This window comes from Bactrocera tryoni, chromosome 4 (assembly GCF_016617805.1).
Source record: "Bactrocera tryoni isolate S06 chromosome 4, CSIRO_BtryS06_freeze2, whole genome shotgun sequence".
NCBI classification, from domain to species: Eukaryota; Metazoa; Arthropoda; class Insecta; order Diptera; family Tephritidae; genus Bactrocera; species Bactrocera tryoni.
Window position 1 is genome coordinate 65,051,621 of NC_052502.1, and position 144,179 is coordinate 65,195,799.

General features: G+C 36.3%; 2 protein-coding genes and 1 long non-coding RNA gene across 6 annotated transcripts in view; 2 read left to right on the forward strand and 1 right to left on the reverse strand.

The window, feature by feature from the left end:
• Positions 1 to 2,866, forward strand: part of LOC120773544 (rho GTPase-activating protein 26) — a 204,115-nt gene extending 201,249 nt beyond the window's left edge. For all 4 annotated transcript variants that reach the window (XM_040102505.1, XM_040102504.1, XM_040102506.1 and 1 more), the window contains 2 exons: positions 1,815 to 1,894; positions 1,973 to 2,866. In XM_040102505.1, the coding sequence (XP_039958439.1) occupies positions 1,815 to 1,894; positions 1,973 to 2,073 (181 nt within the window). In that variant the 3' untranslated portion in view covers positions 2,074 to 2,866. The remainder of the gene's footprint in view (positions 1 to 1,814; positions 1,895 to 1,972) is intronic.
• A 6,874-nt stretch (positions 2,867 to 9,740) lies between these two features.
• Positions 9,741 to 63,193, forward strand: LOC120775400. The gene is made up of 3 exons (XR_005705329.1): positions 9,741 to 10,140; positions 36,180 to 36,296; positions 63,135 to 63,193. It is a non-coding gene; the product is annotated as an uncharacterized LOC120775400 (long non-coding RNA).
• On the reverse strand, positions 36,805 to 42,527 carry LOC120775399. Its single transcript, XM_040105561.1, has 3 exons — positions 42,271 to 42,527; positions 37,498 to 37,739; positions 36,805 to 37,421 (listed from the first exon to the last, which is right to left on the reverse strand). Exons 1-3 carry the CDS (start codon positions 42,525 to 42,527, stop codon positions 36,805 to 36,807), a joined length of 1,116 nt encoding a protein of 371 aa, XP_039961495.1.
• Positions 63,194 to 144,179: the final 80,986 nt, after the last annotated feature.

Below are 144,179 nucleotides of genomic sequence, written 5' to 3' on the forward strand. Positions count from 1 at the left end.
AACGTGCGAAAACTAGTTTTCTGGGAAACAGCAATAAACATCTAATCTTCCATCCGAATCAACTAAAAAGTGAAAATTGATTTTTTGACACCTTAGCCCCCTTTCCGTAGACCAGGTCACATATAATGGCATAAACGCGCTCCTCAACCACACGATACTAAAATTCAATAATCATCATGGGAATTATAAAACAGTATTTTCTCTAATCCACATTGGGCTATTGAAGCCTTAGTAATACGATGTACCCTAAAACAAGGCAACGATTGTTGTATAAGTGTGCTTGGTGAAGCCATAAAATTAGCTTATTATTGTCCTTTGGGGGCTTGTTATATGCAAAACACATGTTTAACATGCCTATAACTCGAGCTCGCCCTCTACAATAGATGCGCTTTGTCGGTTTGTGAGGGTTTTTGATCAATTATATAGGTGTTGTAAGTACCGCAGCGAATCGGGTTTTGAAGCTGACCAAGTGAGATCGCTTTTACGATTGAACTTTTAACCTAACATGAAAGTAGACAGCAACAAATTGATGGCCTTTCTGAGTCGAATGTAAAAGAAAAGACTTTCGACTTAAAAATCACAATTTAAACATCCTCTTGAGTGAAAGCAAGTGGACGAATAGTATACCTTCGTTTATATTAAACAAGCAAACCTTGCTCATGCTGAGTCCAAATGACGATGTTTGTAATACGCAAAAGGAAACAACGGAAACCCTATAAAGTATATATGTATACTTGTATAAGTGGTCAACATGACGACCTCAGTCCGTCCGTCTGTTCGTATAACACCTATTGGTTCTATCAGTTTTAGAGATATCGAACTCTCTTTTCTCCCCAAGAAGCTGCTCATTTAACGGAATCGCCAAAATCGGATAACTATCGTATATAGCTGCCATACAAACTGACTAATCCAAGGCAAGTATTATTGTCTAAGCAAAGTGATATTTCTGAAGAAATTATTCAGTCCGAATCTCTACAGCATATAACTGCCATAGAAACTGGCCGACCAAAATCATTTATTTTTATGGAACATTTTCGTATTCGATAAGATATCTTCACGTAATTTGGCATGGATTTTTGTTTAAGGAAACTATTCATTCTCCGTAAAAATTGTGCAGATCGAACCACTGCGTATATCTGCCATACAAACTGAACGATCAAAATCAAGTTTTTGAATGGAAGATTTTGATCTTGTGAATTTTTTCTTTTTATACCCTGAAAAGGGTATATTAAGTTTGTCACGAAGTTTGTAACACCCAGAAGGAAGCGTCGGAGCCCCTATAAAGTATGTACATATATAAATGATCATAGCCATATCCGTCTGTCTGTCTGTCCGTCTGTATATATACGAATTAGTCCCTCAGTTTTTAAGATATCGTTTTGAAATTTTGCAAACGTCATTTTCTCTTCAAGAAGCTGCTCATTTGTCGGAACTGCCGATATCGGACCACTATAACATATACATATGTAGCTGCCATATAAACCGAACGTTCGGTATCAATAGCTTGTATGGAAAACTTTCACATTTGACAAGATATATTCACGAAATTTGGTATATATTATTTTCTAAGGCAACAATGTAATCTCCGAAAAATTTTTTAGATCGGCCTACTATAGCATATAGCTGCCATACAAACTGAACACATAGTTAATAAAAGAAATGCACCTGTGAAGGGTATATTAGCTTCGGTGCAGCCGAAATTAACGTTTGTTCTTGTTTTTTTTTTTTGCTATTAGTGTTGTTGTTTTAGTTCATTATACCCTTAACTATTGCCAAATTTGTATGTTAATATTTTAATTTCCAATTGTTTACAGGCGCGTGCGCACATTGTACGCGTGTATGGGCGAAAGCGAGGGTGAACTGTCCTTCGAACCAAATCAGATCATCACTAACGGTAAATACTGAATTTGAAAATTTATTTTGAAAAATTTTATAAATAACTCTTTGCTCTCTCTCCCGCTTTGCTTTGCAGTACGTTACTCACATGAACCGGGTTGGCTGCAGGGCACGCTCAACGGTAAAACGGGACTTATACCACAGAACTACGTCGAACACTTGAAACCATACCACTAGAACTAGTTATGATCACCGTTAGATATATGTATATTTGATAACTATTGCAGATATATAGTAACCTATATATTTATCTATATATGGGTGTGTAAGCCGTTTTGTATGTGTATGTAAACTAATGAAGAATGCCGTTAGTTTAAGTGACGGCAAGCATTTGAAAATTGGTGTGATGTAACAGTAAAAGTACGTAAAGTGCTTGTAGTTAATTAGTTGCGTAAGTAGCATTAAAAAAAAAAAGAAAGCGAAGAATCGGCGAAAATAAAATTGAAAGAAAATAGAAAATAAAAGCAAATAGTAGTGAACCGCTATGTCAGCAAGCAAAAACGTAGATTAGCTTAGTGTAAAGCCACGAATTCCCGTAAAACTATTGCAAAGCAATAAAATTTATAAAACTATTACAACAACAACACAAGCAAAAGTCCATAACGCACGAAATTTCAGGAGCGTGTCACCACCAAGCAAACGCACAGTACCCAACAAAACCCCAAAAGAAATGCAACAACAACAAATTTACAATCGCATACACACATACACTTATGGAGCAACCGACAGACAGACACATGCCAACACACACATGCACAGTTTTACACATATAAATATATACATACACATTTAGCCACAGCTTACAACAAAAATAAATAAATAAAAGTAATTACATACATATATACAAATATACATACATACATGCATATATAAATATTTTCTCTACTTTTACAACAATACAAAACCACAAAAACCTAATTTTGTATGCAAATATGTAATTATTAAAATGAAATTGAAAAACAAACTAAAATTATAACGAAAAGAAAAACATTTTATTTAAAGAGCGCAAACGTGAATGCTAACAAAGAAATAAAACAACCAACAACAACAAAAAGAAACACATGTAAAAGCTTAGTATTAGTAATAATTACTCCACTGTGAGTATGTTTGTATGTATTAAATGATATCCATTGAAACGAAACTGAGAACTTAAAATTTCCCTTAAGCTAATTTATTATTTGTAAACGCTTTACTTTTGTTGCACTTTTGAAAGCAAGCGCAGCGCAAAAGCGTAAAAAAGAAAAAAACACAAGTTGAAAGTTGAAAATTGTACGAAAATGTGAGCAAAAACTATTAGTTTACTTTGTAAATATATACATAAATATATATATAAAAATATATTAAAAAAATTAACATTTTTAAGTGAATAATAAAAATAAAAACTATGCGAAAATTACAATGAAATGAAGTGGCTTTAAGTGTTTCAAGTATAAAAAACCAAAACGTTTTAATTGTGCATATAACCCTGTGGGCGAAAAATAGTAAGACTTAGTGCATAATTTTAAAATTCTTAATTTATTCTTCAAAATTTATGTCGTCCTCTTCTTTACTTTTCCAATCCCCGAGAAAGTTGTTAAAGTCAATTTTCGGAATAGAAGGCATATTCACTTTTTTAAGCGCAAATGATCTTTCAAAATGGCTTTCGCTGATGCTTCCGATATTCTAATGATCTCTGACTGTTAACCGTCGATTCTCAAGCACCAATTCCTTTATTTTATGGACGTTTTGATCGTCAGTTGATGCTTATGACCGTCATGAACTTAGTTTGTCACCAACGCGTTCTCGACCTCTTTGAATAATTGTTAATTAAGAGCTATTTCGGGCTATGGAATCGATGGCATGTCTACAAAAGTAAACGGCTATACGTCTGACCTTTCTCGTTTCCTGGCTGCATGGAGCCCAACACTCTCCCCGACTAAATCCACAGCGACCATATTCACAAACTCGACGAGGGATTACAGACTTGACCCTAAAATTGCCGTCGATAGTATCAAAATTCCGACTGTCAATAACCTAAAGATTTTAGGTGTCACACTAGAGGCCTGTGCTAGCTAGTCGCTAGCCGTCAGCACATGGAGAAAAGACAAAGGACGTTTTTAGCATGCCAGGCAATCGGCCGGTCGGCCTTTAACTACGCCGCACCAATTTGAATGGATGTAGTGAAACGCAGACAATGAAGCTTCAGAAATGCCAGAACACTACACTCCAGACTAAAACGGTATGACTCTTAATGTCTCCTACGGAACTTCTACACATAGAGGCCCTTATGCTTCCAGTTAAGGAGCTTTATGAACTCCTCTCCAAACAGTTCTTGTTAGGTTTTTTTGGAGAAACCAACTCTGCAATCGCCTGCTTGAAGGCCTCCACCTCCTAGGAAAATCAAGAGGTTCTTCCTTAACTACGTCGACGACAGTACAACGACTAGACTTTCGACGCAACAGACAAGCACTCGAGGCATAAACACCTTCACCGACTCCCTCTCAGTGAATGGTGCACTTGAAATCAAACCACCACCAATTACAGACGACGAGCTCGAGTGGCTGCGAGTATCTAGAGTAAACCTTGCGCAGCTCTGTTTTGGATAATGTAGCTGGTTACACTACTACCCATTTAGAATCGACCCCGACATAGCAAAAATATGTCCAGCTTGCAACGAGTTCCCGCTTGACTCTAACCACCTGTTTGTATACCCAGCTAACCCTACACATCTGATACCCTGCTCCCTTTAGTCCGACCACGTCAAAAGAGCACGTTTCCTGGGATGACCTCGAGGACAACTAGATAGCCGTTTCAACAACGGTCATGGCTAAATTTACTCACTTCGTTAAGGTAATCATATAATATGTACACACATACATAGTTAAAATAATAAGTACATCGCTAAACTCCGAGGCAATATTTGGTCCTTACGTTCTCTTTCGACATCTGCTTTTCGGTTCAATTTGGCGTTTAAATCCCATTAAGTCGCCAACAGATAGTTTATGTATTATGCCTCTTAAGGTTCAATCATGGTCATGATATAATCTAATCTTCAGATTAAACTTTCACTAATCCGTAGATTTTCGCTAGAGTAGCCTAAAAAATTCATCCGCGTCCTCAACGAAGGTTCGTAGAATTTTCAAACCTTTCATTAAATAAAATAATAAATAAAATAATTCGATTTCCTTGCTTTCGAAAGAGTACTAAAATAAGTATTTCTTTTTTATTTTGCTTGCCAGTGCCATCAGTGACTATTCCTAGCGAAGCAATGAACCGTGAATGCGACATCTGTTGTATAAAATTGTAAGCTGCACTACCAGTTTAACATGACAGGTGGCGCTATTGTTCGCTTCAAAACTGGACTTCATAACAACAAACTCTCTTGCCGTTTTATTAGTCAGAATTGAAAGAATTTCACTCTGTAGTTCTGCAATCATTTTCTGATCGGTGTATCATGGTGAATTTCGAATTCAGAAAATAGAAAAATAAATATTTCTGAAGAAACTTTCGAAAGGAGAAACTTTTAAACAAACAATAAAAAGTGAAGAGCCTAAAGAACAAGGAAATGAATAAGTGCTTGTGAATAAAGCGACGAGAACAGACGGTTTGAATTAGAAAATTTGCAACTGATACGACCTGGACCGGTTGTCGGCCGCAAAAAGCCACCCCGTTTCACTTCTGCTTTGACTTACAGGGGATCGTTTGTTTCGGGACCAGTGAACTGTTAGAAGCAGAGAAATTATGTCTGAACTCATCAAGATAATCGTCTTTTTCTTTACTAATCAACACATTAAATCGGGGACCTCTTCTCTAACTTCTAATACTGAGCACCCCTGGCTGCGTAAACATTTCAATTTTCATTCATTAAGGTTGGGCAGTAAATGGAGTGGCAGTTGTGTTCAACTAATTAAGCTAAGCCAGTTCGTTTAGAGAATGAGAACAACTTCAGTGTACCACGGAGTTACGCACGTACTTACACACACACACACACATAATAACAGACATGAAAAGTCAGATGGTATGCTTGTGAGGCGCACTATTGGTGGTTTAGTTGGGCGTGAGTGTGACGAAAATGCCAAGAGCGCAACGCATGGGTAGAACACAACAAAACTGATCGGTCGCGTGGCCGCACGAAGGTCGAAAAATTGTGCGTCGCGAATAAAGTACATATACTGGGCAATGTGCACGGCGGTGTCGCTGCAGGCAATTGCATTCTCTGGTGGAATTGAGCGAGAGACCGGCGGCGCAGCAGTGAAAATGCGAAGAAAACTTCAGTTGTTGGACAGTGTTCGCGGCGAAAGGAATTATTTGACGAACGATCAGTGCGCGACGCGCGTGTAAATAATTCAAATTGCAGCCAGCAAAGCTTTGCAAAAATAGTGCAGAAATCGGAGGTTATATTGTGTTCGAAATAATGAAATCGGAGTGCGCGACGCAGGTGAAATTTGATTTTGGCGCGTGGACTCGTAAAATGCGGTAATTAAAACGGTTATTTGCGGAACGGTACGATCGAAAGTGAATAGCGAAGCGCTGGAAATGTGCGAAATTGTGTGAGAATGAATTTGAAGCAAAAATTTTATGAATAAGCGCATGGGAGTGCGTGTACATACTTAGATATGTTGTATGTACATATGTATGAGAAGCGCATACAGATGTGGCTATGTTTATAGTTTGTTATACATACATACATATGTATATGTATACATATTGCAGGGAACAGAATATGCAAAAATAAAAATTGAATAACTAGATTAAAAAATACAAACAACAACAATTAACCCGTATTTCAAATCAATAATAATAATAATAAAAATATTAAAATTTATATGTTATTAATTAAACTTGAATTTAATTAAAAATCAGGACATATGTATGTATATTGTAATAACCAACGTGAGTTAAATAATTGAATAACAAAAAATAAAGCTCAAATACTAAATCCTTTTCAAGGGAGGATGAGAAAAATACTTTCCGGATTATCATTGTGTTTTCACAGCAACGGTATGTGTCACTTACGGGTCATAAAAAACTCTTCTTTAAGGAACCAATAAAAATTTAAAAATTACGTCAACGAAATATAACAAAATTAAGAAATAAAAATGATATGTGCATATACAAAATAATTAAATATACAATAAGTTTAAATAAATGAAATACACATACTTATAAACAAACACCAAAAACAAGATAAAATAAATTTAGAGTGTATGTACATACATATGTACATACATATACATATGTATGTACTATGTATGTAAAACAAAAGATTTAATAAAACAAGAAAAAACGTTAACTTCGGCTGCACTGAAGTCGATATACCCTTCACAGGTGCATTTCTTTTAGTAACTATAGTAACGTGTTCAGTTTATATGGAAGCTATATGCTATAGTAATGCGATCTGAACAATTTCTTCGGAGATTACATTGTTGCTTTAGAAAATAATCTTTACCAAATTTGGTGAAGATACATACATTGTCAAATGCAAAAGTTTTCCATACAAGAACTTTTTTCCGATCGTTCAGTTTGTATGGCAGCTATATGCTATAGTAAGCCGATCTGAACAATTTCTTCGGAGTTTGCATTTTTGCCCTAAAAAATTACCTGTGCCAACTTTTGTGAAGATACATTTTCAAATGTGAAAGCTTTCCATACAATAACTTGATTCCGATCGTTCAGTTTGTATGGCAGCTATATGTTATAGTGATCCGATATCGGCAGTTCCGACAAATGAGCAGCTTCTTGAAAAGAAAATGGCGTTTGTAAAATTTCAAAATGATATCTTAAAAACTGAGGAACTAGTTCGTATATATACAGACAGACGGACGGACAGACAGAGAAACGGACATGCCTAAATCGACTCAGCTCAACATATTGATCATTTCTATATACTTTATAGGGTCTCCGACGCTTCCTTCTGGGTTACAAACTTCGTGACAAACTTTATATATAAAAAAACAATTAAATAAATACTCCAAAAGCAAAGATAAATTGCAAATTTCAATAATTCTGAGGAGAAAAAATAGAATCATAACATCTTACTAAAAAGAATAATTAATTTTTAAGAGAACTAGTATATAATAAATATTGTTTGCGTACCCTTTATTTTCTAATTAAGATGCACATATTTTAGACATAGTCTGAATTGGACTACGGCAAGTGCGCTGTGGAACAGAATACCCGACCTTTGGAACATTCTTCAGAGTTTCGCCTTATTTTTCGGTTTACCAGGTCCCATTTTTCCTTAACGTTTTTCCATAAGTTTTTAATTGTATTCAGATCTGGTGGTTGTACTGACGAACTCACGATATCAACATCAAGTTCTGAAAACAATATTTTTTTTTGTGAGCTAAGAAGTACGTTTCGTATCACTGTCTTATCTAAAAAATAGTATACCACACCATGAGAAACAGCATCAAACCACTATATTACCACTATGAAGTTTGAAGGCCTTAGTCGTGTAGCGGACGCACATTTCTATATTTTTTGTGTTTCGTGTGTCGTTTTGCAAACTGAATTGTATCTATGCCGTTTGCTCAGTTTATTCTTGTTGAGATTTTAAGGCATTAAATACAAATTTTTGGAACCTATTCAATATGTTTGCAATTTCCTTTCGTATATTACGCTTTCCTTGGAAATTTTCGACACAACAATCTTTCTTCCTTTGAACAATGTTTGGCTTGACCCATATTTCTACATATGTACATACATATGTACATATGTATGTACATTATTAATACAACTATTTATTCCACAGATCGAATTATATTATTATACGCTGAACAGTGTATATTAAGTTTGCCACGAAGTTTGTGACACCCAGAAGTTGGCGTCGGAGACCCTATAAAGTATAAGTATATACTTAAAAAGCTGAATATCTCGAGAAGTATTTATGATAGCGATTTTGACCTTGTATCTTTTTTAGAGCAAATAAAATTTTCTACAAATTTGTCATTGAAATTTTTTCCATAGCTCTTGTCATTTACGAGATAAATACAAAAAAATGCGAATTTCATGGAAAAATCAGGTTTAGAGCCCCATACTACCTCGCCGGTGTGAGTTACGACTTTGTTGCACTGGACACTTTTGTAGAGTGAAGAACTCTGAGAAATATGCGTCTAAAGTCAAAGCGATGCCATAAAATACCTCTGATCTGTAGGAATTTAAAGATAAAAACTCACGATTGTTGAAAATTTTTACAGGCCTTGGTCAAGTTCTTAATGCTAATATTAAGGGCTTAAATTTTTAGGGATTTTTTTGAGGGTATTTCTGAGGAAATTTCGTGACGAGACTGAAAAAAATTTATAGTTAAAAAAAAACACCATAATATACATATGTATGTATATGTACATATGTATGTACATATGTACATAAACTAGTAATATGAAGAGTGCTTTCATTGCCAAATTGTGAACTTGTGCTTTGCCTTTGGTTTGCTTGCTGGTCCACCAGTGATTTGTGCCCATGTTGAGGCGTTCGTGTTGGTTTTCCTTCCGCCTTGTAGCCGCCCTGTTTGTATGTTTGTGTGACTTCTTTTGATGCTTCGCAATGAAAATGAAATTAAAGTGGAAATGTGCATATGTAATTATGGGTAGGTATGTTTACTTGCAGCTCGCTGAATTTGAAAAAGATCTTGAAATGTATGTATGTATGCACACGCACAAAACCAACCAAGTGCCTTAATAAAATATGAAAAGTAAAAGCGTTTGTGCAAAGCAAGTGTGTGTTATTTAATACGAATATGTTTGAAGCGAATCAAAAGCTGTGAATTAAATAGTGCAATAATAAAAAATAATAGCTACACAAAAACAACAATAATAACAGCAAACTGCAAGCAATCTTTTAAATAAAAATATGTGTATGCGAGTGTGTGTGTGTTGGTGTGTGCACTCTATTGTGCAAGAAGTGTCGTCCAGTCGCGTTAATTGAAAGACAAAACAAACAAAAACTCACAAAACAGAGCGCAAACAAACCAACTGTATATAAGCAAACATACAAAAGTACATGTATGCATGTTTGTATGTAAGTGCCAACACATATGTATGTATATGTATATAAGCAGCAACTTTGTATTAATCGTGCCATTAAGTTGACGCGTCGACCAACACCCGCTGACATATAGACTAAAAGAAATGTATATACATACATACATATATAAGTAAATATATAGAGTACACTTGTATGTACATACTTATGTATTTGCATCTGGAGATCCGCTGGCAGTGGGCAGTAATTGAGCGAAGGCTGCAAAGAAAAAGTGTTTATGGGGTGAGTAAGCGTTACGCTGCCTTCTTTTCACTTCTATTGCTGTCGTTGTCGACATTTGTTTGTTTACATGCAAACAAAGGCAACAACAACTAAATATTATAACTTTTATATGTGTGGTATGTGTGTATGTGTGCATGTGCGATTGAATGCTTGGCTTGCCACAAATTGTCTTTTCATGCTTTTTAAATAAAATAAAATATTCGTTTGAAAATTGTTCTAAACTCCTACATACAGTGTCTCACAGCCAAAATGATGCAGCACTGATATACATTAGCACTTGACAAAAAAAACAATTTCATCTTAAAAAAATGAAAAATTTAGCTATTTTGTTATTTGATATAAGCATGTATTTTCTTGTAAAACACAAAATCAACTCAAATTTAAATTTTTTCGGAAACGGTTGGCAAAAATTCACACACTTGCAGAAAATCAAGCTCACAGCGAAAGTGATGCACCGAAGTTTACAGTTAGTGGCGACGGTTTGGCGGGAATTTCCGAATGTCAGCTATTATGTAACATTAAAATAACTGAATTAGAAACAATATTTGATAGTTTTTGCTTTGAAGTGTCGACATTTACACAGTGCAGATCAAAATGGGTCGTCAAAGAACAGTTGAAGTGCGCGAATTAGTTTTAAAACATTAAAAAGATGGCAAAAGCCAACGAAAAATCGCAGAAGCAGTGAACGCTACATTCGTGAAAATCGTGTAGAAAATAAAACTAAAAAGGCCCATAATAAAATTTTTAATGAAGTTGATTCTCGTTGGATAGTTCGGAAAATACGGGAAAACCCTCATTTAAGTGCTCCAGCATTGACAAATGATGTGGAAAAATATCTCGGAAAGAAGTGCCACCCGGAAACCGTGCGAAGAATCCTTAGGGAAGCAGACTTCAATGGACGCACAGCTCGTAATAAGCCATATATCAGCGCAAAAAATCGAAGTGCACGACTAAAATTTGCTAAAGAGCATTTATGTAAGGATGAAAGGTTCTGGACTAGCGTAATTTTTGCAGATGAAAGTAAATTCAACCTTTTTCGATCAGATGGTAAGAGCTACGTATGGAGAAAGCCAAATACAGAGCTTCATCCACAGAATTTGCGGAGCACTGTAAAACACGGTGGAGGGCATGTAATGGTGTGGGGTTGCATGTCCTCTGCTGGTGTTGGAAATTTGGCTTTCATTGACAGTACTATGGATAAAAGTATGTATTTGAATATCTTGAAAGCAAATTTGTTACAAAGTGCCTCAAAATTAAATATTAGAGAAGGTTTTCGATTCTACCAGGACAACGATCCAAAGCATAAGTCGGGCGTTGTCCAAAGTTGGCTTATTTGGAACTGCCCACATGTGGTACAACCGCCAGCACAATCTCCAGATTTAAATGCTATTGAGAATCTGTGGTCAGTTTTGGAGCGAGAGATTCGAAAATATGAAATTCGAAATCAGGCTGATCTGAAAACTGCTTTGCAAGCTGAATGGAACAAAATATCCACAAACCACACAAACAAATTGGTAAAATCGATGCCTAGACGCATGAAAGCTGTCATAGATAACAAAGGTTATCCTACGAAGTATTGATCAACCGAAAATTTAAGTTTTGTTAAAACAAAATCTATTTATTTATTTATGTATTTGCTTATTTAGAGATTGCATCATTTTCGCTGTGAGGTAAAATTTAAGGCTGAATTCGTTTTTTTGTTTTTATTAAATGAAATAAGTGTAAAATGTGAGTTTTAAAAATAATATTTAAAAAAATACATCTGCCACTAATAATTGGCACTCATAAACAAACAAGTTTTGGCTTTTTATTTCTTATTAAGCATGCTTTAAAATTTCTCAGATGGCTGCATCATTTTGGCTGTGATCCACTGTACATATGTACATAGATAATCATGCGTTTATTTCGTTTTTTAATTAATGAATGCATTGTGTTTTGGAAAAAACGCAACAAAAATGCGTTCTAAGTGGGTGAGCCTCTGACTTTGATTTAATCTAAGCTTCACACAATCTACATAGATTATGTATATGTACATACATATGTATATATGATATGCATATACATACATATATACATATATATGTATGTATGTATTTATATGCTTCCTAGATAATTAAATTAATTTATTCCAAGTGAAATTCAAGGAACCGTTTTTTTTGAGACCGGTGGTTTAGTTTGGAAGCTACAGGGTTTGTCCAGAAAGTAATAAGACTGAATCGATTTAAAACAAGTAAGGAAGGGCTAAGTTCGGGTGTCACCGAACATTTTATACTCTCGCATGATAAAGTGATAATCGAGATTTCATTATACGTCATTTACATATTTTTCAAATACGGTATTTGTGTAAAGTTTTATTCCGCTATCCTCATTGGTTCCTAATGTATATACTCGTATTATACAGAAAAGGCATCAGATGGAATTCAAAATAGCGTTATATTGGAAGAAGTCGTGGTTGTGAACCGATTTCAACCATATTTCGTACATGTCATCAGGGTGTTAAGAATGTAATATTTTCTTCATTGAAATCGGTCTAGTAGTTCCTGAGATATGGTTTTTGGTCCATAAGTGGGCGAGGCCACGCCCATTTTCAATTAAAAAAAAAAGCCTGGGTGCAGCTTCCTTCTGCAATTTCTTCCGCAAAATTTAGTGTTTCTAACGTTTTTGGTTAGTCGGTTAACGCACTTTTAGTGATTTTCAACATAACCTTTGTATGGGAGGTGGGCGTGGTTATTATCCGATTTCATCCATTTTTAAACTGTATATGGAAATGCCTGAAGGAAACGACTCTGTAGAGTTTGGTTGACATAGCTATAGTAGTTTCCGAGATATGTATAAAAAACTTAGTAGGGGGCGGGGCCACGCCCACTTCTCCAAAAAAATTACGTTCAAATATGCCTCTCCCTAATGCAATCCTTTGTGCCAAATTTCACTTTAATATCTTTATTTATGGCTCAGTTATGACACTTTATAGGTTTTCGGTTTTCGCCATTTTGTGGGCGTGGCAGTAGGCCGATTTTGCCCATCTTCGAACTTAACCTTCTTATGGAGCCAAGAAATACGTGTGCCAAGTTGATATCATAATATCTCAATTTTTACTCAAGTTACAGCTTGCACGGACGGACACACGGATGGACAGACGGACGGACGGACAGACAGACATCCGGATTTCAACTCTACTCGTCATCCTGATCACTTTGGTATATATAACCCTATATCTGACTCTTTTAGTTTTAGGACTTACAAACAACCGTTATGTGAACAAAGCTACATATAGTACTCTCCTTAGCAACTTTGTTGCGAGAGTATAAAAATGGTATCGCAACGTTAGAAGTTCGCTATAATAATCAGTGTATCGCCCTTGAAGGGAACTACGTATGTATAAAAAAATATAACGAATTTTGCCACAGAATTGTGTTTTACTATGGCAAAAGCCTGGGACTTTTCAACTGACATGTTATATATATGTACATACATGTGAATTAATATAGAGAGATTGGTATTTTGTTGATTAACTCATGCTTTAAGTGTCAAAGTTCAATGAGTTTATTATGTTTGTATTTAAGTATTTAATTAGAAGAGAAAGAGCGGTCGTTAAAATTATTTAAGAAAGTACTCGCTAATACTGAATGAGTCACATTAGAAGTATGTATATTTGTATGTATATTTATATGTATGTATGTACATATATATCTACTATGTAAATTTTAATGTACGTATGTATTTTTCTGCATATACATACTTATATCGTTTTATATGCCTGTGCAGCCATGAGTAGGTCAAACAGAGTCAGTGTGGCAGCCGGCTCATTGAACTCTTCTATTATGCTTTAGATACACATATGTACATACCTACATACGTGCATACATACATAAGTATATTTGTATATATGTATGTATTATAACTGAAATTACGCTAATTATAATAATGACTCTTTAAATGTAAGTCTGTATAGACAAATCGGAAGCATTACACATTATACATCTCTCTACTACCAGCTACCCACCTGTACCAACAATAACTCTATTTTACAAGAAAAAAAATTCTTCGGCCTCTTCAATGGCTGCAGAATCAACTAGAAAATGCTTGGTGCAAATGAATTTCCAACGCGTTAATTCGCTTTTTAATGGGTTCATGCCAGTACAGGTATGTGGCTAACTGTTGCACAAGCTTTTGTGTGATTATACGTTAGGAACCGCCAGCTAATATCTACAAATATACTTAGATACATATGCACGTACCAGTCAGCAACAATTGCGGCGCACTTAAGTAAATACTGAAGTAATTTTAATTAATTTGTGAGTAATTAGGCTATGTGGGTTAGGCGCTCATTTTTGATGACTGTTCTCAACATGCCTTGTAGGAATTCATAGTTTTGTATTTTGGGTCCGGCACTCGAAGTGTAACCAATTAAAAAAGCCATACATTCGGTTTGGAAAACTATTTTTATTTATTTTAAAGTACAAAATGTGTGAAAATTATCACAAATTCAGGACCAATTCACTTTTGCTCGATATGACCACCTTTTGCCTTAACTATGGCCTTGAGACGGTCAAAAAACGAATCGCAAGCTGTCCGAATGTGACTTGCCGGTATTTTGGCCCACTCACGGACAATGGCTTTCTTCAGCATCTCGAGACTGGTGTATTTTTTACTTGAGACCTTGCCCTCCAAAATGGCTCAGAGAGAATAATCCATTGGATTCGCATCTGGTGAATTCGAGAGCCTTTGTGTGGTCGTAAAGAAGTTCGGAACGTTGTTTTTCAGCCATTCTTGGTTCACTCGCGCTTTGTGCAAAACATTATTTGTGGCGGGTGCTGCCTCCTGGTGGCCAACCGATGACTTAGATTCTCGTATGAACGGTCGTTCAAGTAAACCCTATCGTTTTGAGAGTTTACGAATTGCTCAATTGGAAAAATTTTTTCGTCAGAAAACACAATGTTCGGAATATGACCGCTTTCGGCCAAGCGAAGCAACTGCTGCGCTCTCTTAAGTCTTACTTGTTGCTGCTTCGGTGTGTGATCATGGGCCTTTTGGAACTTATAAGGCTTGACCTTGTGCTCATTTTTCAATATGCGTCGAATGCTACGGTCGGATATTTTCAGTTCTTTAGCCGTTTGATTGGCACTTCGTCGTGGATTTCGCTCAAGTCGCTCAACGATGAGCTGTACGAGATATACGACGACATTGACATAGTTCAGCGAAAAAAAAAATATTATTGTATTTTTGATTAGTAGAACTAGTTTTAAGCTGATAGCGAAAGGCTGGCGTATCTTCGAGAAGATACAAGATCAAAGAACAATTCAGAGGTTCTGTATTGTCAAATGAAGTGTGACCAAAAATTGTTGATAGTTGTCAATTTGGACTGTATTTGACTCAAGAATTGTTTAATGAAAGACCATCTAAAAAGTATATGTGACCTGGTCTACGAAAAGGGAGCTAACGTGCGAAAACTTTTTGGATTCTATCACGAGAAAAAGCATCTCATCTTCCATCCGAATAAACTACTGGTATATTTTTAAGTTGGTCTCTTATTCTGGTATTTTACGTGATACCTTCAAGAATTTTAGCATGAATTATTATGCACAACAACGGTACAATGTTACGCAGTTATAGCGGAGTTTACAACAGCGCGCCAGTCGTTCTTCTTGTTCGCTATTTGGCACCAATCGGAGATTTCAAATATAGCCAGGTCTTTCTCCTCCTAGTCTTTCCAACGGATAGATCTTTCTCTGCATTCACTGGCGGATACTTAATCAGAAACCTTCAAAGCTGGAGTGTTATCTTCCATCCGGACAACATGCCCTAGCGAGTGTAGCCACTGTCTCCTAATCCGCTAAACTATGCCAATATCGTCGTATATCTCGCACAGCTCATCCTTCCATCGATTGTGAAATCCGCCTTTGCTAATTCGCAAAGGACAATATATCTTCCGTAGAACCTTTCTCTCGAACACTTCTAAGGTCGACCCATAAGATAATGTCATTGTTCATGCCTCTGCACCATACAACAGGACGTAGATGATGAGTGACTTGTACAGTTTGGTGCTTGTTCGTCGAGAGAGGACTTACTTCTCAATTGCTTACTCAGTTCGAAGTAGCATCTGTTGGCAAGAGTTTTTCTGCGTTGGATTTCGAGGCTGATATTGTTGTTAGTGTTAATACTGGTTCCAAGATAGACAAAATTATCTACGACTTCAAATTATGGCTGTCAACTGTGACGTGGAAGTCAAGTCGCGAGTGCGACGACTGTTTGTTTGATGACAGGAGATATTTCGTCTTGCCCTCGCACAATAGGGAACCGCCTTTTCTGAAACCTCGTTTGGTATCGAACGGAGGGGTCTTTTTCGATGCTGACGGAGCTTTTGGAATTGCTCAACGTGAGTTTACATAGCTGTATTAGTTTTGCGGGGATATCAAATTCAGACATAGCGGCATAAAGGCTACTCCTTTATGTGTTGTTAAAAGAAACTTTAAAATCGACGAAGAGGTGGTGTGTCTCGATCCTCTTTTCACGGGTCTTCTTGATTTTTGATTTTCTAGGTCTAAAGCCGCACTGATAAGGTCTAATCAGTATGTTGACGGTGGCCTTTAATCTTTCACGCAGTACGCTCGATAGAACCTTGCATGCGATGTTGAGAAGGGTTATCCCACGGTAGTTGGCGCAGATTGTGGGATCTCCCTTTTTGTGGACAGAGCAGAGCGCACATAAATTCCAATCGTCGAGCATGCTAGCAGCCTGCTATAGGATATAGCTGCCATGCAAACTGACCGATCAAAATCAATATAAAAATATTTTTATACCCTTTTATTCTATAATAAGTATATGTGTAAAGGTATTATAGCTTCGGTACAGCCGTAGTTCACGTGTCTTCTCTTTTTGTGCCACCATGTGGTTTTTCCTACAGGGAGTCAACTCACATCGATAGCAGTGCTGTCGACAATCGCGATAGAAGATCATATAAGTGGCTACAAACCGGAAAACAAGGCATACAAGCGTACGAACGCTAAGTATATATGTATATAAAGTATATACTTTTACATAAGTGTCTTGAGAAAATCTAGTTTTCTCTCATGGCAGAATACACCTGACCCCACTGCTAGAGGTGGTATGGTGCTGTTGATGATGACGAGACAACTATTTCGGTAAAAGTTTATTGGCCTGCGGAAAATCGTGTCGCGAGAATGTCAGCGAAGTGGCACGAATAGCGGCGGGAGTGCATAGAAAAGCTGTAGCAGGAATTAATAAGTAGTTGCTAAGCGCCAGGAAAGCCAGACAGCATAGAATGCTAACCCAACGCCTGATCGAGCTTGGCCTTGAAAGCGTGCATCGTGTTGATCGTGCTTCAAAGCGCCTATATTTTCAATTACAACAATAGCTGAGGAGACAGTGTAAACAATTATTTTTCAATACACATTTTCTCACATATTCGCTTTGTTGCTTTACCGCTTTGGGAATGCGTCGAGGTAAGAATTCCTACTAATTGGGCGCTCACAATACGAGTACAACACGCTCCACAAATATATTTTGTGTGTTTAAGAAAGCCGACACATTTAATGCAGTAATTTGTTTATTTATTTATGGTCATTAAATGCTTTTCACAATACACATGTTCTTCACACCTCAGTCAATCGTATTTGGTCAAGTGGTTCATCGATCTTGTTTACTTTTTATTCTCTTGTAGTTTCATTATTCTTGAATTTCCTCATTCTCCATTTTCATACATTTTAATTGCAAAGCGTTGCATATTATTCCATTTCTGTTACTGATGTATTTCTATATAATTTATGCGAGTCACATACGGGTTTCTGAAATTATGTAAGCGTCTGGAACATGCAGCAAATCTCTTTGAAACAAGAAAAGGAAAAGGCAAATAGTGAATAAGAGAGGTTCTTAAAGTAGGCAGAGTAAGTACAGTGGTTTCTTTATAGAAGTTCCAGCAAAGTTCAGTGGCTTTTTCGAAGTCCATTTCAGAAGTTTACAGCAAGCAATTTTAGGTGAGACCACTTTATGCTCGTAGCATGTTAGTTCCTGATTCGTTCCCACAAATTTCAACATCATTTTATTTGCAAAAATGAAAGAAAGAAAAGAAATCGCGAATTTTTAGAATATTAGATATTTTCACAATTTATTACTCAAGATTTCAGATAGACAGCAGAAGTCTACGCTTTGACCATAGTTTTCCCAAGACCTTAGTGATGCTTTCTGACACTTTTTAACGTAGAGCTCATTTACTTTTGTAGAATCATTCTATATTTTATAACATTAGACCTGCATAATAAACCTTAAACAAATTCAAAACGTCGCCCTGAGTGGCTAATTGACATCCTGAGTTGGTAAATAAAACGCCTACTGAAACTCCGTCTGAAAAAATTTCTTGTGGTCATTTGTTGATAGATAGTTGAAGATCTTTCAAGTCCATTTTTACGATCACCTCTCAAATATGCTATACTTTGATGCGTAAATTTTGAAAATTTATATAACTTTACCGGAACTTTGGTTTAAAAAATTGTTCGTGGCATGTTTTCTGTAACTAAGTCCATATTTCTCTACGATCAGTTGCCAGATTTGCTCTGCTTTGATGCGTAAATTTCGATAGCTGATCTAATTACGAAGAATTATTACTTTATAGCATAAAGTCGAGGCATAGTGAAACGAAAGATCAAGCGTCTTCAGCTGCTGAGAAACTTGTCCACTTTTAAGCAAACTAGGCCGAGGTTTTAAGGTAAGATTTATATCAGCCTCTTGTATGAAATATTAATTTCTTGATCTCAATCGCGAAATGATGCTTCAGAACGGAGTCAGATTAATGTTGAGTTTCATTCTTTAAGTATTCGTCATACATAACATCAAAGCTGTATATCTAAATTTGATACTTCATCTAGACGCTTGAACTGCGAAGCTCCTAGTTTTTTTGGACGAGTTCTAGGCAAGGCTAAATAGAAGTATAAGAGGTGTTCCAGTGTCTCTCTAATACGCATCCGGCTTTCATCTGATTTCTAGTAAGTTGTGACCTGATCATTTTAGCCGCTTTCCGGCAGCCAATATACAGGGTTTGTCCGAAAATAATAGGACTGAGTCGATTTAAAAAAATTTATTGAACCAATCGTTACAATTCTTTAAAAACTTTCAAAATACGTATTGCTCGTATGCTCCTTTTGTGTCGTTGCAGCGTTGCCAGCGCGATTTCCAAGCATTGAACGCGTCAAGGAAAGCATGGCATTCTCCGGAACAGCTTTGAGAGCCGAGGTCCATTCTGTTTGGATCCTCCCTGTCGTCTCAAAATGTTCGGAAGAGTGCCCCTTTTTCTAAGGATGACACTCAAAGATCCATGACTCATCACCTGTGATTATGTTATTCAAAAATTGGAGGTCACTTTCACATATGTTCAAATTTTCTTGGCACACTTCCACTCGCCGCAATTTCTGGTCATCAGTGAGCACGTCGGTGTTTGTCGAAGTCGATGGTCTTCCAGCATGGTCTTCATCAGCGACCTCTTCACGGGCCTCCAAAAAGGCCTGGTGCCACTGAAACACTCCACTTCTTGCTAAAGCAACATCTGGGTAATCCTGCTTGATCATATAAAACGTGTCTGTCGCAGATTTACCGAGTTTCACACAAAATTTAATCGCGTACCTCTGCTCTAACGAACGTTGTAGCGTTTATCCTGACTCTCCAGGTGCATGGAGACAACTGACCACCCGCTCGTTCGTTAGCTAGAAACGCCCACTACCGAATCCAGTCGGTAAATAAATAGCCTCATATCATACTTACTTTCTGCCAATATTTCTAGTGTTACGAACAGTCAAAATAAAATATGACCTCTTTAGATACTCAAAAAAACAAAAGAGAAATAACAGAGGTGTTCATAGAACTTGTTCTGGCGAGGTAGTTCTTATCTACCGTAGAAACCTTTTTTATTTTAACACTGAGAGGAGTGACTTGTAAAATTTGATCTTTGTTCGACGAGAGAGGACTTTACTGCTCAATTGCCTAGTCAGTCCGAAACAGCACTTGTTGGCAAGAGTTGTTCTGCGTTGGATTCCGAGGCTGACGTTGTTGTTGGTAAGCGACTCTTGTGTTGTTCGAAATAAAGATTATTTCAATCGAATTAAAGGTTCTTTCAAACTTTTATTAAATTGATGATGTCGACTAGTTTGAAATATGCCGTGATGTGATGATCCTACAATAAGAAAAAATAGTGCGATGGCAGTATTATAGACAATACTAGATACACTTTCTCTATTGGAGCGGCCAAGTGAAGAAGTATAATAGTTGGTTACTTCAATTTAGACAAAAAGAAAACTTGCACTGTACTATTGTAGACTCTTTCAAACCACTTTTTATTGCTTATAACAACAAACTGTACTTACCCTAAAGAAATACCTTCGAGTTATATATGAAAAGAGAAAATAAAAGTAGACTAATTCCAATTCAAATTCGTAAACTTGTTGCTACTGTTGCACGTTGCTGTCCGCCGTGTCTTCTTCTCCTGCTGGGCGCAAATCGCTCTTTCAAAGTGCCTTCATTCGTTCGTCGGTGGATTGCTTTGCTACGGATTGTTGTTATTATTGTAGTTATTGCTGTGTATTATTGCTTTTATGAGCAATTTACAAGTTGAGGTGCAATGACTTTTACTTACACACATACATATGTATATACATACGCCTCGTGCATAGTTCGCAAGCAATAAATTTATGGCACTTAATTAGATGTGTAGACTGGCGTCGTGACTGCATGCATGTGTGTGTTGTTGCTGTAGTTTGTTGTAAACGAATTGAATTTGTATGCAAACGCATAACTGCTAAATAATTTCAATTTACATGCACAATAAAATAGTAGCAATGAGAAAGAAGAAATTATTGTATTACATAACACACAAGCATACATATACATGAATGAAAATGCAATTTCCTCTTGTAAGAAAGCATTTTATGGGGTTATTTTTATTCCTTTGATCTATGCTGTTATTGATGGATTGAATTGCTACCGACAAAAAATGCGATATGTAGATAGTGACCTACAGAAAGGGGGAGTTCGAGGACGATTCCTCCAGGGCTCGGAATTCTGCTCTGCAACAATTTTGCGTAGAGTTTTTCTCTAACAATTCACTACAATCATTATCAGGCCTTGTGTTTATATCTAGGCCCTTGGGGAGTAGGCTTGAAGATCTTGGCATACTTTCTTTATTACCGTAAAAATATTATTAGTAATCATGTTATCATTATCATTACCATAATCATTATCATTACTATAATCATTATCATTATCATTATCATTACTATAATCATTATCATTATCATTACCATTATCATTATCATTATCATTATCATTATTATCAATATCATTATCATTATCATTATCATTATCATTATCATTATCATTATCATTATCATTATCATTATCATTATCATTATCATTATCATTATCATTATCATTATCATTATCATTATCATTATCATTATCATTATCATTATCATTATCATTATTATTATCATTATCATTATCATTATCATTATCATTATCATTATCATTATCATTATCATTATCATTATCATTATCATTATCATTATCATTATCATTATCATTATCATTATCATTATCATTATCATTATCATTATCATTATCATTATCATTATCATTATCATTATCATTATCATTATCATTACCATTATCATTATCATTATCATTATCATTACTCTAATCATTATCATTATCATTATCATTCTCATCATCATTATTATTATCATTATCATTACCACAATCATTATCATTATCATTACCATAATCATTATCATTACCATATCATTATCATCAAAATCAATGCAGTATGCGACGGTGCAATATCGTGGTGCAAAACCAAGAGTTGTCGGCTCATAGTTCCGGCCTCTTTTAACGAATAGCTTTGTGCAAACGATGCATAATACTCAAATAGTATTCCTTGTTGACAGTTTGGTCACGATATTCGACCGATTGATCGTCCGTTTCTGGGTCGTAAGTACAGATCCAAGACTTATCGCCACGATATTCGACCGATTGATCGTCCGTTTCTGGGTCGTAAGTATAGATCCAACACTCATCGCCAGTAATAATACGTTTCATGTCATTCTGGTAGTCGGAAAGCGTTGTTTCAGAGACGTTAACGAGACGCTGACTTTCGAAAAAATTTAGTGATTTTGGAAGCAATCTAGCACTTTCTTTTACTTTTCCTAGGCCAAAAGGATCTTTCAAAATTGTTTTCTCTGATGCTTCCGATATTCCTGCGATGGCAGTAAGATCTCTGGCTGTTAATCGGCGATTCTCAAATATCAATGCCTTTATTTTATTGACGTGTTGAACATCAGTCGATGTTCATGGCCATTATAGACGTGGTTCGTCTTTAACGCGTTCTCGACCCTCTTTGAATACTACATATGACCACTCAAACACGCTTGCTCGCGACAAACAATTATCACCGAAGGCCTTTTCACCACAAATTTGATTTGACCTGGAGAGCCAATACAGCTTCGCAAATCATAATATGGCGCTGTGGATATTCACTTGGTCTTTATATGTACCCCTCTTATCAAAAACAATCCGCAGATGTTTTGCGCTTGTGCTTTCTGGTAGCAACTGGTCATGTAAGGCCATATTTCTTGCGTGAGCGTATGCATCACTTGTATGGACTTTTCAGTATTAACGCTAATGCTCAATTAGGTAGCCACGGTTCTAGAGCGGCCAATTACGTTAGCAGTTTCCTGTGGACTGTAGAATTGCTATTCGAAGCCAGCAGTGCACTGTCATCCGCACAGGTCCCCATAATTGTGGAGTCAGATCTAATGGATGCGAGTTGCGTGAAGAATGTAGAGTACAGGCGCAAGAGCGCTGTCTTTAAGTAGGCGTATAGGTCTCAGATCCGACAACACCTGACTTAGCACGTCCGATTATCGAAGTATGACAATGGTAGTAAAACATGGACAGCTTTTCATGTACCTTGTATAATGACGGATATCGAGAAAAACTGAAGAACAGTATTTACAATTTTCCAAAGCATCAGTTATAGTATTCTACTCTTCTGTGACTTTGCTTAATTGTGCTATAAAGTTTTTTGAGGGAAAACCGATGATCCGAATGATGATGTTTGTCCTACAACAGAGGCGAAAGGCTGCGAAAAAATATTGATTCGAATATTTTCAAAACAATTACCAGTAGGTTAATCGGCCGATATGAATTGACCATATGCTCTGCTTTACCAGGCTTCGGAATCAAAATTATCTTAGCTCATTGCTGTTAAGAAGGAAAATAGCAGAGTATGAGCGTACCTTTAAATATTTAAACGATCATGCTGATTCGGTTTCCTGGTAGTGCTTTAAGGGCTACTGCATGTCATAAACTGGTGTTTGCCAACGCTTTGATCTCTTGCTGTACTTCAACAGCATCTATTTCAGCGTTTGGTAGCTCCATCTGAAAAGCAATGTCTAAAAATTTATTGACTTCTGGAGTAAAGGTGTTTTGGAGATGTATAGTAATTAGTTCGAAGTTTGCATTAGTTCAGCAGCAGAGACCTCTGTCGTTGATATATTATTTTTCATGCCTGGCAAGTCTTTGCAAGGAGTAGATTAGTCTAGTTTAGATAACAAAAGTTTTTCTTAGAATATGCTTCTTACAACACTATATTGGAAAACATCAATAAAATATCAATAAAATATTATTAGCAATCAGTGATGGTCGCGTGCCAGTCATTAATGGTTGTATTTATATATATCTGGGGACAACAAATACATACATACATGTGTATGTATGTAACTCTGCATTAATTTCAATTAAAAATCATTGATCTCTCGCTTACCGGCATGCCGTCTCTTTGGTGATGAGCACCCTCTATAAATAATTCATTAATATTTCTCCGAATGAGTCAATGCTCTTGGAGCCATTGTTCAATATCTTCATATCATTCTATATACAAAGAATTTTGCTATTTTTATAAAATTTCCAGCACATTGTGTAAAAGTAATTAATTAAAAAATTCTTTAAGTAATTCAATTACCAGTAATGCATGTGGTTTCACATTGTTTGGTTTATTATTGTTTATTAGAAAACCTAAATTAGACAAAAGCTTTAAAATATCTTTAGATTATTGGTTTCCACTGCATTCTTCTTCCACTGCATTACAAATAGTAAATCTTTCAATATTCTTTTAAGAAATCTTAAGTTTTAATGTCAGATATATTTCCACAGATTTATTACTGATTGTCACTTGTTTCACACAAAATCCCAGCTTGACGCTATATTGATAGATCTGATACAAAACCTTATCCTCGATGGTAATATAGGTGAATTCTCTTCGAAGCATACATTTTGGCTTAGCCAAATGTTACCTTTTGTGTGGAAATATTTATGACCTGGTTGAGGATGCCGAGAAATTCAGTAAAGAGGTTACAAGAATCCAGGTTTCAAGTAATTGATTTTTTATTACCTTATTAAATTTTAAGACATCTCTCTAATATGTTTTTAAATGATCACGTTGATTCGAGTAATAGTTTTGAAGAAACAGCATTGAAAAGTTGCGCGCTCGAGTTACATAAAATTTTAAATGTGTTTTTCTCAAAACTGTATTTTCAAAGTCGGTTGTCAAGATGGCGAACCCGATTCCCCTCAATAGATATTTCATTGCTCGACTATGATGAAGTTCGAATAGCAATTTCAGCTGTTTTGCAAGATATGGTCGGATAAAAGCAAGCCGACGATTGGAACCTCAATCCGAAAAAGGGGGACTCCACGTATCTGGACTAATTAAGGTGAGAGGCTTCTTTAATATCACATATTTATAAGGTCTTATCGAGCGTAGTGTGTCAACATACTGATTAGAGATTATCACTGTGGCTTTAAACTTGAAAAATCTACTATCAACCCAATTTTCACCATTCGCCAAGTCTTGGAAAAGACCCAGTGAAAGGAAGATCGACACACACCACCTCTTCGTCGATTTTAAAGCCGCCTTTGGTAGCACGAAGAGCAGTTGCCTCTATGCCACTATGAACTTGGTATCGTCGCAAATCTAATATGGCTGTATAAGCTGACGTTAAACAATACCAAAAGTTCCATCACGATCGGGAAGGACCTCTCCCAGCCGTTCGGTACCAAACGAGGGTTCAGACAGGAGGACTCCCTATCATGCGACTTCTTTAATCTAGTCCTGGAGAAAACTTCGAGCTGCAGAGCTAAATAGATTAGGTACAATCTTCTATAAGAATTTTCAGATTATGGACACTCTAGCTTTGAAGTTTTCCGATTCATTACGCGCCGGTGGAAGCAGAGAAACAATAAGACCGCCACTCCGTTGAAAAGATTAGGTGGAGAACGACCTAGCTGCACTTGGTATCACGAATTGACGCCAAATTACGAAAAGAAGAAACGACTGGCGCGCTGTTGTTAACTCGGCTATAAACGCATAAGCGGTTTCTACGTCAGTAAAGAAGAAGCAGGAAGTTACACTTTCAAACTGTTCTCTGTTTTCGTTAAATCAAGAAAACATCTCCACAGAGTATACCGCAAAATCTAATTTTAATTTCTGTTATTTACATTGAATTCTTCAATGGAATCTACACATGCATATATGTATGTATGTTATTTATTAGTATATTATTCTAGCAAATTCAAACTCACCTTCGGCCACTCAGCCGTTACACGGTGGTGATCTCCAGCAGGGCAACGCTATTTGCACTCTCTGCTGGATTTTGAAAAGTGGCTGGAACTTGGAGTATGCCTGCTTTTATTACACACTGGCAGCAAGTGCATACACTACATACGTTGCAACAAATTGTTGCATGTTAGCAGATTGTAAATTTGCTTATTGGCAAATGCCACAATCGATTTATTTTCGCGCAAGCCATGTTGAATGCGAAATGCCACTGTCTGGGAGAAAACAAAGGCGCAGAATTACTTATGTACGTGCGTATTTATTTGTATGTCTGCATGTGGTAAGCAGAACTCAATAAGATGCGTGGCTCAATTTGCGTTCTAATGGTTTATGGGCAATATGCAGGCGAGGCACAGTGATGTCTATTAGAAAATAAATTAAAAAGGCAACTAAATTATTTAAATGCTCAATTTTCATCTTCTAAATATTATTCTCTTAGATCCGTAATGGCTTTTCTTACCGAATATCATGTTTATTGCTTTCAAAGACTGACGAGAGCTTTTTGAGAGTTTCGGGCATATGAGGAATTCAAGGAAACCAAGTCTGTCCATTAGTGAGATCTAACGGCCCTTTCTTCTATGGCCTTTATTTTGACAATTGACAATTTTTTATCGCTTAATAATTGTCATATCTCGCTCACATATCGTAAGAATGCTAGATAAGCTTCCACCATTTAAAAAAAGGAATAATTATTAAAGCTTAAAAGCACCTGCCGGAGTCAGATAGTTATTATTAATATACTGTAATTGCTTGCATCATAACTATACAAGTTTAAAAAGTTTCCAATCCAAAATTCAATAAATATCCAGACGTAGAGCTCAAGTTGCGAACTAAGGTACTTCTCGAATCTCCAACATTGTTTCTTAACACTATTAATAGGAAAAAATTTGGTTTTCAATAAAAGCAACTTACGAAAACTACCTTTTTGTGATTTAGGAAAGACTCAAGAAAAAAATTGGCTAATGTTGGTGGTTATCAATATAAGCTTTATGACAATCGGATACATATTCTTCATAGTTTGCTGAATAAATGGAGAATAATAAGAAAACTACCGGCCTGAACTTGAATTTTGAAGATTAGAGAAAAATTGGGAATGATTATAGATGCTAACAAGAAAAATATTATGACTTGAAATATAAGTATGTAGATACATAACATATTACATCTATGTACAAGGACTGTCGCAAAAGAAACAGGACTGTTAAAAAAAACAACAAAAATTAATATGCTTCAAAAGTTATATTTTTTTATTCAAAGTAGTTTCCTTGTGCTTCGATACAGCGTTTAGCCCGGTCAATTACCATTTCAAATGAGTGTTTAAGATATTTTTTCGGAATGATCTTGAGAATATCGGTCGTCGCCTTTTGGATAGCTGAAATGTCCTGAAACCAGTGTCCTTTCATGGGCAAATGAAGTTTTCCAAAAGGGTAAACATCACAGGGTGCCAGATCAGGTGAGTAGGGTGAGTGATTAATGGTTAATTTGGAGTTTTTTTGTCAAAAAATCAGTGACAAGCTTCGACCGATGACACGGCCCATTATCGTGCAACAGGCGCCAGGCGCCAGGACCCAGCCTCACGGTATTGTGGTCGAGCACGACGAATGCGTTACAAAAGACGCTTCATAACACCAAAGAAAAACTCAGCATTAATCGTTTGGCTAGTTGGGACGAACTCTCGGTGTACAATACCCTCGCAATCGTAAAAACAAATCAACACTGTCTTTATTTTTGACCTCTGAAGACGACCGACTTCTGATCGTCACAGAGGTCCTCACGACCTTCTTGGAATCGCTTAAACCACTCATGCACATTACTACGGGATAGGCACTGATCACCATAACCTTTTTTCATCATTTGAAATGTTTCAGTAAACGTTTTCCCAAGTTTAAAACAAAATTTAATATTTGCTCTTTGCATTTTACGACCGATGACCAAAAGCTGCTGTCACTTTTTGATCGATAACATGGGTTGTAGTTATCCAATTGTCTTAAAATTTTTACGAAATGTCAACAGGAGATAAAACTTTTTATTTCATATACCCACCAATAGGTGGCGCTACTAGAAACAGTTATATTTAAAAAGTTTTGTTTCTTTTGCGACAGACCTTGTATAGTGCCTAGAGTCGGATGAATAAGTAAGGAATATGGCTTGATTGTTTGAAGATTTTTTCGACCCTAGTGAATATAGTGCTGATTAATGTTTCCCGGGATTCGCAATATAACTTCGAAACAATTTTATATATCTAATTTTTTCTGATCACATTTGATCCGGACTGATCCAAATAAAATGCGCGAGCAAACCAAATGATTACGGTGAAATTACTACGAAGCTTGGATGTCGATTTTTACCATGAAAAATTGTACAACGATTTCTTACAACTTTGTGTTTTCAATTGAAATTAAATTTTCCAGAATTGTTTAATGGAGTTTCCTATTTCGCAAACACAAGGCGTTCATTGAAGGTTGTGAAGTCATCGAAAACTTGCCTCGTACGCGTCGTTTATTCACTTTTCTTATTGAAAAACTCAAGTAAATAGTGCCTAAAAATCGTCGTGTTGGGTCCGTAGCGTGACAATCCAAGACTCGTATCAGAAACCTGAATCTTTCGCCTTCTTGACAACGTAGCTGAAAACCCTACATGCATCAAACGCATCAATACTGGTGTCGAGATGTGTGTATACGATCAATAGTTTAGCGAAAAGCGCCGCAAAAAAGAGTCGAACCGAAAGAAGCACGCCAAAGTTAGTCAAAAATTAAGGTGCTGCTCATCGCTTTCCTTGATTGCCCTAGTGCGGTTCAACATGATATTGTTTTGCATTGACCGTAACAAATGCTAGTCCGATGGTGCAGGGTCAGGGCTATTTGGTGGTTGCATCAAAACTTCCCAGCCAAGCCCTCCCAGTTTTTGCCGAGTCATCAAAGATGTGTGTGGTCTAGCGTTGTCCTGATGGAAGACACAGAACTTGCTGTTGATAAGTTTTGGCCGTTTTTATTTCGATTGCTTGCTTCAATCTCATCAGTTATTACAGTAAAAAATAGAATCAATCGTTAAATCAGGTGAGAGCAGCTCATAGTGGATGATTCCTTTCCAATCCCACCAAACACTCAGCATAGCCTTTCGAGGCGTCAATCCTGGCTTTGTGACCATTTGTTGAGCTTCACATTAGTGTCGTATTTGATCCACTTTTATCTCCTGTTACCATTAGCTTCAGAAATGGTTCAATTTCATTTCATTTCAGCAAAAAATCGCAGATGTTAATTCGGTCCATTAAATTTTTTACAGACAATTCATGTGGTACCTAAGCATCGAGTTTTTTTTTGTAGCCAGCCTTTTTCAATTGGTTCAAAATCGTTTGATAATGAATAATAATATAATGAAAGGTCAACCAGAGCGAGGTGCATTTTTCACATTGAAATTTCCAGAACGGAAGCGAACGAACCTTTTTTTGTACTACACGACCTAATACGGATACAGCATCGTCTCCGTAAACTCACGAATTTCATTGGTGGCTTGCGTGGCATTTTTCCCTTTTTTAACGGGTCCGGTAAAAGGCCCATGATTTTACACCGAAGCAGGAACAAGTAAGACTTCAGAGAGCGAAGCAGATGCTTCGCTTGGCCGAAAGCGGTCAAATTCTGAACATTGTGTTTTCTGACGAAAAAATTTTTCCAATTGAGCAATTCGTAAACTCTCAAAACGATAGGGTTTACTTGACCGACCGTTCATGCGAGAATCTAAGTTATCGGTTGGCCACCAGAAGGCAGCACCCGCCACAAATAATTGTTTGGGCCACTGTCACCGCAGATGGGCGCACTACAATTGTTTTCATCGAGCCTAACGTCAAAGTAAATGTGACATATTATCGGGAAAGTGTTCTGGAGGTTGCTTTGAAGCCGTGGGCAAACAAAAATTTCGGTCGCAAACCATGGACGTTTCAACAAGACTCAGCACCGTCTCACAAAGCGCGAGTGAACCAAGAATGGCTGAAAAACAACGTTCCGCACTTCATTACGACCACACAATGGCTCTCGAATTCACGAGATGCGAATCCAATGGATTATTCTCTCTGGGCCATTTTGGAGAGCAAGGTCCGAAGTGAAAAATACACCAGTCTCGAGCCAAAATACCGGCAAGTCACATTCGGGCAGCTTGCGATTCGTTTTTTGACGGTCTCAAGGCCATAATTAAGGCAAAAGGTGGTCATATCAAGCAAAAGGGAATTGGTCCTGAATTTATGATTATTTTCACACATTTTGTACTTTAAAATAAATAAAAATAATTTTCCAAACCGAATTTATGGTTTTTTTTTAATAGGTTACACTTCGAATTCCGGACCTTGTATAGTGATTCGATTTGAACAATATGTTCGGATATTGTAGCGATAACTAAGAAAATATTCTGCACTTAACTTCTTGACGATAGCTTTACAAATAAAAAATTTGCCATACAAGGACTTGTGTTGGATCGGTCAGTTAGCATGACAGGCATACGCTATAGTAGTCCGAATCAGACTCAACACACTTGGAGACGTATATAGTCAAATCGACTGAGCTCGTTACATGTACATACATACATATCGTCATCTAAAATGCAAAACAACGTATATTATAATCAAAAAATCGAAATTGAGTGTTTTATTGCTTACGATTCACTACTTCATATTGTGGTATAAATATTTGAGGTTAAGTTTTAAAGAATTTTAGAAGTTCCCTGCTAAAAATCCAGAGCCCAGCTCTGTCCAATTTATGCAAAAATTGTATGAAACTGTACCACTGTGCGCATGCTTACCCTCAACGGTGCTTGGCTCGCGCAAAGGTGAAAAGTTGTTGGCATTTGCACTTATAGATTCACAAATCCCTAAAAAATGTATTGAACAGATTGGCATTGCTGATTTTGTAGCAACTTGCACTACTTGAAAATGCATAAATATATTTGTTTGTATGCATGTATGTACGTATGTATGGTCGTGTCCATATGTAAATATGTTACTAAATATTTATTGCTGCAGTCGCATGCAAATAAGCTTAGATGTGTGGGTATGATAACTAATTTATTGTCACTCGTCGTTCTTGCAACATCTGCAGCACAGCGGCGAACGCCCTCGCTTGCAACAGCAATGACTTTTGCTACAATTGTTGATTGTTTTCAATTTCCATTTCATTTTTATACGGCTGTATATACATATGTACATATGCTTATAAGCAGTTAAGTACTAAATTACTTATGTAAGTACGCATGTGAGTCTTGTTGTATGTACATACGTATATGCAAGTGAACTTACCGCATGCATACGAAATTAATGCGCATGCAACACAGCCTGTTGCATGATTCATCGCAATTGTACGACCATGAAATGTTGCATATAAATAAATGAGTACACCATGGTTTAGATTCATACATATTTATATACGTATGTAGATATGCTTAACGCATGCATATATGCATTGAAATATATATGCACATATATGTATGTGTATGTAAGTCTCAAAAACCGACATACGAACATTTGTATCCGATCGCATGTTGCCCGATGCGCCTCCCTGCTTGCGATTTATGGTACAATGCGTTGTAGGATATGCTGATTTTGATCTTTGTTGCAGATACTGTTTACATTCATGGGTGGGTGAACTCTACAAATCGAATACAGTGTCTTTGAGAGCAAGATTTTATTTAAAGCAAGAAAAAGCGTTAAGCTTTAAGACCTTTCACAGGTGGAACCTTGTATGGTATATAGTTTAATATAGTTATAATATCTAGCTTGTGTGGCAGCTATATGCTATAGTGGTCCAATCTAAACAATTTCTGCGGAAATTATACCATTGCTTTGTACGACAATCCGTGCCGAATTTGGTTAAAATATAAGCATTTTCAGTACCAATTGGCAGTGTGGAATGGACACACTAACCACCTTGATCGGGTTCGAGGCCCATCTAAAACCTCTGCCGTGCTTTGGGTCCGGCACCCGGTTGCAAGGCAACTCCATATTCAACTAACAAAGTCAGTTCTTCCCGCATTTGGGTTTTAACTACAACCACCACCATACTCCCCGAGGGACCAGTCCGCATGAGCAGGTTGGAGTAAACTCCAAAGGCTCCTGCTAACCGTGGTACCAGAGTTAAGTCTCCGGTCAGACCTCGTTGCAGAAGCTACTACCAGTTGAGCTTCCATACGGCTCTGGACTGGTGGCCAGGGGTTGGACTCCATACACACGTCACATACACGCACCACTCATACAAAATCTAACCGTAATTCCCAGCTAATCGCCTTCGCCGCTTAAACAATTCACGCGCAAACGACCCTTACTGTTTGGTATTCCGACTAGTGGAGATCACACCACTAACATCTAATCGTCCATCAGTCCAGCTAATCCCAATACCACCCAGATCCCTAATGTCAGAGTACATCGGCCGATCTGCAATTAAATGCGCCCAATTTTCTATGCAAGGATGCATTCAGAAGAATTCATTCAGAGGCCCATGCCCCGTAAGCAGAAAACCCAGACTCAGACAAAATCTGAAGTCTGGGTTATTCTCAACGAACTCAGCGTCCCGAATGTACTCGTAGGTCACACGGCCGTTAGGACTATTGTCCCAACGTTCTTGCCACCTACACCTATCTCTCTTTCTATCATCTAGAAGCCTCTTGCTCCCTAGATATCTCTCCCTCTCCACATCATCGTCGGAAATCCAGTCATTCATTCAATGTTCATTTCATGTTTGGTCGTGAGGACATACAAAAATGACGATCAACATGTGGGCCAATCAAAATCCGTGATCACCGGAAATTCCATCGAAACTGTGCGTGAATTCATCAAAAATCAGCCGAAATCATCAAATTCATGGAAATGGAATTGAACATCTCCAAAACATCGATTTATCGCATTTGGACCAAACATTTGGGCTTACGAAAGGTGTGTGCACGGTTTGTTGCACAGAAATTGACTTTCGACCAAAAATTGCTCAGAATCCAACATTCGAAGGACGATTATTTGACCAAAAATTACATTTTAACCATTAACCACTCCCAGTATTCACCTGTTATGACACCGTGCGACCTCTTCATTTTCGGAAAAATGCATTTGCCCATGAAAGAGAAGCTTTATGCAGACGTAGAGGCCATTCAAAAGGCTTGCACTGGCCAACAAGCTAAAACCCTCGTTCGACATGCTTTTGAACCGTGCAAAAAGCTGTTTTGAAGCAGATGGAGACTATTTTGAAAAACTATTTGTTTTGTTTTTTTTAAAGTCCTGTACATATGTATATACCTCAGAGGGTTTCCGACGTTTCTTCCTGTTCACCCAATTATTCAATCTGGAATCTAATTGTGGCCTTTAGTTTTAGTGGCGGACCCTGACTTCCAACCAACAAAAAACTCAATTCAGTAGATTTCATCTAATTCGATAGCCCGATAAGGGGTATACCTTGTTCAGGATTCAAATAGCTTTATAAAGGGTGGTTAAGACTTGTCTTTGGAATGTACTGTAGAAGTGAGATATTTATTTAAGTAATGAACCAAGTAGTCCAAAACTGATACTTTTTACAAGAAGACATTTAGCTTTAAAGGATTTTATTCAATCTGTGACGTTTCTTGCGCTATTTAGAAGTCATAAGAAGAGGTTCAGTTCGCGATTTTTTAGCGATTCTTTTGCTCACTGGTTTCGGGTTCAACTCAATTTTCAAAAATAATGTCTGTAAATGCAACGGCAAAGGTCTCCAGTTAATTCAATATAAGATAATGAGTAAGTATTTGCGAATCCAAGGAAGTTAGTGCGTAACAGCAATGAAGTTCCTTTAGCATAGTTCAAGCGATCCGATATATGTAGGTTAAATATAAAGCATTTTGTTCAATAACTTGTTAAGGTTTTTAAGATAATTTCATAATGTACATTAATGAAACCCCCGACCTTATTGGAAAACTCGAACATTCGATTACACATGTATCTCTTGTGGTGAATTTTCCATAAGATTCTCATAACAAAGCTTTCAGAACTTCTATGGTGTCCACTTTTGTTGACTAAAGGCCTTGAATTGTTGAAAGTATAGGTCCGCATTAAGTGTTTGGTTATAAGGGAACAGCTTACAGTAGATGATTCCATGCTAATGCCGCAAAACAATTAGCAAAACTAATCAGACTTCTGTAAAACATTTTCGATTTCCTGGTGTTTACCATATCTTTGACATGTTATCAAACAAAGCTGAGTCAATGAAGCAGAAAACTGCCTGAGATGATGATTAAATATTACTTTTTGAACGGAAAAAATACAGTTCGCTTGATGCCGAGTTTCCGGAGCCTTGCCAGGTAAATCAACCATCAAAGATGCTTAGACGTGATGAAATGAGCACCGAAAACGGTAAACGCAATGGATATCCAAAAGAGCTTGTTACCGACGAAAACATCAAAAAAGTTCACAAAATAATTTATGATGACCTTAAAGTGAAGTTGTTTGAACTAGTAGGCACTCTAAGGATATCAAGCGCTGTGCCAAGTGAGTGCCACGCCTACTCACTTTAGACCAAAAACTACGCTGGAGATGTTAAATCGCAATAAACACAAGTTCTTGCGTCAATATGAGACAATAGATGAAGCGTGACTCCATCATTTCACTCCGAAGTCTAATCAAAAGTCATACGAGTTGAGGGCATGCGATGAACCTACTGCAAAGCATGGAAAAACGCAAGAGACGACTGGCGAGGTTATGGCGTCTGTATTTTGTGATGTGCATGGAATAAGTTTCATTGCTTAACTTGAAAAAGGAAGGACCATCGTCAGCGACTCTTACACACCATTATTGGAACTTTTGAAGATCGAAGTCGCCGGAATCACATTTGAAGAAGAAGAAATTGTTGTTTTACCAAGACAACGCACTGTGTCATAATTTAGTAAAAACGATGGCAAAAATCCATGAATTGAGCTTCGAATTGCTTTCGCAACCACCGTCTTCTCCAGATCTGACCCACGGCGACTATGTCATGTTCTCAGATCTCAAAATAGTGCTGGCTGAAAAAATTTTCGTCGAATGAAGAAGTGATCGTTGAAACTGAGAGATATTTTGGAAAACGTATTTTGCCAAAAAAATGTGTTTTACTATGGTCGGCAAGAATGGCTTGTAGAAACACTAGAATAACATAGAGTGGGGCAGAAAGTGACAGCTGAATTCAACAATATATACTAAGGAATCATTAACTAATATTAAAGCCTAGTTTCATTCGAAAACAAGACAGGGATCACAATTTGTTGTCTAACTCATAACAATTCAGAAAGAAATATACACCACTCGAACGATCACTGGTAAAATAATAATTTTAAAACAACGGCTAAACAAACAAGGTCTGTCGCAAAAGAAACAGAACTTTTTAAATATAACTGTTTCTGGTGGCGCCACCTATTGGTGGGTACATGAAATAAAAAGTTTTATCTCTTGTTGACATTTCGTAAAAATTTTAAGACAATTGGATAACTACAACCCATGTTATCGATCAAAAAGTGACAGCAGCTTTTGGTCATCGGTCGTAAAATGCAAAGAGCAAATATTAAATTTTGTTTTAAACTTGGGAAAACGTTTACTGAAACATTTCAAATGATGAAAAAAGCTTATGGTGATCAGTGCCTATCCTGTAGTAATGTGCATGAGTGGTTTAAGCGATTCCAAGAAGGTCGTGAGGACCTCTGTGACGATCAGAAGTCGGTCGTCTCCAGAAGTCAAAAATAAAGACAATGCTGTTTTATTTTTACTATTCCGAGGGTATTGTGCACCGAGAGTTCGTCCCACCTGGCCAAACGATTAATGCTGTGTTTTACCTTGGTGTTATGAAGCGGCTTTTGTCACGCATTCGTCGTGCTCGACTACAATACCGTGAGGCAGGGTCCTGGCGCCTGTTGCACGATAATGCGCCGTGTCATCGGGCGACGCTTGTCATTGATTTTTTGACAAAAAACTCCATATTAACCATTAATCACTCACCCTACTCACCTGATATGGCACCTTGTGATTTTTACCTATTTGGAAAACTTTATTTGCCCATGAAAGGACACTGGTTTCAGGACATTTCAGCTATCCAAAGGGTGACGACCGATATTCTCAAGAGCATTCCGTAAAATGACCTTAAACACTCATTTGAAATGCTAATTGACCGGTATCGAAGCACAAGGAAACTACTTTGAATAAAAAAATATAACTTTTGAAAAATATTAATTTTTTGTTGTTTTTTTAACAGTCCTGTTTCTTCTGCGACAGACCTTGTATTATTACATATAAATTATTTAGTTATACATATATTCTATACCTTTATGTTTAATACTCATTATAATTTGGCTCAATTAAACGTGAAATATTTTTACATTTTGACTTTTCTTCCATTTCCAGTTGAATTGCTGCCTAATTTAATGACCTTCACTGTACACTAATGCAAATAGCAATACAAGCAGCCTGAAAGCACGCTACAGTAATTGTTGACATGACGACCGACGAAGTGATTTTGCGGTAAGTTTATACACATACGAGTGGCTCAGTGAGCAAGTCAAGCCCTAAGGCTAAACTTCCATACGATTATGCTTGGAAGTAAGTTTTAAGATTTGCAAACGCTTAAGAAGAAATGAAATCGAGAGAAAAGTGGTTTATAGTTATTACTATTTCAGAGATAAAGGTAAAGAGTTTGCTTAATGCGCTTACCTTGAACAAAATCAAATAAATACAAGCGGATCCAATAAATATGTGCGTATGTGTGACATATGATTATATTATATTTTTTCTTCCTTTTTTCATTTTGTTTTATTTTCACTTTTTCTTATGGTTTATCAAGATTTGGTCTGTCTTTATTTGAGTATTTTACTATCTAAGCGCAATCGCTTCCTTTTCTACTACACAATTCAATCACAATGCCGCGCGCAATTGTGCCGCCTTACCATAGAGAGGGGCAAGAGAACGAAAATTGAATTACCGTCTCTTCCAACTTCCTTTCTACTGGTTGCTGCTGCACTCAAGCCTTCAACTATACGCGTGACTTGGCCCGCAGATGTTGTGCGCGATAAGCCATGTCTGCACCCGTCGCAGCTTTCCTTTCAGACTTCGGCAGCTCACTCGCCACTAATCCTGCTTTCGCTGCACTCAAAGTTCGCAAATCTCGACGTCGTCTTTTGCCCACCACGCCCACAGGCACACCAGACACTGTGCCCAATTGCAGTAGCAGCGGATTGCTGACCAACGCCGCGGCGATGCCCAAAACTGCGGCGCTTGCGAGCGGTATAAGAAAGCTTTTAGCCAACAAAGCCTTCTGCGATAGCTCGTGCTGGCCCTTGTGCGCTGCCGTTTCATGCGGCACTTCGGGGTAAGTGTATGAGTACTCACCACCGGCGCCCGCATAGTGACCGCTGCCTTTGCCGCCGTATACGTCGAAGGGTATAGCGCCGGCCTCGCCACTGTGCGCTCCGCCATAGTAGCCGCTATGACCGCTGGCGCCGTAGTGTCCACCGGCATGTGTAGGACCGTATTCGATGTAGTGTCCACCGGTTGTGTAGGGTCGTATGTCGTGGTAACTTAAGTGGTCACCGCCTCCGCCAGGTGCATAACCCGAACTTAGTCCATGCACCTCGTTGCTGCCATAAGGTTCTGGTAGTGATATAAAAGAAAAAGTGTTAAAATAGTATATTGCAGTATTGAGGTTTGAGGGAACTGGATTACTTACTCACACTGATCCGATCCTGAGCGCTTTGTCCGCGTTGTTGTTGCCAGCTGTTGAAAGAGCTCGCAAGTTGTTGACTGGGAGCGTTGTTGTGGAATTTTTTGTGGCTGCTTAGGTCTGGAAACTTGATAGGTTTGGAGATAAAGCTTGCTGTGGCGCTGTCGCGATTATGATATGGTGTATTGATTGTTGCTGAAGACGAGCCTGTTGTCGGAGATGATGTTTGGCTGGTGGAACCTGGACCTCTATAAAGAGAAAGCGCACAGTCAGTGAAAACTTTAGATTTGTAGTAGAAAATTTGTTTAGAATGATACTTTATGCTTCCCTAACTATTTTTATTTGACAAATCTGGAACCATGCCCTTCGCTATCGCTTACCGATTTCTGATCACCCATAAATTATTGTTCCTGTAATTTTTGGTTATTTTCTCTTTTTTTTCCAATAGGTTTCGCCCTCCTATTATTTTTACCATTTTCAAAAGCATTGGTTTAGTAATGCAATGCTTTAAAGATATCTAATGATTGCGGTTCTGGTTAAGTGTGAGCTTTCAAATTTCATCACTTAGAAAGCTTTTTGGGCGTTAAGCACTCATGAACTCACCTTTAAGGTTATCTTAATGTTGCGATTTTGGTTAAGTTGAAGCTTTCACATTTGTTAACATGTACAAAGCTTTTCTGGATCTAAAATCTTATGAAAGCTGCTAGAGTGTGGTAAAAGCTCAAAAGAGTAAGATATAGTATTTTTTAAAGAAGCGACGCATCTTATGCAACTATGAGAACTGCATGAGTTAACCGCTTGCTAACAGTTCAAGTGGTGACCTATAGAGAGCATACTACTTACGCTCTCTCACCTTCAGATTTTTTCAATTCCAACCAAGCCGTACAAAACTTCCTGCCATCTCTTCAAGTTTATTTTTCACTTCAATTCCATTGAGAACTTATGCTATTAAAGAAATTCGATTTCACGTCCCGTGGTCAAATGTGATAATGGCAAAGGATGTCTGGGAGGAGGGCATATAAATAAATTGATTAAAAGAATTTGTGAATGAGCATATTTTCTACATTTTATTGCGTTATCATTGTGTTTACTGTTACAAAAGACACCATTGAAAGACCATTGAAAGAACGTGACAAGGGCAAATGTGATAACAGTGTGAAGAGAGACACGGTTGGGGGACCAACACAGCAACGATGCAAGTAAGGGGTTATCAAAGCGCCACGTCTGTGGTCTCCTGTGTGCCATATTTTATCGCTGGGTCGGCTGGACTGGACATGACGCTGCACGTCTCGGCGCGGCTTTGCTTTGAGTATGTGACTCGCAGTTTTAAAATGCTGCCGGGCACGAGGAGACATGTGGAATTGTGTGTGTGTGTGTGTGTGTGTGTGTGTCTCAGAAAGGACATTTGCTAACACCGGTCCGCTGGAATCTGCGCCCACAAATTTTGCAACGTTCACGGTGACTTTTTTGCTGTAACATACTAGATGCCTCTGTGTGTGTTTGCCCACATGTTTTGTCACGCGTGTTCATAATTTGTCGCATTGTTGCTTTAGCCTTTGGCTTTTTTGTCGTGCATAGGGGATTATAAATAGCAACAACAACGACTAGTCGTGGAAAATAAAAGTGAAAGCGACAAATTGCTGGATTTCAGGCAAACTCCTACCGCAAATGTGGCTAGATATGCAACATATGCTTGGCGTGCACAACAACAAAAACAACTAAAAGGATATTTTTGATGTTTTTTACATCGTGGCGCCTCTAATGGGCATTAAGGTGTTAGCTTTCATTGCTGCTCACTATTTCGTTACCTGTGTTGTTTTTGTTGTTATTTTGTTTTTAGCATTTTGTCCTGCATTTTTCATAAAATGTGGCTTGTCGCATTTTTAGTTGAATGTAAATGTTCTTCTGCTTTATTTCGCATGACATTTTTAAATGTTTCGCCAACGCAGCGTTGCCACCTAATCCACTTTGCCATTCCAAAGCTACTCTTTTGTACCGTTATAAATAGCAATGAATGCAAGCAGTGTTTGTAAGTGTTATGAGGTATAGTTTACCGTTAAAAAACATCAAAAAAACAACAACAAAAATAATAAAAAATGTGGGATCAGTAAATATTTTCATTTTTGAATGTCTGCCAACTTTTACTTTTATCTGAAAAAGCCTACATTTTTTGCAAAAATTAAAAATTGCTGTGAAAACATAAATATTAGACAAGTTGCTTACATTCGTCGCTGATTTGGTTATATTTTTGAGTTTTCAACTTTTTTTTTACTAGTTTTCCTAAAATGCTCACCCGAGCTCCAATTTGCGGTGTCTTTTGGTCTTGTTATTCACTATTCAACCTCTCTAAGGGCATTTCACGTTCTCATATACAACCAAGTAGCGAGAAACTGAAGCAGTTTTACAAAAATATAAAAAAACCGAATATTTTGGTTCAGCTGTTTTTCGAACCCATGATTCGGCATACTACTGGTCTACGAAAAGGGAACTAACGTGCGACAACTAGTTTTCTGGGAAACAGCAGTTTGCTCTCTCATCTTATCCGAATCTATTAAAAAGTGAAAATTGATTTTTTGACACCTAAGCCCCCTTTCCGTAGACCAGGTCACATATATTAATTATCCAGTGTTCTATATATTTTGGAGAGATGCACAATTTTTTAGTCATTATTCCAGGAAGCGCCTTCAGGTGAGCCTATTTTTCTGCGAGATGGTAATTCCAGCTACCCGATCTGTACCCTGACCAAATGTCATATTTAACTAACTCGTTCCTTATTTCATTTTCTCTGGCTATCAGACAGTTCTCATAACCAGAGGTCAACTAAAAATGGTTTCGTACATTAATCAACAAGTTTCTAGGTTCCTTTCTGTACTACATTCGGGCCTAAAATACTCAAATTAATATGCTACTAAGCATTCAGCGACGTTTCCAATTACCATTTAGAAAGTGTGTAAATTGCTACAACAATAAGTACCTTTGAGATATACAAGTATGGATCTATATCCATCAGAAGCGTTAAATAATTTAAGACTTCTTATGCCATATTCTCGCCTTTGACTTCATCAAATAAATACAGACCGACTTTTATCCAATACAAACCACTGTGCTTTCTACTACGCTTCAATAAGAAACAGCTACATATATCTGGTCTTGAATTCCAAAGGCGTCATCAGCTGGTACAAAAGAGTCCATTGCATTTCACTTCCACAAAGTCCCTGACTTTCTTCGACGAACTTGACCTCACCTTAATAATGCCGATGGCAATCGAAAGAAATTTTGAGAGAACTAGAAAAGCACAGGTTTACATTGAACTGTCAGTCGTATTATGGCGACTTTGAAGTAGGTTTTGCAATGAGATCTGATTGTGGAATAATCTGGGAAGAATGATCATTACTTTAGCTGGCACAGATATACTATCTTAAAGGAAGTGGGAAGATTGAGAGATGCTTGGCATTCTCACAAATGCAACGGAATATTGTCTTTGACATTTCTTCTAGTACATAACTTTGGAGATCTTGAATTTTCTAAACTCTCTTCTTTCCGATAACAGCTAAGTTATTGTAAAATCTTGTTCTTAGAGATTCCATTCATATATTGTATAAATAGAGCAGTCCTTCTCTCTACAGTGAAATTTATTTCTAGTGACCAAGAGCGTAGAGCGTTGCTACTATCCATAGCTTATATGAACTTAAATTAATATGAAAGTTTATAGTGTTAAAAAGGGGTTTCCAAATTTTTCGAATATAGAATCTTAACCGCACTTAGGAAAGTAAGAGTAGTACCTTATTCACACTCTACTCTCATTTAATAGTTTATATTGGATTTAACGCTTAAAGAGTGACAGTGAGAGACATTCCGAAATCTGCTCTCACCGCCGAGAGGTATGTGTATGGAACGGAGTCGGTGGACACAAGACGTAGCGAGATTTTTCAGGATGCACCCAAGTTCAAGTTAAAGGTTGAACTGTCCTAGTCTTCTATTCGGAGCTCTCAATCAGACTCTCAGACCACTGTAGGGTTTTTGAAGCAGAAGTAGCAGCTATCAAGGTAGCAGCAGATGTACTTCTCCGAGATGTAGCTTCTCTTAGGGAGGTATACATCCATTTCGATAGTTTATCTCCTATACAGGACTTGAACTCGCTGATAGTGAAATTTAAACTGATGAACTTGCAAGAAAGGGTACCCTTACACAAGATCCATCAGGATGTGCACCTGCATGTTCTTTATCTTTACGCGAGGTGTATTTTGAAAGCTTCATTGACCTTTCTTAGCAAGGTTGACATGGACACTGTGCTATTGGCACTCCCGCGGTTATGCTAAAGATATTTAAGGACGTAACTTGTTGCAATTGCAAGGAGGAAGATTAGGTGGAAACAACTAGAAATTTTTGTTTTCCCTTGGTCAGCTTTCGCCAGATTATAGTTAAAGCATCTTGCATCGAACCCTACGAATTAGCCGGAATTGATATCGATCAATTTGTGGCAGGCTCTAGGCGCATTGCTGACGTGCGACGGTCTTTTTGATCTATACCTAGGAGTTATGGATATCACAACGCATAGACGTCTGTAGTTGTCTAAGTAGGATTATTCGTATCCTCACGAAAAATCAGCCTATTTACCTCACCTAACCAAATGATCTTGTAGGTTGTAGTTTTTAAACACTTCTTAGCGCAGTCGCTTTAAGAAATTGTATATACGGAACTATGACTTTCTTAGTTTTAGACTATTTAAAATCTTTAAACCGCTTTACTGATCCAAATTGCTCCAAAAGCATAACCCACCTATAAAATTCTGGCGGTGTATCATAACTTTTGGCCGAACTTGATGTTGATAAATCCTTCAAATTTGCATTCCGTTTAACATAACCATCTATTTGCCTCGTAGAACCCGAACCAAGAGATGTTGATTGGTTCGAGTTGGTTGTAACGGAAGCTGCCGACGTAGCGCGATCTTCAGCACGAGTTAATGAACCGAGAAACAACACAAAAACTATTACTCTAGTCTTGGCAGTTGTTGTAAAGTTTAGATAACGAAACATTGTGAAAAGTTAGACCACTAGCACGAAACCACAAGAGATTTTATCCTTAAAGGGTTATTTTTTTTTACCGAATAAGACCCAAGTACAACAGCAGCGCACTTCAACTCGTTAACTAAAGGCTTCGCTGTTGCGTGCAGTGTCTTTTATAAGAAAGTCATTGACTTTGTGGTTTTACTTTTAGTTTATTATGTTACGTGTTGTTGTTGTGTTAATGTGTTTTTTTGTTTTTTTGCTTTGGTTTAATGATTTCATTATATTGTAGTTGTCATCACTGTTGTTTAGGACAATTTAAGCTGCAAATTGTTGGGTTGTGAAGGAAAAACTGTTGAAGAAGATGGCTTAAGCGCTCTCAGTGGAGCGCATAGTGTGCTGCAGGTGAGTGTTTCGCGCATAAAACCAGCTTCAAATAATTGTGTTTTCTATTCACAATATAAGGAGGAAATTTAGAAGACGTATCCAGATATTGACTTAGTCGCAGTTAGTTTTCTCATTAGTAAAACTTACAGAAAATATTCCGTTTACTTTTTATAGCAGAGTCTCTTAGTGAAACTGTCCTAGTTTTGGATGCAATTACGGTTCTTTCTATCATTATCATTTATATGACTACACTGTTGTATTTAATTAACAAAGTCTTTGCTAAATCTCTTCTTTCGTTATTTTATTTGTATTCGTGCTTGTTTCATTTCTCTTCGCGGCGTTTTTTTCAGACTCCATGTGAAGCTTACGTCCTCTCTATTAACTACTTTTATGGAAAGGAAGATCTTTTGCATATTCTATCCTCTGTTTTCTAACCACTGTCTGCGATCAAGCGGTTGAGTTTCGGAATTCTTCCAACGAACTACTTTTGGTGCTAATAGAATCGCTTTTAAACCCAAATGAAACGTCATTTCTGTATATTTGGTCGATGAATCAATATTTCATTTAATGGGTTTCGATTTTCTATATAAAATGGCTATTAGAACGCCATACACAACACGAGGAAGACTGGAAACCTTCATATACTCATACTCATATTATAGTATGTATATGAAGCTATCTTTCATTATTCAATGGACTAAATATGTTTAGCTCACTCGGAACCGAATAGCTTGTAGGCGTTTTAGTATTCTCTGGCCCAGCAAGTATTATTTAAACTTTCTTCTCTGGCTCATATTATGTTTATTCAATAGTATTTAGTTATTTACCGGTCCTTAGACGGTTACTTAGACACGAGTGTTGTTAGAACTGTCATCCAAATTTCGACCACATTGGTTACCATGTTATCAATTTTCATAGCGACGTGAATTGATCGGCTGAGGCTGCGACTCCGCGCTAGTTTTTGGGTGCTATTATGAAAGAGCGTTGCAATATGAACAATTAACTAAATTCAGGGACTTAAGGGAAAGCTAAACGAAAACTGTTTGTTTCTAAAAGGTTCATTTGCAAAATAGTTGCCAAGTGGTTAAGCCTTTGCTTTATTATGTGGGGAAACTTTTTATAGGAAACCTAATACTGTCAATAACTATTTCTTCAGAACCTTCATACATATATTTTCTCGAAATTTTTAGGTTGGTTTCGAACTACTGTGCATCAAAGCTCGGTCACTCTTTTGCCTTTCTTTCTCTCTTCGCAATTGTTAGATTACATGGCAAGGCAAATTTTAGTGGCAGCGCCTACGCATTTGTCGTCATCGCCTGCAATTAGTGACGCTAACTCAATTGACTAACCACCAACAAGCGCAACCGCAAACAAAACAAGAAAAATTATTTAATAAAAATAAGTGAGTGCGCCGTCATTTCAAATTGTAGGTGCATTTTCATAATTCAATCATTTCACTTTTCATTCAAAATCAAAAAATTCAAATCTCTCGGCTTAGTACACATGTGCTATAAATGCCAGTCACTTTTGGTTGGTGGCAAAATAAATATTTTAGTTATTTGGCTGCAAATAAAATGCTTAAAGCATAGTGTTGCATGAAGTAGAAGAAATATTTGCTTGCAACATTGCGTTGGTGTCGCCACCGAAGCGTGAAATGTCACTTAATTTGAGGTGCTAGCAACATAGTCCATTTTAGCTGGTTTTTGGATTTCAGTTGTTATAAATGTTAGGCCATGCTTCTAAAAATTTCCCAGTTAACAGTAATGCTAAGGGTTCTTAAGAATGCACGTAGCATTTTGTTATGCTAACTGAACGCTACAGGAAACATATTCAAAATTTCATAGTGAACTAAGCTTCAGTACGAGTAAGAGCATTCCGGATTCGAGAAGATTGGGGAGCTTTATCATATGCACACCTGTCATATATGACGTGTTTTGTTATAACAGGAGATCCCAGACGCATGAATCGTGTCAAGCTGTCATTTTATTTTTTTTTTTTGACATTTCATCATGGAAAGACTTACGCCTGAACTATGTTTACAAATCGTTCAACTTTATTACGATAATTCACGTTCGGCCTACTGAGGCCTACTGAGCGAACTACTCGCAACACCATCACCCATCTTGAGACCCATAATTCATTATTGCATAATATTCGACCGAATATACCACGTCTAGCACGCAGTGAAGAAAATATAGCCGCTTCGCCTTATGGGCTCTTGAAAAGTTCCAAGAAAAACCAACATTTTCGAGCCAGATTTCGCTCGGCGGTGTATATAAACAAGCAAAATTTCCGAATTTGTGTCGAAGAGCAACCTTAAGACATTTAAGAGCTGCCATTTTATCCAAAAAGCACAACGGTTTGGTGTGGTTTTGGCCGGTGGAACCATCGGAATTCAAAAAAATGCCGGTGAGAACGTAACCGTCATTGGCGAATGTTATCGAAATCGATCGGCCGCATTTGGTTTCTACAAGACGACGCCAATTTCCGCACATAGCATCAATCAATAGATTTATTGAGAGAACACTTCGGTAAGCAGATAATTTCACGTTTTGGGCCGGTCGTTGGCCACTAAGACCGTGTGATATCAAACTGTTATACTTTTTCGTGTGGGGATATGTAAAGTCTAAAGCCTATGCGGACAATCCCGTTTCGATTCAGGTAAAATATCACGCGTGTCAGGTACCAGTTATTAGTCGATATGTTCGAAAGAGTCATCGAAAATTAGACTCAACGGATGGACTATCTGAGGCGCAGCTGCGGCCAGCATTTGAAGAAGATAATCTTCCAAAAATGAATGCCAAAGAATGTTCTTTCGAATTCCCAATAAATTTGGAGTTTCTGTGTTTTTTCTTTAAAAAAGTTGGGAATCTTGAAATAGATCACCTTTTAGATTAATCTTCTTTATGAAGATTAACATACAAAAATTCGCGGATTGAAATTGATAACTCAAATCATATAAATTTTGAGTTATAGCCTTCTTTTAAACTAAGATTTTCAAAATTGCTTGACCCGAAGTCTAAAAATTCGATTGTTTTCAAAATTTTCTGCATGCTCTTTACATATTTCATACAATGGCTTACCAGTTTTTTAGTCTTTATATATACAAATCTTCTAACCGTGTGTTTGTAATTGAACTGCTCCTAAACGGCTGGACCGATTTTGATGAAAGTTTTAGTGTGTGTTCAAGGAGATTCGAGAATGGTTTAGATTCACAATTTGGTTCACTGGAAAATGTTTTTTTAAATTAATTTTTCATTTGTAATCAATTGCTAATTTTGGAATGTTTGACCGATAGATTGTGCTACCATCGCAGTATCCAATATTCAAACCTTAAATTGGCGTAAGCGTGCAATAAACAAAACGATGCCAAAGTAAACGGCGACATCTGTAGACAAGTTTTCATAACGTGGACAGAGTTGTTCGTTCTTAAGTAATAAATTGGGTGATTCAATACATCTATGGGTAGCTATAACATTTCTTTCATACCTGCTAACTATTGGAGGGGGTATCTTGACAGGCAATTTAAAATTGCAAAAGATCTGGCATAAAAAATTGCGGCATAACTGAACTGTTGATAAAAAGGTCTATTAAAATTTGAGATATACAGAAATTTTTTCGGAGCATTGCAAGACTGATGCCATAACCTTGCCAGCCGATTTTTTTTGTCTTTCCACGCTTGACAACCGTTTCTTAATATGCAGTCCACCAGGCTGACAATCGATTGGACTCGATTGATTTCACTGATGCATAGCCCGAACTCAATAGTATTTTTACCCCAAAAACTAATTCTTTCTTAACGCACGAAATGCTTTTTGATTCATTTTTGTTGCTTCATCAAAAATGCGATTATTCCTTAATTAATACTTATAATCTAACTAATAGAAATCATATAGATGGTATTAGTAGTACTACCTAAGTATGTATCAGCCACAGTAAAACATGGGCGGGTCCTCTAGTCCCCTATAAGTTGATATATCGGGGTAGTATTTTTTTCAGGAAAACATTGAGCGTTTACAAGTATGATCTCCGGATCGAAGTTGTAGGAAGAGTGATAAGGTAAATCTGAAGAGGTAAGGCACAAGAGTTCGGTTTAGTGTCAAAGCTGCCGGTAGGCAATATACGGTGACGTTCGTTAGTTAGGGGACTTGATGAAATATTGTAGAGGTACATTATGATATAAGATTATTGTTAGCAGTAAAGAAAAACGACTGCTAAGTACGAGAGTCGAAACTGCTGACAGACGAAAAAGAGATAGCGACATTATTGTAACGGTTTATAAGACGTGGTATCAACGGCATTTAACGTTAGGGTTGGAATTTTGTATTGTTATCATTTTGAGTTTTGTATTCGAGGCTGCATAATGAAGGTTTTTAAAAATATTTACTGATGGCAGCATTTCATAGCTTCTTAGTTAACTTTGGTTTGCTGGGTAATCATTGTTATATGTACTTCCAAGTACAAATATCTTGGTTGATAATGTAATTTTTATGTGTGCGAATTATGTATTTATGTTGTTGTTAAGTGTGGCAATCATTTTATGCCGTCGCTAATTAAATAGTTATACAGCAAAAAGCTTGTTGCAACATTGAAATGCTTTGACAGTTGAAAAGGTTAGAAACCGAACATCACAATATTATATTTTTGAAAAAAATTTAACCAATTTAAATAATTTCCTAAATATGTATATAAGTTTACACATTTGTAGTATAAGAAAATACTTCTTGTGCGCGCAAATTTCTCTCTTTGACAATTGTTTTTTGGAAAGGTGTTAAATGAGTAAATCACGTGAATACCTTAATGAGTGTATTTAAGTTTGAAATAGTTTAAGACTACAAAGTGTCACGAAACGATATACGCTACTTAGAATTGATTAAGTAGTTTTCTTTTTTTAAAATTACTAAATTACGTAAATTTAAAAGGTCGCTCAAAGTAATGAAAAATTGCTTACCAGTGTTTATCAAACTCATATATGTGTGTATATATACAACTTTAACAAAAGCTGAAAAGCTGGACAATTACAAGAACTTCATGCATAATATTCCTGATTTAATACCTTGAAACACACTTTTGGAATATATTAATAACATTGTGACGAGAGAGTTGTTTAGTACTCAGTAAAGAAAATGAGTTTTTATCGAGGGTCTCGCTAGTTCGCATAGTCATTAAGGGCTTATATGCAGTTAGAAGGTCGAAAAAAGCGAATTTTCTAGAAATTTGTCTAAAAAAACATTTTAATTCATTCATCTAAAAATTTTTACACATATTACGGTATCTTTTAGCTGTGTTTTAAAACTTAGTAAAAATATTTATTTGGAAAGTAACTATCTCCGAGAGTTCCTCTCAAAAAAGACGTTTTGCGGTGACCACTATGTCTCTGAACCAGACACAATGAAATTATAAAGACCAAACAGATTTCGTTGATGTAATGTTAAATCTAGTAGTTAAACGAAGGAATAAGTGAAAGAAATGTTTTTGACAAAAAGGTGATTTCTCAAATTAAAAAGTCGAAAATTTCGGACTTAAATTATTTGTAAAAAAATATATATCGCTGAGAAAAAATCTTCTCTCTTCTTAAAATTTTAAACAAATCGGATTATCCGTTTTCGGGTAATGTTGGTCACCAACTTTGAAAACACCATTTTGAGAAAAACGCTTTAAAAGTTTGGTCTTGTACGTTGAAGCACTCTGAAATTCTTTTTCAAATTTACGTGTAACTTCGAAAATATTAACTGAACAATATGCAATTTTTGAATTTGAAAATTCTAACTGTATATAACCTCTTAACTCGATTTACTCCTGCAAAAATATTCTCAAGAAACAAGCACTAAGGTTGCTATCACGGCGAACTATCCGTTAAATATTAACACAATCCTACTCAAACTCAAACGTACAGCCTGGACATAATTTCATTGTTATTTAGGTAGTGAAAGGAAGCCTTAAGTGATCGGGTTTGCTATACTAAAACTACAAACGAACCCGTTCTTGAAACAGTAACAACCTCGGATGTTTTACATATTAGAAATCATCTACAGAGAGTTATTCATTCTTAACTCTCTTCACTGAAATGTAGTTGTGGAAATCAAGCGAATATCAAATGTAGTCGTAAAGCTCAAGTTGTCTTATTTGTAAACCTGCCTGGTATCTGGCATCCTCGTTGTACTTTCCCTTACTCAAAAAAAAAAATTAGTTTGGGCGACAAATTGTCCTCGTGTGAACGCAGTCTTAGAGAGCATCACTGTTTCCTTAAACTAAAGAGTTCCCAACTTTGGGTTCTCTAAAATTATAAAAATTTTTCACCCCCTTTCGGTTTTGATTAGACTCTCAAATTATAGTTTTAAAGATGTAATGTGGATTTGAATAAGGTAAATTATCTCTAGAGAATTGTTTAGTTTAACGGTTAAAATATAAAAATTCACACTTCTTTGCCATAAGTAAAATAAAAATATCAAACTTTAGCGGGACGAGGTAATAAATTGCTTCAGTAGTTATAATTTTATTATGTTGCTAAAAGTTCTCGCTAAATATTTACTCCCACCCTGGCTTAAGTATTTGAGAACTTTATTAATTTCGCTTGTTTCACTGCAGCTTCTTCTAAGCAGAAGTAGCTACCCTAAGGTAGTAGTGGATCTACTGCGCCGGAGCGCTGTCTCTTTCAGGGTGATGACTATCCAACCATAGATTAATAAAATCTTAGACTTCTTACCTCTAGCATCGAGTTACTATATGATTAGACTGGATTGGCCGCTGCGGTATTGCAGAGAACTGCAGCGCTGATGAGCTTACTAGAGCAGGCACTCAATAACTGCGAAGTGAAAACGGTTAAGAACTCCGTCGGCTTCACTACTGGGTTGTTGGGCTTCAGGCTAGCGCAGCAAGCGTTAGTTAGCTACTAGCAGCTGCGCAGCCGCAAGGTCCTTTTGGCCCAGAATAAATCGTTAGAGGTGTAGTGCAATCAGCGGTCTCGGCAAAGTCAACCTTTCAATAGTTGTAGGAGTTGTAAATGGACACTGTTCCAACGGCATTCAAGCGACAAAATTGAACATTTTACCAGGTGTCAGTTGCATCAGCTGTTTGGACAAATATAATATAATCATCTCAAAATTTGAACCTCGAATGTTTCGTCTTTACCAATTAGTAAAAACACCTCCAGGATCCAAACAAATTTGGTGATAGATTAATTGGCTTTGCCGATAGGTGATATCCTACAACATGAGTTTTTCACCTCTTTTCACAAAAGGCTGTACAAAACAGTCTAAATGTGATCTGCCCGCTCTATAATGTGCTAGTCATCTAACCTAACTTAACCTAAAACTATTGTGGCTGAATAATCATGTCTGCGAATAATCTAGTACAAGTTCAATCCAAGCAATAACTCTTGAAAACCCATGCTGCGGTGGCAGTTATATAAAATGGAAGTACCTTGCTCTGACAGATTTTAATAGACTTAGTTTTATTCTAATAAAGATCTAATAAAATCAGTGCAGAATGATCTTTCTAGTGTTACAAATAATTATGTTGCAATGTTAAGGGTGATGATGTTTTTCAATTTCCATTTTTCCGTTTTTGAAATTGCCTACGAAAAGGAATCAAAATATCGTTGTGGCTTGTAATAAAGTTAATACAATCCCCATGAATCTTAAATATATACCATTATGAAGTCTTATTGAACGTTTTAGTCGACTTGATGAAAAGTAATTAAATATACCAACAACAAGTAATTAATTTTATCACACTTAGATCAAAATGGACCATATTATATTAAGATCATTCGAATGTTTTGAAACTAAGTTATAAAATTGACTTTGAAATAAGCACATTTTACTGTTTACATGGTGAACATCTGGCCAGTTGTTGATTTTCCAGACTTAAAACCACACTGATAAGGTCCGATCAGTTTGTTGACGGTGGGCTTTAATCTTTCACACGATGTTGAGGAGGCTTATCTGGTAGTTGGCGCAGATTGTGCGGTCTCCCTTTTTGTGGATTGGCAGATCACACTTAAATTCCAATAATCGGCATGCTTTCGTCAGACCATATTCTACAAAAAAGCTGATGCTTGCTCCTTATCAGTTCTTCGCCTCCGTGTTTGAATAGCTCGAGTAGTGTTCCCTCCATAATTTCAGTATGCTCGGGGCAATAGTTACTAGATCACCTCTGGGGGTTTTACAAGAGTATGCTCCGGTTTAGAAAACTTCTGTTATTCACCGCATTTTTTCATAAAATTTTCGAGCTTACCCCAGTCGACCTTCTAGTCAGGCTCTTCGTACTCACGTATTTTGGCTTCTATCTTTTTTTGTCTGCAAATGTGCTCGCTTTAGTCTTCAACTTTCGGTACCTATCTCATTTCGCACGTGTTGTTATCGATTGTAACATTGCGAGGTAGGAAGTCTATTTACTCTCCACTGGACGCCGCACTCCTGATCTCAACAGCTATTCTTTTGCCATTTCCGAGAACCAATGGTTTTGTTTGCAGCTGTACGTAAGGAGGTTGAAATGCCGTCCCACAGTTGCCTTATATCGTGTTGCTGGTGATTGCTATCAGAGAGTAGTAGTGCAAGTCGAGTAAAAAATCGTTTGGCTGTCTGTTGTGATTGCAGTTTCTGGACGTCGAACCTTCCTTGTGTTTTTTGACGCGCGTTTTTCGCTGCACAGAGCTGACAGCGTATTTTCACTGCAATAAGCTAGGACCTCGAAGCGTACGCACGTCTAAGACACTGTAGACGTGTCTTCCGTCTATCACAACATGATCGACCTGGTTGGACGCTTTGCGATCCGGAGACAACCAGGTAGCTTGATCAATTTTCCTAAGCTGGAATCTAGTGCCACAGATAACCATTTCACGTCAATCAAGCTTCTAGAATTCGATAACCTAGAAAAAATATAATACTGTTCACACCATGCAAGACATAATAATAACAACGTGCTGTTCTAGACACTCACGAGAGACAACATACTACTTTTTAAGATCACAAAAATTGGGTTTACATAACAGGAACGACTACGAATAAGTTTCCGGCTGAGGATTTCAGCCGCAACAACAGTAACTTCAACATTATAGAAGACTTAATCGGCTGGTGTTATGTTTAGGCTTCAATGTTATTTTTATACCCAGAACAGTGTATGCTAAGTTTGCCATTTTGTTAGTGACACTAGAAGGAAACGTCGGAGACTTTATAGTCTATAAATAAATTATCAGAGTGACGGATTGAGTCGATTTAGCCCTTCTATCTGCATATATGCCAAATAGCCCCTCAGTTTTGGAGATATGGATCTGAATTTTTTTCACCTCGAGTTTTCTTAAGAAGTTGCAGTCACCGATATTCTACCACTATAGGCTATCGTACTAACTGATCGTTAAAAATTATGCTCTTGTAGGAATTTTTATTTATTGGAAAAGTTATCTTATTGTCCAAGGTAACGCTACAATATCTGAATAAATTTTCCATATCGTGCAGAGATCAAAATCAAGTTTTTGTGTAAAAGTATATTTATATGTGTAGGGTATTCGAACTTTTTTGGTCTTGCAAGTATGCCAAATTTTTTTCTCAAAAAAATTTAAAAATTCTATTAGACTAATTTTGGAAGGGTTGCACCGCGTATCTTTAAAGGCAATGATTAGTATGCAAGGCATAAATCTTCAGTTGTGTATCTACAATTAATTTCCACCGCGAATGTTCATTTTGAGGCGACTTTTTACACTTGAGTGATGCCAAAAAACGAAAAAAAATACTAAAAAGGCAACAAAAAAAATTCGAATACAAAGAAAATGCAGTGTGGGCACCGCAAATAAGCCGCATATTTTTTTCTACTTCTCCAAATTTCCATTTTCTTCTGCAACAATCAAAGTGTCTGCGTGACTTTTGTTGCGCTACACGCACGAGTGTGAGTGCGACTATTGAAATAATGCAACAGTATTGTTCGCAGCCGGGTCTTTCATACCACGCCGCACGCGGTAACAACGCAAGCTCAGCTCGCAGCTGTCATTGTCTGCTTGCAACAACTTAAATAAGCACCGTTAGTTGCTGCGCGCAGCTGATTATATTCCTACAGAATTACCCTAGTGCGTCCGGGATGAGGTGGCATGCTCACCCTCTTTGCATACCGCACACAATTGTGGCTTGCAAATCCTTTCTGCTGCACGCCTGGAATGCTGCTAAACATTTTTAGTTGCCCTTGTACGCTGAAGCTTGTGCATTTTTCTGCTTCTTCCCGGTCTTAACGCTCAACGCCTGCCTTTTGTTGCTGGTTTTTTGTTAAATTGCAACGATTTGTTAACCTGACATTGGCATTGAAAGCTGCGGCTGCGGCTGTGGCTGCCTCCAGCTCCACTAAATTCCTTTTCCCAAAATTAGAGTTGAACTTTCGGTTGGAGTTGCGTTTTGACTTTTCGTTATTTGCCCCCAGCACTCCCCTTCTGCTTTCTAGCTTTTACTTTTCTAATGCGGCGCTTTCATTGCTGCACATTTTTGTTGTTGCCTTTTGTGGGCATTGTTTTTTTTTTTTCTTTTTTTTGCCTGTGCTTGTGCGCTTTCGCCGCAAGTGGGCCGTAATGCATATAAATGCGTTTAATTCGCTGACATTAAACTGACAGCGGTGAAAGGATGAAGTATTTAGCGATTCTATTTAAGTTTGTCTGTGGAAATAATCAATGCTTTCGAGGAAAAATGAGCGAAACATTTCTTCCAATAGCAAAAGAGAAAATCTGTATTCAAAATCAGCTACTTAGAAGACAGGCTTTGTTCTTGGCGAAACGAAATTAAAGGAAACATTAATATTTCCACACGATTTCACAAAACTCTGCGGGCTAGACTTTTCCAATCTACAAAAGTGAATTCTTCATATTTTAACTCATTTCATAATAAATCAGTTCCATTTCTCATATTTATATAATGTGAATTTGAAAAAGCGTAGCAAATGGGTCTGGTAGTGCACGAGGCCAAGACGAAATATCTCTTGCCATCAAACAAACAGTTGTCGCAATCGCGACTTGCTCCCACGTCACTGTTGACATTCATAACTTCGAAGTTGTAAATAATTTCGTCTATCTTGGCAGCAGAGTCAACACCATTAACAATATCAGCCTTGAAATCCAAAGCTGAATCATCTTGTCAACATTTGCATTTTCGGACTCAGTGGCCAATTAAAAAGTAAAGTCCTCTCTCGACGAACAAAGACCAAACTCTATAAGTCACTCATTCTTCAGAATATTTATGGTCCTTTCCGCATTGACCACGGTGAATTTCGCAGTCGATGGAACGATGAACTGTTCGAGATATATGGCGACATTGACATAGACCATCAATACAAGAGACAGCAAACCTCTTCAGCTTTGAAGGTTTTCGACCTTCACTCCGTTGAAAAGACCAGGTGAAGGAGGACTTGGCTACACTTGGAATCTCCAATTGGCGCCAAACAGGAAAGGAAGAACGCATAAGCGGTGGCTTCGCCAATAAAGAAGTGCAAAAATTGTTTAATAACGGATACTGCTTTCATAAAAAGCAAGAAAAAATGTTAACTTCGGCTGCAGTAAAGCTATAATACCTTGAACAGGTGCATTTTTATAGCATAATAAAATATAAAAATATGCTTAAATATGCTCTATATATATTTTATAGAGCCTTTGACGTTTCCTTGTGGGCAAACTTCATGGCAAGCTAGTAAGTCTGCTCAGAATATAATTCTCACATTGGGACTATTGTCTTTCGTTTCCTAAATCGTCAAATTAGGAATCGGTGTTATCTTAACAGAACCTTATTATTAGGGTAATACTGTCAGTTTGTTTTCCATCAGAGTTCTTCGATTTTTTATTTAACCACGATCTTATCTTATCATAGCTTTTGGAAGATGAGGATTTGTTCCCAATACTCTCAGTTGCACCTTTTAAGTTTTCCCAGATATTATTTAACCAGGATATGCGTTCCTGTAGTTCTGATGGAAAAGATGTACCATGCTTTAGATGGGCAATTGTGAAAAATACCGATAAAATAATAAGAATCGTGGAGTCCGACCGTTTGGAATCATTTTAAGAAGGTTGTGTATAAATGAAGCTCGAGAGCTGCCACAAGAGTTAAAGCGAAAAAACCTCATTACCGAATATTTGTCTGTTAATCCCTGCTGGACCGCAACAAAATCGATCTTTTATAGTTTTAAAACATTTGGTTTCTGGTGATCGAAAGTGTGTTACTTATAACAACGTCAAACGAAAACCATCAAGGCCAAATCGCGCTGAGCCGGCGCAAACGTTGACCAAGCAATGATGGATGGTCAGAGAGGTTTTTCTATGTGTTCGTTGAGATTGACAGGGAATATTCGAACGTGTATTGTCAACAATTAGACCGTCTGAACGACGTCCATAAGTGGCCAGTAGGAGAGATATGGTGTTCCATCCGAACAACGGCAGGCTGCACACATTGATAATGGACGCCAGAAACGCTGGGAGCTTGGTTGGTTGGATTTTATGCAATTCAATAAAACCTTTCACGGTGCAGAGCAAGTTCGTGACTCAATAAATATACATTGGTAGCTTTATCCTTAGCTAGTTTTTAGGGTAAGCTACTACTTAATAGTTTGTAGAAGACAAATATTTGTACGCTCAGATGATATTTGTTCAGATTTTGAAAGCGACGCTTTGAAGAAAGCCGCTTATTGTATAGTGATGTGATAAGCTGAAAGCCGTCATCAGCCATTGTTGTCATAACAGTCGCCTTAACTACTTTGTTAAGGCACTTAGCGAGAAGTTAGAGATCCATGACTGATGTCTTGGTATGATATTTTATATTTGCCAGAATACTTTGCATTCTAAACCGCGAGTTTTTGAAAGGTTGTATATTTCGAAGAGTTTTGAAAATAAATTTTTGTATCAATTGGTTACTGTTCCCATCCCAATAGTGCAGCATTGGACTCTAATCATGAGGACAGTTTGGATTAGTCTAGAAAAATTGTGCATTGTTTTGTTTTTCGAAAGTTATTTGTTTGTTCCTTTAGCTCCAACTCCGATTTATTTTGTACTTCTGGATGTTATCCTAATGGTTCCTACGTGCATTTGAAAGGCTTTTTGATTTTTTCGGAAATATTTTTATCTCAGAGATATGCTTAAATAATTACATTCTTTACTGAAAATCGTAAACTTTATTTTAGAATTATAAAGGTTTGACCATAGATTGTTGTTGGAAAAAATGTCCTAGTTGTAAGCCTAACAACATTCAAACCTCGATGTTTAGAAGTGTGATTTTCGGTACATGTCACTCATGTCTCAAAACACTGTAAAACTGTGTGCTTAAGGCTTGTATCTAACGGGTGATCCAAGTATAGGTACATTTTTCAAAAATCTTTTTTTTTTGACAGATCACGCGTAAGCCGTGCAAGCTGTCATGTTAGATTTGTTCGGTATTGTTTTGAGTCTCATCATGGAAAGGATTATGTCTAAACAACGTTTCCAAATCGTTCAACTTTATTACGAAAATGCACGTTCTGTAAAGTATGTGTTTCGTGCGGCTCGCTCAAGTTATGATCAACATAATCGGTCTATTGAGCGCACTTTTCGCAACACCATCACCCATTTTGAAATTGAAGCTCGTGAGCTCGGTGACATCTGGTTTCAACATGACGGCGCCGCTTCCCGACATCGCTCAATCAATGGATTTATTGAGAGAATATTTCGGTGAGCACGTTTTGGGCTGATCGATTGGTCAACAAATCGATGATATCACACCGTTAGGCTTTTCTTGTCGGGATATGTAAAATCTAAAGTCCATGTGACAATGCCGCTTCGATTCAGGTTTGCTGCAAAACATCACGCGTGTTATTCGCCATCTGCGACGTAGCCGCGGCCAACATTTTAAAGAGTACTATCGATTGATAATGAACATTCCCCATTCAACTTGAAGTTTCTTTGTTTTTTCTTTAAAAAGCAGGGAACCTGGAAATGGATCACACTTTGTAATGAAAATCACTGTCAAAAATGCGTCTTTTTTTTAAATGATAACAACTTTTCAACCTTTCTCGAAAATTTAAGATGTTCTTGTAATAAACGCGACCATTAAAATTAAATATCCATGTGATTTATAACAGTAATATTAATGTATGAATATACACACACACCCACACTACCCGGAATCGCATTTCATTTTGAAGATTTCTCACACCATTCGAAGTCTAACCTCACATATTGGACCAAACTTTGCGCTATGGTGACAAGCGCCTTGTTTCGACAAAGTTTAACCTCCGGCCAACCCACCGACTAAGCGTCGCACAGCAGTTTGTTTAATTAACTTTTGTTTGAACTTGTCGCATAAATCTCTTTCCAAAACGTTTTGACCTGCGTTGAAAGCATTGAGTACGCTGGAAGACAAGTTGAAAGTAATGAAGGGCGACGAAAATCGACAAACATTTGCCATTTGAAGTCAAAACATGACAACAGCAAGCCAAACAAACACATACGGACATATTTATAGTGACAGAAACAGTTGTAGCAAATAATAGCGAATGTATTTAAGGGATGTGGCACGACGTGTGGGCGGAGGGTTGGGAGGGTGGTAGGAGTAAAAGTTCCTGCCAAATAACTAGCAACGTAAAGAATTTTAACGAGTGCTGCGGTCAAATACAAACATTACCCATATAAAATACTATGCGCGGGGTGCTGAGTGCAGTAGCCCAAGGTTGAGAAAGAAGTGGCGTTGAGTCTGACAACCAAAGCGCTCAGTGGCGAGCAGTGTAGCGCACATTTGGTCAGCTGGCAGTAGTGGCTCACTCATGTCTAAATTGTTAGGCATTTGGCATTTCGTATCAAGCTGCCGCCCACACTTTCTTATGTGCTGCTGCCACCCACAGCGCGCTTCTCATCTTTGCGTAATCGCCAAACCGCAAAAACTCATTATGTGCACATTTTTCCAACATCCCGTCTTCACACAACAAACAAAACAGCGAAAAGGTTCTGTGGCAGTAAATATTTGCAGGACATGACTGAAGGTTGTCGCACAAGCGGCAGACAGCGTTGGTGGGAGCTAGCTCTGAGGTGTGGGCGCAGGTTTGTTGGGTTGCGTAGCGGTGATGGCAACAGGAAACCGGAAATAATGTACGAATTGTGCTAAACTATATTTTTATATGATTCTTGACATGCTTATGTCATGAAGTGGGGGCGTGAAGCAAGTGTGCTAATGCACATGAAATTAGTGAAGGTTCGCAATCAGTAAGTAAGCAATTTTGTCGCAATTTAACATAAGAGGGTAGGGATTTACAGCGATGTGGATATACACCGGTGCTTTCTATGAGAGTTAGGGGTTTAATAAAATACTAAATAATGGAGGTTTACTTTTATCGTTCCGTCAGTGCGTCGAACTAATAATCCTTTTCGCCAGATTGGTCAAGTAGGTCTTCTCAAAGAGAACAGTTTAATTTTAATTTGCACAAAGCTTACGGTACTTGAATCGTTCTACACTGCTTTTGAGCTTTCAAAACTCACAGAAGCTTAGCTGAAGTGCGAATACACAACTTCAAATATCCGTCTGATTTATTTACAGGCCTGAAATGTGTTATTACTACTTTAGAGGCTTCAAAAGTACCCCTAATACTTTAGGAAAGTGTGGTCAAGCTTCTTTAAATAATTTGAATTAAACTGTTTAACCGCTTAAGCTTACCTTGATTGGCTTCGTGTTGCTTTTGTGGTACCAAAATACCTTAAATACTCAGCGGGAGCGCAGTCAAATATCTTGAATTACCTTCTTAAGCGTTTATAAGACCACAGTTTTGTTCAAATATCCACAATCCTAACAAAGAAAATGAATAATTACAGTTTAGCTTCTTCCAAAGACTTAATTAAGAATGGCTTACTAGGATTCCTAAACGTACTATATACTATCTCAGCAACATAAAATTCTCATTTTTTTATTGAACACTGAGATTTCATTACGACATTCGATTTGCAAATACATATGTTCTGGATATAAGTTTAGAGGCGTGTGGAAAATGTATTTTAGCGAGTATAGATTAGGGGGATGTTCGAGTCTCAATCGTTGAGGCAGTATAGCAGGATATTATACGAGTATTCGACGCAAAAATGTTACAATATAAATATCAGTTGAGTAAATAACTGCATCGAACATCCTTAACTTTCTTCATTTGTGGCGTCAATTTGTGCAGAAAAGCTTGCCGAAACCAAAATCCGAATATTGGAAAAAAATTATTGAAAAAAGACCTGGAAAAGCTGAACTTGCATACATTTTTTGACGAAGTTCTTGTAATTAGTTTAGAAAACTGAGCTTCCACAAGTCTCAGAGAAAACTTTTGGAGTCAGTTTATAGTTTGGTTATGCTTGGGTTGAGAGAAAAAGGAGATTATCAGACTAAACTCAGTTATCATGTTGATACCCATAACCGCTACCCATATCTCATAACTAGCTACCTAACTGAAACATCATGCAAAGAGAACTTGTGAATAACTAGCTTTCATTCACTTACGTAACGCTTTGCGATTAACCCACATTAATTCATTTACGACCTGAAAAAACTTGAGAACGCTGAGTTTTAATAGATTTTAGTGACAATTCTTGGGGTGATTTTGATAAAATCGCGATCATTTAGCTCTGGTAGTCTTGAGAATAGTTTACATTGGGGCTTAATTCCTTTGACCCCGGTAGATTTCCAAGGACGGGTACATAGGCTTCATATTACAATAGCAAACTATCGGATCAACTTCTCTCTAAAACACGAGTTTATATGCTTGATAATGAGCAGATTTTAAATAGGATTGAAACATTCTCTAGGAACCCAACATTCGTATATATTACCTGATATTTTGTAATACCTTTTCCTTAGTTATTGGATCCAATGTGATACCAACATCTTTGAGTTTACATAGAAAGTTTTGCTTGAAACCGAAAGCTTTAGCATATGCTGTAGATACTTTATGTCATGTGTTATGGCCATCCATAATACATAATTGAACTGCAATGTATCGTATAGAGACCAAACCGTTCGAATTTAGTCTACACCAAAGGAGAAGAAATTTTCTGGAAGGCTGCTGGAAGGGTTGGATTTCTTATGAAATGAAGATTCATACAATTTCTAGTAATAGTGTGGCATTATATAATTTCTGTTTCATGTTTTATATTTCTACCAGCTGAAAATACTATGAATTTGCCGGCAAACAGGCAGAAACCCTCAATATGATTCAAAACAACTGCAGCTCTTTAAATAAAATGTCTGCATACAAATCCTTACTACAAGTACAATGTGCATTTCCTAGTATATTCTTAGCTAAAGAGGACCGTAGGCTATTTTCTATTTGATTGACGCTGATTGTCTCGATGTGATTTTTTTATTAAAAACAGTATTTTCTTTTATTATATTATTTCACGAGGTTAGGTTTAGTAGTTGTTCCGCTCTGAAATGCCTATGAAGTAGGCTGTAGACACAAATTCAAGTTTATTTGAATGTGTCTGCCGACATTCCTCAGCATCTTGTAGTTTTATTATCTTCAATGCTTCTTTTACAAACTTCGTTTGCTTGCTTAAGGGTTGCCAGCTTACTAAGGGATAAGTCTTTGGCGGTTAGTTTGTATTTAATTTTTAGTTATGAGCTAGGTTTTTTGTGGTTTGAAACTGTTTATTCTAGCAAAAATAATAACCTATCAATGTATATGATAATCTTAAGTGGATATAACGTTTTCTTAGAGCTAATACAATCTCAAGTATTTCTACTCGTAGTTTGAAAAAAAACTGCACATTCCACATCTTCTCCTATCTATACATCAGTCCAAAAGCATACATACTCTTATATCTTTACTTGAAACGGTCATCAAGAGTAGCATGTAATACACATTCTCCAAAACGAACTTTAGCGAGGAGAGAGTGCGTAATCCAAGCAAGTGCTTGAACGTAAATCAATATCCAATGGAGCTGATAGCTCTCTCTGTCCAAAATCTGTTCCTCAAACGTTTGTTTATGACAATCCTGTGTTGGATATTTTATGGAATCAGATCTTGAGTTTTAGTGGGTTTAGTTAATAATACAATTACTCTTTCGTTGTATAGTAATTTCGATTTTGAGATCTTGTTATTAAGTCAAAAGTAATGTCAAAAGCGACACATGATACAACTTTAATTTATGACGGGATTTCATTTCTTCTTTGCAAGCTACTACAAGTATATAATTGCTTTATCATGTTTCTAAAGACCAGTTCCGTCATATAAGCGGTAGATTAGATTAGATTAGATTAATGAATGAGGAATGCACCGCGACTTTGGGTCTATTGTGCCCTCTCCTAAATCACAAGGACTCACCTAGCCCCAGCACATTGTTAAAGTCCAATATTCTACTGGATGCTGAGGCGATGCGATCCCTATTCGGAAACATGGCTCCACGGGCCTTAATCCTGCATCTACAGACTGCTGTGCTGTCGATTAGCAGGTATCCAAGCGATAAATAAAAATCAATAGATAAATGAAAATCCCAATCCCATTTTGAGTTGCAGCTGCTTAGCGAAGTAATGAGTCATCAGTGGATGCACTGTTCTTTGAATTCTCTAAAGTCTTTCTGTTTATAAAACTTAATAGAAGGTGATACCTATTTCTTAACAAAAGTTCGAACGTATTTTGGGATTTACCTTTCAAGAAGCTGAAGATTTTAGATATTTTCATAAGATTTTGCTTATCAGAAAACATTCTGCTCGGTTGAAAAAACCCTTTATATACCGATCGCTTTTTTAGGTATTCGAATCTTGACGGTCTGTTATTGTTGTAGGGAGGGAGTTGTTAGATGAGTGGGATTCACTAGACATGCAAATAGATGGCTGGAGTCATACGAAAACCATTTGCACACTGGACACATATGTACATGGTAGGTCACATACGATTCTGGATAAATAGAAATTTAACCTGGTAAAGTATTCAGAACAAATGGATCACTCTTGGTTCTCGGGGCAACTCGAGGTCTTCATCTGCTATGGCGGGTGGTTTGATCCCGTCATTCTCTGGGATGGAGCCGATGAAGGTGCTGATGGCTCTACTGTGAATGGCGATCAATGCGTGTCTAAAGTTTATTGCGTCCGTGGTCGATCAGGAAGCGGCTCCGCTTCAAGCAGACGATTGGAGAGATGGTTTCTGCGAAAACATACCAGAAGAAAGTGCCTGGAAGGAATGTATTGTGTTTCTTGACCGCAAGTGTTCGCAGAAGACGTCAAGAGGCATCCTTTAACTGTATGAAAAGCTGTATTTTAACACGTCTCAAACTTCTTCGTTGGCATTTCCCTACATCTAAGCTAGCATATCGGTGCAGCGTAGTTAATGACCGGTCGGCAGATTTTGTTGGTTGTTTCGGCTGTGTAATTAAGCTATAATCGCAGTCATATGAGGCTTGAGAGTGCTGGGATGTCAAGGGTAATGCCTAAAATCTTAGGGTTGTCCACAGTCGGAATTTAACCGCCTTCTCGTTCATTTAAAAAATATGCTCGCTTTGGATTTATAGCCTGATGTAAATATCGTATAATTATCTGCGTAAAAGGTGTTGGAATTTCTCTCTGGTGGTTCAGAGACTTTCGAAATATAAACGCTAAACAATAGCGGAGAGAGGACACCACTCTGCGAAACCCACTGTTTAATTCTTTTCAACTGAGGGTTTTGTTCTCGAAGCAATACGGATGATTGCCGATCGCTCAGATAATTCATGGCCCATTTCTTCAGCCCTGGAGAGATTGTCTGCTCGCTAGTTGAGCTCGTAACACACTTGGGGAAGCTGTTGTGCGCATTGTAATGCTCATAAATTTGCTTGCAAAAAATGTATATTATTATTACCGAACTATGTAACTGCTGGCAACCTTGTTTTCTTGCTTCCTGCGACTTTGATTATGATTATTGCCTATTTCTTATTACGATTATTGTTTCCATTTCATTCGGCATATAATTTTATGAAAAATCTCATAGAGAATGGTTATTCGCAATCGTCTTCGCACATTTACTTGTTATTTATAGTCGAAGGACATGGAAAATGTGGGTTTGGGGTGGCAATAAGATTAGAGACAATGAGTGTGTGGTAAGTTAAAGAACAATGCTGACCGAATCTTAAGCAAATAAAGCAAGAAATGTGTCTAAATATGTATGTATTTCTGTCTGCAAGTCTTTTATGAGATCCTGTGAGCGCATGAGGTTCTAGAAAAAACTGTTTTTGTCCTTTTTTTTATAAACATTGCATTTTCTTTTGTTCATTTTCTAATTGCGCTTTTGTAGTAATTTCTCTCTCTTCAATTTTTCTTGCAGGCGCGACAAGGCCGCAGCAAATGGCGAACCTTTCACCGAGCCGCCACCGCGTCTACGCGGCCAAAGCGCTTACTTAGCGGTAAGTACGGGATTTTTTCATTATTTTCTCAGCTAAACAGTTACTTCAAAATTATTTGCACTTTTTTACACACATTTTAGCAGCACAATTTCCAGCAGCCGTTTACCGTTGTACGCTTGCTGGCATTTTAATTTTGATTTTAGCTCAAAGCTACTGTTATATAAGTGTGTTTGTAAGTATGTGTGGGCATTTGCTTGTAGTGCCACGGCCACATGCCGTTAAATGCTTTTAAGCTTTTAAATGCGCTGCGTCCACATGCCACATTTGCAATGCAACATGTCCACTACGCCAACTCACACGCCTGCCACTTTATGGCTTTGTCACTTTGCCACTTTCGCACATTTCGCGCTCATTTCCACTTTCTTGAAACTTCATCGTTTCATTGTCATCTTCACTGCTCCGCCGTGTCTTGCCACACCTTAACAGCCTGTTGTTCCTGCAATTTCCACTTAGTTGCGCACAATGCTGTTGCATGCCACTTCGTGCCACTGAAGTAATTTCCTGGCAGCCGGTTTTCTTACTCCATTATTTGCCTGTTACTTATTTAAAGTTTATGGCGTTGGCTCGGGCCACCAGCTGCCAGCCAGCCAGCCAGCCAACCGACCGCCGCGTTGAAAGCATCCTTTTGTGGCATCATTGCGCTTTATTGTTGTCGTCCATAATAATATTGCAACTTTTGAGTGTGTCGTGTCGTCTGTCTGTGTGATGAGTTAAGTGTCTCAGCATTATGTTGTGCTGGCTTTATGAAATTTAATTCATTATTTATAACGTGGAATATTTTATGGTGTCCATAATCGCATAACTTAGGACTTACATAATTGCTGCATATAACATATTATATTTTTGTTACTCTCTGCGGATACATGGAAGTATTTAAGGCTCGTCCTAAATAGAAAGCTTTAATGGAAGCCTAATATCGAGGAGAGAGCAAAGTAGGAATTGATTGTCTTGTACTGATAGATAGATAGATTATTAACGAGGTAATGCTCCGCGACCTAGGGTATATTGTGCCCTCTCCTATATCACATGATTTCCCAAAGTTCCAGCAGCCTGAATAGTTCCAGAAGTTTGCCGGGCGCTATTGACGTGATGTGATCCCTGCTAATGTATATGGAACCCAGGGCCTTAAGCCTTCTTCTGCAGATTGCTGTACAATCCAGAATTAGGTGTGCTGGTGTTTCCTGTTCCAGGTCGCAGAACCGACAGTTAGCACAGGAGACTATGCCCATGTTGGACAAGTGCTTCCTGAGCTTGCAGTGCCCTGTGTAGATTTATCTTGTACTGTTTCAGGTGGGGTCTCTCAGCGAAAGTTGTCCTCTAACTCTACCAACAAACCTTTTATGTTCTATGGGTAATTTGTGTGGTGGATAACGCTAAAAAAGATAACACAACACACAATGAAGCTCGAAAGCGTCCAATGCGCGGCGCTCATCAGCATGTGTGGTCTGTGGTCCACTGCAACCATGGAACTCAATGCCATTTTGCATAAAGTGACCATATATCGTCAGAAGGTGTATGGCCGCGAAAGTTGCTATCAGACTCGGAGAATCTGGATTTTTTAATGAACACATGTCTGAACCTACGAAAATCCTCACATGCTTTGACTTTATACCGGATCTTTTGGATCATGGAGTTGGCAAACAAAACATTTGAAGCCATTGAAGGAAAGGGGCAGTGACGAATAGTTCAAAGCTTGGGGAAGTCCTTGAACTCATTAACCGGGCATTCAGGTCTGGTTAAGGAATGCCCAACCTTTATCAATGGTATCTTGTCAATTTTTCATAACACTAATATGCGTGACAGGCCACAGCGGTATTGCAGGCATCTGCAAAACTGATGAGCTGGCCAGGAAGTGTACGGTAGCCTCATTGTCAGTAGAATGCGAACAAATCAGTGCTGCTTATCTTCATGTGTTCTACAACTGAATTCTGATTTACGCGGGAACTTGGCCAGCGTTCACCAGCCAGGCAGGCTACCAACAGTTCATGCGCCGTCCAATGATCCTTTCGGCCCACGATTGAGCGGAAGTGATCCAGTGTACTCTTTACTCTCAGTAAGGCTAGCCGCTCCTTAGTTATAGGGGCCATTGTCCTATCAGTGTTCAAGCTCAATATGCTTAGTTGCAAAGCTCCACTAGCATAACGATGTCGGTATTGCGGACGCTTGCGGACGGAGGTCTTACTAGTATTTTCTTTAAGGGCATGTAACATAGCATTATCAATGTTACAGGTTCAGTTCTGTATCTCACTTTAACTACCTAAAAAGGGAAACTGCACTTTAATCATTTCTTATTCGACTCCCTGGCTTCACAATTTTTTTAAGAAGTAACGGTTCCATAAGCTACTTAATTACGTGGGACCTTGTTAAAAGGATGACCAGACAAACAGGGTGTTAAAACAGTAGAATATATTTACGAATCCAACACTATTGTTGTCGACTGAAAAAAACCGCCTTCTGTAGAGTCTGTGTGAAAATATTATTTCAAGAAGCATCGAAAACTGCGACTAGTTCTGAGAAAATTGCACACTAATTTTGCATTTACTGCTTCAACATTACCCTTCTAGAGTCTGCTAAGAGAGAGCAAGCGCTACCGCTTCCACGGCGGTCGGTATTCACTCAGCAGTACCTATTATAGGCTTGGCTTTTCTAGTCCAGGAGAACATTTCTTCACATCGAAAATTCTCTCGAAATGTATTAAGGATATTACTTACATACAATACAAATGAGAGGTGAAGCTCGGTCAAACTTGTTGCTAACACTGCTACTGTACTTATATAAGTATATGAAACTCAAGTTCTATCTAAACTTGCTCCCCATTTTAATGACACTCTTTCATAAATGAGCAATTCAAATAATGCAGATCCATTATATTTAAGCAGCATCATTTTCGAAAAGAAGCCTTGCACTAAAAACATAATTACTTCCTTTACGAAAACGCTAAAAAATAAGTGCCAAAATGAGCTCACATTAGTCCTCAACAAAAGCAAAGAGGATATTGCGCTAATGTGCCAGGATATGGAAACAATTGAGGCAAAGAGAGAGAATTAGGGTTGAGCAAGATAAGTAGCTTTAAATGTCTTCTTTTGAATAGGTAAATAGACACACTTTCCTTTGCGGACTGGCGCGCTTGGAGAATGCCAATGAGTTGGAGGGAAATTTTGAGCTTTCTGATGCGCCGTATGCCGTCATTGCGGGGATATTTGTAGTAAAGGAGTGTAAGGAGATTGCGATTATCTCACTATGAGCTTACTAGTGTAGAACTACTCGTGGCGGTCATTTAAAATATGTTGTGCTAACAGCCACCTCCACAACTCGCTGCCATCTTGCCACTAATGGAATTTTAGCATTGCCAGGCGCCCTTTGACTCCTCGCGCTTTTATTTGATGAGCTAACGCCGCTGAAAGGGCAAGTGATTTGCGGAAGGCACGCACTAACGGTAATATTATACTGATTATCATACTTATTGTTTGTGTTATTAGCGCACAGTGGTGCGAGCTTGATGAGCAAGTGCAGTAGAGTAGAGAGATGAGAGAGTTGTGGAATAAAAGAGAGGTGTTTGTGAACAGAAAAATATATTATTTCGCGAAATTTTAAAGGAGTATAAAGCTTTGTTTACAAGTACTATAAAAGTTTAACAGTTAGTTTTGTTTATGACGTGGCATGTGGCGATCTCTTAACATTCTTGAAAGGCACAATTTTAGCATTGAATGACTGAAAGTCGGTCTGAAATCAAGCTCTGGTGCTTTTTTTGGAGATATAATTTGAAAAGAACCATTATAGAGAAAGAAGAAAAGCGACGTTGCTCTTTGATGTAGTAGCTATGATTTAGCATCTCTTGATATTATGCTTTCATTGCCTTTCAGCAAGCTGGAGAAGTGTTCTTTCCATAATTTCAATAAGCTCTGGGCATCAGTCACTAGTTTACAGCTGGGAGTTATACAAGTGTACGTGCGGAGTTTGAAACCTTTTGTTAGTCCCTGCATGTTTTCGTAGAAATTTCGAGTATTACCCCAGTTAGCCAGCTTGTCAAGCTCTTCTTACTCTCGCATTTCGGCCTATCTATCATCCCGCACGTGATGTGGCCGATTGTAACGTAGCGAGGAAGGCAATCTGCAGACAGGGTAACTTGATGAATTTCCCTATGCTAGAACTACAGATAACCATATTTCGGGCCCCGGCGAAATCCATCAACCACAACCCATTTAGGGAGTCTAAAATTTACGACCGTTGTGCCGAAAATACCTTCTTTGCCCACCTTAGGGTTAAGGTCCACAAGCATGATTTTGATGTCGTGGCGGGTGCAGTTTTCATAGGTGCGCTCAAAGCGCTCATAGACGACATATTTGAGCACATCGTCCTTCTCTTCCGTCGGCGAAATTGCGCAAATCAGTAATATGTTGAAGAGCTTCGCTTTGATGCGGATTGTGGCTAGGCGTTCATCCAATGGAGTGAATGCCTGTACTCGGCGACGGAGTTTCTCTTCCACCTCCATTCCTACACCGATTTTGTGCTGCTTTATATGGCCAATGTAGTATATGCCACAATGACCTACTCGTCTCAGTCCTTGTCCCATCATTTTCTTACATCATTTTTCAACGCACTTCTTGGACGGCGGTAATGTCACTTTTACTCTTACGAGTACATTAACCAGATGGGTAGCGGATATCATCCCAATTAAGGGACCGGACGTTACAGGTGCATGCCCTTCAATCGTAATCCTTATTACGTTTGCAGTGGTTGTCATCAAAAAGGGGATCTTTTATCCAAGCATGTTTTCTTTTTTTCATTGGGGGTGTTTTTAACGTGGCGGGTCCCAAAGCCAGCGCACAACGCTGGGGAGGGATGGTTCACCTTCCCACTTTAGCTTACTTTCAAATAAATATTTATTGGCTACCAGCGTATTCTTGGCCTAAAACTGGAAATCGGGGACTGCTTAAGTCATATGTAGAAGAATCGTTTCTGGTCATTCCGAAGTGAATGGTGCTCAGAGAACTTTCCTCACTTGCGTGAACTTTTACACATGGCTCCATCCGCCAGCTAAGGCGATTCATGACTACTGTAACATAAAGCTGTGATACGAACTTAACGATCGGATTTAAGTGCTTGCATGGCAAAATTTTTCATTAGAGGTGATATCCTTACCAAGTTATCATAGGTTATTGTCCAAGGTAGTGGAATCTTCGCAGAAATGGTTCAGATAGCAGATATCTGCCATACAAACTGAACTATCAAAATCAAGTTGTTATACTATTTGTCCCACTGTACCTCAGCCCCCAAAACAGAACGCGAAGATTAACAGTCATTAGTTATGCGGAGAGGAAACAGTAGTATGCCACGTACTTACATACATACATACATATGTATATATGTATGTATGTATATTTATATGTATAAATAAATGTGTTTGATGCGCTGGCAGCCACCCCACGCAGTTGACGCGCATTAAATTGTGTGTTTAATCCAGTGGAAACATCATTACGAGCACCTGCCTAATTGCGCTAATCACCTGAGCTACGCACATAGCATAAACGTGAGGTGACGCAAGTACACAGCAATAAGCGAACAAACACCTAAACATATATATACCTTTGCTATATGTACATACATAAACATTGTTCTTTGTTATTAATGCTTTTGATGTCTTGCTAAATTATTAGGAGAAAGCAATTGCTACGCGGCAGAAGCTGTTCAGCTTGGTACCAAAAAACATATCCGCCACTTTGGCAATCCAGCTTCCTGGCCATTGTCCTCTCAGCGCAATTATGCTAATGTTTATGGTTGGCTTTAAAGCATTCTTAATATCATTTTTCATCTGCTGTGTGTGTTGTTGTTGTGGTTGTTATAAATTTCGATGCGCTAAAATGCTAATTTTTGTTATGAAAGTCATTGCATTGCATGTATGTGTGTGTGCTGTTCTTGTTCATTCATACTTTAATGCGTTGAAAACTACCAGGGCATCACTTGGCTGCCTAAAGGTATGCTACATTATTTTCTATTATTCGGTTACTAAAGCAACTGATGTTTCGTGGAGTGTCTTGAGGAGTTTGTGCACACTTTCCATAGAAGAAGAAACGCATATACATACATATGTACTCGGTATATAATTTTGTATGTATGCATACAAAAATATGTTTATAGTATTTATATAATAATATACATTAGGGTGATTCAAAAAATGTTTTTTTTTTTTCAATTGGTACTCGCAAAAATAGGTTCCTAGACACCACGGCTTCTTTTCCTCGTGTTGTGATCGATTGTAGCGTTGCGAGTTAGGCGCGTTTTCTCTCCACTGCGACACGGCACTGCTCATCGTACCAGCTGTTCTTTAGCCTTTCGCTTTGCGAAAACCAATGATTTCGTTTGCAGCTGTATATAAGGATCTTGAAATGCCTGAAACTCTTAGTGGTAAAGAATATGGATAAGTTACACTTCATTACTTTTTCACTTATCGATAAGTACTAGTATTATCGAGATTAAGTGTAGATAAATTAATATTTGCTCCTTTGAGATCTGGCAAGACCTCTCACCATTTTCTTATGTACATATAAACTTACAATGCAACTGTGCGCCTAAACTTTTAAATATTAGTTGAAAATTTAACATTTTTATTTGAAAAAACTCAATTAGTACTCCTTTTAATTCATGATTCACGGGATCCATTAATTATGATAATAGAAACATTCGCTGAATTGAAAATTGAAAGTGGCTCAAGTGCGTCTTTGTAGGGCTGATGCCTATGTTGAGTATAACGTTTTGAAGCCATGAAAGGAGCAGGGACTCACAGGAAATATATCGGCTAGCTTAAGATATTCAGAACAGATCTATAAATAGAGAATAACAATGAAAAAAAAAAAACACATTTTGTTGATGACAACATTTTGTTTGAAGAACATAATTTTTAAAAAAATTTAAAGGTACTGTTTTATGGGTTCGCGGTTAAAACAAAAATATATTTCTAATAACGATGGAATTGTTCTAAAGCAAATTGGCTTACGAGATATACAATCCGTTTAGCACGATTCTGTCAAAATGTTGTTGGTGATCATGGATATGCATAGCGTCTACTAGATGATACAAAGCGTTTGAGCCACCTAGTGAACGGTTTTAGGTCGCTGGTGGAGCTATGATATTTGGTTTGGAATTTCCTTTTTCGATTTTAAAAAGTGTCTTGTCCTAACTGAGATCATGAACATTAAGTACTTACTATAGATCTTTTTTTTATGATTTCAAGGTTCTGAGGCTGAAATCAATTGCCAAGAAGTCGACTTAAGAGTTAATTATTGAAAGAAAAATGTTTAGTTTTTCTAGCAATGCATCGTCAGAAATAGCACCGAAATTTGAGCGCGAAGGTAGACGACCACATGAAATTGCAACCAGTCTGTGGAGGAACACTTATTTTTAACACAATGTTCTGAAGAAACTTGGGAGTGATGCCACTAAAAGCTCTTAATAAAAAAGCATGAAATCGATCCATGCAACAATGAAAGCTAATCGTTTCGAAAATGCCATTAAGATAAGCCAATAGACTGGCACGAAGGCTTGGCAAGTCGCGTTGAGCAATTATTGCACCTTCAGCGCCGGCATTACGCATGCAACAATGCAACACAATGCAGATTCTGAAATTCAAGTGGCACTTGCGCAAATCTCACTGACAAACAAACATATTATATGCACATATGCAACAACAATTGGTGTTGTGCCCGTTTTTATTGACACTGCCTGCATAACAGTCGCAGCGAAGGCAGTTTGTGGCAAGTTGCGCGCGGTTACTCAGTAGTTACTTGCAGCAAGCTTTCAAAACAGATTGAGGTTATTCTAAAAAGAATCATATTCATAAACGTTGCAGTGGCAACTACGTGCTGCATGAATGCAACAACAACGACAGTAATAAATACAACAACAACACTCAACCACAACACAAACTGCATTCGATTAGCAACAGTGAAATGCATTTGCTGCCGCGCTTGCTGTTGCATGCCACTCGCCGTTGTTGTTGGCTTATGTTGTTGCTATGCGTTTGGCCAATGCATATTTGCAATTTAGACAATTGCTGTGTGCGCTCATAAATTTATTAGCATGTTTGCTGTGTGTAAAAAAAAACAACAACAACAAAGTGAAAATAAAAATTAAGCCACCAAGCAATCGGCGGCGCTGCAGCAACAACTGCCAATTTGAAAATCAACAACTCTTGGTGCACCCCTGTGGTTGTTGTTCTTATTTAGTGATACGTTGCTGACAGCCGTTGCAGCTGTGGGAAGCGGCGGACGCGTTGACATGGCTTCGCTGCTGCACATGCACACATGTTGCATGCAACAAAGCGCGCTATGCGGCAGCCATCAACCGTTGGCTACGTCAGCAGCGCTGCAATGCACAAACAAGCGGCAGTTAGTCAACAGTAGGCGATATTTGCGGCGAATAACAGCAACATGTTGCAACCAAATAAAAGTAATTGAAGGAGGTAGCAATGGCGGCCGGGAGTCAAGTGGCTGTTGGTGTAGTACAGTGTGTTGGTATTTTCTATAGGTTTTCTGTTGTAATATTTATTATTCGTATTGGTAATGGTATTGGTAATGGTGATGGTAATAGTACTTGTGTTGATTTCGGTAATTGTACTATTATTGTTTAATGATTATAGTATTGATAATAATCCTGCCTTTGTACTTATTGCTTATCTTAATATTGAGAATGGTACTAGTCTTGGTAATGGTACTTATATTGATGGTACTTGCATTAATTATTGGTTAATGGTTTTAGTAATGATAATAATACTGATTTTGTAAATGTTGATGGTCTTAGTTTTGGTAATGGTAATTGTTATGGTAATAGTCTTGGTAATGATAATACTGTTTTGTACATATCGCTTGGTAATGGTACTTATATTGATGGTACTTGTATTGATTATTGGTTAATGATTTTAGTAATGCTAATAATACTGATTTCGTAAATGTTGATGGTCTTAGTATTGGTAATGGCAATGGTAATTGCCTTGGTAATGATAATACTGTTTTGTACGTAGCGCTTGGTAATGGTAGTTATATGGATGGTACTTGTATTGATTATTGTTAAGGATTTTTATTAATGGTTTTTGTATTGATAATAATCCTGCTTTTGTGAATTTTTCTGATTTTATTTTATGGTATTGATAATGGTAATGGTATCAGTCTTGAGTTTAGATAAGGCATTTATATATATACTTTCTATAATTCTTTTATTTATTCTTTACAATGGTAATGATACTGGTATTTAAGTTCCGTAATGGCACTTGTATTGGTTTTTGGTAATGTTATTGTTTTGGGTTAATAGTTATGGATTGATAATATTAATGGTGCATGTATTGGTTTCGGTAATGCTACTTATAATGGTTAATTTTAGTATTGGTAATGGCAATGGTAATGGTAATGATACCAGTCTTGGTTTTAGATAGGATATTGATATACATACATATATACTATACTTTGAATAAATCTCTTGTTTGTGATTGACAAAGTGGTAATGATACTGGTATTGATTTTTGGTAATGGTACTGTTATCGAGTAATGTTTTTGGTATTGGTGATAATATTAATTATGTTAATGGTGCTTAGAGCTACTGGTGTTAGTATTGATAATGGTTTTGGTATTGGTAATTTTAATGGTAATTATACTGGGCATGGTACTTCTATTGGTTCCTTATTGCTCTTGAATTAGTTTTTGGTAATGTTATTGATATTGGTTAATAGTTATGTTATTGGTAATAATACTGGTTTATATTCTTGCTATTTAGTGGTACTGGTGTTAGTACTGATAATGATTTGCGTACTGAATATGTTATTGGTAGTATTTTTGTCAGTTTACTGGCTATTATACAAGGTTTGTAAATGATTCATTTGTAATGACTTATTCCCAAAATACTGTAAGTTGTATTGCTGTCGGTATTGGTATTGGTAATGGTATTGGTAATGGTATTTCTCTTGGTATTTTTTACTGATAACGTTAGTGAGTTTTTGGTATCATTAATTTTAGTATTGGTAATGAAAATTGTACTTAATTTAGCATTAGCAATACTTATACATGTATTGCTTCAATTAATATTGTTGACACACATAAATTGATAACATTCTTAATATCACATATTCGTCGGTACTGGTAATGGTGTACTGAATATGATTAATATTGCCAATAATATTATTGATTAAAATTTTTATAATAATGGTATTTTAATCGGTAATGGCATTGATAATGGTGCACAAATATTGCCGTTACTGTTTGTGATATTAATATTCATAATAATGATAGTGGTATTGGTAATAGTAATGGCTATTGATTACTTTATTTCTATAATCAACTTTAAACCCTAATTATTTTCGAAAATTTAAGTATCAATAGCATTTATTTCCAACCACAGTAGGTAATCAGCTTCATCATTACCATTCTTAGCATCACTTATGACGCCAACCGCGGATCCTTCTACATTGCTAGCATTGTTCCCTGCTTCGTCTATCCAAGTGATGTGTTCATATTCACACTTAACGGCAGCTAGCATCTTCATTTGCAAGCGATAGATGCTGGCGATTTATTTTTATAAACTTTTGCTCAGCGCCACTTCAACTTGCCACCGCGCGTAGTAGGGGCGCAATTCTTTAACGGGCGCACACATACAGCACTCGTGGCACATCAACTGCATCAACTTCGGCGGCATCATAAAACACCAAACGCTCAAATGCAAATCTCAAGACAGCGCATTAAATCTTCGCTCATAAATCAGCAAAGTACCTGCTTAACGATCGCCTCTGGGGTCGGGTGTCATAAGTTTGCGAAGTTCGGGAGTCGACGCCAGCAAATCATTTTATTCAATGGCTGCTGGCGCAATGCCTTTACATATGTATGTGTATATACGTATATACCATTATTTGTAAGTTGTATATATTTACTTAAGTATATACATATGTATGTCTCAAGTTGAGTGATGTCTCCCTTATGATTTCGTCGGCATTATGTTGCCTTGTTCGGTATTTTGGAGAGTGTACTTTCTTGCATAGGATAAACTGCAGACTTAGCATTTCACAATGTTATTAAATAAGTACATCATAATTACCATATGGCACAGTTTTTGAACTATTTGACTAATGATACGAGTAGTAGTCTTCAATTTAAGAAATAAAAATCCAAAATATAGAGCAGAAAGCCAGCAAAGCTGTAGAAATGCTTTAAGATGTCTGAAAAATGTGTACTTTTTGTAACCTCGCTAAGTCTTTTGAGAAAATATAAAATAGTTTGGAAGTCAAGTATTCAATAAACATGAATTATTCGTGTGTTACTTAGTTTTGGCAATTTATATATGTATAAAACATTTTTAAATAATTTTTTTTTACATTTCCAAAATATTCCTATTATAGGTAAATTAAATATATAAATATATTTCTCTTCAAACCCAACTTACCAATTCGTGTATTTGGAAGAACGTCAGTATTTTTAAGCCTTTACTAAATCTCTCGGATTCTAGCCTAAGGCACATGCCTTACAAGTATAATATCTTAGAAATAGTCTCCGAAAATTTGAAGTAAATCCGAAAAATACTTTTGAAGTTATTCTATAATTTTCCAGAGCCTCGAACGAACGGTCGTCTAATGCTTCGAATTCAATTTTCTCAAAGCTTTGTTTTTCGAACTGGTAACCACTATAGCTTGAAAACCGACACGTTGATTTCAATCATATTAATGCAGCTTTTTGGAAACATGAAAAACTACTGCTTAATTGGAGGAATATTGTTGTTTTTTTATTTTTAAAATTTTTTAAACAACTTACTGTTAATTTATTTTGGAAAATTTGACAAAAATTTCCTAAGGCTGCCATTTTTTATTTAAAAAAAACTCCGACATTAATTTTTTTGTCCGGTTTATTGGTTTTATGGTTTTACTTTTTAAAATAAAATAATTTATTGACAAACGAATTTATTTGAAATTGTAATTCCTTCATGTCTCTGAATAACCCTAAGCCCTTAGGCTAATCCATTGTGAATGGAGACTTAGCAGCACCGAAGAAAGAACTTTCACAAATATTTGGTGCTAGTGATAAAGAGGCCTTTCTATGTATAAACTTTCAAGCAATATTAGCGGAAAGTAGTCACGTGGAGGTTTTCTGCCTTTGTTTCAGACTTTGGTATTAAATATATTTGCTGTGAGATTGAAAGCAAGTTCGCTTAAAAAAGAATTTAAATGATTCAAATATAACGAAATGAATTGGAATGGAGTTCTATTTAAATGAACTTGAAACTCCCACCAAAAAACACAGTTTTTCTATTGACTTCTTTCTATATCGTATATAATACTTCAGCAATGAATGAGCGCATAGGTCTCTGTGACTTAGGGCTGTTGAAGCACTTTTGTCAATCAATAATAGATCAGCGTTTTTTTTGGTAAAAACTTGTCAAGGTCTGACATCCTGATTTCATAATCTTGACTGCCTTATATTCATTCTTTAGTAGGTACGACGGATATATTGGACGGCAGAAACATTGGTTCAGAAAAATTCCTAATAAACCTCATGCAACGACAAAGCGTTCGCTCGTTTGAGGTTAAAATGTGGATTTTTGGAGCTTAGTCTTGCACAAGCTCTAAAGTGCGATGCGATAATTTTGCATCACATTCTTTCAGACAACTTTTATAATTGCCATCTAGAATTTTTCAACCTCATTGCATGGCTACTTATTGAGTGCTTACAGTAAGGTCAAGATGAACCTTGTTGGGTAGTTTATTGTATTATAGTATCACTGAGTAGTAGCATTTTATGGTCCACCAGCTGTCTTTTTCTCCGAGAGAGATAAATTTTCATAACGTTTATGTTCAATGGCTGCAACTCTGATATTAGAAATAGTTTTTAACACATCGGTTAATAACAATGGTGTTGTAAAAGCCAATCTGTTAAAATCTGTTTGCCCGATTTCATCTTAATATCTAATACAGTATCTTTCCTTCTTAAAGTTGTTCTATAACAGTTTCTACTACAATGTTATTTCCTTATTAACATTCTATGTGTGTTTAAATGAACGTATCCGAGAGGATTGAGTAGGCGACCATCACCTGAAAGATTTTTTGACTACGATTTTTCCTCCACTTTGTAAAATTTTACCTTCGTGTGTACTACTGATATAAAATATGTACCTTCCCATTGAATATTTCAGCTGTAAGTTAGTGTCTTTTAAGTTTTAGGAACCTTCAGTCAGTGCAGATGACCTACAACAGTCATGTGAACTGACTGAAGGTTCCTAAAAGTCGCGGATTGAAGTCTCACACCATCACTACCAGTAGACGCCTTTTCGAAAATCTAGACAAAGGTGCAAACACCAAAAGTATAGTAATAATTATTATTATTGTAATTGTTATTATTTACAATTTTATGGACTATTATGTCAACAGAAATTGTTTTTTTTCTTATGTATTTATAAAGACATACATTTGCAAATGTACAGGGTGCGCCATCTTTTGTGTTCATATGCAAAGTTTCTCTAACTTTGAAAAATATCTGAATGCTTTTCATTTGAGATATTATTATCTCATTTGACTTTTGACAATATATTTCAACTATTTCTTGTATAAACATCAATTTAGTGGTCGGCTTTATTTGTCACAGTAAACTCAGCACTTTTTTCACTACTTGTTCGTTCGTATCGGCCGTATAGCCTTAATTTAGGCACGAATCTATGTCTATGCACCTGGAGCTCGTTTATGGTCTGGGGATTGCTGGCGCACATTTTTCATTCCACATAATACCACCAAAAGCTGTCAGAAGTAGTCAAATATGAAAATAAGACTGTGCAGCCGATGTCATAGATTCTAGATATCAGAACTCAGATTTCTGCTAATTGCAGAACTTTATGAACTTTCGTCATTCTTTCGTCTTTTTGAAATAAATATTGATGAACTCGCCACAGACCAGTACGAAAGTGTAAGTTTTTGTTCTTGAGGTGTTGTTTTCCGGATCTCGGATCGCTTTTTCTCTTTCCGTTACCATGAAGCGATTCATGGTTGGATGTTTGCTGAATTGAGGTTTCCTTATATACGAGTATTTATTTATAACGGGTGACCCAAAAACTGGTACTTTTTTCAATAGCCTGTTTTTGATGGATTAGGCGTAGCTGAGAGTGTACTCGGAGACCGTTGAGAGTCGATTCGGTAGTGGTGTGTGGAACGACTTGGCGCATTTTACGTTGAGATCTTAAATTGAAAGCGTACAAAATACAGCTTGTGCAAAAACTAAAGCCGCTCGACTGGGCTCTTGAAAAGTTCCAAGAAAATCCGACGTTTTCGAACCAAATTTTATACAGCGATGAGACCAATTTTTGGCTCAATGGGTATGTAAACAAACAAAAATGACGCATTTGGGACGAAAAACAACGTGAAGAGATTCAAGAGCTACTATTTCATCCAGAAAAAACAACGGTTTGGTGTGGTTTGTGGTCCGATGGAATCATCGATCCATATTTCTTCAAAAATGATGCCGATGAGAATGTAACCGTCAATGGCGACCAGTATCGCGCCATGATAACGATTATTAGATGCCTGAATTTGAAGCTCGTGATCCCGGCGACATTTGGTTTCAATAAGATGATGCCATTTCCCACGCATCGCATCAATCAATGGATTTATTGAGAGAACACTTCGTCGAACAATTAATTTTACGTTATGGGGCGGTCGATTGGCCATCAAATTCATGTGATATCACACAGTTAGTGTTTTTCCTGTGAGGATATGTAAAGTCTTTAGTCTATGCGGACAAACCCTCTTCGATTCAGGTCTAGGAGCATAACAGCACCCACGACATTCGCCAGTTAACAGCAAAAATGCTCGACCGAGTCATCGAGAATTGAACTCAATGGATGGATCATCTGAGACGCAGCCGCGGCCAACATTTAAAAGAGATAATCTTTAAAAAATAAATGCCCCAGAATATAAGAAGTTTTTTCTTTAAAAAGGTAGGAAACCACGAAATTGATCACCCTTTATTATAAAAATATATATGTGTGTCTCTATTTCCATATGTAATCGTTTGCAATGCGACATTATTAGCAAATAGTTTTTCTCAATCAACCGAAATACCATTGAGACACATCGTCACGTTCTAGCAGAGACTTAATGCAAAATGTCAGCAACCTTCCAATACACACGAATGCACACATATGCCGTGTGTAGACTTTTAGGTGGAGAATGCATTTGTGCACCTGCCAGCGAGAATTGCACGAAGCGCGTGATTACAAGTAATTCAAATCTCAATTTCGATACTCAAATTCGAATTGCAAGATAGCGATTTCTTTTGTGCACACATTATTTACATAAAAACACACACATATACAGGCATGCATATGTGGCTTGCACAATTGCGCACACGCCTTGAAATACATGATATTTCGCAATCCGCGACTATTTGCATAAAACATAATTTTCAAATTAACATTGAATTCGCCGAGATGGAGCTGCGCAGATGCAGCGCTTGATAATGCCGCTAATAACTGGCTGTGGGAGGGTTTCTGTAAGAATTCTCATTCTAGTAACGCTTATTGAAAGTGCAAAGTGCACGAAGAAAACGTAACGAACTTTACCGATTACACTTTTGACGCTTTTGATATTTGACAAGGAAAGAAATCTATGCACGTAGACATGTATGGGCGAGCTTTGGCCTCGAAAGACTACTCTAAGTACAAAAAAGGCAATGCTTTTTCATTAAAATCGCTATGAAAGACTATGTAGGTCAACACTAAAGCTTTGTAGTGTATCAAAAGTCTAAAAAGGCTCTCTCGCACTACATAAGATAACATATTTTTCTTTAGCTTTATAATCCAACAATGCGTCAACATCAAAAAAACCTTTGGGTTGACACAAAAATCCTCTTCTATGAAGCTAAATATGTCTCACCATTATTCGTCGCTGATGTAGTTTCGAAAGCTCTGATGTGTCAGTGGTCCGTCTTTGATCTAGTAAAATTGTTCTCGATCTTAATTTTAAGATCTCTACATTAAATTCTATGTAGAAATACATTTTGTCAATTGGATGTTTTAGGTATATTTAAGAGCTTTCCGTAGTTGTATATGTAGGTAGGTACGAGTACAGCCCCTTCAGGCTAAACTAGCGCTAGACGCGCCATTTTTTTATATATGTATAATTGTTCTCCTTTTTTTTGACACCTAAGCCCCCTTTTCGTAGACCAGGTCACATATTGTACACTATACTCAGACCATTAAATCATACTATCACGTTTCATCGTTTTGTTCAAACCATTTGGTGTCCTCAGTGAAACTACTTATCTTCGTTATGCTTTTTGTAGATAGACACTAAAGATGTGGTGCCTGATGGATTCCGAGAGTTCTATATCAGGTTTGTGATAAAGCTGGGTATTCACAGAGGAAGTGTGGAACCGTTTTCTTAGTTTGCAGCTGCGGTAAATATTGTTATATGGCACTCCCATTTTTAACGCATGTTCTCCAAATGGCAGGTGCTCCGTTATGTAGCAATACTCCTATTTAATAAGTTATTAGTTCTTGTCTTGCCAAATCATCTTGCCTATATCTGCTTTGTTAATTCTTATTTGGTTATAGATTTCCATTTTCGTTCTAAGCTAATTGTTCCTATTGTGTATTAAGCTCCCTCCTGACCATTCCTAGCGGGTGCGGTTTTATCTCAGCCTCGTATTCATATTGAAAGACTTCTGACTCGGTTAACTCGTCTACTTTTTCCTTGCCGAAAATGTTCCTGTGACCGGGAGCCCAAATTATAGTCAAGTGGAGTTGACCTGCCAATCAGCTTAAAGCCTTCAGAAATTTGTTGACTACGCTTGGTTTAATCTTTGGCGACGACAAGGATAGTTATGTCGTTTGGCTGTGCACGTGGTAGCTTATATTCTCCCGCAGTTATTCAGTAGAACTGCACAGGTCTATTACGTAGGTTGCTATATATATGTATTTCTGGCCTAATAAAGTAAATAGGCATATGTATTTATCAACGAAAATGATTTTTTTTATTTTTTATTTTTTTGTCGATTGCTGTTTTGTTTCGGGCTCATACGCATAGATCCATGATTCGACACCTGTGACGATCTTATAAACGCCTTTTTCAGCATTTCTTTACACCAATCCACACGAGCCTTTTTTTGAGCGATTGTCAAATTGTGCGGGATCCAACGAGAACAAACCTTTTCTACGGCCAGGTGTTCATGCAATATCGAATGTATGCTGGTGGGAGCAATGCATAGGCATGCCTCTATCTGAAGGTATGTTACATGCGGTTTTGCATTATCAGTTCACGTACGGCATTGATGTTTTCTGGCACAACGGCTGTTTTTGGACGACCTTCACGGAATTCGTCTTTGAGCGTGCGTCGGCCACGATTGAATTCGTTGTACCAGTTTTTCACAGTGCTATAGGACGGTGCTTCATAGCCATACAAAGATTTTAGTTCATCGATGGACTCTTGTCGTGATAATCCACGTCGAAAGTTGTGAAAAATGATCGCACGAAAATGTTCACGAGCTAATTCCATTTTTTGGCCGAGATGAATTTTGTAATTCCCTGTAAATAAAACAATTCACGATTAAATGACAAAACATTCTGAATGATGTTATGCTAGATGGAAATGTCAGATTGCACCTAGCAACACTTAGTGTTGCCCTAGGCCAGAAATATATATAGCAGCCCTCGTATAGTCTACTACTTACACTAGCTGACTTCAGATGGTGATTCAGCAACTTAATCTTTAGTAAAGCTGGCAAAAAAGTGTGAAATAGTAGAAGTGAATGTTAGGTACCTTAGTGGTTTTCTTGCTAAAACTGCACGCAGATTTTTTCTTTGCCTCCCGAAGTCTTCGGAAGAAAAGAAATGTATATTTGTAGTGCGTAATGGATTTTAAAAATCTTCTCCCATGTGGCATATTGGTTGATTTTGAAAAATTGCTCTCACCAGTGTCGTCGTTTTAAATTTAAATTAGGTATCCACTAATAGAACCAAACCTAACAGGTCCTATTAGAAAGCCCGACAGAAAAATCATCTCTAATACATCTTGATGGTAGATTATTAATACTCGTATATATTCAAAATATTTCACATCTTCTAAAGTTCAAAATCTACCTTTTTACTTTTAAAAGCTAACCTAATTTTTTTGAAAACCTTGCTTTGGCGGCACTTGCGATACCTTATGGGTGGAATCTGGTTAATAAACCAAATGAATGAGTCTACGGTTTTTTCGCACTCTGAACTCAAGATAATCAGATGATGGTAATCGACAAGGAAGAGCCTGGAACTTTTATTTATATTCGTTGAGCCAATAAGTAGACCGTTTGTGTTCAAAATCGATCATGGGGAACTATAGAGGATTGTGGGAGTTTTGGTGATGCTAGCCCGGTTGACGGTGATAATGGAAACACATAACCTGTATTAAGCGATGCAAGTCCTAGCAAATGGTTTTGGATAGCTAGAAAACCCATATGCGCTTATTCAAAATCAATCATGGTGAACTCTAGAGGTAGAGGAGCGATGCGTTCCTGGTGATTCCAGGCGGGTGATTGATGGTGCTAACGGAGGCACATAGCAAACTCTTCCTCGTAACCAGTTTCCGTGCACTAATGGTCCCTAAAGAGAGGAAATCCATACCGTTGTTCTATTTTATGAGAATTTTTTTCAGGGTAAGAATACATTGAGGGTCCCTATGACTGATGAGTAGCGACCGACCTGAAGAACACCTTTTTATTATTGGAAAAGTTTCGATATTAAATAATTGTAAGTTCTTAGCACCCGGCAGTCATTACTTGACTCTTTAAACTTAGTATGCTTTTAAGATAGAGCTCTATTTGATGGAGCTTTGGTGAAACGAAATTCTTTCTAAGCACAAATTAATTTATTAGTTCCTTGTGAATGGACAGTAACACAGTAATTAAATCCAATATTATTATAAAGTACTGTCAATGAACTACGAGCTGAACCAGAACCAAGCTTATTATTTCAAAAGCGGCATTTGAAATTTCCAGAAGTCCGGGCGGTTACGACCAGCACTCAAGATTCTAAGCAATTGTCCTTCAATTTAGCTTCTTCTTCTACTGTTAATGACCTTCGGGTGACGTTCGTTTGAGGTCACTTGTGGAGTTCCGCACGAATTGTGCGCGTCTACTTATTAGTAGCTTCCGCTCTAAGTTTTCCGCTTTTTGGTTCTTTTATGAAATCGCGCGATATGCTTCAATCGCTAAGGTCCGCAGATTCCATTGTATGCATGCAACAACGCACGTCTTGCATGCAACGGATCAGAACTACATATCTCAAAACCGTCTGATTGACAGTCAGGTTCATTGGCTCAGATAAAGTGCAGGTCAAACCCGTCCATAAGAAACGGACACAAGCACGCGCACATATATAATATTTAAGGTTGTAGATATGCATATCGCCTGTAAGGCGCATGTAAATTTGCAAAACCACTTCCCAGACAAGACAGTTTTCGATGATGCATGCAACAAATGTAGACGCCTCGCCGGCCTGCCACTCAGTCACTGCGCCTGTCACAGCGAAAACGGTGCAGAAATATATTTTAAATATTTGTAAATAAGTATGTAAGTACATATTCACGTATGTATAAGTAAATATTGTTCTTCCGCCTGGAGAGTGAGAGAGCAACGCCAGCGCTTCTTGGAGTGTTTTTATACCCTGAACAGGCAACATTAAGTTCGGCACGAAGCTTGTAATACAAAACGATAACGTCGGAGATCATATAAAATATAATATACATATACAAGATCTGTCGCAAAAGAAACAGGACTGTTAAAAAAAAACAACAACAAATTAATATTTTTCAAAAGTTATATTTTTTAATTTATATTCAAAGTAGTTTCCTTGTGCTTCGATACAGCGTTTAGCCTGGTCAATTAGCATTTCAAATGAGTGTTTAAGGTCATTTTTCGGAATGCTCTTGAGAATATCGCTCGTCGCCTTTTGGATAGCTGAAATGTCCTGAAACCAGTGTCCTTTCATGGGCAAAGGAAGTTTTCCAAATAGGTAAAAATCACAGGCTGCCAGATCAGGTGAGTAGGGTGAGTGATTAAAATCAGTGACAAGCGTCGACCGATGACACGGTGCATTATCGTGCAACAGGCGCCAGGACCCTGCCTCACGGTATTGTGGTCGAGCACGACGAATGCGTGACAAAAGACGCTTCATAACACCAAGGTAAAACACAGCATTAATCGTTTGGCCAGGTGGGACGAACTCTCGGTGTACAATACCCTCGGAATCGTAAAAACAAATCAGCATTGTCTTTATTTTTGACTTCGGAAGACGACTTCTTTTCGGTGATGGCTCGTCTGGATGCTTCCATTCGGTACTTTGACGTTTAGTTTCGGGATCATATTGAAAGCACCACGTTTCATCACCAGCCACAATCGAATATTTGTAATTTATGTCCTTTCTCGACTCCTTAATCAAATCCTTACAATGTTGGATTCGTAGTAATTTTTGCTCTTCAGTCAATTTGTGCGGCACAAACTTGGAGCACACCTTCCGTAGACCCAATATATCTATCAAAATGCGAAGTATGGAGTCTTTGGTGATATTTAACTCCATTTCCATGTAACGCAAAGAAGATTTCGGCTCATTCTTAATAAATTCCTGCACTTTTTCAATATTGTTTTGGGTAATCACTGATTTTGGCCGGCCCGACTTCTGATCATCACAGAGGTCCTCACGACCTTCTTGGAATCGCTTAAACAACTCATGCATATTACTACAGGATAGTCACTGATCAACTTTTTTCATCATTTGAAATATTTCAGTAAATGTTTTTTTTAAATTTAATATTTGCTCTTTGTTTAAAATGCATTTTACGACCGATGACCAAACGCTGCTGTCACTTTTTGATCGGTAACATCGATTGTAGTTATCCAATTGTCTTAAAATTTTTACGAAATGTCAACAAGAGATCAAACTTTTTATTTCATATACCCACCAATAGGTGGCGCCACCAGAAATAGTTATATTTAAAAAGTTCTGTTTCTTTTGCGACAGACCTTGTATATACATAAATGATCAAAATGTCTGCCCGCGCGTCTGTCTGTATATACGGCAACTAATCCCTAACTAATTGAGATGTCGTTCTCAATTTTGGATTATACTCCAAGAATCTGCTCAGTTCCCTGAACCACCTACATCGGACCACCATAGCTTATAGCTGTCATTCAAACTGAATCATCGCAATCAACTGCTGTAGGGAAAGCTTCTTAATTTGAAGAGATATCTTCACTAAATTTGGCACGGGTTATTATCCAAGCCAACAATACACATAGTCTCGGAATAAATCGGACCACTACGTAATGCAGCTGCCATAAAAATTGTATTGTAAGTAAATTTGTACCTGTGAAGGGTATTGTAGCTTCGGCGCTGCGAAGTTACCGTCTTTTCTTGTTTCCCCTATGTGAAAAGACTGCTTGCTGTTCTTGACACTTTCTATTTCTATTTCTGCCGGCACAAGTGGAAGATATGTGGTTGTAATAAGCTATATCTCTACCCGCTTAATTTGCACGCCATTGTTTTTGTTTTTGTTGTGATTTTGTTGCTCTTTCCACTGCCGTTTGGCGACATCTGTAAGATCTTCCATCATGTTGCCAGCAGCGGGCTTGTCAGCTTTGTTTGAACATTTGTTTGTTGTTCACTTTTTCGTCTTTTGACATTTCACAGTTGACAGCTCGGCAGCATTTCGCGCCCATCACTTACGAATATTTAGTCGGTGTTTATGGTTAGGCACTTTATTTGACATTTGCAAACGATAAAAATTAGTTATGCGTTTAATGGAAATTAGCGGTTATATTTATGGGGACCTCGAGTTGCTTGAGAGCTTTAGTATGATGCTTTACATATGGTTTTGTTGCCGGCATGGAATTTCTTAGATGCAGATCGAGTCTTTCATTAAAAATTCTTAGTCCGGTATTGAATTGGTTTCTTGCAACCGACTGTTTTTCGGTATTTCAGCTGCTCAGTTTTCATCTATGGTTTCAAACTTATTGCGCTTATGAATTCACGATTAACGCCAAATCCTAAATACTATATTCTTTGAAAAGCGTTTATCCTCCAGATAACCTAAATACTTAGAGGTTCTGTTTAAACTCGCATTCTTCACTTGTAAATGTTAGACCTTCCAAGCTCTGCTCTTCGCCTGGCGGTCAAAAATTATAAAATCAAATAATATAGTTTCTTCTTAACTTTGTCATTTCGTTATTAACCTGTGAATGTAAAAACCGTAACAATTTTGTTCCCATTTTCTCGCCTAATCGTTTCATACGTTCGTCACCGGTGCTAACAAGCTCTCTAAAACTTCACTAGGTGCCTAGATATATTAAATATTTGCAGTTAAGAGTACTTCATCTCTTCTAAACTCTTACATATAGTGTATACAACAAAAGCAGCGAAAGTCAAGTTTACCGACAGTCGCGCGTAAAACCGAAATTCAACCTCTCCATAATGGCACAATCTACTGAGCGCGAAATTTTTACCTCTACGCTGTATACTTTTCCTGTATTGTATTGTGTTCACACCGCGAACAGATTGTTGGCCTTTCGAGTTTGATAAAAAATCCATTCTTGTCTTTACCCACGTCTAAAAATGTTTTAAAAAGCAGCACATTTTTCTATAGTTTTAATGTAAGAGCATGCATATAAAATCGATAGTATTCAATGAGAGAATTGTTCCGGGGCTGCAGTTTCAAAATTTGACTTGATGCTTATAGACTTTTTTGATATTTTTCTCTTTGGTACTGTTGGAGGGCGAGGATTCGCGATTTCATGGTCGGCAGTAGCTCCTAATTATGCTCCATATCAATATTCTTCTGATGCTCTATATGTTTTGGAGCCTTCTTCCAACTTGTGCGTCTACCCTTTGCTAGCTGTAATTGAGTTCAGTTGGAGCGACAGCCTGTCGGACATCGCAAACGATTATCTCCATTTTATTGATTTATTTTCACTTTCGATTTCGGCGAGGGTCTTTTAAGCTTTAATACCACTATCGTTACAGTCATTACCGCATACCAGACGATTACCACAGCCATAAGCACCAATTGAAATTACTACGCATTGATTCCAACTACTCGGTATGTCTCCGGAGACCATGTAACTCAATTACTTAATTAATAAATCACCGCAGTACATATTCGTGGATTGTATACCATGCCACTGACAAAATAATAAATTTCAGCAATGTAACGACTTAATCGAGGATTAAAATATGACCGGCAGCCAAATAAAAATCCACTACGTCAGCAGGTCGAAGCAAAGAAAAAAATATAAAAGTAGAAATGAAGGTGACTTAAAGACAGCTTGCCCGCCTGCCTTAGTGGATTGGCTGTTTGACTAACGGCTGCCGTTAACGTTTAGTAGTCCAACCGTCCGGCAAGCGAGTTCGGCTGGCAGGCTAACAGACTATCTGACGGACTAACTGAGTGACAGCGGCTTGTGATTAACGTGGTGGAAGTAACTGAAAGACTGGCTAAAAATAACTATGCGGCAGCAAGTAATCGGCATATATCAGGTATATTAAATATTACCAGAAGGAAGTCCAGACTTGTTTGCTTGCAGGCAGTTTAACATGGATTTTTATTTAGGTGCTTCATTATTTGGAAGCATACGAGTTTAATGAGTAAGTGGGCCTGCGAGTGTCCAAATTCCGCTCAGGACTTTGGAAGCTGTTGATTTCAAATAAGAAAACACGATAAATCGTTCGTAAGGTTGCGTAGTAGAGCTCAGCTTGTAAATATAGTATTTCTGTGAGGAATTGCGCTGAATTTTGCCATTAAAGATGCGGCCGACTGGATATTGTACTTAAGAGTATTCTATTGTGGACGGTATAAAATTCAGGTTACGCACTTGATAAACTTCTTAGATTATGTTTCTAAGCTATAATTCCTTTGCATCCATAAAGAAACATTGAACACTGTATTCTCATGATGAAGATCGTATTATATATTTCCCACTCGAGCTTTAGTAGTTCTTCTAGTTCGTTTGGCAAAATTGTTCACAATACAATAGAGCGCAAAGTACGGTTAGAGCAAAGGTCTTTTTTTGATCAGGAACCAAGAACTAAAACTTGTTTCATCACACTACATTACATATCAAGAGGAGAGTCCTTCTAGCTAGCTTGCATCTAGGAAGCCGGCATAAAGCCGTCAGCAATCGGTAGTGTTCTGCAGGACAGAGAAATCTTCCATACTGCGAACTGTTGCACTTATCCAGCACTTTGTCTAAGCTTCACAGTAAACTGAAAGAGTTCCTCAGATGAAATGTGAATTTTTCAGTTTACAGCAGAATCTAAGGTATCGACAAAGCAGAGCTCTACTCAGACAAACGTAACCGTAAGAAACATGGACTGAAGCTTGGGTTGACGTTGAGCCACAAGTATTGCAGAAAGTCTAGGTCGACCTGCCATCAATCAGCACACTTCTCTGGTAGAGGTTAACCATCCGAACCGCGAACTGAAGCTTTGATATATTACATTATCAAAGCTTTACATAAAGTCTGGGTCGATCTGACAGTGAGCTGGAAGAGTTTTTCTGACACCTTGGATGAAATGTGAAATGAACGTTTGTTAGATTACGGTGGAATACAAGGTATCGACACTCTGCTTTGTCTACTCAGAAAAAAGTAACCATTCGAACAGTGGACTGAAGCTTGGGTCAATAACGATATACAAATATTGCAAGGTCGACACGAAAGCAAATTAGTGTAGTCTTTTGACTTTTTGGAAGAAGTATAATCAGTTCAAGCAGTGATCATTGTCAGTTAAATTAGAGGATTTCTTAGAGCAAACCCAGTCGTTCATGTTCTTGACTTAGTGTGGATCTTTGATATTCATTCGAGTTCTTGACATAGTGTGGATCTTTGATATTCATTCAGATGTATGAGAATTAGTGGTGCTCTTGCGGAAATTAGCTAATTTCGTCGAGCTTAGAGTTTTCAGCGTACATTCTATGGTCAATCTTTATAGAATTCTCAGTGGTTCTCGTTAAATTTAGGAAACCGAGACCCCTCTCATTTGGATTAAGCGTTGGATTGACGGTATCAGTCTAATGTTAAATAATTAAGAACAAAAATTTGTTATTGAAAATTTCACGGACTTGCCTAAGCTCCTACGGGGTCACCAAATTTAACTGCTTCACTAAATAAAAGCATACTCTAACGGTTTCGGACTTTTTGACTAATTTATGCTTTATTCATTTCTCTGCTACCTGTACCTCCTCGTGCTGCCTCGGTAGCTGTGTCTTATTGCGTTACTGCAAATGCCTTGTTAATTAAGCATTACATATGCACGCACTTACGGACTTAAGTAATGTTGCGCAATGTTGCTAACGCAAATGTAAATGAATAGATGTAATTAATTACATTCACGCCTCTCAGTTATAAATAACGCATTCAGAAAAATTCATATATAGTATATACAAGCTTGTAGCTGTAGTCATATGCGCTTGCAACGCGACAATTCTTTCATCCTCGCACACCAAAAATCATTTTTAACCAAGTTTATCAAGCCTCTTGATTATTTTGATGTCTACATTTATAAATAAACTGAAAAAATTCTCTTCAACTTAATTTTATGTACGCATAAGTATTAGGGTGGTGCTGGATGAATAAAAAAAATAATTATTTTAATTTGAGCTTGGTCCAGAAACCCTCCGTTAAACGTATAGTATGTCCTATTTATGTAAATGTTCAGAAATCCTTGATTTAATTGTCGTGGGAACCTAATCGTACGAAGTCCTTAAAAGTGTCCACGACAAAGCTTCTAAGCTTCACAGCATTGCCGCCTAGCACTACAACCAGATTAACATGAAGATCAAATGTGTAGACGAGACAAGCATTATAGGCCTGATAGCAAGCAGCACTCAAAAACAAGGTCGAAGCTCTGTCCGACATTTCGCGCAAAATTACAGGTAAAAGAAGTGATGTTTTACACTTATTAAGACGAAACTCTATTAACGACAAGGAGTGAGCAGCTCAACAAATTCAGAGAATAATTTACGAGATCACACAACTTCTTCATCAATAAAGCGTTCGATGAAATTTTATCACAAGCGGGCAAAGTACGTCCAACAAACAGAATAAGTCTAGCACCATTATCGCTGAAAGAAATCATACCAGCTTAAAAACAACAAGTCGAGTGAATACGATGGAGTCCAGCCTGAAACTCGGAAAGTGTGCCCAGAACACTGGGCGAAACTTCTTCTTTAAATTTTAAATAAATTTGAGTAGACGAAAGAAGTCCCTGAGGACTAGCTGCAAGGTATTTTTGTCGTTCTCTTAAAGTAGACTATGTGCATCGGCTATCGGGTGGGTTTAAAAATCAACAACGACAGAACAAACTTAATGAACACGATCACTATAAGACAAAGAAATGGAAAGGCAATATATTTTGGTCAGAATAAATTTAGCTATAAAATCATATGCATAGGTACAACAAATCTAGAATTCTATGCAAACATCCATCCAAACAAAAATCAGACTATTTAAGTCCAACGTGGTCTTTGTTCTGCTTTCCGGATGTGCAACCTGGCTTGTAAACAACCACCTTACTAGAAAGATTCAGAGATTTGTTAACCTATGCCTTTGGTATGTCCTCAAGGTGTGGCGGCGTAAGGTCATCAGCAATGACGAGTTATGAACGAAATGCAATCTGGACTCCATAGCCTACTGTATGAAATTGCGAAAACGAAAATGAATAGTTCATCCATTGCGAAAAGATACCACAGAAATTTGGCGACAAGCTTTAAGCCGCCATAAGACCACGTGGAACTGATCCTTACAAAAAGGCAACCAATGAATGCGGAGAGCAGTGTGCCTGAAAATTTTAAAACGCTTGGTTAAAATGGAGCAATATTATCACAGTGAAGACGTTTTGTAGGCTAATATAATTATTCCATCGGTAGCTTTTCAGTAGTATCGGATTTGTAGGAGATTTATTACAAAATCAGTGATGCAATCAAAAACATAGCAGTCATATATTGTATGTTTTGATCTTTGGTCTGAGCAGCTTCGGTTTTCTACGACTTAAGCACAGCAATCAAAATTATGCAAGGATTTTCTGACTTCAAAAGTTTAAGACGTCGAAAAGACTTTTTTATCTGATGGTCCTCGCTTTCATTACATAAATGTTTTCAGAAAATCTTCGAACATTGTGCTGACAGTTTTTTCTTTCTTTTCTTTTCTTTCTTACTGTTTAAACTATTATTGCTTAACCACAATTAGAACCCCCCTAATATAGCCATATGCTTAGGCGCATATCTACAGATATATTTACAAACGAGTTGTTGCAAAGTGACAACGTCAGGTGCTGCCTGCCTCTAAACGCCTAGAGCATTAGAAGGCATGATTAAATTATTCCATCAGGCGACCACCATGGCGCGAAGGCATAGCGTGAGAATGTCATGTAGGCTTGGAAGATTTCTAGAAATTACTCACAATTAGTGGTTTTCATTTCGCTTTTATGTAGTGGTGAGCATGTTTCTTGTAAACGTGTTATATTAAATTTTTAAAAGTAAGGCGATGCCTATAATCTTAAAGACATTTTGTACTTAAAAGACTTAAAAAAAACTGAAAGTCATGAGTCCGAACTTGTGGGATGAGTCCGGAACTCATGACAGTCTACGAAAGTTGATACTAGTTAAAGTTAAGTTCTTCTTTTGAACTTTTCGTAAGCTTGTACAGGAGGATCTTTTAGATGTGGGATTATCGTTTATTTCGATTAATCTGCTACAATACCTATTCCTTTTACCACTGGAAGTTTTTCCCTGCTCATTCTTGGAGGTGACTCCAATATTCTTTAAGTCAGTCATACTGGGATATATAAATATGTATGTATTCTGTTTTTCGTTGAGTCGACAATTTCATACAGTATAAACTAAAGTCCAAGCTGCTACCGATCACCTTCCTAGAGGCAATTATTTATATCAATAATATCGAATTTAAAACTGCTCCTTATTTTGTGACTTCTGAGTACTAATCCTTCTTTCACTTAGTTGCATGGCAGAATTTAGAAATGTCCTTATTGACAATATTGTAGCTGCTGCGGTATGTTTTCTACATGGAATCCCGGGTATATAAAAAGCTAAGTCCCTTCTGTTGCCCATTTATTTTCGACTTCGATCTAATTTTTGGTTTTCGGTATTATTAAGGGGTTATATATAGTTAGGAGGTCGAAAAAAAGGCATTTTTCAAGATTTTTTTCTAAGTAAACTATTTGGTTTATTGATTTGAAACTTGGCGGGTATATTACGACAACCTTAAACTATATTCACATATTTTTTATTGCCAAAAATAATTATCGGGAACGTTGATATTGCCAGTTTTGCAGAGGTCGGCAAAAAAAAGCCTGTTGCGGTGAGCACGATATCTCTGAACTGGATCATCTAAAATGCCAAAACCAAATAAATTTCTTTAATATAATAAATAATCTAGTGATTGATCGAAGGAATTAGCAAAAAAAATTTTCTGACAAAATGGCGGCTACTCAAAGCAAAAGGTTATATTTTCAACCAAAATTCGGGTCTTTATTTGTTTATAAAATTAAGAAGTTTTCATCGGATGGGGAAATCCTTCGACTACTTACTAAAAAATATAGTTAGGAAGCTTGTGTAAAAATTTCAGACCGATCGCTTTAGCCGTTTCTGAGAAATCTTGCTCACCGACTTTGAAAACACCGTTTCGAGAAAAACAAGTTTAAAGTTTTGAAAGCACTTTACATGTAGTCGGCGCGCCTTCACTAATGTGTCTATAACTTCGAAAATATTCGTCGCATCGACTTGAAATTTTGTGTGTGCATACTCAGATATATATGTATATTAAGAAAACGCAAAAAAAAAACGATTTTTTTGAAAATCCTAACTGTATATAACCCCTTAATGGATTGATTAGGTTTAATTTCTTAAAGATGATGAGACTAATGATCATATTTTATCAATTCCAAAGTAAGTAGACCCGTGAATCATCGAATACTGTAGTAAGTATTTATTCCTTTGGTAACGCAAATAAGATTAATAATTTTCTAAAGGAAATATTGCTACAGATGGGCTTTCTAATGCTTTTATTGACCATTTTTAAAATGTTCTGAGATAATTAGTCTTGCAGGTTGCTCTGGTATTGTAAAACACATCTGATTATCTATGTCCTTTAACAAATATATTTCAAAAGTGAATCCATTAGGTGGCATAAGTCACTACCCATATCTCGAACGGCTCTAATGAAACGCCTGGAGTGTTGAAAGGCATTGTTGTAATATTAAATTATAAGTAGTCCCAAGCTTAATTATCACTTTTAAAAGTTGCTACGGTACACTCTTAACATTTGATAGTGCTTTGACCTTGCAGACAGAGTGTCATTCGTTTAAAAAATACCAAATACTTTATGATATTTCTCACCCAACCATATTGAAGCGTATTTTGGTGAACTCTATATATAAATGCAACTCTGTATATTAACTATTTTCATATGAATGTCTATTGACATACTCATACCTCAAGATATTTTACAATAAATTACGATGGTTGGTGGAAAACGTTAAGCCAAGTCGCACTCAATTCGGCAGCAACAGTCATCAGCCAACGGCTATAAATTATCACCTCTGATCCCATTGATTTGCATAAATTCGAAATGTTAAGTAACGATATTTCTCGCTTTTAGGCGATTGCAAATGCGTTAAGCTTTTCTTTAATCATTTTTCATTGCACCAACTACTGGGTATCTAGCCCCCTGATACCTACAAACATACATGTGTGCTTATATGAGGCTGCGAGCACCTATGTGGTCTGGCTCATAGCCTAAGCTATGGCATATAGGTAATAGTTTTTTGTTTGCGTTATTCAAATTTATGAAAGCCGCGTTAGTATACATTCGTAGTCACATACGAGCATTTCATTCATAGCCACTGCAGATGTCTCGACTACGGTGGAAATATCTGTTTTCGGCTGCCATAAATGAACTCATTGTTTTAGCCTTTGCTACCAAAAAATTTGAAAATATATAAATCAATTATGAATTTTAATAGTTTGTTATTTTGTTGAGTAGATATTGAGAACGTTAAATGAGGTTAGGTTAGAGTGTATGGTATCAAACTAACACTCTTGCTGCTTCGTAGTGGGGTTATGTATGGATACGCGTATTTAGTGTAGGAAAGAGTTAGGTAATAAATACGGCAATGCTAAATTCACTAAGGAGCGTTGAGAGCTAGAACTGATTCTTCCAATTCTAGAAAATTCTTTATTAATTACTGCGAAAACTGGACAAGGTACTTTAAGCAAAACGTGACAAAAGCCGTTTAACAAAAGAGGCAAAGACAAAATAATTTTATATACTCATGTTTTGATTATCGTTGGGTTAATCTGGAAATCGAAAGGCTTAATGTGTGACAATGATTTTACCGATATTTTTGTAAAGGCTTTAAAGACTTTTTGTTTCTCAGAGATAAACTATATGTGACCTGGTCTACGAAAAAGGAGCTAACGTGCGAAAACTAGTTTTCTGGGAACCAGCTATTCAAAATAAACAACTCGTTTCGTCAGTTTGAAGTGAAAATTGAATTTTTGACACCTAAGCCCCCTTTCCCCTTTCCGTAGACCAGGTCACATATATAGATATGACCTGTCATTAGAGCAACATTCATCTTGTAGTCTTTTCGTTATCGTGGAAGTAAATAGCATGCGTGCTCTCCTTCATGGTCTCTGCAGCTGTTTTTCGCGATCTTGCTTGTCCTTAAGGCGTTCCATCTAACCCTGAATCGTCTGCCAGCCCTTCCCTCAATTACATTATGTAGCCTATTTTCTGTACTAGCTCGGTAGCCATGCGGACGGATTTTCCGGAATGTCCTTGGGGCCTGTAACCCAGTATACTATATGCGGTCGCATTCTGGACAGACACTACATTCCCTGTTACTAGGGACATTCCCTGACGTAATACGATGTGAGATTATTGCTTTAATTGCATCTTGGCTATAGATGTGTATATTAACCTCCTTTGTCTAGTTTCCTGTCTTGTTGTCTATCTCTGCGGTTTTTCTTACCCGACAGACTTCCACCTGGAAGCTTCAGTAGCATTCCCGAAGCTTGAACAAACGCCTAAGATCCGGCTTCGATCAATAGATTCCGGCGTTCACTCCGTTAACTACTGTTGTTTCGTCTATGTAGATGTTGCTCGTTCCCTTAACGCATCGCCCGCTTCTGCGCCATTCATCCGGAGTCTAAATGCTTGATAAATTTAAGAAAAACTTTTATTCTTAGAATCAATGTTCTAATTGGGCGATGATGAGCATAAAAGATCTTTTTGGAAATCGAAAATATAGAACGATCTTTTCTATCAAAGAATGCCAACCCTTTCATATATTCTTTCCTTTGCGAACTCATTGAGCCGACTTCTCTTGTAAAGTACTTGGAAAGCCGGCTCCCTGGCATATCTGTAATAGCAATATATAGTTCTGAGCATAATTTTTATTCAGTTATGTTCAAGCGCCACTGTTAATATTTCTCTTTCCATGCTAGCTGTGGTGAAACATGTTCATCTGGTACGAGTTTTATATTTTTAAGTTCTCTGCGTCGTGAACCTTCTCTATACGATCTCTAGCCGGATGTTAGATAAACAGCTTAATTTGAAGTTGAGTGTGTGATCCTAAGGATCTTGAAAAATGGCAATGAGACTTTTTTTTACTCAGCAATTTCATTTTATTTGTATATTTTACTCGAGGCCACACTGTAGCTAAACTGTCCAAACAGTGGACTTACTTATCAGTCAATAAAAAGTAATAAGTAATTGTCAAACGGTCATTAAAATAAATAAATGCTGACGGTTTGTGGTTTTTTATTTTTCTTTGCATTTACGACTCTCTCAAGTAAGAAAGTGAACACATATCTCATAAGTTATCACTCAGAACGATCTACATACAAACATACATATGAACATATATGTATTTAGTACTTATCTGGCGCATAAAACCACAAAGATACCATCAATTGCGAGAGTGCGAACATTTGTGTATATTTGTAGACTCACACGATCGGTAGATCGCTAGCATAACTCACCATATGGTTTTGAGTTTTTACTTACTGTTTTATCATTTGTTGGCCTTTTTGTTGTCAGCAAACAATTGTGGCATGCAACATGTGCAAATAAGCATACAAAATGCTGAGTGTGTAGAAATGTGGCTACCTCAATACAAATGTGGTTCTGCAGGCAGAGTTCTTTTGCTTAAGAGTAACTAAAGAGTACTAATTTATTCCACCACGAAATGAGTGTGGTGGTTGAGCGTAATTGAGTGGGTATGTAAAAGTGCTCAATATGGTTCAAATTTTGTAATGCACTCACATAAAGTGACTTGAAAACAATGCAGATCTTTTATTTAATTAAATTTCTAGTAAAATATTTGAACTTTGATTGAAAATGTTTAAGCGGGTTTCCTAACTTTTTCGAAAAAATTTCAGTGAAATCAACTCCAAAAACAATTTCATTGAAATTTTCTACAAAAAACAAAAGTGCTGTGATGGATTCTTAGTGAAAATAATACCAATTGGAAATAAGAAGAAGAATTTCGGTGCTGTTCTTGAACTGCTGTTTAAAAAGAACAAAACCGGTGCAATACCAGTAAGGACTTACTTTTTTTGTGTAATCAAAAGTTAAGGTTTTTCAAAATCTTATAGATGAGTAGATACCATTAGCGAGTTCCATTGCTAAACAATGTAATGTTCTTTAAGCTGATATGAGAATCGCCTCGTAGGAATTTCCAATATCTATTTGTGAAGTACCTGATTGAATAAGGTGATGAACAAGGTGAACTAATTCGCATAGCTGAGAATTTTCTCAGTCATATTTGCGAGATCAATATATGAAAAAACTCATTAGCCAACTATTTTCCGATACTCCATTGTTTTAAGGTTTTCATGGAATTTTCTCAGTTATAATTTAAATGCAAAGAAATCAATCTATGCGAAAATTCTTTAGCCATACTCCATTGTTTTAAAGGAACAATATGTGCAGCGTAGTTAATATACCAGCAATACCAGCTTTAGGTTAGAAATTTATAGCAGAATCTCGAGTTGCTTGCGAAATGTTGCAGCGCTGATCATAAACTCTAAATGAACAGATATGTATGTCTAATAGTTGTGACAACAGTCTTTGTCACTTTGTCTTCGATCAACTCCTACAAATAAATCAAATCCCAGAACCTTTTTGTTGATATTAAATCAGTGAGAGATATCAGCTCAGTACTTAGGATTGGTAAAACCAAGGTAAAGAAGTCAAAACTTATAAAGACAGCGAACCAAACCTTTCAGCTTAAGAAAAATATTTCAAAATATTTATGTTTTGCTCAAAGAATTGTACATTTTTGCAATTCTTCAAAATCTCTAAAGTGTTTAGATGACATGTTGGAAAAGATAGATGACTGCACGCTATCCGAAATCTTTTCTAGAGCAGACTGAAATATACATACTCAGTCAGGCTTGATTAAGGTGAAAACATAATTTTTAAAATCGCGAGAACGAACGATCGCATAAGTAACGTAGAACTTCGTCAAAAATTATTTTCAAACCTCAAGCAAGCTTGACAATGTAATTTGTCTTTTAAAAAACTCGAAACGAAAAATTAAATTTTCAAAAATTTTATATTGAAATTTCTGTTAAAACTTCTAAAAAATACAATGAGAATTTTGAAAATAATTTCGAATACACTTCTCTTACCTCAAGCACTCAATTTACAACCACGGCTGTTCCTCTTAGAAGAGATCGATACTTTGTTGACCTATTGTTCGGAGTACCAGCCTTAAAGACCTTCAAATTAAGTCAGCACTGCAAATGTGTTGTATGTAGATTGACCTGTTTTTGAAATTATTTCTGTATACATATATGTATTTCACCGTATTTATCCGATGTGACCTCAGAGATTCAAGAAAATGAACGACAAGCCTGGATATTTGAAGCAAAAGTTCAATTGTCCACCGAATTGTACTTCATGTTTAATGGGGTATGCTGGTCTAGGATTTTGGAATAATCGATCGAAGTTTAGACTTTCAAAAATATGACCTTGCAAGGATTTTTCAAAACTCGACTTATTTTCGGAGATACAGCCGATTTTGTGACGTGGCGTCCGTGTTCACTAGAATTGGCTCCTAAACTTTAAACGCGTTTTTCTCGAAACTATTTTTTTGAGCTGGTTGACATGATATCTCAAGTTCTACAGAACCGATTACTTTGAAATTTGGTATATATCTTCTTTATATAATGCTCTATCGTGTCTACATTGGATTTCCAAAAATTTTGGTTCAAAGTATTTTTAAAAAATGCGAAAAGGTCGAAAAATTCGGGTCAAAAAAATTTTTTTTTCAAGTCGACGCCATTTTGCTATTTTTTTTTTGTTTGAAAATAGTCAACCCGATAACGACATTCTTACTAATGAAGAATCTTTTTTTTTTGCGTTTTAGATCTCTACAAGGGTTGAAATCACGTCAATCAGGACGCACCGTTTTTTTTGAAGCCCCCACTCCACTGGCCCGTATCTCGACGAATTTTGGTTTTTTTCTTGCAATTTTTTTTTATATGTTAATAAAACACATATAAAAAAATGGAAAGTAAAAATGTTTTTCATTTATTTTTATCTTAGTTTAAAAAATGCCTAAAATCCATGCGTCTAGACCAGAATACCCCCTTAACATACCAACATATGTATGTATGCCTTTGTCACAAAAATTCTAATCACGGTTCGTAGTTTACGGATCTCATAAAGTTACTTTAGGCTTTGAAAGTTTGGAATGTTGGTGCATGTAAAAGTAGGACCGTTGGGCTTCCGGTTACCTCAAGTAACTATGCGGTATACCCCGTGTTATTGGTGCTCCAAGACCTGAGCTGTTCCTTTAAGGTCCACTGCTTTAAACAACCTGTGAAGAAACTGAATGGTCTCGGGCAGCTTAGGGAAATTGTGTTCTCAATTGCTTCTCAGCCCCTGAGCGGGCCAACTCATCTGCATTTCCTGCTATTCCTATATAACTGGGTACCCAGATGATATTAAATGAGTTACCTAATGCGGATCTAGACTTAGACTATTGACGCTGCAGACAGCCTTAATTGTCGTCTGGCTAACCACTAGAAGGTTTATGCACTTGTTCGCTAGGGCGGAAGCCCACTTGGTACCTTCTGTTATGCCAACACTTTCGGTCTGATAAACTGAATTGTGGTCATAAAGTTTCAAATTACTTCCTGTGAAGGAACTTTTATAAAATAAGTTCATCTCTGTTGGGGAATGAAAACGTTGTGTTTACTTTCTTATATATCTTCTTTCCTCGGTCGCATTGCCAATTTAGTTCGAATTCAGTAACAAGGTTGAGTATAATACTATGTCTAGTTATATTTTGCTTCGAAACTTTTCCACGCGCAATTTTACAGTGTACTTTTTACTTCCCCACGCTTATGCAAATTCTGTGGTGAATTAGCTATGGCAGTTTTTGCTCGTCTTCCCCAAGTACCAGCAGCGCTCAATACCGGCATTTTTGTACGATTTCGCTTTCGTTGCCGATAAGCCAGCCGTAAACAAACCGGAGCTACTGCCTACATGTGCGCTGAGCAGCGATAAGATGAGCTAATTGAGTGACTGAGTGAGTGCAAAGCGATGTGAAGTTGGCGTGCAAGTGTCCGCATACTCAACACGATCCACTGGCGCTGCATGGTAAGTTGTTTAGCCCAACAGCACGAAGTTACTTGAGTGCGCTAGCATTGGCGCTGGCGTTGGAGCTGAAGTGGTGCTCGTTGGTAACTTTGCAAAATAGCTTGCTTCAGTCAGTCGATCGCTACTTTTGCATTAAACTAAACGCGTTGTGCGCGTCGGTCGCGGTTTGCCGGTACGCATTGCTCGGTTCATTGGTACGCGCTTTGTTGTAACAGCTGTGTTTTGTGTATGTATTGCATGAAGTGCGGCGTTAAGTTTTTAAAAAGCGCATTTTTATGTGTTTTTATGTGTGTGAGCGCTACGTTCGCTATTGTTTTGTGCAGTGCAAGAAAAATTTATATTATTTAAATGCAAATGCGCACATTTTCTAAGTAAAAGTGTGTGAATTTCAGTTTAGTCTGGCATTTTTTGGTTGCACTGGCGTGCAAATGCAGTTTTTGTGCTGAAAAAAGTGTTGGGAAAAATTTGAAAATTATTATTTTATTTTTTAAGAAATAAAAAGTTTATTGCTATCATGTATGTAGCTCAAAAGCGCATGCTTATAAGTTAGCGTAGTCAATTTTCGTGCAACAACATACCGCTACCCTGCCACAGCAAACGTACAACAGCTCTCAAACGGCTGGTTGGGCCTCGCAGCCAATTTTATTTTATGCTTTTATTGCCCCTCTTCGCTCGTTTATTATGCGCCGCGTTTAGCTGCCGCCAGCTAGTGTTCCAAGTTCAAGTTCAACGCATGTGGCAGCCACAAATAGTTGCAGCGCGCAAATGCAACATTTTTTCGCGCTTTGTTGCGCGCTGCAATGCGCGCGGTACATTCACATGCTAACTAATATGTGTAGTTGCACGCATGCAAGAAAATTTGCATGCAGTCGTAGTGTTGTTGTAGTGTTGCATGGTGTTGCATGGTGTTCTTATTTATACTGCGCCGCCAAAAAGGCGTGAGTTATGCCGCGAGTGTCCCTCATCGGCTTTTTGTTTAGCGCAAATGGCACAACTCGTCTGTGTCTAGAGACCGGCTCATATCCATACTTTATAAAGTGAATCTTCGGCAGCTATAGCCATATGTATATATGTATACATATCCCTACCTATGCGGATAGGTATGCCAATCTAAGTGTATGCGCCGCAAAGTGTTCTTCCTCGTCGTTTATTTGTGCTAATTTGCTGCAATGTAATTATGCAAAATGTGCTTGGTGCGCAAGTATCTGCGAGATACATATGAAGTTATAAAAGGAGTGGGTGTATGTGCGCTGAGGATTTGTGCAGTGAAGCATACATAGTGAGTTACAAAACAGTGAAGTATGCATAAAAATATTGAAGTGCTAAATGGTGTTGAGCTAAGTACTCGAATTCGACGGCTGAAATAAGCTGGCTTTGCAAATCATATAATGAAACACAAAGTCATAATACACAACCCAACATTTGGAGTTGGATGCCATAATAAATATAAATTTATACATTAAATTCGTTTAAAAAATTGTAATTTTATAAAGTGTTTTAAAAAGGCTGTACTACGTCTAAATTGAGCTAACTTGCCGTGCATAATTTTAATGCATAGTTTTTTATTTTTTTTTACAATTTTATTCAATTTTGTTATAAATTGTTTTCGTTTATATTAATTTACAATTTTTAATTTTTAATATTTTTTGAGTTTCTATATAATTTTCTTTTGAATACATTTTATCATTTTTAATTTTTTTTATTTTTAAGTGAGTTTTTATATTTTTTTCCATATTTGTTATACATAAATTGGTTTTGTGTATAGTTTTCAAAAGTTTTTTTTTTGCATTTTTTTATATTTTCTCTAAATATTCTTTTATAATTTTTAAATATTTTTTTTTTTAGTTTTTAATTTTTATTTTCTTGGTATCGTTTTCACTCTTTTTTATAATAATTTTATCTAATGTTTGTTATAATTTGTTTTTGTTTATAATTTTTTTTTTTTAATTTTTTACATTTCTGTTATAAATTTTTTTGTAGATATTTTTTTACAAATTTTGATTTAATTTTCTTTTTTTTTGCATTTCTATATAATTTTCTTTTGTATACAATTAATCATTTTAAAATTTTTTTGATTTTTAATTGAGTTTTTATATATATTTTTTTAATAAGTTTTTCATATTTGCTATAAGCTGGTATAACTTTTCTACAATTAATTTTATTATTTTGTTTGCATTTCTTTACAGTTTTTTTTATACTTTTTTTGAATAGTCTTTAATTATTTTTAAATATTTTTTGTTTATTTTTTTTTAATTTTTGTTTCTTAAATAATTATTTATAATTTTTTTATATTTTTTTTCTAATTTTTTTAATTTTTATTATAAATCGTTTTTGTTTATATTTTGTTTATGCAATGTTGTTTTTAAATTTGTTTTGCTTTAGTACAAAGAAAAATTCGAGTTCGTAGATGGGCGTAATCGAACCCACAAATCTCCTTAAACCGAAAACCTATAAAGTGCCATAACTAAGGACTAAATTAAGATATAAAACTGTAATTTGGCACAAGGGGTCGCAGTAACAAGGGGCATCTGTGGATAAAAAATTTAGAAAAGGTGGGGTGGCCCGCACCCTAATATGTTTAATGTACATATCTCTTGAACGACTAAAGCTACTACAATCAAATTCGCCCAGCCCAAATATTACAAAAACTCCTACCGATAGTGTGAAAATGGATGAAAACTCCGCTCACTTCTCATATAACGTTACTGTTCAAAACTACAAAAGCGCGATAAATCAATAACTAAATGCGTCAGAAACATAAACGTATGCCGCCGGGATGGTATGACAACTCTTTATATGGACCGGCGTAAAAATTGGGCAATGGGAGTGGCACCGCCCACTATTTGGTGAAATCCCATATTTCGGGACCCGACCAACCGATTTCGACAAAATTGAAATCGAACAATAACCACGCCTACTTCCTATATAGCACAATTTTAAATTCCACTTGTTTCTTTTACTTTCCAGAATCAATTAATATAATGGGATTACACTTTGCACAAAAATTACCTTTAGTGCATGCCACCTTATGGCAAAAAATTGTTCAAATCCAACCAAAACTTTTCAAGACCCTAGGTAGGTAGGTAGATATGTGGATCCCAATTTTGTTCGAAAATATCAGTCAATGTGTGAGATATGCAATAGAAATTCAGACAGAATCCATTTCCTGTAGTAGTAATTCTTTGTATCAAAATGGGTGGAATCGGGTCAATACTTTTCCCCCAATATTTAGCCCTTCCTGGTGACTTTATGCTGGATATACCGGCCAATATTTGAGTTATCTCAATAAAAATTTCAGAACGTATTTTACTCATTCATCAAACACAATTGGGCGAAAACTTGAACTAGCCCCCGTATAACCATTACCAGGAGTTTTGAACATCCGGCTGATTTTGTATAATGACTATGTAGAATGATTTGGTTTGTCTGACAAATCTTATGCTGAATATATACATATGTAGGTCAGTATATACTTAAGTTATATATGGTGTATGTATGTTCAAAATTGCATAGATTCCGATCCCCTGATTGATCTGACGAGTTTATATTATTACCTTAAGCAGTAATCCATGTCAAATTTCGTGAAGATACCACGTCAATTGCATAAGTTTTCCATACAAGTCCTTGATTCCGATCGTTCAGTTTGTGTGGAAGCTTTGCAAGCTGTAAAATAAGCAACTTTTTGGGAACACGTGACAGTGAGCAAAATTTAAGATCGAAAGCCGAGAGACTAATTTATCGTCTAATCGAAATTGAGTTTTTTATTGCCTACGATTCACTACATCATATATATTACATTCTTGTATATGTAGCATATAATTTTAAACAGTCGCTGTCAGATATAACCATTTTATAACCAATCCTCAAACTTTGTTTCAATATGAGTGGTTTCTGTTACAACGTTTTTCCTTCGCCTATAAACTTATGAAGATACGTATGATATTACGTTATTTTGCACTTTATGAATGTCATTGAAGAATTTTTGAAAAATATTCATATTATCCTTTTTGCGGATAATCGAAAATTATATTGATGAAGTGTCTACGATATCTAAGCAACACATCCAAGAATCACAGTCTTACTAGAAAAAAAATCTGATAAGCTAATAATAACAAAACTGATAATCAATTAATCGCTTAGTGATTAAAATTATTGTTGTTATCTCTCATTGAGTCCAAGTGAGCACAAAGCGATAACTTTTGTCCCAATCTATCTCTGAATTAACAACAAAACTGTGTGCACATTTTTGCAATACCCCATCATTGTGAGTCAGCACGATAAGATTATTTTACAATGTGATTTGAATGATAAGCGATTAGATAAAGCTTCCGAGAAATAGTTCATTCATCAACAGGAAAGTTAGGAAAGTACACTCGGTCTTGTTGTTGTGCTTTTGTGGTTTTGTGTTAACTCTATGAAATCGGTCTAAAAAAAGAGCAAGGATTAATGATTTGAAGTTTGAGTATTAAGGTTTAAGGACTAACGTTATTCATTACACTTGGCGAGAGTGAATAACATAAAAAGAATATGGTACTGTTATTATAAAGGTGAAAGACACGTAAAGTTATGAGACACAATTTTGTCGTAGAAAGTCACATTTTTTTTTCAAGAACCATTGCTGACATTTTCCACATTTCGTCTTAAGTAAGGATCGCATTTATTTTAAAACTATCGAATAAAACTTTATTATTAATTTTGTCTACGAAAAAAAGGAAGTGACAACGAAGTTAAGTTGGATCACAGCTTTTATTTCGTTCAAGAGCAAAACGTATATTTCAAATAAGCATTCAATTAAGAAAAACTCTGAATTGTTTTTGCCCAACTTTCCGTATTTTGTTATAATTAAGCGGTCGAATCTGATTCAAAAACTCAATGCTTTTTGTATGAAAATTTCATAAAGCTTACTAAAAGCTCTATTTGCTTTCGTTTGAATCTGAATTAAAAAAAGGGACAATTTTCGGTACTTTTTGTATGAAAATTTCAAAAAGCTCACAAAAAGCTTTATTTGATTTTGGCTATTTGCGTGCATTTTTCATCAATTTATGCCTGCAATTGAAGAATCATATAACCTATTTATGTACCTTACTTAATTTATTAAGCTGAAAAATTGATATCTTTTACAGTTTGTAAACATTTTTCAGACTTTATTTTCAAAAACTGATGTGTTTAAAAAAAAAAAAATTTTAAATGAAATGCATTTTAAACGCTGGAATAATTATGTTTATGTATATAAATATCACAAACCGATAAAAGCTTTAAAAAGCTCCCCCGAAATTTTAACCGTTTACTATTATTGCTCATTAATTTTTCGAAATTTCCTTTCTACAACTCAATATGTCATATAAATTCTTTAAAAAACGCTGCCAAAATACTGAACTTTAATTGGTTAGAGAATTTTTTATGACAAAAGACTGAAACGGAAAAAATCGAGAGCAAAGCCTTTGAAAAGTGAGGGAGGAATATCAGTGTATTATATGGTATTGTATTTGAATTTAGTGATTAAGGAATTCATTTTATACGATTTTAGTATTTATTAGGTATCCGTAAAAGCTTCACAAAACTTGAAAGCTTGCGACAATATTGTCAATATATTTTATGCGATAATGTACTTATTAGGTGGAAGCTTCAAAAAGGTTTACTTAAAACTTAAAAGCTCTAGAAACTTTTAAACTATTGTGGTACTTATTAGGTGGAAGCTTCAAAAGACATACATAAAATTTAAAAGCTTTAGAAACCTTTTATACGGTTGTGGCCCTTATTTGGCGAAAACTTCAAGAACTTACTTAAAACTTAGAAGCTTAAGCAGTTTTCGGCAACAACACTTTTTTCATAATTATAATAATTTCTAAATTTCTGTGTACTCGACCACATCAACTCCTAAATTCAAAGCTTTTTTCAGACGTCTCACTCTTTAAGATTTGTTTAATGCTCACTTTCTACATTAATGTAACGTAAAATTGATAAGCGCCATATCAAATAAGAAATTTGTTTACGTCATATATAACACAAAAATGTCAATTCAGGGCATTCAAGTGACAATTTCAATTTGCATAAGTCATAAATACTCAAATTTTATGACATTTCGATTTATGAATGAAGTCTTTTTTAATTTTAATTTTCTTCATTTTTGTTTTTAATTTCTATTTTTTTTTATTTTAATTTTTTATTTCTTATTTTTTATTGTTTTATTATTTTTTCACTGTCTCGTCTCTCATTCAGCGTGATTTTGTTAATATGTCAAGTGCTTACTAAAGATTGTGGATTAATGTAAATATTGATCACTCTTGGTAGCATTGAAATACTTTCTTATCGCCTCGTAATCAATATATGTGCTTAAACAATATTTTATGCTTTCGCGTCACTACAAAGGGCACTGATAAAGAGTGAGAGTGTTCTTAACTCCGGATGAGGTATAAATTATTTGAATACGGTTTTAATGAGTTTTTATTCCGTGTGACGCATTTTTTTCGATAATCTGGACTGACAATATATAGGGTCTCATAACAATTTTTAAGTCTCATATTAAATGAAAGAAAAGCTGTTCTCTAAAAATTGCCTTAATTCAGGATCTCTCTAAAATTAGAAACATTGTGCCCAAAAAACAAGGTGACATTGTATTTATTTTGAAAATTCTTTACTTATTCTTCCAAATCAATTTCATCCCCTTCAAAGTAATCCCCTCCCGAAGCAATGCACTTATGCCAATGGATTTTCAAACCTTCGAAACACTGGTTGTAGTCACTTTCCGGGATGGCCTTCAGTTCCGTCTTCGCTGCGGCTTGAATCTCCTCTATCGTATAAAACCGGTGTCCCCGGAGCGGCGCATAATGTTCAAATAATATTCCTTGTTGACTGTTTGACCGGTTGGAAGGAATTCATAATGCACAACACCACGATAATCGAAGAAAACAGTCAACATGACCTTGATTTTTGAGCGATTTTGGCGCGATTTTTTTGGTCTCGGCTCTCTTTTGGCACGATATTCGCTCGATTGATCGGTTGTTTCGGGGTCGAAAGCTTAGATCCAAGTCTCATCGCCAGTTATAATGCGTTTCATGACACCCTGGTAGTCGGAAAGCATCGTTTCACACACTTCAACGCGACGCCTTGTTTCCAAAAAATTCAATGTTTTCGGTACCAGTCGAGATTTGAACCGCGCTTGAGGCCCAAAACATCCTTCAAAATGGTATTGGCTGAGCCTTTCGATATGCCAACTTCATCAGCAAGGTCTCTAATTGTTAATCGACGGTTTTTCAACACCAAATCTTTGATTTGTTGAACGTGAGCTTCGTCGGTTGAGGTTGATGGTCGCCCTGGACGCTCTTCGTCTTCGACACGTTCACGGCCGGCTTGGAACTCACTATACCACATTTAAACATTGTTTTTAGACATAGCCTCATCACCAAAGGCTTTCTGCACCATCCTCAACGTTTCCGCAGCAGAAAATTGACTCCGTAAACAAAATTTAATGCAAATTCTTTGCTCGACAAATTTCGACATCGCAAAAAACGAAAAACTCACTTTTAGCAGCTCACAAAACGACACATATCTCAAACATTAAAGAATATTTTGACATGAAATTCGATATAAATGTGACTGACAGTACTCCCAACCTAAACAAAAAATAATTCTCCAAGTCCTTCGACGCGCGTCACCTTATTTTTTGGGCACAGTAATAAAAATAGTTTTGAAACATTTTACATACATCGTACTCTTATTCGATTTCACGTGCGTCTTCGTGGTCTTGTTCAACAAAAATAAATATAAATTATTTGCAAACCCTTGTTATTGTTGCGATAGGAAGGCAATAATCAATTAGTTTGAAATTAAGCGATATTTCACTAATCTCATTCGGGGTGCTTGAACTTATTTATAAGCTAACTGTTTGTTGATTGCTTTTTATAAAATATTGACTTATTTTATCACTCTTTCACATTCGATTTCTATATATACATTAGGGTGGTTCGTAAGTGTAGAAACGAAATTTACATTTTCTAAAATTATCAAAAATTGTTTTCGATTACTTCAACTACTATTTGGATGAATACTATTTTTGTACATGTAGTATATACAATTTACGCTGATTGGAGACAATTAAGGCAGCCACGCCTTCAAAAACCTTCAGCTATTTTCATGATGACTCTTAACTCTCATGAATGGAATCATCACCCTTGTAACGATTTAGATATAATAAATTAAGCATATATTTAAACATATTACATATAAAGTTTAGAGCCGCCAGAAGGTTTTTTTACAATGTTGGGCTCTTTAGAAACGTTTAGCTATTGTGCGACACACCCTAATAGCCCCAAAATCATCGCCAAAGGTTTATGTCATATCTTTATATATGGAGTGAAGAGTTGAGACTGAAAAAAGTTTATGTGTTTTTAAAGACCACCCTAATTAAGTTAATTTTTATATAATGAAATATATAACTGTACATAGAAAGCGAATTTTAGTTAAAAATTTCTTATTATTTCTTCATTTAAGAATCTTCCTAACAAATTATTAGCTTAAAAATTGTATACATGCGAGTACTAGTGCATAAAGAGCGAAGCATATTCATTTTTTATCAATTATTTTACTAGATCTCTTTTTTAAGGATCCCCATATAACATGTATAGGAATAAAAAATTGCATATTTGCGTTCATAACTATTCAGCAGGAGCGAAATACAGTACAAGTAACTTTAATGTCTCATGGTTATTTTTTTTTCTCTTTTTTAATGACCACCCTAATAAATATATTTTTTATAAAATTCATATACATTATATTTAATTGTAGAAATGTCTGCGTTTTAGCGACCACCCCAGCAAATTTATATATTTATTTAAATGGCTAATCTAAAATTAGTAAAAATCAAATTCAATACCTATTCCTCTTATGTAGCTTGCCTAATAATGTTAGTTCTCTTGTTAAGAACCACCACAAAAAACATTTTGAAATTAATATAACTATACAGAAGGAGCGAAATGCAACACAAATTACTTTGTGCGCTCTTTTAAGAACCACGCTTATCAATTTATTTTGTATAATGTTAGTTATATATTTAAGAACCACCCTAGTAAACATATAGAAATTAAATTGCTATACAAAAGGAGTGAAATGCAGCAAAAAATTACTTTTTGCACATTTATGGACCCCCTAAATGCATGTTAAAATTGTGCATTAACAACGCTGATCATTTATATTAATAGTTCCAAGGACCACCCTAATAAATATAGAGTATAAATTTTAAGGACCGCCCTAAATAATTGCATATTTAACTGTACTGATAATGCCAAATACATTACAAGTTACTCTTAATTCCTACAATATATTTTTTTCTCTTTCTGGGGTCACCCTAATAAATATATTTTTTATGAAATTCAATATATAGGCGCATGTTAAAAGTGAAATATGGGCCAAAAATATTTCCCTGAACAACTAAATTAAATTGTTAAGAACCACCCTATTAACGATATAACATTTAAGGACCACCCTAAAAGTTCATAAAAATGAAATTGTAAATATGACTGTACGGACAGTGCAAAATACAAGACAAGTTACTCCTATTTACTATAATATTTTTCTGGATTTAATGGACCACCCTAATAAATATTTATTTTTTAAGTGAAATATTTAAAAAGCGAAATATAGTATTTACTATATTTCCCCGAACATTTACATACTATACACATATATGTACATATGTATGTATGTGTATTCATATGTATTAAGGACCACCCTAGTATATATTCGAGAAATGTAAAATTGCTTAAATACCAGAACATAAATAACCTAATATGCTACATACAGATTTTTAGACTTATTTTCAGTACATACATGTTTTCATATCCACATATCGTGTATTATACACACATACACACAAACGCACCTAAATTTATATATTTTCACATTTCGCGAATAATCGCTTGTAACTTGATAGATGCCTTGTATGGATAGGTGTAGTCGCATTTTTTCCAAACAATAAAATACACAGTCCGCTTATTCCAAAACAACAAAAAAAAACAGTAGAAACAAAGTCATAGCAAATTGTTGTATCATATTATAGTATCATGTTTGTAGATAATGACGCCGTAGGCTGGGCCAGAGTAAACAATTGCGTTATGGTTATTTTCAGAGGAATGTAAGGTAGGTGAGTGTATGTGTATAAATACAGATGAAGGTAGGTATGGAAGCACATATGTTTTGAACTCTAACCGACATTTCGAAGTGCTGATTTGAATGAAAATGCCCACGGTACTGAGAGGTCTTTAAACATAACTGAGAGTTCTTTCAACATAGTTGAAAAATTTATCGGACTGCTCGAATAAAACAGGCATAACTTCGAGTCTGACCTTGCTCTTTGGCCTACCTATAAAATATTAAAGACTGTAATCTTTGAAGCATTGAAGAATTGCAAGAAAAGTTGTGTACCGCTAAGCTCGAATCTGATCGAATCTAATCGAACAACTGGTTCAAGAAATGGGCCAAAGTTGCGGTGCAACCTCTGCCTCAAATCTTTTCAATAACTGCTTAGTTTTGTTTTCTCTTTTTTATAAACAATTATAAGTGAAGCTTAGATATTTCAATATATAAAAAATTCTTTGTATTTCCATGATTGACAATAATTTGTCATTTAAGGGGGTATTCTACTCTAAAATTATTATGAAAATTTTTCTTCATTGAGTTATAAAATTCATAAGAAATAAAAAATTTTCCCAAAAATAATCAAACTTTAACCGTTAATATCTTTTAAACGTTTGGGTTTACGAAAAAATCGTAATAGACCTTTTTTGTAGAGCATTCAATTTCCTACAAAATCTAAGGAACAAGGTATTTTTTCAAGAAGTTGGAAGCGAGATATAAATTTTTCTATGTGATATTAAGAAAAATTAGAAAACTGTATGTAGGAGGACAAGTAAAAACAAGTAAAAACTCATGTTGGAGAGGCTTTCTTAGAGGTGTCTAGGAACCTATTTTTCCGAGTACCAAACGAAAAAAAAAAATTTTTTTTGGATCACTGTAATATACATACATATTTATAGTAATCCCAAGCATAAATATTTATTTTGCTCTTGGTCACAGCTTTATTAGGTCCAGCAACAATTGAGCTTCAGTTTTCCTTGTTATTTTTACCCTGAATAGCATATATTAATAGCGCGATGCTGTAAACATTCTTTAGACACTATTTAAAACATTTTGAAGTAAAGCTCAATTTGTGACAATTTTCCTATTCAAAACACAGTCTTAAGTCACAAAATAGTGTCTCAAATTTGTGACCTGTTAGCAAAGAACTCTTGTTTGGCATTTCGAATATACTGAATAGAGATCTTCATAGATATTAATCGATTGTCGTTTTTTTATATTTCGTAAGCAACTCAAACACGAAAAAGTTAAAAATAAATCAATTTCACATAAATTTCGTAAATTTTCTGAAACAATGTGAATATATATTTTTTACTTTTATTGGTAATTAAGCTTTTTGACTATATTATAGAAAAGTTAATATTTGTTATCGACATATTTATTTTCATTTAAGTGTAAATACATCCCAAAATAATGAATTGTAAGAGCTGTTTAGACCTGTGCGTTTTCAATTGAAACATTTTTGTGACTGCCACGTACTGAATTGCAAAATCGTCTCAAGTCATAAAAAATTTTTCTAATTTAAAATCTCAATTTTAGTGACTTGTGACTGTACGACAGTACAGAATTGCTCGAAAAGTTTGCCACGAAGTTCGTAACACCCAGAAGAAAACGTTGGAGGCCCTGTAAAATATTAAGTTGTCAAATATCTCCCTTCCGCCTTTTTGTCTTCTGAATTTCGCGGCTATGTATAAAGCGCTACAGAGCTCGTATCTGGCAATACTTTATATTTTTGAAAGGTCTTGACTTAACTTATAAAACGACAATATGCATGATTAGTTTGGATATTGTGTTCAACAGTTGTAGACGTGTAAACATGGAGTTCACTAACGCCGAAATTAGCGCTATTTTAAAGTTTTCCTTGGTTAAAAGCAAATCCGCTAGAGAAACGTTTGGTGAAATTAATGGTGTTTTGGGGAATGGTACTCTATCACTTCGAACTGCGGAGGAATGGTTTCGACGATTCAGAGTGGGTGAAACAGACACCATGGATAGGCCAGCCGGCGGAGGACCTGTGACGACGAATACCGATCAAATCAAGGAAAACATCGGGTTAGACCGGCATATGGCATCTCATGACATCGCCCAGAAGATGGAAGTTAGTCACCAAACCATTTTAAACCATCTGCAGAAGGCTGTATAAATAAAAAACCTTGTTGTTTGGGTGCCGCATGATTTGACGCAAAAAAACCTTCTGGACCGCATCAACGCCTGCAATATGCTGCTGAAACGGAACGAACGCGACCCATTTTTGAAGCGGATGGTGTCTGGCGACGAAAAATGAATCACATACGACAATATCAAGCGAAAACGGTCGTGGTCGAAGGCCGGTGAATCGTCCCAAACAGTGGCCAAGCCGGGATTGACAGCCAGGAAGTTTTTGCTGTGTGTTTGGTGGGATTGAAAGGGAATCATCAATTATGAGCTGCTTGCATATGGCCAGAGGCTTAATTCTATCATCTACTGCGAACAACTGGACCGCTTGAAGCAGGCGATCGACCAAAAGCATCCAGAATTGGCCAACAGGAAGGGTGTAGTGTTCCACCAGGACAACGCCAGACCACACACTTCGTTGATGACTCGTTAGAAACTATGGGAACTCGGATGAAAAATTTTATCGCAACCACCATATAGCCCGGACATAGCGCTAAGTGATTATCACCTGTTCATGGCGAACGCCCTTTTTTGTGTAAAATTGAACTCAAAAGAGGCTTGTGAAAAGCGGCTGTCCGAGTTCTTCGAAAATAAGGACGGGGGGCTTGTACGAGGGTGGTATTATGAAGTTGCCGTCTGGATGGGAACAGACTATCGAACGAAATGGCGCATATTTGAACTAGGTCCGATCATTGTAACAAATTTTATAAAGCATTGAATACAGAGCAAAAAAGCGGAAGGGAGATATCTGAATCGATTTAGCTGTGTTCTCAAGAAACTGCTCATTTGTCGCAACCTTTGTTTTTAACTGAACAATCAAACTCAAATCCTTGCACAGAAAATTTTTCAATTTCTCTCTGACATTTTGAGGTCTAGTTTAAGTATGAAGATATCTGGTATTTCCACAAACCACTCTAAATGTGCTTTTATTCGAAAGCTTAAACTGATTTTAGTGCCTAGTAAATATTTATTGATTATATAAATATGAATTCTTGGTTAATCTAATTTTTAACTCCAATTCAATATTAATAAATTTGATAAACACTCTAAATCTAGCACTAAATAAAGCCTCGAATTGATCTAATTCGATCTAAAAGTCAGTTGGGCGTATCTATTTTAATCTATATTTGTGCTACCGTCGTTGTTTATTAGCACACTGAACACGCTCATCTTGCTGAATTTGTATTTTAATTAACGCATTTAAGCGTACGATGACCTGAGAACCATAAATACTGCTCAAACATACGGGGCTAACAGCTGCGCATGCGTAAATTGTTATTTTAAGACAGGGTATTATTGTTGCATATATTGATACTGGACTCGAAAAGGCTTTTAGTAAAAATATATTTATGCCTTTTTTGAAAAGTTCGACCGAGCTTCGGATAATTTCTGGATTATTGTATAATAAATTAAGGCGTCTTGCCTTCAGTACCTACTTATTCAATTTATAGCACTGATTTACTTTTAAGATGTCTCCAAATAAAATCACATTATGGATAAGTGTATGCCAAGGTTACAGTTAACATCACTTTGTTTGGTTATTAGAGTAGTATTTATTCTTCGGAAATTTGAGTTGTTGGCTCCAAACATAAAATTTTTTTTGCTAGCTCTGAATTGAACTTACATAGTTAAGGCGATCATCTACCTGACAAATGTAGGTAGGTTGGTAGGTAGGAGTGCAGACCTATCGGGCTCAATTAGCAGTTGATGTGCCATTTTGATACACTGTTCGTAGAACCTCCTGTATCTGCGATTACGTTTCACTTCCTCTCTCAAACTGTCCGATATGCTTTTAGTGGAAAATCCATCCAAGGTTTGGTGCTTAATGTGTTTGTGTCGGATCTGTGCTAAAGCTGAGCATTCGCAGAGAAAGAGGAAGATTGTTTCCTTGTTCCCTGCTACTAAAATACTAATGTAGAGTCCTATAAATGTTTAGTCATCGCCGAATGCCTAATGGTTCCATGAGAATTTTTATAGCGGGCCAAAAATCTATAATATTTCCATGGAGCTGCTGAAATTTTGAGGCTATCCTCGCATAAAAAGAATTATTAGTCATCGCTTTATAAAATCGCACTGGTATTTTAATTAGCTTTTAATTTTAATGTTGATTTTAATTTTTATACGATTTGAAATGTATCATGATGATTGCTATAATTACCGGCATAATTCTTTTAATTAGTATGCACATAAGTATATTTTTGAGTTTTTTGCACGCTTTGCACCATTGTTTACGGCCAATTATTCCGCCACGGGAATGAATAGTAAATAAATAATGAAATTCAGTCTCATCACTCGTTGATGTGAATTCATTTGTGAATTCGTGAGGCTTTCAAATTGACAGAAAGAGTGGATATGCAATTTATATGTATACCTATGGATATATGAAAATATGTATATAGGTATATATGTATCTTTTGTGATTTTTAGCGCTCCGTAGACTCAACACTTTGTTGCCAACACAATGCAACAGCCATCCAACAATTATGCCGTCAGTTGATCGCAAACGGCGATCGCATCACATATGAGTACTTTCATAATTATATACACGTTAGGGTGATCCTCAAAAGGTTAAATTCACATACCCATGAACACGTTCATATATAATAATCACATTTTTGTTAGAAGGTTTATTACTAAGGTGGCAACTCTTTTCAAAAAATTTTTTGACAGTAAACCTTTAAAGTGTGCACATACTTTATTGGTTTATAATTTAATTTAATACAAGTAGGTGGCAACCCTGCTCAAAATAATTTTGTAAATATATGCTTTCTTAAACATCTACAGTTTGATACCCTTAGGGTAGTATTTTATTAATATAATATAATCGAAATTAGGTGGCAACCCTGCTCAAAAGAATTTTGTAAATATATGCTCTCTTAAACATCTAAAGTTTGATACCTTTAGGGTAGAATTTTATTAATATGATATAATCAAAATTAGGTGGCAACCTAGCACAAAATAATTTTGTAAATATGTATATGCTTTCTTAAGCATTTATAGTTTAGTATCTTTACGGTCATATTTGTTTTATATAATTTTACACAAATTAGGTGGCAACCTTGCTCAAAATAATTTTGTAAATACATATATGCAATCTTAAACATCTTTAATTTGGTACCAAGTTACTCGTATCTTTTCAAATACCCTATTGCTCCAATTTTTATATTTTAATATAATAAATATATTTACGTACATATAATACATAGATTTCAATTACATGGCACCCTTGGAAAACAATTTTTCTTTATATATGCTTTTTTCAAAATCTACAGTGTCATACCCTAATGCTTGTATTTTTTATATTACTATTAGCAAAATACAAATTAGATGGCAACCTTAATAATTGAATAGAAAGAAAATTGTAGATATGTGCCCTCTTAAACATCTGCAGTTGCATATCTTTACGATCGTACTTTTTAATATCACATAATATAAATTAAGTGGCAACCCTGTTAAAATTGATTTTATAATTTATAAATGTTTTCCTATACATCTGCAGTTTGATACCCAAATACTTTGACATTTAAAACATGTGGCAACTTCAATGAAAAAAAATGACTCAAGCAAAACTCTTTCTTTTTTGCCAGTTGTTCTCAATACTGTAAATTTTTTAAATTTATTTTATTAAAGTTTTGAACAGGTGGTAACACTCCTAAATATAGTTTGAACTGTTCACTTAAAATTTTAAATGTCTGCATTTTGACACTTGTATTGTAATTTTTCTTTAGCTTATACAATTTTTAAACTTCAGACATACAGACAGGTGGCAACATTGTCACTTTTTGTTTATTAATCATTCGATCATTACATTAAGCAAACTTGATAGTTATGCAGTTTTAGCTTTTCGAATGTTGTTAGACTGTGTAACGCGAGCGTTACGGAATTTTGTGGCGTAACAGAATTTCGTTGCAGTCGTTTAAACCGTATTTATAAAGGTATGATTTAAAACATGTATGCATGTATTTAACCTTCATATCATAACTTATTTCCACCTATATTTAAGCCTCACCCTAATATTTATAAATACATATGTACTTATGTATGTATGTTATAGTTTAAAGTCCGAGTCTTTCGTTTGCATTGCTCATTATGATTTGATTCTTATTTATGCGAGTACTCGCCTGTATTTATTTTGTTGCTAGTTTTCTTGCTTTATTTTTGTTTTTGTCTCTCATTTATTTTTATTTTTTTTTTTGTTGTAAAAGACAATAAAGGTAGTTGATGAGGTATGCGAACTGCTCATATTTTTTCGCAAGTTCAAGGCGATTTCAGCGCATTTGTTTGGGCGGCGTCTGTCGTGTTGTCGTCTGCCATACTCAATCTCCAGACCTGATACCACATACGTCTGTATATAATGTCTGTATGTATGTATGTGTTGTGCATTGCAATGTGAAGCGTACATTCTTCCTTACGTTGCCGCAGAGCCGCTTGCATTTGCTTTGAGCCGTTCCTACTCCTGGTTGCCTCTTGCTGAAATGTGGGCTTTCGTGATTGTCAGCTGTAATGTTGCATCGTTGTTTTCGTAACTGCCTCACACAATATTCTATGTTCTGTTTCAATTCTTTCCATGCAATACCCACCCGTTTTGGTCTATTTTAAGCAAACTAGTTTCCTTTCGTTTTTCTCTGACTCATCAAGTTGGCCGTTTAGCGCTCTGATGATCGTCGATCGCTGATTTTTATTGCGAATTGTCGGGTGTGCGTGTGTGTGTAAACAAAACAGTTCCAGAAATCGATAAAGTGATACTTACAATATAAAAAGCTAATAATTAGGTATTTATGTACATATGTACATGCATACATACATATGTATGTATATAGTTACATTAGTCAATAAAAATAATAAATAATTCATTGCTTATTTGAGCGTAAACAATTCATCGTTACAACTTACTTTCCTTTACAATTGCATACATACATGTACACTGTAAATAAAACGCTAAATATTTAATTATTCATCAATATTTATTCTGTCGCCTTCAAAGTAATCCCTATCAGATGTTATACACTTATGCAGACGATTTTTCCAGTCCTCGAAACACCCTTCATAAGCACTTTTTGGGATGGTCTTCAGCTCCTTCAGCAAATTTTGTTTCATCTCTTCGATCGACTGGAAATTGGTTCCATGGGGCGGCAATTTCATCTGGTGAATACGGTGTTTGATCGATGGTATTTATTACGTTTTTGGCTTTAAATTCAGTCACAATTATGACTCGACGCGATGGTGCATTATCATCGAGTAAAATCCATGAATTGTGCTTCCATAATCGGGAGTTTTCGACGGCAGTTCATTTTTCTTTTATTTCGGCTCGTTTTTTTCATTCCATTCCAATTATTGTTGCCTTGTTTGCATATCAAACTCATAATGCTCTCCATGAATGTGGGATCGGTATTCGCAATATCAAGAGAACTGTTTACGGTATTTTTTGTTTTAATATAAGTAGCTTTATGGGGATGTGTCGAGCAAGAACGCGTTTCATACACTTGCCTGATGATTTTTAAGCACCATATCCCTCACTTTGTTTTAATATTTTCATCAGTGGAAGATGTCGAAGGACGTCCAGAACGAGGTATATCTTCAACCATCTCTCGACCATCTTTGAAAACTTTGTACCACTCTTAGGCTTGTGTTTTTGGTAAAACTGAATCACCGTAAGCCTTTTTCAACATTCGCAACGATTCCGTAAAAATCAATTAGAAAAAATTTCATATAAATTCTTTGTTTCCTTACAAAAATCGCAGCGCACTGCTGATTTAAGATCGCGCTCATATTTGATATAGTGATTAAGGACAGGTCGTCATCAAATGGGGGGTCTCTCATCCGAGGCCTGTTGTTCCTTTTCATTGGGGGTGTTTTTTATGTGGCGGGTCCCAAACCCAGCGCACAACCCTATGTGGGGGATGTTTCGCCTTCTCACTTTAGCTCTCCTTCGAACGAATGTTCTTAGGCCAGAGGATATTTGGTCAAAGACTGGCAGTTGTGAGCTGCTTGAGTCATGTGTAAAAGAACCGTTTCTGGCCACTCCCAAGTGAATGGCGATCAGAGAACTTCACTCACTTGCGTGAACTTCTATACATGACTCCATCCTCCAATTAAGATTAAGGACAGACCTACCGACTTTGTAAAATACATCTAATTTGCCCGGAGCATTTAAATCAGAATTTCCGGGTACTTTTTAGTCACACTGTATATGGTATTGGGTCTCCGACGTTTCCTTCTGAATGTTAGGAACTTCGTGACAAACTTAATACAACACGTTCAGGGTATAAAATCAAATTAAAATAATCAGTTGTGTTTCATAATTATCGCAGCTTCGAACGAGACGACCAGCTGGCTATAGAGACTGAGGTCGTGATCTATTTAACGGTGTTAATAAGATGTAGAAAAGAAGAAGTTAATTTCTATCTCTCTACCTCAACATTAAATGAGAAGTAACTGTGAGTGATTTTAATGGCAAAGTAAGTCAACATTTTGGGTTAAACTGTAAGTTATACAGATTTAATGAAGAAATTACTGCTGAATACTGATTTTTTCGGGATTTTACAACCAAAGTAGAGTCAAAAGTACATACATTACACTGCCTCGAGTTGAATTGCAAGCAAATATAATGTGCCCCTCTTTTTCAGAAGGCTCATCTTTCCCTGTCTGTTGATCTTTTTTTTTTTGGTTAAAAATAAGACTGGATATTAACGCGCAAGCACCTTGGATCTCACACAATCAGGCATTCAGTGTAGCAGTATTGAATCAAATTCAATCTCCTGCTCAAATTAATTAATTAATGTGTGTTGAGTTCAAGAAGTTTTGTAGATATACTTCCTTGTATCAGAAATTTATCAGTTTTTTGGCATAACAGCGGTCTGGTCTTCACAAGGTCTTCAGCGGTCTTTAAAACAAGGTCGATAACTTACAAAACAAACTTTTCAAAGTTATTTTATCCAGCTTATTTTCATATATTCGCTTTAGAGATTCTTAAGAGAGAAGCACATGAGGTATATAATCTGAACTTGAACTGCTAGTTCTCAGTTTCTCATTTACTCATGGCCGCAGAGAGAAAATCGGCGCTTGACGATAATTGTAATGAATTTTTGGAGAAAAAAATCTGCAAAAATGCGCTGAATCCGCCTGAGAACTCTAGGCTTGAGAGGAATTGCCCCCAACTTTCACGCTCTCTCCTTCACTAAATACATATATTTGTGAAACCAATGGTGCTCCGTCTATGTGAACATGGAGCAGATTGCTTTTAGCCCTAAAAATTAATAAAATTCAGTCTTTAAGAGTAAATAGCTAATTTAAAGCATTTTGGCTCTCAAACTGAGTTTTTGAGTTTCACAAAAGACTTGATTTTCGTGCAGAGAAAAATTTTATCTGAGTTTTTTAAGAGAGTGAATTTTGTGAAAGCTTATATTTGCAAACTTAATAACGTGAACTTTAAAATTAAATTATAGCTTTCACGATGACTCTTTAATACACTTTTAATACTGCTTCGTTCAGAGTTTCGTATTGAAATAAAAATTATTACAAAATTCGTCAAGCGTAAAAAACTAAATTGGAATTATATTTTATTGGCACTTCAAAAATTAATTTGTATACATGTAATTCCACATGTCCTAGGGTGGTTCTAAAGTGCGAAGATTTAATTTTTTTTACGCATGGCAGCTTAAGATACTTAGGCCAAGCTGGTTTAACCATAACCATTTCCAATGAACAACCCAATACATATATTTAAGACTAAAGATAGAGCCAATTAACTTGGGTATTCCCCGAAAAATTTAGCATTTTTAGTCCAAATGCGGCATAATGGACACTTGAGCCGCTGTTCTCAAATTTAAATGTGGGTCCTACCACTTCTGTTGGAGAGACTGCTCAAAATTAATTATTTAATCTTTTAGTACCACCCTAAAGTACCTAAAGAAGAAACTTTTGCATCAATTCAACTTTCAAGCCAAGAAAGCAATCGCTAATGCACCTTAAAATTAAGGCATACCCATGTAGCAAAATCCTAACTGACACCGAAAAGACAATAAAGCATTAAGCAATAGAGGTGAACGGCAGGCAGAGTCACCAGGTATCGAGGGTTCATTGAACCACATGTCTATATGTGAGTGTAGAAAGAGCTTGCATTCGAAAAGCGCAGCTGAGTTGTGCCGGGGGCAAGAACCCTAAAAGCAGCACTTGCATAATATTAAGTGTTTCTTTCGCCGCAACATCGAACACACACAAACATATGTATAAAGAGAGGCACACAGGGAGCAGCATAAAGCTTTTACCCAAAAAAGTCATTGTACAAAAATTGCAACACATTAAAGCAAAGCGAAGTTCAAAAGAATCAACGGACCCAAACAGACACATAACCATACATTTATACGAGTACGAGAAGGTAGCAGGCAAGTTTATGGCATATGTATATATTTGCTACAATGGGTGTGGAGTAGTAGTTGTGGATGTTGCATGCATTCGTCATGGCACGCTAGTGTTGGTGCCACTTGACCAGCAGCAGACGCAACAAAAAATATTATACAAATATAAAAAAAAAAACAAGAAAAAACGTTAACTTCGGCTGCACCGAAGCTAATATACTCTTCACAGATTACATTGGTGCCTTAGAAAATAATTTATACCAAATTTCGTGAAGATACGTTGTCAAATGTGAAAGTTTTCCATACAAGAACTTGATTCCGATTGTTCAGTTTATATGGCAGCTATATGTTATAATGGTCCGATATCGGCCGTTCCGACAAATGAGCAGCTTCTTGAAGAGAAAATGACGTTTGCAAAATTTCACGATATCTTAAAAACTGAGGGACTAGTTCGTATATATACAGACAGACAGACAGACAGACGGACATGGCTAAATCGACTCAGCTCGACATACTGATCATTTATATATATACTTTATAGGGTCTCCGACGATTCCTTCTGGGTGTTACAAACTTCGTGACAAACTTAATATACCCTGTTCAGGGTATAATTATATAATAGTTGCACCGAAGTTTTAATAGCCATTACATATAAAAACTTTCCATACAAGAACTTGAGTTTGATCGTTCAGTTTGTATGTCAGCTATATATTGTATTGGTCCCATATGAACTACTTATTTCTTCGTGGATTATAGCGATGCCTTGGAAAATAATCTGTGCCAAATTTCGTGAATGTACCTTAACAAATAATAGAGTTTCCCATAAAAGGACTTGATTTGGATAGTTCAGTTTGCATGGCAGCTATAAGCTGTAGTAGTCCGATGTCGGCGGTTCCGACAAAACATCAGCTTCTTGGAGATCGATATCGCAAAAATCGACTCAGGGTGTGTGACTGTCATCTTGGCCTTCTGTGTGTTCCAAACTTTGTCGCAAACTTAATATACCCCGTTCAGGGTATAATAAAAAAGTAGCGAAAAAACTGTAATAAAACTTAAATTGAAATCGCCGGAGACAGCTTCGTATAAATTCAGCTTTTATTTAAAAAAAAAATCGCTGAAATATTTCACCAGCTCTGGCGCTGACAGATGAATGCAACATCTAGCGAATAGAGCTTTAATAAGTTGGCGCAAAGTGAACACAAAAGATATAAGGACAAAGGGCATAAATAAAACGCAAGCGCGCAGTGAACAGTGAAGGAATTCTCACAATCGAGCAAGGCTTTGATAACCAATATGCGCTCCAAACGAGCTCACATACAGAACCAGGTGCTAGTAATATACTAAATATAAATTACATTCGACAATGATTTCTTTGGATTTCCAAACACTTCACCGCCTTATGTCGAATTTACTAGATCTGAGCCTCAGGAGCTCAAACACTGACAGTGACTGAGTCATAAGAACTTCCACAGCAATCAACAGCACATGTGTAGTTCATCGATAAAGTTCGGGTCTAAAGAGAGTTAAGGATTACACTGCGATCCCTATCCACTTAGTTGGAACCTAGTTCCTTGACCCTGCTTCTACAAAACACTGGGCATTCTAGAATAAGGTGTTCTGGAGTTTACTGTTGCATGGCAACACGGCAATTTGCGCAAGCGACTATGCCCATGTGGGACAAGTGCTTCCTGGCCCTGCAGTGCCCTGTATAGAGCGCAACAAGTAGGCGGAATTTGTTTCGTGTGGCATCATCCCGAACGCTCCCTCAGAGCGGAGTAGTTCGTCGGCCAGATCATTGCCCAGCCAGCACCATCCAGTGGTAGCAAACATTTGCTATGAGATGTTTGCAAGTATCTTTGAGGCAGAAGTTTTAACTATAAGTAAGTGTGCCGGAGCGTATGTACCTTTTTTCGCAAACAATGGAAATGTCAGTCGAGCGTGGAATCAATATCTAAAATATTCCAAATGTCATTGACCTCTGTTCCATTACTCAAATTGCTTCGTTGTATTTAGTTAGAGTCCAACTTCTAATATTGTTCTTGGAAATGTGTACAAAGAAATCTCCATGTGCAAAAAAATCAATTCTGCAAGAGAAGAACTGGACTTTGAGTTGTTAAAACTTTATATGTATATAGACTCGCGTATGTAGAAATTTTTACAACAACAAATCCAATCAAAAAAGCTTTTGAAAAACAAAACTATGTTTCAAGTCGGGCTAGCATCAGTTTTATCGCGGGTATTGGAATGCTTAAGCTGTCTTCCTAGTTTTTTGAGCCACCAACTTCTTATTTTTAATCTAACAAAAGTTTGCAATATACAGTTATACACTGAAATATTTGAAGTTTACATCATTTGATATTTGTATTTTGTTAATCGGAGCTCATACATGCTTCAAGCCTACGAACGGCTGTTTGATTTTTGAGAACTTCTGGAAGCTTTCAAGTGATTTACAGTTGAATTAGCGTTCTCTGTGAGTACTTTTTTTTCTAAAATTATTGGAATTTGTTTTGATCGAAGTTTTGATTTACAGTCTAAACGGACATATTTACAGGTACTCCACTCTCTCCGCTAAACACAATTTTTTGCGTTTACTTTCAGGTTATAGTTACACAAACTCTCTTCTGAGATCCGTCGTAAAAAATACGTTGTTCTTCCTAAAAATCCTAATGACTATTTTTAAGCCGTGAAGTCTTCCAGATATTAGCAAATATAATGACTATACAGGGTTTAAACTGATTTTTCAGAGAATCGAACTCACAGGAGTATTAACCTTGAAAGCACGTCACGAAATAAATACAGTGTGCTTAACGAAAACCAAAGTATTGTAACAAGGAAAACGCTTGTGGAGACTAATCCCAGATTTAGGATTATATAAACACAGGATCGGAGAATCTGTAAAATATATATACATACATATATATGTAGTCCCTCGGTTTTTGAAATATAACTCTAAAATTTTGCACACCTCCTTACCTCCTTAAGACGCTGCTCATTTGTCGGAATGCCCAATATCGGCGCACTATATCATAAAAATGACAAACAATCAAAATCAAGCTTTTATACGGAAAATGTTTTTTATTAGATGAGAATTCTCTACAAAACTTGGCATAGATTATACTCCAAGCCAAAATAACCATTATTAAAAAAATTGAAAAGTTCACGCGTTTTCTGATTTTTTTTAGTACGTTCTATACTTCTATATACATAACCTACATAAACACCGACAATTTCTGCACAAAGTAGTTACCACTAAACTATACCTAACACTCACAGTATATACATAGTCTCAAGCGAGAAACCAACGTCACAATTACCTTCCAACTCACTTCAAACTGAATCGGTAGACAAGAGAAATGAAAAAAATACTTCCTTCATTAATCAAATAAATCGTATGTACATACATACATACATACATATGTACCATATGTTATACAAATAGCACAAGAACGCCTTAGGCGAGCCGAGCGCTTATCGATAACGCTGCTTTGAACCTACCACAACTGAGTGGTAGACAGTCGGCTTAGCGCTGGAACTCAGGCAGTACACGGGCTTGCTTATCACACATTTTTTTTTACTTCTCTCTTTGCAAGATTTTTCTTTTTATAATTTTTGTTTACTTCCGCTATCGCCAAATGCTTAGCCATACAATGCGTCGCTTTCATGCTAATGCCGGCTTTACCTGACATTTGCGATTTTTTGCTGCTTGGGCTTATCAAATCGAATGGCTGCTACCAATGGCAGAGGGAAAAATATTTATTTGCTAACAAATTTATCTGTTTTCTTACTAAATCAAATTTATTTTGCTTGCTGCAGTTTTGCTATATTCTCTTCTGACATTTAGCTTCGTCGTTGGAGACTGAACGGTAGCAAGAAATGTCTATTACCGAGATTCAGTACCTAAAAAATTGGAAAAAAATCGCGTCTGTATATAATTGTAGAGTTCAAGTATGTCAATTTGCGCCAGCTATCACTGAGTGTGGTAATAATTACTTGCCCATTCCATAGAAAAGACTTGTAAACACCAGATTACTAGAATAGAAGAACATGCAATCGTCGCGCATTGGCCAGTATTACCATATTTTATTTATTTATATTGCTGAAATATTATTTTTTTTAATAATTTTTATTTCTTTAAAGGGCGTTTGATTAGATTGCATTTACTCTTTCTTTAGTATAATTTTTTGCACCGCTAAAAATACTTATTTGAACATTTTTATGTCGCTAAGCTAGCAAAAGCTCCAGCTAACCAAGTTCCAGTTAATCATTGCTTTGCCAGATGCCGTAAATTGAAAATATATAGTGAAAATGCCTACTTTCTCGCTTCTTCTTTTTAACAAACTGCCATCCTTTAGACGAAGCGGCCTCAACGTAAACCACCAAGACTGAATCTTGTAGGTATCATTGGTGTATTTGTGATCTCTTGAAGGCAAAGGAGATAGTTTTCTCAGTACTGAGAGGCTGTGAAGACTCCCACTATTCTTTATTTGAATGGTTTGAACACAAGAGCTGTCATATAAAAAGACTACAAAATAATCAAATTTCACGAACTTATGTGTTGCGAAAAGTATAATGCTTCAAGAATGACAGATTTCGAATAAAAAGTGTGATCCATTTCGAGGTTTCGTGCTTTTTTAAAGAAAAAAAACACGGAGACTTCTCATTTAATGGGTTTATGTTTATTATCATTCGGAATAGCGTTCTTTTGCTTTTATTTTTGAAGATTATCTCTTTCAAATGTTGGACCCAGTTACGTCTCAGATGATCCATACGTTGGCTCCAATTTTCGGTGACGCGTTCGAGCATTTCGACTGGTAACTGGCGAATGCTCCAAGGTCTGAATCGAAGCAGAATTGTCCGCAGAGATTAAGACTTTGCATATCCCCATAGGAAAAAGTCTATTTGTGATATTACACGATCTTAGTGGCAATCGACCGGCCCAAAACCTCATCGAAGTGTTCTCTCAATAAGTCTATTTATTGATGCGATGTGTAGGAAGTGGAGCCGTCTTGTTGAAATCAAATTTCGCCGAGATCATGAGCTTCAAATTCAGGCATCAAATATTCGGTTATCATGGATGAAGAATGACAGAATTCAAATATATGTATGTATATTAATTTCCATAGTTCCTAGGTGAAAAACGCGACCTTGAAGGTAAAAAAGTGGATAGGGGTAAAGAGGGTTTTATATTCGTCTAACTTATATAGAAATTATAAACAAGAAATTCCCTATCTTCCATGACGTCACGTTCTACAATTTTGTTGTGTTAAATGCTCTCTAAAAGTGGTATGTGACGACACTGATTCTATGACATTTTTATCATTCTTGGTACCACTTCTTGTAACCACTTCTTATAGTCACGTTCTTACTGCCGCGCTCACACAATGCTTTTAAATTTCAGTCGCTTTTTTGAAGACTGAACTAACCTTAATGACATTCTCTATCATTATGTTGTTTTCCGTTAAATTTTGATTCCTCGGCAATACGTTTGAGTCAGAGTATAATGAAGCCCCTGTAATTTATGCCTGATCTTAATTTAGATAGCATTGCCTATGTTCGAGCTTATTCCATCGATCTAATCGTGAGATATGTGATACATTTTCATTCAATAAAGCAACCCAATTGTTATCTCTAAAAAGATCATATAGCACGACGTCTAATCTTTAGCGAATGTGGGTCTAAAAAGCCCTTTCTCTTTCGAACATTGTAAAAGGCTCTTGCTTGGCGGGACGAATAGAAATTATTTTTTTACGTCAAAAGAAAATTTTTTCCTTTTGGTTTCAGTGCAACAAGGAGCAGCTGAAAATGTCAATTTCTTATGAAAAAAGCAAAATTTACTTTTTAGAGAATATTTTCATATTAAGACTTTGGACTTTGAGCATTGGACTTTTATCGGGCTAACATTACTTCCAGCATTGATGTCGGTTCCAACTTGGATGAACTTACCTACTTGTTCGTGTTGAGTTTTATGCTTGTAATTTAGTCCTTATAAGAAATCGTAAAATTGGTTGAAGAGCGTTACATGACAACTATTTAAGATATATAATATCTTATGGTTTTTTAAATAAAGGTTCGTTTTGGAACCAAAATATGATCTGTAACAAAAGTGGTGACTTAGTGCAAGTCTTTATCTTAAATGACGGCCGGTATACGAGGTTCTTTATAATTTGGATCGAGCTTGTTATTTTTTTGCTTTCGGAAGCAACTTTTCTGTCAACGAGACAAGATGTTAACGACCGATTCCACGGTAAGGGGTTTCAGACTATTCTAAAAGAAAGTCTCGTGCGATTGTCATGTGGGTGATAGATTTGTTTAACTTAATAATACTCGAAGAAAATCCAAAGGGTGATTAAAGGGAAATTTTCTCTTTCATAACAAGCAGCCTCCTCAACCTAAATAATAGATCTGAATCTCTGGTCTCTGATCTGGTTCTGAATTAGCTGTGAATAACAAAGCATAGCAGATCTATCAGATTGTCATGTATTTGGGTTAGTTTTAATTTTTTTTTTTTGAATTTTATAGGCTGTAACTACAGAATGCTGGCATCTAGATCTTTAAGAACTTGCTTATTTGTCGGGACATTATCGGATCACTATAGCATATACATATGTACAACAAGTAATTGCATTGAAGCTTCTTTATTTGGAAAGGGTATTCTAGTTTAGTAGTGGGTAGTTTTTTAATAGTCAAAATTCCATTCAAATCACGTGGCAACCTTGCTGTAAGCAACTAGCAGACTCTAAGTCGCTTGATTGTAACTTGTCTGCGAAAACTCTTTTCTTCTTCCACAAATACAGGCATATGTACATACATACATACATGATGTACCCACATGCGCTTAGTGCCGGCACAGGCGACTCTCCTATCGCCATAAGCCGCTGCTGGACTCTTTCTTGGCACGCATGCGGCGTTCCGAGCGCAGTTCAATAAATCAATTAAAATTTATGATTGCGATAACACGCAAATGACTTGAATACGATTTTAGTGACTGCAATTGCTGTGGCAAAGTAAACAAAACACACGCAAACAACAACAAAACAAATGCCTGCACCGGCCACAGCCACAAGCGTTGCAACTAAATACTGCATTAGCACTAACAATAACAACAATCATTACAGCATAGTTTAAGTGACAGTAAATAAATACTTGCAAGTGAATTGAGTGCAAACTGCATTGAAGGTGTGCAAATATTTGCATTCGTGTATGACTATGCAGGCGGTGAGGTAGCGGGTGGTTCAAATACATGGACTTTTTAAGGCACCTATAAGGCTCCTATAGGCGATTTTGACTTTCACACAGTTACTTAAACTTTGAAGAAAAAGAGTGTCGGGGTGCGTGAAAACTCCTCGATATAAAAAGGCGTCTTCGGTTTCTCTCATTTTTAGTATACAAGTATATTTAAGTCATATAAATGAGGGTGTGGCAGGTTTTAAATTTTTACTACGTATTTGTAGACTCTTAAAGCCGACACTTTCATTCCGTAAGCTCTCTCTCAAAACAGCATGTGCAGCTCACGGCTTGTGCTTTTTATTTACTCTTTCATCTAGTTCTGTATAGAGATTTTGATGAAAGAGTTAAAATTGGCACACTTCTGAAGTCAACTACTTTTAGGCTGCTACTATTGTCAGGTTAGATAAGAATAATATTTCACCGTTAAATCCTCTTTTAAGGGGGTATTCTAATCTAGAAATCAAATTTTGGGCAGTTTTTTAAATTAAAAAAAAAAAAAACCAAAAAATATTTTTACTATAAATTTTTTTATGGTAATTTTATTGATATCTAAGAATACAGAAAAAATATTTTACAAAAAAATTTAAAAATTTAAATAATTAGAGGGGGGGAGAGACAGGTGTGAAAAAATGGCGCATGCTGGTGACATTGATCCTTACTCTCCTGGTGGTCTGAAAAAAAAAATCAAAAGAAATTTTTAATCAGTAAAGATGCTGTTATAGTCCCTACCTCAGGGAACACGAAAAAAAAAAATCTTTGAAAAATGGCGACTGCCTGAAAATAAAAATCATTTTACGTTTTTTTTTTTGAAATTCCTGAATTTTTTTCAAATATTAAAAACAAAAATTTGGATACGATGCTGGTAGGAACGATAAAGGATTATATAAAGAAGGGTCACATAAAATTTCAAGTAAATCGGTTGTATAGAACTTGAGATAATGCCGGTACCGTGTGGAAAAAAGTAGTTTCGAGAAAAACGCGTTTAAAAAATTCGATACGGCGGAACCGGGCTAGGTGCTGCGTCACTAAAGTAACTGTAGCTCTTAAAATAATTTTAATTTTTAAAAATCCTTTTGAGGATATGTTCTTAAGGGTCTAAACTTTAAACAAATGAAAAAAAAAATCGAATTTTTCAAAATTCTAGAGTAGAATACCCCCTTAAGCAATTCTACTGAGTATTTAGCGATTATTTCATATTTCTTGTTCAACTGAAAACTATTTAGTTTCCTTTCTAATATAAAAAAATAATAAGTAATCTAGAAAGTAATTAATAATTTAATTAATTCCGGATTTAGTGTTATTTGCAAGTTTTATTAGCGTATAAAAATTGTATGTATTCAAACGTTGTAATTAATTATTTATATAATTACAACATAAAATTACTAAGAGTACTTATCTTCCATCAGTACTTTTTGTTAAATTTTATTTAACTGTTTTTGATTACATTAGTAATTATGCTGTTAAAATTTTTAATTACCCGTGTAATTATTTTTTCGGAAAGTAATAAGTAATCTAGTCATAAATAAATGATTTCAGATTTAATATTATTTGCAAGTCATATTAGTATGTGAAAACCTAATGTCATTACATAATTAAGAAAAAAGTATTGATCGAATATAATTAACACATGTTAATTACTTATCATTACTTTAATATGTTCTATGAGTACTTTTTTGTTATATATATTTGTCTTTGATTAATTATTTTTCATCGGAAAGTAATTAGTAATCCAGTAATAAATAAAGTAATTTCATATTTAACATTATTTTAAAGTCACATTACATAGTATATAATTACAACGTATAATTACCAAGAATACTTATCTTCCATAGGTACTTTTTGTTAAATTTTATTTAATTGTTTTTGATTACATTAGTAACTATGCGGTTAAAATTTTTAATTACACGTAGTAATTATTTTTCATCGGAAAGTAATTAGTAATCCAGTAATGAAAAAAGTAATTTCATATTCAATATTTTTCAGTCATATTACATTATATACGAAAGTGGTAATCGCTGTAATTGTTATTATGTAATTAATTATTGCAATTACCCATAGTGCTTGTGTTCCATCAGTACATTTTTCGATTTTATTTAACTGTTTTCGATCGCATAAGTAATTATGTTCTTAAAACCCTTAACTACTTGTAGTAATGATTCTTTATCGGTGTAAGTTATGCAATTAAAGCTTCTCATTAAATTTTTATTACTTTGCATATAGCAGTTATAACATTAATTACATATAGTATTTATCTTCCATTAGTAATTATTTTTTCATTTCATTTATCTGTTTTTGATTACATTAATAATTATATGGTTAAACATTTTAATTACTCATCATAGTTATTTGTTATCGATATTAGTTATGTAATTACAACTTTTAATTATATGTAGTAATTATTTTTCAGCAATATTTTGTTTATGTTAATTTTTTAATTATAATTTCGATTGCATTTTTAATTACATTTTGGAATTACAGCGTTTAATTGCTCAATTCCTTTTGATATCAAAAAAATTTTTAATTACAAATAAAAGTATACAATTACATTTTACGTAGTAATTAATTTTCATAATAATATATTAATTTTAAATAATAATTGTATATTATCAGTAATTATTTTTTATATTAATCCTTTTAATTACAAATTTAAATTTCCAAATAAAATTTATGTAGTACTTAATTTTTATAAGTCATATATGTAAGTGTTAATAATTATATGTTAACGATAATTATTTTTATTTCGTATTTTTTATTATTACATACATATATATTTTCGATTACATTTGTAATTATGAAATTTCAACCTTTAATTACTCACATAATTTCAACCTTTAACTACTCATAGTAATCCCTTTTAAGTGTGCAGTTACAATTACCGTAGTAATTAATTTTCAAAAGTAATCATTTTCTATCAGAATAATTGTCGGTTTTCAATGTATTCATTTTGTAATATAATACCTCAAGATATTTTTTATATTTAATTATTATTTGTTTTTCGTTTTCATATAAATTTTTAGAATTATAGTTACATAACAGTTAATTACAGCTTTTAATTACTTGCACTAATTACATTTTATTTGTAATTAATATTCGTATTAAATACAAAATAATTCGTAAATCAAATTACTTATGTACACATTTTTGGTTATAACTGTAACATTAGTTACTTATTTTCAATTTTAATTACTTGTAGTAATTATATTTTTATATAACATGTAATTTTTTGCTTACAATTGTAATTTTGTATTAAGAGCTGTTAATTTTTCATCAGCAATTATCTTAGGTATTAGATTTGAGTTTGTAATTACTATTGTAATTATGTAATTATTTATAGTATTTAATTACCCGTAATAATTACTCTTCAGCAGTAGTTATTTTGGATTTAAATAAATACTACTTTTCAATTAAATATGTAGACTTATATTTTATGTAATTAAAAACGTTGTAATTACAACTTTTAAGTATTTATCGGAAAAATTATTATCCTTAAAAAATATGGAATCGCTTTCTACATTTTTTTTTGTATTTTTCTATTAGCCACAAGACATTCGGGCTTTACTTCTTTCTCCTTTAAAATATACATAGAAGTCAACTTGCTTTTGTTCCACCCTCTACATACTACAGGGTCCGGCACTCGCGCTCGTTTAACGAGTCAACTCACTGTCCGCTGTTTGCATGTACAAATGACTTCATTAATTAATCTCAATTGTTAACGCAAAAAATGCACTAAAAGTGATGTATTAACTGCATTTAAAGAATTACCGTTAAATTGAAAAGCTTTACGATTTCATTACGCTACAGTTCAATTATGTAAGTAAGTAATGCGAATATTTTTCTTTATGCAATTACACAGATAAACGGCATGGGGTTAAGCAAATATTTAATTAATGCTGCAAATACACATACATATACATACATATAAATATAAGTATATATGTATATCATGTGTATATATAACATTTATCAGTGGGTAATTAATTTTGTATTTAGTTGCTGCCGGCTGCGAGGCTGGCGTGCTCTCATTATCTGATCGACGCTACAACGAATTATACTCCTTGCTGGCGTGCATAAATTCCAGTGACAATACTTGTTTATACTATTAATATGTATGCACACTATTATGTACATACTTATGTATGTATGTATTTGTGGCACACAGATGCTAAATAGTTTTGATTGTCTCCAGACTCTTATCAGATCCTGCAATTAAAATTAAAGCTTGGCAAGACTGGCAAAAACTTTTAATTAATGATCCTCCACTTAACCGAAGTGACTTTAATATTTAGCAATTCCATAAAATGCTGTTGACTTTTCAGGATTTATAATGTTAAGTATAGGTTTAAGTTGAAGTGAATTTCATAGCAATGAATATTTTACTATATTTATTGCTACTTTTAGATTTAGCGAAGATTTGGGCCTTAGACTGGTTTTAAGTTTGAATAATTCAAGTTGTGTCATGAAACTACCATTTCTATAAAGCTAATAGATTCGACTAATGATTAATTTTTAAGAAAGAAACTTTAGATTTGACTTATGTAAATTAAACCCGTGTCAAAAATGACGTAATTATTTTATAATTCCTTTTCTCTGCAAATAAACGTCAAAGTCCAAAAATATTGATTATCGTATGATCAAAAATAAACTCTTTAAATTCCTTGTTCTAACTTTATGGTTTAAAGTTTCTTCTATCTTTATACTATATCAATTTAGACAGAGAGAAAAATAATATAGTACAGGTATAATGTATGAAGGAAAGATTAATGACAAAATATGAAACCGATACGTAGGTTGCTATATGTATTTCTGGCCTAATAATGTAAATAGGCATATTTATCAACGAAAATGTTTTGTTTTTGTTTTTTTTATCTTTTTTTTTGTCGATTGCTGTTTTGTTTCGGGCTCATACGCATAGATCCATGATTCGTCACCTGTGACGATCTTATTAACGTCTTTTGAAGCACCGCGATCGTATTTTTTCAGCATTTCTTTACACCAATCCACACGAGCCTTTTTTTGATCGGTAGTCGAATTGTGCGGGATCCAACGAGAACAAACCTTTTTTACGGTCAGGTGTTCATGCAATATCGAATGTATGCTGGTGGGAGAAATGCATAGGCTTGCCTCTATCTGAAGGTATGTTACATGACGGTCTTGCATTATCAGTTCACGTACGGCATCAATGTTTTCTGGCACAACGGCTGTTTTTGGACGACCTTCACGGAATTCGTCTTTGAGCGAGCGTCGGAAACGATTGAACTCGTTGTACCAGTTTTTCACAGTGCTATAGCATGCTGCTTCATAGCCACACAAAGATTTTAGTTTATCGATGCACTCTTGTCGTGATAATCCACGCCGAAAGTTGTGAAAAATGATCGCACGAAAATGTTCACGAGTTAATTCCATTTTTTGGCCGAGATGAATTTTTTAATTCCCTGTAAATAAAACAATTCACGATTAAATGACAAAACGTTCTGAGTGATGTTATGCTAAAAAATGTCAAACTTTCCAATGGAAATGTCAGATTGCACCTGGCAACACTTAGTGTTGCCCTAGGCCAGAATATATATAGCAGCCCTCGTATTTTGAAAATATTTAGGAAAGTAGTTATGTATATCCCAAGTAACTTTTATAGATAAACAAATACAATAACAAAAACAAATTACATTTTAACATTACACTTCAACGATCTCTTTCCTACCTCCAAGTATTGCCTTATACGTGTATCTCTTTTGAAAACAGAGTGTTGCAACTTAGGTTAGGTAAATTGGCTGATTTCTCGTTAGACCATAAACCCAAAACTCCTAGGTATTAATCATAAACTTTGTCGCATATCGACAAAACGCCTAGAGCCAGCCACAAATTTATTGAGGCGGTTAATATCAATTCCAGCTGATTCGTCGGGCTTGTGAAATATATGGCAACCAAGATGCTTCAACCTTACACTGGCGAAAGCTGGACAGGGGAGGAGAAAGTGTCCAGAGCTTTGCATCTCATCTTTTATTTTTAAAAATTTTTTTAAATTTTTAGCCTCACCTCGTAAGTGCCAATGGGACAGAGTCCGTTGTGGTTTTACGTGAATACCTGCCTGCGAAGGCTAACTTCACGGCGTTTTCTATTGCTAAAAGCTCATAGATCAATGATATGCGTTGATCAGGGCCCCAAAGCATAAATGCATTGAGCACTCATACCTTGGAGAACCAAAATATGAATGCATCCTGCACTTATACCTTGGTTCCAAATGGTTCGGGTGGACGTAAACACCCTAGCCGCCTTGGTCGGGTTCGAGGCCGACCTAAAACCTCTGCCGTACTCTAGGGCCCGGCATCCAGCCGCAATGCGACTCCACACCGGACAAATGCCTTGCTTGCATTTAGGTCTAAACCATAGCCACCACGAATCTCCACAAAGGGCCAAACCCAATGAGCAGATTAGAGTTACCTCAAAGGGATTACTGCTCCCCGTGGTACCAGGTTTAAGACCTGATAAATGTCAGACATAGTGCATGTGGATTTTAGTCGCCTCTTACGACAGGCATGCCTACCAGGGTATATTCTGTTCCCCCCTACCCGCAGGGCTAGTGCCAATGGGACAGTACTATTTGGGACGCCTATCATTGCAGCTATGTGAGTCTGCTAAGACTTAGCCATTCAATGCATCTTTTACATTCGGCTATGCGCATAGATCCAGCGATCGAATGTGCAAAGACAGAGGAACCCCTGCTCGTTCCCAACCTGAAGGAAATTTCGTATGGCTGCCTAATCTTGCAAGTTCATCGGCTTTAAAATTTCTGACGATTTCGCTTTGGCCAGGCATCCAGACAAGTTTAATAGGAAAGTAGCTTGATGCTCCTACTAAAGAAGTTATGCTCACAAGGCCTGGGTAGCAGCTCTGCTTTCGGAATGGATGCATACCATCCTAAAAGAAGATGCATTTCAGAGAAGTACATCTGCTGTTGAACTATAATAGCTTGTAAATTAAACTTCAAATCTTTCGTAGTTAGCACAGTGTGAGATCTATTAAGAACCCTCAGAACTAAGTTGATATTCAACTAAAAAGACGTAGACACTACTTTTTTTGTAATCTCCACTACAGTAAATAGCTTTCATGAATGTTTTACCTCGCTTTGAGATGTTATTAGTGTAATATTGACAAGAAATCGATCCTTCATTTAACGATGGATATGAATGAATATTTATTGTCAAATCTTTAGAAAAACTGGCGGATGTCGGATGTTGTACTTTTGAAATTGGAGAAAGACTTATAAAACGGCTGTCTTCAACCAATTGAACCCAGACAATACAAAACATATCGTTTTGGTGAATTTCGATTTAGGTCTTCGAAGGCGATACACCTCTTACAGTGATTTTTCAAGTTACCGTTACTGTTTTAGTAAAGCGATTTATGTGTTTTTCCAAAAAAGAACGAAGTCTCGACTTTAACACTATATTGTTCACGTAAATAAACCACGATTACTGATCAACAGCAACAAGTTACTCAGAGCAAACTCATCTCAAATTTGAGACCTCGCTGTGAGTTTCAATTGTTTTGCAGCTGTTAATGTAAACGAACTTCCTTACTGAGACAAGTTAAGTTTTAAAAGCGAATGTAGTGAATAGTAAACATGTGATCCGGATTAGAGAATACGGATAGAGAATGTCGGTCCGGATTACAAGGGACATAATAGAAATTTTGAGTTTTTTAACCCTGTCCGGATTACAGTGGAATCCGGATTAGGCCATGTTCGGATTAGCGGGCCTCTACTGTACTCAGAAACCCCTTCCGCTTGGTCGTTGAACACCGCTAGCGATCATGGCTAATTTTGTCACTGCTGTAATCGCCCTCATTGTCCATAAAGTCCGGCACAAAACGGCGGAGCGTTGCACGCGGCAAGGCATCTTGCCATTGCCACAAAGTGCAAATGTTATTTATACAATGTGGACAATTATGGCGGAAAGTCTATTGACCGGCTGAGCTACTGGTCCCATTGCGCCCACTGGCCAGCCACTGCAAACATAGTCAGTCGCTGTTGTTGTTGCTGTTGGGGCGACGGCGGAGGATAGACGACAAAAGCCGCGACAAGAGCAGCAAACAGACGACAACAATGACGACAGCGCGGCATCTATTTCTGGTATTGACTCAGCTCAACTCGGCTTTGGCATTGACAACGAAAAGGTGAGGTTGTGCGGGCGGCGGGCGCGTCGTCTCCCAGTGCGCTACCCGGTTCAGGCCATATATGGCAGATGTTAACGCGATTTTGTTTTATTGTTTATGCTACGGCTTTGCTGTTATTGTTATTGTTTTGTGCGCTTGGCTGCTGTGTTGCGGCTGCTTATCGGCGTTTAGTGCGAGCGAGTTAAATTGTGTGATTTGTTGCGGGCAATTCGCGGAATTCACTCGCGGCAGACCCGCCTGACCATATTCGTGGCGACGTTTTAGCCATTTCTGTGTTTGGTTTCGCTTTTAACACGGCGACTGCAGCGCTCTGTCTACAAAGACATTGTTTGTGTTGTTGTTGTGCGATTTTTAACAATTTCAAGTTCATTGCTTTTGCTTTTTTTAGCTATTTCACTTATTTATTTATTTTTACTGTACATGTATACATATGTTTTCCGCTTTGTTTGAGGGGTTTAGTGGCATAGAGCGCGGCGAATCTGGTTTGCCCCGGCTTTAGAGACACATCAATGCGTATTTTACGCTTTACTTTGCAAGAAAGTAAACAAAAGTGGCGACTATTATAGGAAGACAAGGAAGGAGATGTATAAAAATTCTCAAACGTTCTATATCTTCATATAAACCATCATACATCAGTATAGTATCTTCATTATTATTGGATATAATCACTTCAAAGTTTACGTTTTGAGCGTTTTGTTCGATGTGTCCACTTTATAAGGCTTTACGATTAACTATCCAACTCTTAGTGGTCCAACTCGATATACTTATATATTATAATCTGAGCTTGAAAAGTCTTCGCTGTGTTCTTTAAAAAGATGCCGGTGAGCTATATTCGCTCAGGAGCGAACTTCGGGGTACAGTCTGTAGTATAAACCCATCAATCACATTTCGTTTATGGAGTAGTGAAGACCGTGTATAAACAATAATTGCTAGAGATCGATATCTAAGGGTATAATTGGCGTATATATAGACAGACGAACCGACTAAAGCGACTCGTCAAACCGATTATTTATATTTTGTAGAGCCTTTGACGTTTCCTGTATATCTACGTATTGCTTTAAACTATTTTATTTTATCCAAACACCCGCCTGAGCTTGAAGTAAATTTTGGAATTATGCAACACCAATGTTAGGCCCACACTTCTATACAGCTGCACGAAATTTCGTAACCTCTGACATACATAACCTGCAAGTTTTCAGAAACCATTGTCTTCGCAATATTTGTCGCATTTGCTGGCCGGTGACAGTCTCTAACACGGACTTGTGGTCACGCACAAATCAAACACGCCTGCGGGCTGGAATTCTCACAACAAATTGAGACTGGCTCGAACAAGTTCTGGGACAAGATTCAGGCACAATCACTCGAAACGCTATCGACTGGAATCCACAAAGCAGATGAAGGAAAGGCAGAACCGCTCTAACCTGAGGAAGGAATTTGGACATCGACATATCTAGAGTCCAATAACGTGGTAGTCAAATCAAGAATCTAGCATACGATTGAAATTCATGGTAGAGAGAAGAACGGATACATACATATTCTATATACTTTTTTAAAACTTTCAGAGACAATTAACTCAGTTAAGAAGAACTCTGGACAAATATGGGTCGTCACACAGGACGTCAACGCTTTTTGCGAACTTTAAGAACGACTTGATATCTAAGTTTGATACTTCATCTGGTACCTTGAAATGTCAAACACATATGTGACCTGGTCTACGAAAATGGGGCTAACGTGCGAAAACTGGTTTTCTGGGAAAAGCTGTTAAAAATAATCGTCAGTTTCTCGTTATCTCATTAATTGTTCTCCTTTTTTTTGACACCTAAGCCCCCTTTTCGTAGACCAGGTCACATATGTGTTTTAGATGAGATTTAGACAATGCTGGACAGAAGCATGCGATAGATTCCAAACTCTCTCTCTCTCTCTCTTCCTACGTTGTTACTGCGATCCTTTCGAGTGCGTGAGAGTGAGCTTTTGCACATGATCTTGACGATCTTGCATTTATGTATAATATGTCAATCCTTTCGGAATTTCTTTGTAAATCGTATTCAGTGAAATTCCGTATTTGCTGCACTGGTTTGATGGTCAGACGAATGGCTTTTTTGGCAATTTGATCAGCTATTTCGTTACAATGTGAGATTATTGCCTTAATTTCCATCTGTCTATCGACGTATGTATGTATGTACATATGTATTTATACTTTCAATATTATTTCCAACGTTGTCAGCTATCTCGGTCGCTTTTCTGACTGCAAAGGCTTGTTTATATTTAGCGGAGGGCTTTACAAATTTTGAGTCGCTTCATACTACATATCTGAAGAGGACAGTCGCTCAAAAAACAGAAATTTCACAGCTTGGATTTGAACCTGGCAAATCTGCTATCTCGGGCATTCGACTTTCTTATATATGTTTGTATATACATATATACATATGCACTATTTAATATTTTGTCTGATTAAACATATAAGCAAATCTTAAAATCAGTGCGCGGTATTTATTGCGCGAATAAACTTTTTTAAATTTTCTCATGACCTGTAAAATGAATTTCATTGAGCGTTTAACGAGCCACTTAATAATCAACGATTATTTTAATTTTTTTGTGAACACGGGCTATTTCCTTTACTTGTATGCATATAGTATGTAAATATGCATTTTTAATTTTTTTTTTTTTTTGACTCTGTGAAAGCTTTAATTTACACATTTTTCAGTTAAATAATTTCCAGTTGCCTACCTCACACAATCAACGCTCATTTGTTTTGCATTAAATTTTAATTTTCAACCAATAAATCGACCCACGCACTTTAACTGACATTTTAGCTGACGAAACAGTCGGTGCGACGAGTATAGTAGCTACGCGTTATGTATGTGAGAAACCAAAAAATGTATGTTTTTATTTATTTGTGTGTAATCGTTGTGTATTCGGCTGTTTGCTTTAACGAGTAGCGGTGTCATAATTCAAACTCACCATAAATGTGTTGGATTGCGTAAATTTTACCAAATGAAAAGAACTTAATTGGCAATTCGTTCATTAATTAAGTCGAAATTTTTTATATCGATTACTCATATTGCTTTGGTGTTATTAAAATCGAATTTTATTTGAGCTTCGAAAGCAGTGATGATGCCATACTGTCATTATTCTAGTCAACAAGCTTTTATGGAATGTTGAAAAAGCACAACTCACGTCATATGTATGTATGTAAGGGTAGGCCTTTCGGGCAGCCTCTTAATTTCTACAATTAGTAAATATGTAAACAATTTGCTATTTTACTGAATTATGTTTTAGACTAAAAAGTATATAAATTAACACTTAGTCAATGGACTTTTGCCGAACATTTAACCAAAAGCAACCATTAAGGATTGTAAGGGCTATAGTTGTTTAGCAATGGAAGTTTTTAATGCGAAGAAACGCACAAAAGAAGGTTTGGGATTTTCTCATTAGCTCAGAAAGATTTTTTTCATTATAAAGGGGGATCCATTTTGAGGTTTTCTCCTTTTTTAAGAAAAAACACTGAAACTTCAAAATTTAATGGGGAATCTTTATTATCATTCGAAAGAACATTCTTTGGCATTTAATTTTCAAATATGTGACCTGGTCTACGAAAAGGGAGCTAACGTTCGAAAACTAGTTTTCTGGGAAACAGCTGTTAAAAATAAACAACTCGTTTCGTCAGTTTCTCGTTATCTCATTAATTGTTCTCCTTTCCAGAGGCTTCAAGGAGTCCAGTAAGGCTTCAAGGAGTCCAGTTGTTTTTGGTCGGAATATTATTATAGTTCATCGTGTAAGTTGCTAGTGTTGAACATTTAAAACAGTAACACTGAAGCAGTGACGTTTACTCTAATACCGCGCAGCTGCTGTTGTCTGTTTACTCTTCTTTCTCTACATTTTTACGGAACTTTCAAACAAGTTATGACTTTTTGGATTCTATCACGTGAAAAAGCATCTTATCTTCCATCCGAATCAACTAAAAAGTGAAAATTGATTTTTTGACACCTAAGCCCCCTTTCCGTAGACCAGGTCACATATTATCTCTTTCATATGTTGGCTACATTCGTTGAATCCAATTTTCGATGACTCATTCAAGGATTTCGCCTTGGAGCGAAACGTCTGAATCGAAGCGGTATTGTCCACATAGACTTTAGACTTTACATATCCGCACAGAAAAAAGTATAACGGTGCGATATCACACCATATTAGTGGCCAATCGATCGGCCCAAAACGTGAAGTTATCTGCTCTCTGAAGTGTTCTCTTAATAAATCCGTTGATTAATGCGATGTGTGAGAAGTGGCGCAGTCTTGTTGAAACCAAATGTCGCCGAGATCACGAGCTTCAATTTCTGGCATTAAATAGTCGGTTATAATGGCGCGCTAACTGTCGCCATTGATGGTTACGTTCTCACAGGTATCATTTTTGAAGAAGTATGGACCAATAATTCCACCGTTCCACAACCACACCAAATCGCTGTTTTTTAGATGAGGTGTCAGCTCTTGAATATTTTCAGTTTGCTTTTCGTGCCAAATACGGCAATTTTGCTTGTTTACATACCCATTGACCCAGTAATGAACCTCATAACTGAACAAAGTTAGGCTCGAAAACTTCGGATCATCTTGGAACTTTTCAAAGGTCGATAGAGCGAGGCAATGTCGCTTGGGAAGACCGAGTGGCCTTATTTCTTACACAAATTGTATTTTTTACGGTTTCCATTTAAAACCTCCACATAAAATGCGCCAAGTCGTTCCATACGCAGGTCCGAGTTGCTGCGTACGGCGCCGAATCGACGCTCCACGGTCTTCGTGTATACTCTCAGCTGTGACTGCTATATTTTTTTACTGCGTGCTGAACGTGTTCTATTCGGTTGAATATTATCCAATAATGAATTCTGGTTCCCAAGATGGGTGATGAAGTTGCGAATAGTGCGCTCAATATGCCGATTATGTTCACCATAAGTTGAGCGAAGCGTGCGAAACACATTCTTTGGGTGATTTTCATGAAAGAACGCCAAACAATACAGAAATAATACTGACAGCTTGACAAGACTCACGCGTGATCTGCCTAAACAAGACCATTGAAAAAAGCACCCATTCTAGGATCACCCATTATATGGGAAGAAAGAGTGGACATATGTAAGGCTACCTATGTATGCACACTGTAGCATAAAAACTTCGTAACACGGTAATGTGCCAGATGGGTTGATTAGCTACTGAGATGTAGGATTTTACCTAATGTTAAGCAATACCCTGTCCATTGTCCAATTTTGATACCGGCTCCTACAAGTATAAGTCCCTGTATCATCTTAAGTATAAAATGTACTTTGTTTTGTTTTGTTTATTGAATTATGACACGATTTGTAGCTTAACCTATTTTCATTACGAGTGGACGAATTATAACAAGTATTGAAACAAATTTAACTAATTGAAAATTTATGTGCTTGCAACTGTAACATGAATACACACACATATGCACATATACAAATATGTGGTATATAATTGAGTAAAAACTAAACTTAATTTATTTTCTATTTATTTTTTTAATTTTTTTATTTAAATTATTTTTTATTTTTCTTTTTTTTTTTTTTTAAAATTTTTTATTATTATTTTATAAATATTTTTATTATTATATTCTGTTTTATTATTATTATTTTTAATCAAAATTTTTTTAATTAACATTTTTTTATATTTTTTTTAATTACAAATTTTTGTTTGCCGAAAAAAAATCGTCTGGGTAATTTTGGTTAGTTTAGCGAGAGACATGTACATACAACTTTTTAGGAGGTGGGACCACGTTCATATTTTTTTATTTTTTACAAATTTTTTTAAAATTAAATAAAATTTTTTGGACATGGCAATGATACCATTTACCTCACCTACAATACTGTCCTTTTTGTGGTGCCAAGGGACATGTGTTCCAAGTTTCATTAAGATATCTAAAGCCTTACTTAAATTATAGCTCAAACGGACGGATACATAGTTACTTGGAAATCAAATCGGTTTGGCAAACTGATCATTTATATAAGTGTGCATGTTGCGAAAGTATAAAAATGAAACAGTTTCGAACGGTAAGGTAACAAGAATGCACTTTTGATACTGATTTTTAGAACATCTGTGGTTTGGAGAGTAAGGGGTGTACTTTTTGTTTATTATTGTCTAAAGAAAAGTATACATTTCAAACAAATCCAAAGCTTCCATTCAAAATGGCTCTCATTGAAATGAATTAGAGCGCATGGCCGTTGAATTAAAATCAGTTAAAACTCACATGTTTAAAATAAATTTCCGAATCGTGTGTCTAAACCAGTTTTCTGCAAGCAAAAGTGTGTCGAGAATGAACTATTTCATTGATCGAAAAAACGTTTTAGCAAATGCCGCCAAAAAAAAAAAACAAAAATTAACACAAAAACAAATAATTTCATATAACATTTAGACGACACAGAAATTAGCGCACAGAAGTCGAAAATGTACGAAAATAAACGAAAAACTTAAAAAAAAAAAATAAAACAAAAAAACTAAAAAAAACAAAACTAAATGCGAATAAAAGTAACAAAAAAATAAAAATAATCTCGCTAATTTTAGCATGTTGATCAACTCTGGCGATCAAAAGAATTTACGCGCTCGGCTGGCCAACAGTCACAAAAAATAAAAATAAAAGTTAAGAAGTAAACAATGTAAAATGCGAGGAAAACAACAATAATCGAATTTAAAATTCTCAACAATGAAATCAACGTATCTAATTACGATCGTTTACGTTCGAGATATAAAAAGCATACGAAATTCGGTGAAACACCGCATGCTAAATTAGTTTGTTATTGGTTTTGTTGTTGCATGCGATTATCGCCGGAACAGGTTGTGGCGCGCAGGCGTGTTGTGTGACTAAAAACATATACAATGAATGTAAAAACAACAATATGTCAGGGACGCGAATTTAATACATTTATTTACGGTTTATGACCTTTTGTATTTGTTAAAAATGTTTATAAATATTTATGGCGTTTTAAAGCGGCTCTTTCGAGAGATATCACTTTCTCAATTTATTGCCGCAAATATTTGGAGTGATATTGATAACGATAATAAGCATGTTTTATCTGCTTTTGGCTGTTTTCTGTTTCATTGAAAGTATTTTCTGAGTTCATAAACACAATTAAGAAAAGTGTTGCCACATGTATTTAGTTAAATCAAAATTAAGAATAAGTGTAAGACTATAAAAGTTAAGTAAAATTTGAGTACTCAAGCGAAAGTTTACAAAAATATTAAAAAAAATTATAGAGATGCCACATGTCTTCAAAATAAATTAAAAAAAAAAGTTAATGAAGCCAATTTGGTGTGCATATAAAATGTGTTAAGTAAACAAAATCACTGATAAAATTAATAAAAAGTTGCCACATGTATGTAGTTAATTAAAAAATTCAAACTTGGTCTAAAACTATAAAAGTTACATAAAAATTGAGTAACTAAGAGCAAATATCCACAAAATTTGGTAAAAAAATTTATTATAGAGTTGCCAACTGTTTTTTAAAACAAATTTAAGAAAAAAAGTTTAAAAACGCAATGTATGGTGCTTAAATATTTCATAAGTAAACAAAATGATAAATAAAATTATTTATAGGGTTGCCACATGTTAATTAAATTGTGTATCAAGAGAAAGTATAAAAAATATTTTGTTTACAAAAGTTATTGAGTTGCAAAACATCTTCAAAATAAATTTTGGAGTAAAAGTTGACAAAGCCAATCTTGTGTTCTAATGAAATTTATTAAGTAAATAAAGTTATAAATAAAATTATTTAAAGGGTTGTCACATGTGTTTAATCAAAAACAAGAAAAAACATTAACTTCGGCTGCACCGAAGCTAATATACCCTTTACAGGTGCATTTCTTTTAGTAACTATGTCTTCAATTTATATGGCAGCTATATGCTATAGTTAACCGATCTGAACAATTTCTTCGGAGATTACATTGTTGCCTTAGAAAATAATCTATACCAAATTTGGTGAAGATACATTGTCAAATGTGAAAGTTTTCCATACAAGAACTTGATTCCGATCCTTCAGCTTGTATGGCAGCTTTATGCTATAGTTAACCGATCTGAACAATTTCTTCGGATATTACATTGGACTTAGAAAATAATTTGTACCAAATTTTGTGAATATACTTTTTTCCGATCGTTCAGTTTGTATGGCAGCTATATGCTATAGTTAACCGATCTGAACAATTTCTTCGGAGATTACATTGTAGCCTTAGAAAATAATCTGTACCAAATTTCGTTAATATATCTTGTCAAATGCAAAAGTTTTCCCTACAAGAACTTTTTTCCGATCGTTCAGTTTGTAAGGCAGCTATATGTTACAGTGGTCCGATATCGGCAGTTCCGACATATGAGCAGCTTCTTGAAGAGAAAATGACGTTGGCAAAATTTCAAAGCGATATCTTAAAAACTGAGGGACTACTTCGTATATGTACAGACAGACGGACATGGCTAAATCGACTCAACTCAACATACTGATCATTTATATATATACTTTATAAGGTCTCCGACACTTCCTTCTGGGTGTTACAAACTTCGTGACAAACTTAATGTACCTTGTTCAGGGTATAATAAGTGTAGAACTATGAAAGCTCTGCTCCACATGGTAAGGCGCTGGTGATTGTTGACATTAAGAGCTTACTTTTTTCTTGTGTGGGCCCTTCTATATTGGCCATTAGTCTGCTAAGTTAGGAGTGATTTTCATTGCTTTTCCTGCGGCGAGCTGGATTTGTACCAAGAAGGTTAATCTGGGGCCCAGTTTTACGCCTAAGTAATATACTACTCTTTGTGTCCTTAGAATATACTTAGACGTTAGGAATTGTTCGTCAGCAGTAGTAGTGAGCTGAAGATTATGTAAGTCAAGCCATGTTTGCGTTCGTATCATGGCTTAATTCAGCTTCCTTCGGGCGTTCTCTGTGTCTCGGGCTGTGATTACTGCTGCTATCTCGTCCGTATAGCCAATTAAGTAACAATCTTCTGGCATTTCAAGTATTACAAGTAGAATTGCGTCATAACTAATGTTCCACATTTCTGTAACTGCTATTTCTCGTGTTCCCACTCTGGTCTGGTAGAGCAGTTTCCTGTTACTAAGATAGCTCCGCACCACGGCATTGAGACATTCAGAGATTCTAAAATGTTTTTTCTAAAGCGCCGATCTTGCGCGCCCATCTCACGCTATTGAAGGCGATTCGAGCTCATAAAGTCGCCAACAAAACTATTCGCTTGTATTTGGGGCATCTACGCTTT

Coding starts and splice junctions, on each gene's coding strand:
- LOC120775399 (XM_040105561.1), bottom strand. CDS start 42,527: ATGTTTCGTTATCTAAACTTTACAACAACTGCCAAGACTAGAGTAATA. Junction 37,740..42,270: donor ACACCGCCAGAATTTTATAG/GTGGGTTATGCT, acceptor TTCTCTTTATAG/AGGTCCAGGTTCCACCAGCC. Junction 37,422..37,497: donor TCAGGATCGGATCAGTGTGA/GTAAGTAATCCA, acceptor TATCACTACCAG/AACCTTATGGCAGCAACGAG.